The sequence below is a fragment of the Leptodactylus fuscus genome, chromosome 6 (genome assembly GCF_031893055.1).
Source record: "Leptodactylus fuscus isolate aLepFus1 chromosome 6, aLepFus1.hap2, whole genome shotgun sequence".
In the NCBI taxonomy this organism is placed as follows: domain Eukaryota; kingdom Metazoa; phylum Chordata; class Amphibia; order Anura; family Leptodactylidae; genus Leptodactylus; species Leptodactylus fuscus.
The window spans coordinates 70,970,460-71,114,638 of NC_134270.1; the positions used below are offsets into that span (position 1 = coordinate 70,970,460).

Genomic DNA, 144,179 nt, shown 5'->3' on the forward strand with positions numbered 1-144,179 from the left:
CAAATCAGCAGCCAATAAGCAGTCACTGGAGAGGGACTGGTGACATATATGAGTGGCTTCACTGGTACCTCTAATTGGCCTCAGTGGTCACTTTAGGGTGCAGAGAAACTGGAGACCGAGACACTCTGCAACCCAACAAGCTGTGATATCGAACACTGGAATGTTGGGGGCAGCTTAGTATGTTTTTTTTTTTTTCTTAAAGGGGTTGTCCCATCACAAGGATCCTATCTATACTGCTTGTTAATGTGGATGTAAGACTTTTCCTAAATACACTGCTTCAGCAAAACTGCTTTGTTTGTCCACTAGCTTACTTTATTCATTTCATTGTTGACACAGCCCTTGACTTATCTGCTCAAAAGTCCAGTGATGTATCTGCCTGCTCTCAGGGGGGAGGGAGAATGGGCTAAGTGCAGGGAGCGAGCCTGTGTTTCTAGCTATTCCTGTGTCTGCACCACGTGACCTAGCTTCCTGCACTCAGATAGGGGAGAGGAGCTGCTTTCATTTCTGAATATCTTCTGTTCTCCCAGTTATCAGGCTAGCTAATTCAATTGTGTTCATTATGGCAGAGACAGGCAGTCTCTGTATGTAACACAGAATGGAGTTGCTCCTGCCTGTACTTCATAGTTCAATATTGTGCATATAGTGTTTAAGGACCTTTGATGACATCACAGGCCCTTCCGCCGCCCCATAGGATCACACTATGCAGGGGGAGGAGCTACACGCTAATTTGGGGTGGAGCTAAATGGCAGGTTGCATGTGAAACACCGCCCACCAACTGATGCAAGAAACCAGGAAGAAAGATACCCCTTTAATGTCACACCTGACCTAACCCCTTCAGAGTTTGTCCAATTCCTGGACAAACTCTTTAAGAATAATGTCTTCTAAAGCACACACTATAATGTCTCACAGTAGCCTCCATAAAGTGTAATGTTCCATAGTGGCCCCTTCGCATGGCGTAATGCCCCTTAGTGGCTCCACTATACAGTATAATGTCTCACAGTAGCCCATTCACACACTATAATGCCCCATAGTAAGAGATCAGTCTTTCTCCCGACCATTATGTCATAGTTGTCGTCATTATATAGCAGTAAGGAGACAGGATGCTAGATAGATGGGGGCTGCAGTCTGGGTTTAGACCACCAGATGAGTATCCCGTTCTATCGACATTATAAAGTAAAACCTCATTACATTGTATCTCCTGAATTGAGCTTTACTCTAGTTATTCAGATTATTGCATTTCCACTGAAATGACGTTACATAACTTATATGCATTTTCATGACTTTTCCATGATAAATGACTAAAAATGGATTTTGCACTCGCAGCAAATGTATTTTCAGCAGTCGCTGTCCACTCAGTTCTTCTTTCCTGAATCAGTTCTTTTGCTGAGATTGTTAACAACCTTCAAGTTCTTGTTTGCTGCCAACGCTACATCTGTTCACAGCCTTGGTGCCAGGGCTAGAACAGTACAGATTGTAGTTAGTGCAATGAATGCACAGACTTTCCAGTGACAGGATCCAGTCTGTGCATTAATTTCCAACCTGGTGTCATGAGTAATTCATTTAAATAACTGAATTTTTAGGAAAAAGAGTCACCCAAGATGGAGCACATAGGAAAGGCCTGGCCAAAATGGAAACTGTGTCATCTAATAATAGCAGAGAGCACACTGAATGGCATTACTCATAAGGAAATATTATCACTGTAAAGATGATTGTAAATGTTAATGATCATTCTGTGCTGTGACCAACACCACAGATTACGTGTTTTCTGTCCTACAGCAGTTGTTGGGTACATGGAGCATATACAGTATATTATAAACTGCGATAATATTGGAGCTGTTCACTATGTCTTATAATTCAGTATAGCAAACTTCCCCAAATTTCCCTGCTTTTTCTCACAGTCTTGGAGGAAATAAGATTGTCTGCCTGCGGTCACCAATATAGGACAGATCTATCCAGCTTCTATTAAACTAGTAAACCCCAGAACCCTTCTACTGGTGGCTTTGGGCAGCCACAATGGTATCAGTTAGCTATGGCATTTGGCGTTGGCATAGAGTTTGAAGTTAATCCGCACACAATTTAGTATCACATAATGATCACAATTAATCAGGCACAATGTATGTATGCAAAGGAAAAGGTCACTACATTTTCAACAAACTTTGCATAAATCAGTTGAATAGTTAACTGTCAGAAACTCTGTAATACATCTTATCAAGCAAAAATGCCATATCTGATGGTTTCCTTTCTCCCGTGCACTCTGCTTAACTGACTTTCATTCTGAAAATCTCTGCTAAAACCATTTCAAAAAGGACTGCAGTCACATGACAGAGGATACGCATTTCAATAGAAGTCTACGGAGAAGGGAGTGGATGTGGTAATCCGAGGATGAGAGAGATCAAGAATGAAGTTTTGGTGTGATTCTACAGCTAAATCACAATCAAAGTGCTTTATGCACATGACTACAAGTATCTTATTCTCTTTATATGTCTTTCATAATCCAGGGGCTGTTTCTTAGTAGGATAAAGATGAAGTAGGTTTTCTGTTGCTTACTCTGAGCAGGTATGGCAGCTAGTCTTCACCCACTAACTCAGAGAGAAATGCAAATTACAGTTATAGTCTGCAGAGGGGGAACCAACGAAAATTGCAGAATAGTGTAATATAATTATATAATGGCCAGAAATTCCCACATGCATACATTGTCCTAGTGATTCATGTAGGATTATAGGAGCATAATATTATGCTCTTGGTATGAATTGAGCCTTGTAGGAGCCTAATATTATGCTCTATGGATGAATAGAGCCTTGTCGGAGCATAATATTAGGCCCTTGAGGTGAGCCTTAATGGGGTTGTTATATATGCTGTTTTTCAACGGTGATGGTGGAAGAGGAGGAGGAGGAACTGGAGAGCTGGAGCACACACGGAATTTTATGTTGGGGTGCTTGACACTGGTGGACATGCAAAGGATGGGTCAATCCAGTGGCAGTTCACTTTGATCAGCGTCAGTCGGTCAGCACTGTCAGCTGACAGACGGCTGCGCTTATTGGTGATGATGCCACCGGCTGCGCTGAAGACCCTTTCCGATAGAACACTGGCGGCAGGACAGAAGCACCTCCAAGGCGTAAAGCGCAAATTCCAGCCACAAGTCCAACTTTGACACCCAATAAGTACATTACGCAAAATAACGCCACGTATACGGTACCGGAAAACAATGGGAGCATATACGGCCCGCAAAAGCTCCCACGGCGTCTACGTTCCACATTACGAACCAAAATACTCCGTGTGAACCCGGCCTTACGCATTTTGAGATGTATACAAGTGTATGGTTTTTTTGTATACACGGAGTGTAGATATATTGGGCATTTATCTACTACTGTATATATACCGGATGACAGTATACAGGTTTTTTCTCACCCAATGGGACAGATAGAATGAGTGAGTTCACAAACTGATGTATACAAGTGTATGTTTTTTTGTATACATGGAGTGTAGATATATTGAGCATTTATCTACTACTGTATATAGACCGGATGACAGTATACAGGTTTTTTCTCACCCAATGGGATAGTTAGAATGAGTGGGTACACAAATTGATGTATACAAGTGTATGGTTTTTTTTTGTATACATGGAGGATAGATATATATAACGTTTATCTACTGCCGTATATACCGGATGACAGTATACAGGTTTCTTCTCACCCATAAGGGACAGGCATATATTGTATACCAGTGGTAGGGAATTTGCTAAGCAGTATGTCTCTCCCTGTCTCACCAAATTGCATCTGACACGAACATGGCTGACACTATCCTTATAAATCCGAGGTCACCTGATTTAGCCAGCCAATGACTTTTTCCTATTTTTTTTCGATGCCTACGTTTTTCTGCTTCCTGTCCCACCTTACCTGCACAGTTATTAGTGCAAAAAAAAAGCGCCAGGGAAGGTGGGAGGGATATGAATTTTTACTGCGTGGTATTCTATCGGATATGAACATGTTGAATATCATGATATTCGATCGAATACCTACTCGATCGAACGGTATTCGCTCATCTCTAGTTAATACCAACCATGACTAGGCAGAAATGGAGTAATCACTGGAATAGACAGATGCAAAGCAATGCCAATTATTTAGATTCAAGGATCCTATTGCATCACACACTGATCTGTGGGGGTCCCAGGTGGCAGAATTTCACTGATCACATACTGATGACTTATCCAAAGGATGTAAATGAATGTCCCAGAAAACCCCTTTAATCTCCAACACTGTGTTACAGATATCAGTCTCAGGAAGACTTGGACATGAAGTTGCCACCAGATCACTCCATATAAAATCCATCTGTTTCCCTGACAATCTGTTAGAATTTGCAAGCAGCTTCAGCCCACTGCCTATCAGTCTGCTGAATTCATTCCATATGCCATATTTCTGATAAAAAAAAAAAAAAAAAAGATTGTTAATTGAGGGAGTTCAGCCATCATAAGAAAATAGCTCCAGAGCAGTGGACTTCTAGGGATAATAATCTAAGTTATAAGCATTTATTCCTCATGCAGTTTTAGTGAAGGCAAGTCCTAATCTCAGCTCACAAAGAGGCATCTAAACCAAGTGAGCCCTGCACTTACGGATGTTTGTACATCCAATGATGTGGTCCAGCTCCAAAAATTATTTTCGGATAAAATTTAACTCTTAATAATGATTCTTAAAGTAATACATGATATCAGCACATAATGAAATCCAATTTATACGCGTTTCTGGGTTCCCTTCCTACCCCTTACTCATAGCATAAAGTCACTATGAACACTGTAATATATTTAAAAGAAAATAAAACCATTGAGATGGTTTGGTTTTAAATATGTTAAGGTGTTCATGGCGACTTCAGGCTTCTTGCTACAGGCCTCTTGTTATTTGAGAAACGGTCCAGAGAGGAGCACCAGAAGTTGTTGGAACAGGGCTTGCACAAATTGGGTGGAACTAGCACATGACCTTATTGAGTTTCTGGACTGTGGGTGCTGCCGCTCAAAATATTGACGAAAGTCATGTCATGTATCATCTTTGCCCAAATTGTTGATCCATGTGTCAACAGTGGCATGCAGCTTTCCCCAGATGGACATATCCAAGAAAAGGCACAATTTCTCACACATGGCAATATAAAGCAAGCACACCTCTCCTAGAGAAATAATGGCAGCTAGGTATCCTTCATTGATGGTGAGTGCATGCCACCAATTTGCAAAGCCCAGTAGAATCCACTGGTACGGCACAGACTGCACCACCAACAATGTGGCCATTTGCGAGTTAAGTTGCAGAACCAGATGTCTGGGCATGTATTGCTGTTTCAAAAAAAAAAAAATTGCTTAAAAAGAACTTTTCACTACATTCAACTAGTCCATTTCTTTACATCATTTAATAGGTTACCCTCCACTGATTCTGCCACAGTTGAATTTTTTTCTCAAGTCCCCACCATTTCTGAGCAATCAATGCAGGTAGTTTTGGTGTCTGATATGCTATATATGCTCTGTACTGTCAGGAGGGTGTTGTCAGGCAGGAGCAGATAAGGGGTGTAAGTGTCTGAGCTCTGACACTGGCTGCCTCTGATTGAAGCTCTGAATCACACCCCCTGACTGACACTGCCCTTCTGACATTACAGAGCTTAAATAGCATATCAAGATCCTAAAGTAATTTTACTTGATGCTTGGGAACAGTGAGGGTTAGAGAAAAATTTCCAATGATGCTGCAATCCACACCATTATAAACAGCTGCTAAATGTTGGAGTTTTTTTTCTTTAATCAATGCAAAGCATAATCAACTTTTTACTTATCTCTTATTAAATGTCATTTGTGTGTAATGCAGCAATGCTGCTGTCAGGGTCACAGTCATAACAGCAGCACAGATATTCTCCCTCATTCCTAATATATGTGGTTCTATCACTAGTCTGCCTGTAATTGATTGAATAAGACTAAACTTTCTTATTTCTAAGATTTTCTAACTCTGTTGCTTGCAATTGTAAGCATTTCAGAATGGAGTGCTCAGTATGATGCAATGAGATGAATCACAGATCCTTCTCTATATCCATTACCATTACTGAAAATTACTGTCATCATGCTTAAAGCACCGTATGTAATGTATATGACATCATCACTACAAGGGGTCCACTTATCACTGCCTATTGAGTCAGCTGATGTCAGGTGCTAGAACGTCACACTGACTCACAAGATACGTGTCTCTTCTGCATTTTTACTGCTTAGTAGAATTGGTGACAGCCATTATAGTCGGCATCGGCATTTGTTTGTTTTTTTAAAACCCCAATGATTTGGAATATTTGTGTCAAACGTTTTCTTTTTAATGGCTTCCTTCCTGGTGTTCTATAGTGGTGAGGAGGATCATTTTCCATGTCTGATGTTCAGTAATTCTTCATTTTGTTGGACTCCAGTGCTGTTGGTGTTGTCAGAGAGTGATTTTCTTCTGCTTACTCCTCCTATCCTATAGAGATCAATTTAAGGCAAGATTCAGGAGTATGACAACAGTTGTCCCTATGACTGGGCTTACTTCTTTTAAAAGTTGAAGATGTCAAAAGTACACTGCTGTTTGACCCATCTAGCCCCTGGGACTTTAAGGTTGGCTTGTAGAGGATACAGACGTACGCATTTAATACCATTTTAATGGTTATATGTAGTATATCAAACTGACTTAAAGCCTATTACTCATACACAAATAATATAATGCTTTTTATTTTGTAAAATTTTGGGTTTTTAACACGTTCATAATGTATTAAAATTTCCTGGTCAAGTACTTATTTATAAGAAAAGCAATTTAATATAAAATACATTAATTGTGCATAACATCATTAAGAAAATATAGACTTTTCTATTAACACATAGTGTAGTGTAATGTGGCTGATTTGCATATTGTGTGATTTGTTTCCTGCAGATGATCCATAACAACAGCATTAATCATCACAGATACATTAAGATTTTTTTCTAATCTGCTTATGCACATAGTCCAGCTATCCCATGAGCACTGAGCTGTCTGATGGGTATAACATTGCAAAGATAAGTGGTGACATTACTGTATGTAAAATTAATACTCTGTGCAGCCAAGAAAATGATATATATACGACCTTTACATCATCACATTTGACTTTAATGCTATCCGGCCTTTTTTTGGCCATCATGCATTGTACCCTAGCTCCAGAATATATTTTAACATTGATTTATAGAAAATGTCATAATGTCTTCACGACAAAGGTACGTATATTACTTAGTGTTTTGGAATTAGAAAACAATGAGGCTCAATGTTTCTTTGAACATTGATTATATACTGTGTGTATATACATATATATATATATATATATGTGTATATATATATATATATATATATATATATATATAGATATAGATATAGATATAGATATATACTGTGTATATAATCAGTGGTTTGCAAAAGTATTCATACCTCTTGAACTTTTTCACATTTTGTCACCTTACAATCACAAACTTAAATGTATTTTATTGACATATTAAGTGATAAACAAACATAAAGTAACAGATAGATGTGGAAAAATGATACTTAATTTTCAAAATTTTAATCAAATAATAATCTGAAAAGCTTGGGATATGTTTTTATAACCTAGCCTTTCTTTAAACTTCTCCACAACTTTATCTCTGACCTGTCTGGTGAGTTCCTTGGTTTTCATGATGCCGCTTGTTCACTAGTGTTCTCTAACAAAGTACTGAGGCCTTCACAGAACAGTTGTATTTATAGTGAGACTAACCCCTGATTCACACCAGTACATACAGAGTATGGCATTCGGCCAATCAATGCTGGTTCTGCTGGAGGAGGCGGAGTTTAAGATCGGTCCACAGCAGTCTCCATTCTGGTCCGATCTTAGACTCTGGATCCTCACAGAAGAGCCTCCGACAGAACCAGCGTTGATTGGCTGAATGCTGTACTCTGTATGGCATTCGGCCAATCAACGCTGGTCAATGCATTCCTATGGGAAAAAGTCAGCTCACGCATATCGCAAGCTGACAGGGATCCCAATGTAATACAGTGACTTGGGCATGTTAGATGCCCCCAGACATGCTTCCCCTGCTGACCCAGTTGCATTCCAGGGTGTTGGCATCATTTCCTGGGGTGTCATAGTGGACTTGGTGACTCTCCTGAGTCGAAGTGTGGGATCCCCTGAAACAAGCATTTTTTCCCCATAGACTATAATGGGGTTCGATATTCGTTCAAATAGTCGAATATTGAGGGGCTATTCGAAATGAATATCGAATATTTTACTGTTCGCTCATCTCTAATATATATATATATATATATATATATATATATATATATATATATACTCACCGGACACTTTATTAGGTACACCTGTCCAACTGCTCGTTAACACCTAATTTCTACACTCACCGGCCACTTTATTAGGTACACCTGTCCAACTGCTCGTTAACACTTAATTTCTAATCAGCCAATCACATGGCGGCAACTCAGTGCATTTAGGCATGTAGACATGGTCAAGACAATCTCCTGCAGTTCAAACCGAGCATCAGTATGGGGAAGAAAGGTGATTTGAGTGCCTTTGAACGTGGCATGGTTGTTGGTACCAGAAGGGCTGGTCTGAGTATTTCAGAAACTGCTGATCTACTGGGATTTTCACACACAACCATCTCTAGGGTTTACAGAGAATGGTCCGAAAAAGAAAAAACATCCAGTGAGCGGCAGTTCTGTGGGCGGAAATGCGTTGTTGATGCCAGAGGTCAGAGGAGAATGGCCAGACTGGTTCGAGCTGATAGAAAGGCAACAGTGACTCAAATAGCCACCCGTTACAACCAAGGTAGCCAGAAGAGCATCTCTGAACGCACAGTACGTCGAACTTTGAGGCAGATGGGCTACAGCAGCAGAAGACCACACCGGGTGCCACTCCTTTCAGCTAAGAACAGGAAACTGAGGCTACAATTTGCACAAGCTCATCAAAATTGGACAATTGAAGATTGGAAAAACGTTGCCTGGTCTGATGAGTCTTGATTTCTGCTGCGACATTCGGATGGTAGGGTCAGAATTTGGCGTCAACAACATGAAAGCATGGATCCACCCTGCCTTGTATCAACGGTTCAGGCTGGTGGTGGTGGTGTCATGGTGTGGGGAATATTTTCTTGGCACTCTTTGGGCCCCTTGGTACCAATTGAGCATCGTTGCAACGCCAAAGCCTACCTGAGTATTGTTGCTGACCATGTCCATCCCTTTATGACCACAATGTACCCAACATCTGATGGCTACTTTCAGCAGGATAATGCGCCATGTCATAAAGCTGGAATCATCTCAGACTGGTTTCTTGAACATGACAATGAGTTCACTGTACTCCAATGGCCTCCACAGTCACCAGATCTCAATCCAATAGAGCATCTTTGGGATGTGGTGGAACGGGAGATTCGCATCATGGATGTGCAGCCGACAAATCTGCGGCAACTGTGTGATGCCATCATGTCAATATGGACCAAAATCTCTGAGGAATGCTTCCAGCACCTTGTTGAATCTATGCCACGAAGAATTGAGGCAGTTCTGAAGGCAAAAGGGGGTCCAACCCGTTACTAGCATGGTGTACCTAATAAAGTGGCCGGTGAGTGTATGTCAGGCAGGAACCGTGTGCTGTGGCTTTTGTTTTTTAATCAAAATAATCTGACATTGGGTTACACCAACTTAGTGGCATCTTTAGGTTCACGCTTCGCAGAGACAAGGTGTTAGACCCCACTGATCTTTTATTGATGAAATATCCTGAGGACAGATGATCAATAAGAATGAATCCCTTAGGCTGAGGCTCCATGTTGCAGAAACACAGCTTTTTTTGTTACAGATTTTGTTGCATTTTTTTGAGCCAAAACCAAGAATGGCTACAAAAGGAATGGGAAATAAAAAAAAACTCAAAAAACCACAACAAAATCTGCAACAAAAAGACCTGTGTTTCTGCAACGTGGGGCCTCTGTCTTAGGCTGGGGCTCACGGGCCAGAAATGCCACAATTTGCCCATGGGAGAAATCGTGGCACTTTACAGTACAGGCAAATTGGATGGGATTCAAGTGAATCCCATGCCCACTTAGCGGTAAAAAAAGCGACGCGGTTTTGGAAATCGCAGCATGTCAATTATAAGGAAATACTGACGATTTCCCCATAGAAATAATTGTAACAGAAACCTCCACAAACTTTCTGTTTAAAGTGCAGTGGGAAGAACCACAATGCGTTTCCGCCGCGGCTTGTTCCGCAGTGCTTTATTGTTGCGGGACATCCTGTGGGGCCTTAGCCTTAAAGTGTTTTCAGAAAATGTATTTTATCAAATTTTTTTCAAGAATTATTGAACATTTAACAAAAGACCTGTAAGATACAAATATACAAAAGAGAGACATAATAAGGTGCACATGTAGGTCCTCATAAAATGCACGAAGACATTGCATATAGGCAATAGTATGTCCAACAAAATAAACGAAAAGCAAAACTTAACATTTTGTCAATTGTTGATGTATATTTTTCTATTTTTATTCATTTAAACAACATGGTTGGATTTACTTAAAGATTTCCAATAGTCAAAGACAGCACTGAAACGGTTAAAGCGGAATGACCAAGTGAACCTTAAACCTATTACATCATCTGCAGGCTTTTAGTAGAGTCTCAGTTTTCATTGTTCCCCATGACATAGGAGCCTGGTGCTTGGCTTCAATGTGATGTGTTTGCATTTCTTATAGATAGAAGCAGATGCTTGGGGAATAACATCCTCCCCATAGATAAAATACACACTTTCAACAAAGCACAACTAGGGCATTTATAGGGGAATCAGGCAAGAGGCTATTTATTACAGAATCAATGACAGGGGGCTTTATGTGGGATTTAGGGCTTCTTACCTGAGACAGGGGCTATTGAAGAGCTGCTCCAAAATAACAGATATAATACCGCCATAATGTGCCCAACTCCAAGGGAGCAGATTCTGGGCATTTTGACATGAATAAATGATACAATTCTTACAACTGGCACCATCTGCCCGCTCTGACTAATTGCAAAGAATGATATAGTGAGTCATGAAGCTGACACACACAGACGATACTAAAAAGCTGAAATCCTTGAAGAATATTGATGGGTGTAATAATGATCCTGTATGCGGTGTACTATAGACTATAACTGACAACCTCCATATAGGCAGGGCTATGGTATATTGCACCAGTAACATCACAGCTGGGAGTCACCGTCTCATGGCTGGTGGTGCAGCCTGGACATCAATTATGATGGATTATGTTAATATCAATCTGGGATTGCCAGTGACCTATTACCTGCCACTCATGTTAGTTGCTAAGCAGAAGGCATGGCTTTGGCTTGTTGCCCTAGAGTCAACCCTTGTTCCCTTGTTGTATATTCTGATGTACCTGCAGGGCTCCATGCCACTAGCTCAGTATGTAGTTATATGCCAGTATCCAAGCTGTATCCGAGCAGTGTATATATATATATATATATATATATATATATATATATATATATATTTACGAGTATATGGAAAATCGTTGCCATCTACATATCCTGATTTTTAACTAAAGCTTTAGGTCAGAACTAGTATACTGACAGTAAATTATTAATGTAACCTCTATACTTTCTATATGTACAACACAATTTCACACCTCACTGTCCTTTATCAGCTGCCTCGACATTAGGTTGTACAATACAGAGAAAATACCTAATGACATATAATAGCAGCTCTGTGATATCTAGTCCCCCCCCCCCCCATTACATATATTCTTTATATATTTATTTAGTGCCTTAATATATAATTCACAGCCCAGGACTACAGTTCTAACATTATGGCCAATAAAGTCACAATAATACAAATAACAGCGAGGGTAATGAGGAAAAGATGATAAATCCGGATAACCCCACGTAGGTTGATGAGATAACATAAATCAGATGCTCTTCCTGGTCCCTTCTGTGCAACAATTTTACTTTATTAGCTGCTATGTGTTACTTTATTAGTTGTTATATTTCACGCAATTCATCAGTTTTCAATGTATTACTCATTCTTAGATTGTTAGTCCTTCATACCGTGATGCAGTCAGCATGGCACTTTGACACAGCTTGGGAAGATGACCGCATGTCTTTGTGCAACATAATCTACATCCTTAGGATAGATAGATAGATGATAGATAGATAGATAGATAGATAGATAGATAGATAGATAGATAAGCGACAGATAACTATTGTTCTTTATACATAAGGAAATGACTATTACATCGGAATCATTAACATTAGCAGACATTTTGCTGCCTGTGCTCAGATGCCATTTCCAGGAATCTGCTGGGACACCAGAACCAATTAGTCATGCCTAAGTGAATTCTGATTCAAAGGGAGTATGTGTGTCTTGTGATGGGTGGGAGGGCTGCTTGTATGTACATGAATCCTTGGGGGGGGATCACTGAGCACTCAATGAAGTGTTTCACGTCTTGGCAATCCCCCAACACCTCTAGGCAATGTTTTTGTGAGCCCTTAGTCTCCCTAAGTAATTACCCTAGAGACTAGGGATGTGATGGAAATATCCTTCATTACACCAGTCTGACAGGGAGCAGCTGGGAGCTGGACCAGTAAGATGATGATGAATAAAATTTTGGTCAGATCTCATGTGATCATATATCCTCTCCCTTTCATTGATATCCAATATGCTGGAAACAAAAGTGTGCTTCAAACTAGCAAATGTGGGGCCTTACTATGAAGAAATTTTGCATTATGGTTTGCAGTAAGTTTGATAGCAATTGGACTTGTATTTAGTTGGTGAATTTCCTAAACTGCTCTGAAGCCTGTGACGTTTTGTCAAATTGTATCTAAACAGTGACACAGAATGTGATATAATTTACATGAGATCATTATCAAATGCCAATTCTGAATCACATAATTTTTGATTGGAAGCAGTCCCAAAATCCTGATCCATATACCATTTACCTGACCATGTTTCCTGGCCTGATAACAGACTGAAACCTGACCCTAACTAGATTTTATATCCATCTCTGATATCTGACTCTGGTACCTGTGAGATCAAACTGATATCTAAACTAATATAGTCACTGGTCATTTTTACCATTTTTTCAGATGTAAACAAATATAGTAATAATAATAGATCTTTCTAAAGATCTTTCATTGTATGTTCCACATGAAAAGTAGTTCAAGTAAGTGTTCATTCCAAGTGCTGGTCATGATAACTTTGGGACACTAGTAAACATTGGTCATGTTCTATTCTATGGATTCCACTGGTAAAATATGAGTTACACATTTTAATGTTACTGATAAATATTACACGTTTGGAAACTGGGGAACATTCAATTCTTGGTAACAATAAGTCAGATTCTAAGGATACTGGTCTAGTGAACATTAGACACAGATGCACATCATAATCTATGGCAAGAGTGTATAAACAAGATTCTACTGACACTGAGAAACCATAAATGACAATATGTTACATGGAAAGGATCTTATGGTCCACGGAGAACCAGGGATCGGGTTCTTGGATGTTGGTGAACTATAGATCAGATTCTACGGATGCTATGAGATTTTAATATATTCTATGAGCAATGCAAAACCAAGGATCAGGTGGTCTGAGAACCATGGAGAAGATTTTATGGACACTAGTGATCTGATCAGAAGAAACCAGAGATCAGATTTTACATACACAGCTCAACATTTAATTATATGTATACAGGTTAACCATGGATCATATTCTAGAACAGGGTGACAGTCCAAAATGGAATATTCAATGATCTTATAAATGTGACTTTTTTAACCTTGGGAAATGTAAGACAGAATATCAGAAAATATCAGAAATACAAAAATAAGTGACCTGTTTCCAAAAAGCAATGCTCACAAACGGTAAATGGGATGTATTTCACCTTTCCCACCAGTTTTCTCAAGGACCTTGGTTATCAGATTTTATTTTGTAGCCCTCTACTGAATTCTTGGAATTGACCAGACTATGCTGTGCAGGAGGCTAGAATAATCAACATTTTAAGGGCCCCTTCACATGGAGTATACGCTCACTGATTCTGAATGTGTAACACGTTCTGAATCAGCAGTGTTAAGACAGATCCCAGTGCTTTCTATGGGAGCCGGCATACTGTACATGCGCTCCCCATAGAAATGAATGGGCTGCTTTTTTCCCTATTGCTTTCAATATGATACGCGTGGCTCCCATAGAAAGCAATGGGATCTGTTTTAATGCCGCTGATTCGGAACGTGTTACACGTTCGAATCAGCGAGCGTATATTCCGTGTGAAGGGGCCCTAAGGGTAAGACATAGTGAAGTAACATACTGAGTCTGAGTGTTGGCCAATCATACTACCCTAGGTACAATATGTATTGAGTCGTGACAACCATTGTACATGCAGGGGAGACCAGTTTTCGTATAGGTGAGTGGATCTTGCTTGTGCAGTTTACATAGTGCCTCAGATTTCCCCTTGGCCAGCAACTATTTTTGTGATATTTTTTTGTGGGTTTTTGTAATTCACCTGATCATGTGTGGCTTAATGTTGATGGGTGAGGTCTCTGATGTTCAGAGGAGGAACCTTTGTTCTCTGATTGGGGTTCCCTAGGACAGAGCCCTTCCTAAGCACAGTCCAGGATATGTCTCTCTCTAGCTCCCTAGACTTTATAGGGAGGTGTTTTTATGTCAAACTTTTTTTTATGTCAACTAACCCGGCATTCCCATGAGCCTCTCAGTTTCAGGACTGCTAACCTAGTCACTTGACAAATAGACTCTTTCACCTAGCTGCAAAATTATTAGCATTCATTGACCTGTGACTTCACCTCAGTAGAGTGAATATTAATGAGGAGCTTACCAGGAAATCCTCTATCGATTTAAAGTTTAATTTTATTCATTTTTTTGCTCATTTGAATCCAGGAATGAAAGCTTTCAAGGCTGTCACTCTACTGACTGAAGCACAAGCTCCATTGGTTTCAATAAGAGTTTGTTTTTTTTTCTTATACCAATGCCTACATAATGTATTGTGTGTGTGTATATATATATATATATATATATATATATATATATATATATATGCTAGTATCTTATTTAATAAAAGATTTTATATTTTTTAAGCAATATATGCATAAGTTGTATGCAGCTTGCCATTACTGAATCATCATGTAAAGGACTCTCCCAGGATGACGTCTCTGCAATTAGTCAGTATTACTCAAGCCAGTGAACTGAGCTGAAGTCTGTTTCCTGTTCTGTGCTGTCAGAAATGTGCATGATGTAGTGTTATTACATAAGCCTGATAGCGAATTCTGCTCCATGGCAGATTGTGTTAAACAAAGCATGTGCCTGTGAATTTTTTACCGAGCCCCTTGATAGACATTTTGCACCAGACATCACCAGTGAAGCAAGTAGGCCCAGTCTTACCTCTTCTTGAAACAGCGGGACTGATCCGTTTTATCCAATAGAGAGAGATACCTATGGTGAAATTGTGTAATTTTCCAGCTATCAGATTTGCACTTTGGAATCACTATTCTCTATTGGAGATTGTGCACTTGTGACTCTAAACCTGATCTTCTGTTTGTGGAAAACCTTCTGTTTCTTTGTACTTACTGAAGCACTGTTGTTTCAGTCTTGGGTAAATTGAGTGATTGTTGTTATTGGCAGTCACCCCTTGGCCACAACTACATGGTATAATCTTTCTCAATCGGACTTGTTTCTGACGTATTCTTCATATTGCATAACATTTTTATCAAGTATTGGAGAGTTGTTGTAAAAGACCTCTACAAATACATTCACCCGTATAGGTGACAACAATATGTCTGTGACTCTGTTTCTTTCAGTCTTACCTCTAGTTGTGGTTTTTCATCAATGTCAATTTTACAAATCAGTTCACAAATCAAGGACATAGGGTGCCTTGGGCGTAGGATAAAGAATGAGGTAGAAGATAGCAAAAACTAATAAACTAAGTAACACGGTTCCCATTTTCTCAGGGGCACCCTATGGCTAACAACCAGAACATTTCCTTCATCTTTGTGAAGTTCTTGTGACGTTCATGTAGTCCCCTTCTCTTATGCAGTCCATTCATCATGTTCAATACATAGTCCATATTAAAGCATCCAATAGAACACAAAACCTCTCTTTAGAGAGAATTGATAATAGTAGTTTAGAGAGAATTGATAATAGTAGGGAACAGGGAAACACTACACTGTAGGTTACAACTCGAAACATCCACATGGTCCACTAAACCAAACTCCTCCATAAAAACTCTGCTAACTGCCCCGTCCTCTGCTTGAGCAAGCCCAGCTGGTGAATGAGCAACCAATTAGGATGAGATTAATGGGGAACGATTGTACCAGTTGTTAATGGCACCCTGAGATGGAAAGCCCAGATGCGATGACACTAACTGCTTAATTATTGACCAGAGATTGATTGTAGTTCCCCAGGGTGTAGAGGCACGGGTGCATTGTGCTGTGTCTTGTCAGGAGATGTAATGTAGTGTTAACAGAATCATAAACCTGTACTAGGACCTGCAAGCACCATTAATGACTTACTCTATAAAGTAGTCGGCCACTGAAAAATGATAGTGTTTGGCAAGATGAAATTCCTAACCAACAAACCAAATTTACACCCAACATATAAGAGTTTTGTCTTTCTTAAGAGTTTAAATTTTCTTTCATTTAAAACTGTTGCACTTTAATATTATCAGTTCCCAGGGTGTGAGTTTATATAATTCTTATAATCAGAGTAAGTGTATATTTTATCATCTGAAACGTATTTTATCTAGAGAAAGTGCTATACGTAGGCAAAAGTGGGTTTTATAGCTTGGTTCAGCATTATGATGCCAGGTCTTCTAAGGAAGAAGGGCTTTGTGTTTTTGATTACTTCCTCCATGCCCTTTCTATGAACCTTTATCTAATAATACTCTAGAAAGAGGAGTTCTCTAGGTGTGTCGCCTCCAAGGATTCCAAAGCATCAACAAGGGGCTTCTATAGAGCTATGTACATGGGGTGAAATACTGTATGCCTCAATGTAAAATACACACATCCAATTTTTCAAGAATTTAACAATTAAAGAAAAACAAGACAAGATGATCATTGTGATTGCTTTGTTTACATTACCAACCAGATCACAAAGGGCATATCTCATCATAGAGGACGGGGACAGACTATTTATTACATAGACAGTCCATTGATTTCATTAAACATCTACTGGGATCCCTTGCATATGATAGCTGACTGCTTTTGGCCCTGACAGATCTGCTTATTATTGGGCATCCCTCAGTCTGAAAAATGGAAAAGGAAATTTGTTCCAAAATTGTTTGAAATCTAAATTTAGACATTGGTTTTGCTGGTGGTTCTATTCCTGGTCTTGGAATACAAGTACTAATGCAAAACGCTGACCAAAATGTGGTCTAATGTTTTAAACAATCTATAATCAGCATTATTTTCTCTCATAATGGAACAATGCAGGGGTGTAACTAGCAAAGACTGGGCCCCATAGCAAACCTTTGACTTGAGGCCTCTCCATGGCATAGCGCCCTTTTCTGGCACCCAGACAGTACAACACCCCATTTACACACACTATAATGTTCCAAAATAACCTCCAGACAATATAATATCCCATAGTGGCCCCTTCACACTGTATTATTTCCCCTAGGGCTCCTGCATATAGTATACTGTCTCGTAGCAGTCCCTGCACACAGAATAATATAACACAGTGGCCCTTCCACACAATATAATGTCATATAGCAGCCCCCCTACACAGTATAATGTTCCATAGTGGACCCTGCACACTGAGTTATGTCCCAAAGTGGTTCCTGCACACAGTTTTATGTCCCATAGTGGCCCTAGCACAAAGTATTATGTCCCATAGTGGCCCCTCCACACAGTATTATGTCCAATCATGGCCCAAATGGTGTTTATTGCAAATATTTAACAGAACCCAAAATTTGGGGGGTACACCACCCACAAGCTATTGTTATACTCTGGGGTCTTTATAAACCTTAGAGTATAATGATCAGAGGCCCAGGGGAGGTGACAAACATAAAAACCAGTGGTAATAACCTCTCCTGCGCTCTGGACAGGTTCCCTTCTGTTTTCGTGTCTCTTTAACCGGCCGGCCTGACCATGTGACGTCTGTAGACAGGGTGGAGTAACACTGGTTTTTATGTTTGCTCACATCCACTGCACCTCCAATCATTATGCTCTGGGGTCTGAAGAGACCCTAGACTATAATAATAGCAGTATTTGTTAGGGTTCACTCATCACATACTCTTACCATAAGCCATCAGCCTCACTTAACGATCACGCTCCTTCTCGAAGGTGCCTTTACTTCCCCTTCTTCCCTCCAGGGGGCCCCAGTGACTTGATATGGGATGCCTGGGGCATCTTTGAGGGCAGAAGGGAAATCAGAGGAGGCAGTGAGCAAGAATGGGGATCGGTAAGTAAGTAAGGCCCTTTACCTGTTGGGATTACTCCAGCAGGTAACAGCCTATTAAAGAACAGAGCAGCAGGGGCCCATCCGGCCCCGTAAGGTTGCAGGCCCTGTGGCAGCCACTACTGCCTCTACGGCAGTACTTACGCCACTGGAACCCTGATATCTACAGTATCAATAGGCATCTTTTTTTTTGGAATGGATCCTAATGAATTCTGTTAAATTCTTTTGGGGTTTCTGTATTTGTGATGATATGTATTGCACTGACCACCATGTAAAAATGGAACCCCTGATATAAATTGATATAAATTGAAAATCACGAGTATGAACAGAGCCTAAGACCAAGTCTGCTAAAGTACTTCTAGTTGTGCTTTGAATCTTTAGAATTAAGGAATAAAGCTAACCATATTATCATATAAATACTTTGTCATACATAAATAAAACAAGCATCACACTGTGAATCGGAATATTGTTTATTATGTACAATTACTGCACATGTTTAAGTCATTTTATCTTCAAAACCATCACCCCTCCCAGAACACCTATCCTTTCGTGGTTCCAGTTCTCCCCTCTAAGCTTGATGTATAGAATGCACTGGGTTGGGTTGATGACATATGCCACCAGCATAAAGATCACCCTATTGCTCAGATTTGTGTTTAGAAAGACTGTAAATCCTCTGAACACTTGATCTGCACTGAATAAATAAGATATTATAGCTTTTATACTGCTGGAGTTAAATGCTTTGTCTGAGAACTGGAGAAACCTACAGCGCTTAACAGGTTAACATCTGTCATCTTTGGATAAGGTCTGAAAAGTCCAGAAAGGGCTTTGGCATGAGAATCCAAAATGCTTGGTATTCATTAAAATGGAAACAATTTTTTGGTGAGGGCACAATTTACGCCAAATTTACTGCAATGTACAATGAGGCCACACAGAAGACTCTAATGTAATGCACTTATTCTCTGGACAAGGGGACGCTGACTCAAACCTTAGAAATTAGATGGAAAATCAACAAATTATAATCGACAAGTAATGAAAATGGTTTGGATTTTTTGCCTTCATGTTGGCCCAAGAGAGAACACAGCATGCCATGAGTTGACTCACAATTGCCAAGCACACAACACACAACATGTGCCTCATCAATTTCACCAATCACAAAGTAAGCCCCAAGATTGGAAAATGACAGTACCCACTACAATGGCAACTATATACCACTCATCCACCACCCAAATGGACATTTACCCCAACACTGACCTATAAAACCTCAGGGTAAGGAAGCCACTACGTCTTAAGAAACAAAGAGACTTCCTTGAGACTCAGTAAGGATCATATATGGCTCCTTTTGAGCAGATAAATTTGTATACATATATATTTTTATATCATTTTATATATACTTTAAATAATATTATATCTTTAAATAATAATTTCTGTTTTATACAGTTAAAAAAAATAGAAGAAATGAATAAATCTTTGTAAGTTTTTCGGTGTCCAGCCTTATCAGGAGATGTGTGCACCCATGTTTTTTTCGGATTCACAAACACTTAGTAGCAACCAACAACCCACGTAGGAGTGTACATTAATGTAAGTCAGTGTTCACGTCAATGATAAACCTCACGCATTCACTTGTTATTGCTTCCACACTTAAATGAGTGATAGACATTTGAAGACATGTGGCGGTCTACACAAGAAACAAGCAAATCACTGATACCAGAAACAGAATGGGCCCTTGGACACCACAAAAAATGATGGAGTAGTCGTGGAGCAGTGGAGGAGGCACTGCCTTTAACCCCTTATGGTAAATAATAATGCGTTAAAACAATAGAAAGGAAGCCACTGTGATCAGGTAACGTGGGGAGACTTGGCAACACTGGTCACCTTTCAGAAAATTCTTGCTCACCCTCATTTGGAGTGGAGACATTACTATTGTTTTACTTAGACTTCTGTATGGGTTTATTTTCATGATAAGTCTCTTTCTGTAGCTGTGCCATATAGGTAGGGGTCCTTGCCTTGGTCTTGAATGAACTCTTCCTTCTTCTCCCACTCAGCTGGCCAGCCGCCATTGGGGAAGCTTGTGCTTTTGGTGGCCCCATAGCTGCCATACCCACCATAACCCTGAGGCTGATCTTCACTCTCCTCAGCGAGCTCATCTTCATGAATGAAGCCACATTTCTCATCAGTGGTTTCTTCCGGTTCTGCCCAAGGCTGTTTTTCTCCCGATGCAAATATACCATAGAAGATTACCCCACCGTAGTGAACAAGAGAGGCAATAAGGAAGACATATTGCCACTCTTCTCGAGTCTGCATTAGATAAAAATTTCAGATAGAGGACAAACAGTTAGTGTTCTTCATATTAACTAGTTAATATTCTATGAAATGTCTAAAACTACGTTACTTTATGATCTTCAGGTGACATACAAATGTTCATGCTTCCATACATACATACATACATACATATGTGCTTGTAAGGTTGAAGGAGTTAGAAAATAGTCTTGGAGGGATAAGTTTAGAGCTTTGCTCAAGATTGGCCTGAGCAACTGTTTTGTATATTTACTTGTGCTATAAGTGTCCTTTTGCATGTGTTTTGTTACATATATTTTGCTGAATATGCAAATGACTTCCTGCAATGTAAGATATTACAATGTATCTTTAGTGTATGTTGTTGCAAAGTCTTTCCATCAAACTTGGTCTAGCTTTTTATAGAAAGAGAGTGTCAAGTCTGAGAACATGAATCAAGTTTCATATACTTTATATGTATGATGTGTTTTGGAAATACTAATTTTTCCTACAGTTCTGAGACAAAGGACTTTGAAACCAAGATGGAGCTTGATTCTTATTTGGCACACCCAGTAACAGAATTCCACAGACTGGAGCAAGGAGGTGTCTGGCTGGACATTGAAGTTTGGAGCCAATGGGAGATGGACAGCAGCTCAGGAATGCCATGGGGGCAGTAACCCCTCCTTTCTTTGTCTCTTAAGTGTGTGTACTTTCAATAAAGAGTCAGTTGTGCTGAGCTGGGCTAAGGGCTAGCATGGCTGATGTGATATGGAACTCAGTGTCTGTGTCATTATTAGTAGTTTAAACATGCTTATTAATTTGGACTGACTGATTGAGCCATGATATAGTCAATATTTTGGCTTTAGCAAGAGCAATGCAATGTTTTTCAAATGGGCAAAACCTGGTTGCACCAATTAGTTGTGCAACATGCGATGCCTTGTAGGCACTGCATAGCTTGCAGTCTTCATGCACTACTGCTTGATGGCTTGTAGTAATGTTAGGTGTGCAAACTCTGACATAAATAGGAGTTTCTACCATGCCTTTAAATCTTCTGTCTGGTGGCTGAAGAGTAAGAATGCCATTGTCACAATAGCATTACTTTGTGGGCAATGGTAGTGGCAAGATCCACTGGTAAGAGGTTGGTGGTATGATAACCATAAAGTGAAGTCTAGAGGACTCCAGAGATAAGTCCAGATGTCCATTGGACAGAAAAAAATGTGTGGAAGAATTATTCATTACTTATTTTATCCTCCAGTACTATGGAGTGGTGATTGACGGGGACAACAGTTGTTAACAATGGGGATATGTAACATGGTAGGAGCCACCACCTTCCAGAAAATTTGAGGATTTTAGGTCTTTGCTAGAGATGAGCGAACAATGTTCTATCGAACACATGTTCGATCGGATATCAGGCTGTTCGATGTGTTCGATTCGAATCGAACATCACGTGGCAAACTCCAAAAAAATTCGATTCCCCTCCCACCTTCCCTGGCGCTTTTTTTGCACCAATAACAGCGCAGGGGAGGTGGGACAGGAACTACGACACCGGAGGCATCGAAAAAAATCGGAAAAAGTCATTGGCTGGCGAAATCAGGTGACCTCCATTTTAGACGAATAGTGGATTTCAAATCCGGGTCATATGAGAATGTGAACTTTGTGACTAAGAGACAGGGATAGCTGTACAGGCAGGGATAGCTAGGGATAACCTTTATTTAGGGGGGAATGTTATTAAAAATAACTTTTTGGGGCTCTATCGGGTGTGTAATTGTGATTTTTGTGACATAAACTTTTTCCAATAGGAATGCATTGGCCAGTGCTGATTGGCCAGAGTACGGAACTCGACCAATCAGCGCTGGCTCTGCTGGAGGAGGCGGAGTCTAAGATCGCTCCACACCAGTCTCCATTCAGGTCCGACCTTAGACTCCGCCTCCTCCGGCACAGCCAGCGCTGATTGGCCGAAGGCTGGCCTATGCATTCCTATGCGAATGCAGAGACTTAGCAGTGCTGAGCCAGTTCTGCTCAACTACACATCTGATGCACACTCAGCTCTGCTACATCAGATGATGTACATCTGATGTAGCAGAGCCGAGGGTGCACTAGAACCCCTGTGCAAACTCAGCTCACGCTAATAGAATGCATTGGCCAGCGCTGATTGGCCAATGCATTCTATTAGCCCGATGAAGTAGAGCTGAATGTGTGTGCTAAGCACACACATTCAGCTCTACTTCATCGGGCTAATAGAATGCATTGGCCAGCGCTGATTGGCCAGAGTACGGAATTCGACCAATCAGCGCTGGCTCTGCTGGAGGAGGCGGAGTCTAAGATCGCTCCACACCAGTCTCCATTCAGGTCCGACCTTAGACTCCGCCTCCTCCGGCAGAGCCAGCGCTGATTGGTCGAATTCCGTACTCTGGCCAATCAGTGCTGGCCAATGCATTTCTATGGGGAAAAGTTAGCTTGCGAAAATCGCAAACTGACAGGGATTTCCATGAAATAAAGTGACTTTTATGCCCCTAGACATGCTTCCCCTGCTGTCCCAGTGTCATTCCAGGGTGTTGGTATCATTTCCTGGGGTGTCATAGTGGACTTGGTGACCCTCCAGACACGGATTTGGGTTTCCCCCTTAACGAGTATATGTTCCCCATAGACTATAATGGGGTTCGAAACCCATTCGAACACTCGAACAGTGAGCGGCTGTTCGAATCGAATTTCGAACCTCGAACATTTTAGTGTTCGCTCATCTCTAGTCTTTGCCCACAATTGACTTCAGCAACTGTTTTACATATTCACTTGTGCTTTGTGCATCTTACAATGAATTTTATCATAGCATTTTGCTGAATATGCTATTAAACTATTGCACTACATGATGTTTAATTGTGTATTTGCTGCTGATTCATTAAGTCAATCTGGTGTTTTCTAGTTAGAGGGTGAGCGAAATCTGGATACACCCATTGGCTGTACAGTGTCTTGTTGGCACTGCTTAATGTTCAGTCTTTGCTGTTACTATGCTATTACAGAGCCGAATCTCTTGTTTCTGGAGCTAACAAATCCATTCTGAGCATAAGAACCATGAGTGTTGAGTGCAAACCATTTTGAGAATGAGACCAACCTTCTCACATTCCAGGAAATGTTCTGTTCCTGTTCTGTACTGCTGTGTTTGATCTTGGCTGTTTTCTGCTTCTGACATTAACTTGTGTTGTTCTAGACATCTATCTCAGTAAAGGGTGGCAACGTGCCTATGTGAGGAGAGTGTATTTCTTCTGCGACATTACTGTATTCTATGAGCAGGAATTGCACCTGACTTGTCCTTGGGAAGGTTGGAGTAGGAGAAAGTGAACCAAGCTTGGGGTAACCCTGATTTGGCATAGTCAGAGTGGGCTATGGGCTCCTGTCCTCTATATGCTGACCAGGGGTGAGGGGACAAATGGATATGACAGTGCCAAATGGATGGAAATATCAGTGTATTTATATACTGGTGGCACAGTTTCAGACTCCATCCATTATTTATAGTCAGAGAGTATAATAAAGAATTTATGAATTTCTTATTCCTATTTCCATACCTTGTGCTTTGTCATGGCTCCTACAATCAAGGGACAAACCATTCCAGAGAGGGTTCCCACACCATTGGAAATACCCATAAGAATACTGGCGTATCGAGGTGCAATGTCCAAGTGATTTACATTAAAACCTAATATATGAATAGAAGAAAAAAATAAATAAAGGAATGACTATTATTAAAAATGTCTCACTTAGCCTATCCATTTTGCAAAATAGGAAACAATGGACCTTGTACATCTTTGTGTATTTCCCTATGCTATCTCTGTGCTATCTGTGATGTCCATTTGTGTAACAGCACAAGTGGACATCACACAGATGACATCCGTACATGCCACAATTTTTTTCTTATGAAGGGAGAGGGGAGCGCGTCATGCCTACACCGGTTATCCAAAGAACACCCGGGCATACAATGAAGGGAGAGGGGAACAGTGATGACAGCACTCTCAGGTCAAAGTGGAAGAAGTTTATTGGAAATCAACAGGTGCCCTCTCCCTTCATTGTATGCCCGGGTGTTCTTTGGATAACCGGTGTAGGCAAGACGTGCTGCTCCCTCCACCTTTCTACTTGTGTAAAATAACTTGGTACGTGGTTGTGGACGTATATTCACAACCGCAACAGGTGAGAGGCCATTTGGTCAATTACTACAGTCTTTCTGTGACTTTTCCTATTGAGGATATAATTCACTACATTATAAGCTTTGCTCGGTGTTTCCCGTGTTCTCTTTGAGCTTTGTTTCTACTATTTTTTTCTTAGTCACTCTCTGTCTGCATGTCTCTCTAATTGTCTCTTTGTCTCCTTTCATATCTGTGTGCTGTCTGATTTTTTTGCAGTTAGCACACAGACAGAAAAGTTGTTAGTGTGAAAGGGCCCCTATATTCTCATTGTTTAACTGCATTGTATACTGTATATCAAATGTATCTCTGCCGAGCTGCAGAAAAGAATCTACAGTATCCAGCTGGGCTCTAAAAGTGTATTTTCCAAAAAATAATCATGATATAATTAATTTATTTGACTCATTTCAGCAATTATTTATAGTATGAGCAGTGCAAAAGGTAGTGAAGTACTTCAAACAGAACTGCAGCCCCTTTGTTTGTAGACGGGGCTGGCCTTACTGGGACCCTGGCCTTAGGGGGGACCTGTACAGAATGGGACAAAATAATAAATACATCACATGGCTACTATGAATCAGTGTGCAATGTAAACAGAGAAATGCTAATTTTGTCAGTTGAAAAAAGACATGTCTGCCTCCTATTAAAATGAATGGGGGGGCAGATATTTTGTGGCTGATTCCACACAACAAATTCTGTCATATTTTTTGAATTGGAGGCAGAGATTGAAGCAGGAAGCGCCCTGCACGATCTTGTCGCCATCTTTGATCATCTGCGAAACCCACAGCACAAAAGGGTTCTGGGACAAATCTGGGAGAAAAAGCAGTGGAGGAAGTCGGGTGGCTGTCAAATGAAGAGGAGTTTGAGGTGGAAGATTTTTCTAGATTTTCCACCATGTGAATAGGCCCTAAGCGTCCTTCTGTTCAGTGCCTCCTTGATGACTATTTGCCATTTACTGCCCCTTTGACTCACTAATAAATAGCAAATGGGCATCAAAGGGCACTAATCTGAAGAACACTAACTAGGCAAAAACTGGCAAAAGTGCACCAGAATGGCACTGACTCCTCTGCCCATCTGACGCGTGACAGCGGTAAGAAGAATGGAGGAGGGCTTGCAATGAAAGATGGTGTACTTTTGGGCCATTTTTGTGGTTAAGGAACAATAGTGCCGATGCAAAATATCGAACTATCAGCTGTGGCCATGAGATCCCTTTACCTACCATTGGAACTACCACATGTTATCGGGATAGCTGCATATGTTCCAACCTCTGCAAAAAGCTGATTCTGTCTGTTATGTCTACATGCTGTGCCCCCTCCTTGTGTCCTACAACCACGGTCGGGCTGTATTATCAACATCACTTCGCACAGAGAACTAAATGATCCTGAAGATTTTTCATTCTTTCTTAGTTGTTATGACTCCTAGTATTTCTCTATCTGCCATGAGCTTGTATGTGTTCTCTCTTGCTATATACTACTGTACTATCCATGATGCTGTAAGACACTGAATTTCCCCATGGTGGGATTACTAAAGGATTATCTTATTTTATCTTATTGCCCTCTTTAGACCATTGATCTGTGGCTCCCACAAGGTAACAGTGTATGTTCACACAGTGGGAATAAAAGAGAAATATGAGTTGGACTTCTGCATCATATTCCTCTTAACTTTGCCCCCTCCAACCTTCACTTTCTGATCAGCCCGGATGAATCAACAGAGTGTCTTGCACCGCAGGTTCTGTAGCTGAATCAGTCTTGGAATTCACGGCAAGATTGACACTTATTTTTTTTTACATTTTGCTTTGATCTCTGCATCCCACTGGATACACTGGGAGTCAGGGCCAAATTTGGTGCTGATTTTGAGGTGGTCTCAACATCAGCACCAATTCTGCCGTGTGAGCATACCCCAATACCTCCTTTACAGGTAATACTGCCCATCCCCACACCCCACATTGGATAACAATGCGCTTACAGGTTATATTCCTCCATACTATTACTTATGTGGGAGGGGATTATTACATGTGGGGGCACTATTACTGTAAGAGTACCCTAATAGGCCCCCACAGGCAATAGCTCCCCCATATATAAGTAATACTATTACTTATGTGGGTTGGGCTATTACCTGTGATGGGGGCACTATTACTATAACAGTGCCCTTAACTATCCTCCCTGCTCTAATGAACCTCATAGTTATCACCTACTATCACAAAACCTCCTATGTGCACCATCTATTCTCCTCCCCGGGACTCCCTTCCTAATCTATGGCTATGCAGGAGTCAGGAGGAGAATAGACGGTACACATAGGCTGTGTGCAACTGTAGCTCTCGAGTGCTGCATCACTACTATGAAGATGGATGATAACTATAAAGCTCAGCAGAGCAGTAATGTTCATGTAATGTCTGGATGAAGTTGGCCAGATTAGTACTTTAGAGCCTGACAAACGAACAGTAAAACAATTTCTTATATTAGCTGCTCATACTATTTTTTTAGTGACAGGAATTTAGGGTAAGTCATTCCAGATATGATATGAATAACAATTCATGTTTCGATCAATGTGAAAACGTCCATAGTAGAAGGACTCACATAACGTTTTAGAGTTTGGCCCTTTAAGAGGGTTGTCTCGTGTGGATAATCCCTTCCCATATGCTCTACCAAGCAATATGTACTTGATGGAGTGCAGTTTTATTCCAAGAAGATGTTGCTCAATTGGGATTTTAAGCAGTTTATGAATTCATCCCATACACTCTTTATTGCTTTTCAGAGAGTCATCAAAAGGGTCAAATCATATATGTTGATTCTACCCACAGTAAAATACCAATTGCCAGACTGAACATAACAATGACATTTTATATATACATCACTATACACTGTATCTACTAGCATTACTGTACTTCATAACTCACCTGATATAGCAAAGCCACTGAATCCTACTGCCAGAACCAGGAATGAAATAGCTACTCCACGGGTGTGTGAATAGCCTACCACTAGAAGAAGAGTAGCTTCCATGCCAAAGCCTATGGGAATACAGAGATATCAATACCGAAAGATTAATCAATATATAGAAATAGAAATTCTTACAGATCAAACTGTACATTCCACACCAGTTATTGTCAAAAGGGTCATACATGGCGTACCAGGGAATAACAGAGCCAGTAGTGGGCGATCTGGTGGTGTGATTACCTGTAACACTTATTACAATATGCTTCGATCAGGCTAGACATTGCTGCCTCACTATTTGCACTGAAGTCCAGTAGCTTTATGTTTCTGCAAATTTATTTGAGCTACAAGTATATGTAGCTTCATGACCATAGTAAAGAACGTGACATACCTCCACAGTTCATCATCTTACGGACATTGGTTGTAGACATGATTCTCTTGCTACGTAAGAAGTCAGCAATCTGTCCTCCAATGGGCACTATGATTGTCATAACCAAGTGTGGGAGTGCAGAGAGAAGTCCGACCTGCAGGACATGTATGCAGTTTAGAAAGAAGTACTTATGATTCAGTATATATTCACTTCATATCTTTAGGTTACCCAATATGTAGTATACACCAGATTTCTATGCAATACTTATAATAAATAGGGAACTATGGTGCTAGACATGAGGCTGCTGTACTCCCACCTTCCTTAAAGGAATCTTTCCACTAACAGCATTTTTCTCCATTCACGGTAAAGTTGTCCAATGGCAATCCAGCCATTGGGACTCTAAGCAATCATGAGAATGGGGGTTCCTGAGTGCCCTGTATGAGTGGATCAGTAGTACACACGCATGACACTATCCATTCATTTCTAGCCTTCTTTAGTCCCATAGAATGAGTACATAACACAGAAGCCTTGGGACCACCATGCTCAGAATTCTTGCTGATCCCAGCAGTCTGATCCCAATGTTCAGATAGTTGTGTCCGGTCCTAAACAATGGGGCAGTAATTCTGTGTACCAAGTGCAGTTAAGGTTGGATTTATAGGGTTTATACCCCTATAAACTGCTTACTCTGTCCTCTGAGAGCTCTCAATTCTAAAGACTATGGACAGTTCTTTATCCTCGGGAAGAACAAAGTATACCTATATTCAAACAACAATGTGGTCATTTTTATAATGGCCGTCACATGGCCACATTACTTTCAATGCCTGTAAATAGGAGCCCATATGTGGTCAAAATATAGGTCATTCTCTATTTCTGTCCATTTTTATGGATCCTTCCATACACTATAATTAGAGTTGAGCGATCGGGATCGAGAAAGATTGGATCCCGATCGGTGATCGAGTAAATTTCACGATCATGAACGGGATCGGCTGGAAATTGATCGAAAATCGGAATTTAAAAACGATCCTGAAATCTCAAGATCGGCTCAACCCTATTCATGTATATATCATGAATAGGGTTGAGCGATCGGAATCGAGAAAGATCAGATCCCGATCGGCGATCGAGCAAATTTCACAATCGGGAACGGATGGAAAATGATCGAAAATCAGATTTTAAAAACGATCCTGAAATCTCAAGATCGGCCAAACATTTTATTTTCTGAAAGTACTGTAGACTATCCCTTTAACATTTATGGTACATGATAGCTGAACAGTTAATAGAAAGTTGTTAAAGAAAAGGCTACAGTATTATTAAAGAGTAAACAGCTACATAAAGTAACAAATCAGAGATTTTATGGTTTTGCTGTTTTTTTCCCATCAATATTAAAAAAAAACAGCACCATCTGATAAAAAAGGCACAAGAGGGTTAGATTGCTTCTTTCATCAGATTACGTGAGCCGTTGACAGAAGTTGTATCAATCCTGTCCTGAAATAACCCCGTTAAACTGGCTTTTAGGCTGTGTTTTACGACTTTAATGGTTCTCTCTAAGGTTTTAATCAAAACCGCATGAAGCTAAAATTATTCATTTAAGTAGCTTAATGATCTCGGCTAGATTTAGCAAGTCAATACCGAATTGTCTGCCACAGAATATACATACCTTACTGATTTCAAAGCCAAACACTTCTTCAAAGTAAGCTGGCTGGCTAATGAGAAGGAGATAGAAAGTCCAACTGCGGCAAAAGTTGGCAACAATGATTGCATAAACTGGCATTGAGGTAAAGAACTTTCGCCATGGTGCCTTAAATTTCTGAAATGAAGCATATTAACAACAAACAGTTAAAGGACAGGTATAATTATATGGTTGCATATAGAATATATTGTTAAAACAATGTGAAAAATATTTGCCCATGTTCACGTTTATATATATGTGCAAGAGCTAACTAATGCATCTCCTATGGGGCTTTTGAAAAAGCAAACCCCAGTTTAGTTCTCCCCATACCTGTTCTCCTTGGTAATGGCCATAGGTTTCCAGAGCTACAACACTGGGTGCCTATTCTTTCACATTACAATTGATAACCTTTTCACAGGATAGGTGATAAGTATTTGAACATTGGGTGGTCCCACCACTGGACCCACCAACAATCACTAGAATGTGTGTCCTTTGTTATCCATATCAACAGATTGATGGTTTCAGGTGGGACTGCCACCAGATGGTAATGGCCAAATGGAACCTGAATGACCATCTCTCCATTCTCATTATCAGAGAGGGTCTCAGTGGTGTGAGCCACAGGGATCGGACACTTACCACATCGGTAATAAGGTGTAATTGTTACACAGAGGTGTAGCAAGGATCTGCTGGGCTCCAATACACAATCTGTACCTAGCCCCACAACTATAATGTATTGTGTATAGTACTGTTTTTCTCCTATCGGGAAGAGACATCTTATGGGCCCTCCAAGGTTCCTGGGCTCAGGTTTAAAAAGTGGCCAACTAGGCTAATAAAAGAAATGGAATCTCTCTTAAAGTAAAACTTGTCCATGCGCCTGTTTACGTTGGAAAATACAGGAATGATCCTCTGGAGGGCCCTGGTTCTGAAAGCTCAGCCAAATCTCACTATAAAGTTTGGTTCATATCAGTTTTACTATGCAGCTTATGCACAAGTATCTGGCAATGCCATGACACAACCTTGTGTAACTGTAAGAACTGAGCCAGAACTGTACACCTTTCACTACTTAAAGCTGTGCAGCCATATTTGTCACATCTTATTTCTTCTACTATAAGAGGAATAATTTGTAATTCACCGCTAGTGGGTTCATGAATCCTGTGCTTTCTCCAATGCTTTCTTCAATGTACTTTCTTTCTTCCTCTGAAATGGTAGGATGTTGTGCGGGACTTTCATAGGACACAAGGATCCAGAACATGTACCAGAAAATCCCAAAGCTCCCTGCAGGGAATAGGCACACAATTTATGATACTATTAAAAGAGGATATAATATGTACTATGACATAATTTGCATTTATTAGCATATTAAGTTATTTTTTGCAAGTTTATTTGCCCTATAATTAGAAACCAACTACAATGTAGCTCTTTTCTTATTATTGTTATGTATAACATAAGCATGTTAATGCTAAATAGCAGAGATGAGCGAACAGTAACTACATGGCCTGACTGAATGAACGGCTGTCTCCCACTTAGCATTGGGGGGTACAGCATGTGGAAAGCTGGATGTTGCGTATATAGACTGACTTAATTGCTGTGTATCACACTTATCTTTGGGGGGTACAGCATTAAAAACAGGTTTGAGCCTACTTGGTCTGACTGAATGAACGGCTGTCTCCTACTTAGCATTGGGGGGTACAGCATGTGGAAAGCTGGATGTCACGTATATAGACTGACTGAATTGCTGTGTATTCCACATAGCTTTGGGGGTTAAAGCATTAAAAACATGTTTGACCATACATGGCCTGACTGAACGGCTGTGTCTCCCACTTAGCGTTGTGGGTTAGACCCTTAAAAATTGGATTGACCTAATATAGCCTGATTGAATTGCTGTGTATCCCATTTAGCTTTGTGGGTTAGACCCTTAAAAATTGGATTCAGCGTACATAGCCTGACTGAATTTCGGTGTCTCCCACCTAGGTTTTGGGGGTACACAACCTGGATATCTGGATTGAGCATACATACTCGGACGTAATTGCTCTGTATCCCTGTTTTGGGGTTACACACTGCCTGAACAGCACTGAATTGCTCAGTATCCCTGTTAGGTGTTTGGGGGGGACGCTGCCTGCAAAGCTGGGTTGAGCGTATCTGGCTGGACTGATTTGCTCTGTATCCCTGTTAGGTGTTTGGGGGGGACACTGCCTGCAAAGCTGGGTTCAGTGTATCTGGCTGGACTGATTTGCTCTGTATCCCCGTTAGGTGTTTGGGGGTACACTGTCTGCAAAGCTGGGTTGAGCGTACCTGGTTGGACTGAATTGCTCTGTATCCCTGTTAGGTGTTTGGGGGGTACATTGCCTGCAAAGTTGGGTTGAGCGTATCTGGCTGGACTGAATTGCTCCGTATCCCTGATTTGGGGAGACACCCCGTTGAAATCTCGACTCCTCTCCCTGCAGTGTATAGCTCTGAAAAGAGCTGTTGTTGTTCAGTTTTTCCCTGTGTACTAGAAGCTATTTAGCCCTCATCAGATCTCTCTTTCTCCTTATTTCTCACCGCAAATTACACGAAGATGGCGCTGGCTATTCTTATAAATGGGAGGTCACATGTTTTCGGCAGCCAATGGGTTTTTTTCAATTTTTTTCAATGCCTCCGTTGTCGTAGTTGCTGTCCCACCTCCCCTGCACAGTTATTGGTGCAAAAAAAGCACCAGGGAAGGTGGGAGGGGATATGAATTTTTACTGCGTATGCCGAGTGGTATTCGATTGCAAACGAATACCTCGAACGGCCTGATATTCGATTGAATGCCTATTCGATCGAACGGTGTTTGCTCATCTCTACTAAATAGGTTCTTTAATTTGGAGGATCGCTCATGATCGCGCCTCTTGGATGGGTATGATGTCATGTGGGCATGGTGCCACAGCTAGAGAGATTTAACTCTTAAATAATGGCCCATAGCTGGCATAGATTTCAGTTTCTGGTGCACGGACCACTCTTAATTTTGGAGCCTTTATGCCACCTGGGAATAGATTAGGACAAGCATAACTAACACCCCTTAATAAATTCCCCCAAATGTCACCTGATACTGGGACCCCCTGCAATTAGCTGCAATCTGTGAAGGGGACATGCCACCAAATGTTCAGTTATCCCGAAGTACCACCACAGGAGAAATGTCATTAATGTGTTGTCCATGTAAAGTGTGGACACGAGGGGTCCTCCAGAGAGAGAGATGCTCTTTATAGCTGCTCTTCATTCTAGCTTGACTGAGGTCCTGAATAAGATATTCCCCTCTACTTGTTTAATATTAACTATATCAAAAATTAACTTACCATAAACATAGAAGACTGAGCTCCAGCCTGTATATTGGACTAGTACCCCAGCTAATGGCATGGCCACCACGGCTCCAGCATAGGAACCTACAAAATACTAATATTACCAAACTGGAAGCATGTTACCAATGTCTTATTGCACTATAGCCTCCTTTATAAGGTATCAGTTAGTTTTGATCTAATAATATTAGACATATACAGTACAGTATGGCGTCTGATGGAGAGGTGCGTTTAATTTGAACTATTGTGCATGGCCTACTACTTTATGTAACTGGCAATTGGCTATTTCCCTGCCCCGTGCCATGTACTCTATGTGGCATCTGTTCAACAATTATTTAGCTTAATTGTATATGGCAAGAGTGTATGTATGAAGTGTGTGTATATGAATGTAGCCTATGTAACTTGAAATATTGTATGTAGAAATGCATGTATATGAATTAAGTCTATGTAACTTGCAATAGTGTATGTAGAAATGTGTGTATATGAATGTAGCCTATGTAACTTGCAATAGTGTATGTAGAAATGTGTGTATATGAATGTAGCCTATGTAACTTGCAATAGTGTATGTAGAAATGTGTTTATATGAATGTAGCCTATGTAACTTGCAATAGTGTATGTAGAAATGTGTTTATATGAATGTAGCCTATGTAACTTGCAATAGTGTATGTAGAAATGTGTGTATCTGAATGTAACCTATATAACTTGCGTTAGTGTATGTAGAAATGTGTGCTTATGTTGCATGTGTATACAATATGTAGTTTATGTACAGTGTGTGTAAATACAGTCTTCATAAATTGCTTATATACTATTGTGAGTCTAGTGTGTCTGTAAATGTAAACTATGTTTATGTGTATGCATCTTGTGATAGACTGTCTATGAATGTGTGGCATGTGTTTACTAGTATTTGGTGTTATGCTATATTAGTGAGAGCAGGCAGGCTTCTATTGGAAAGAGGTCGGGCGGCATGATGCGCGTACATTACCTTACACAAGGCCCCTTCCCATTAGCGGTGATACCAGTCTGCCCTGATGGCTGCCCATGTCATGTTTCTCATGTGTGTCCACATATCTAGTGTTGTACTTTGTGTATTTATGTAGTTTGTAATATATGGATGTGTTTCTATGGATAACATTTTCATTAAAGGGGACATTACTTTTCAGAAACTCTAACAGCCCCCGAGGAGGCTACAACATCCTTATTCCCGTCAATGACTCTGCATTATTAATGGATATATTTTTATAAGGTGAGGAGGAGTCTTCTTCTGTTAAACAAACCATTTTATACCGCCTATTTCCTGGCATTCAGTGTGTTCAAATGTCATTCACAAAAATATATGGAGTCCATTTATAGAAAAGATGTGAAAAAAAAATGAAATCTGTAAAGTACTAAAACATTTCTCCATAAATGTAAAAGAAAATAAAAGATAAATACAATGATATTCAGCACATCTCTTCCTGGGAATCTGGGTGACGGCAAGATGGCCACCAATAAAACAATAATAAAATTTGCCATTCAGCTCTCTTGAATAGCAATATCGTCCTGATACAATGCATAGCTTGAAGTTTCCGTGCCAGTACACTACCTCTAATATGCCGCCAGTCTACCACTCGCCTTGTATAATACCTGTCTTGTGTGGGAGTGGGACATTTGGCCATCTATGTCTTGCCTCAAGCCCAGAAGGAACTGCTACCACTGATATCTATATTCCTGAAGAAATGGATCATCTAAGAGTCCAGAAAACTTATGGCTAGTATTAATGGCAGCCATATCACTCAGCTTTTCCAGAAACAGATACAACAATGACATAACTGGTCAGAATTGTTAAAGGAACTCTACCACCACCAAAATTGCGTCTAAACCAATTATATTTAACCTTTGTAGAGGCTGTTAGTTACATAGGGAATGTACATTTGCAATCTCACTGCTAAGAAAATCAAGTTTTTCCAGCAAATTAGTTGTTTAGAGCACGTGGGGCATGGCCACATTTGCGGAGTGCCTGTTTGTGGGTGCAGTTGCACCAAACAACTTATTTGCACATGGATTAAAAGGTGCTAAATTAACTGGTTCACAACTAAGTAGATTTGATCCAAATTTGTCAAAAGTTTCGGCCTCTAATTAAGCTGAAACTTTTGTGATTCATCCCAGACAAATCTGTAAAATGGCCACTATCTGTCGCCATGTGTAACATTGGGTAGATAAGCACAAAGGAGGATCACATGGCCTGTGTGACTTAGGTTGGGTTTTGACAGCCTCTCTTCCAATCATTAGTGGTGGGTGGTGGGGCCACAATAATGCTATCATTAGGGTTGAGCGATCGTGTTCAGAAAAGATCGGATTCCGATCGGCGATCGAGAAAATTTCATGATCGCGATCGGAATTCTGAACACGATCTTTTTATGTGGGATCGAGATCGGTGATCTTTTCCCCCAATGCTTTGATTAGCCTTCACACTGAGTATACGCTGTATACTCAGTGTGAAGGCTCCGCTGCAGTTCCATAGGAATGAATGGAAGCAGCCGGCACACTGCCTTAACCCCCTGCGCGCCGGCTGCCTCCATTCATTCAAATGGGAGTCTAAACTAAACATCTCTAGCAGCTACTTATCTCCCCTCCCAGTACCCGCCCACACTCTCCTAACCTGCCCACACTCTTCTAACCTGGCAGGGAGGGGGCAGTGAAGGGAGAAGAGCAGCGTGGAGCGGCAGCGAGGCAAAGAAGAAGGAAGGCACCGGGCACCGGACCAGCCATCTCTGGAGGTAAGTGGACACCAGGGGGGACTAAGTAGCCAGAGGATTAAAATAAAATCCTCTGGCTACTTTAGTGATTCACTACACAGCGTGGATTCTAACAATTGTTAGATTCCATGCTGTATAGTGAATAGGATTGCTTTTAAATTCCGATCTACGATTAATAAAAAAAATCCCATTGACTTGCATTGGGATCGGAATTGGGATCAAGATCAGGTTCGAATGAAAAATGATCGGAAATCGGATTTTAAAATCGATCCTGAAATGTCAAGATCGGCTCAAGCCTAGCTATCATATGTAGTATATTGGATTATGCCCAAAAGAGAGGAGCCATTCTGTGAGATGTTTATCATCAGGGAGAGAACCCGGCTACTGCAGCCAGCAAAACAAATCATCTTGGCATCTACTACCAAAAAGGGATAATTTTGGGCAATTTTTTTTTCCAGAAATCCACTTCACTTTTCAACCAGGCCCGCTGCTGCTCTGTATTTTTCACCTCCACTAACACTGCATTCTAAAAACAGAATAACCCATAGCTTCTTCTAATCCTGCAATGTCGGTGTGGCATCTGCACCCAAAAAGGGATAACTTATCAAATCTTTAGAGATAGTCGCTAACAACATATAAGTGGTTCATAAGAGATTTTGGTGGTGGTCACCTCCCTAAATGTTTTTCTGAAAAAGACAAAATCAAAGGATTTTAAGTATTTTCTCTTTGGGTAGGGGGCTTATTTAATTAAATTCACACTGTTTAGACAAATATCAACATAAGTGAACGTAAAGGTGTTAGTAATTAAACATTTTCTTGTACTAAAATTTATGGCCTTAACCTAGAAATAGATTTGGACCAGGCATCCCAATTTCGTTCACTTTTCACACCTGCTGCTATTTCTCATGGGTACAATAAACATTATACAGCATATGGGATAATTCAATTGTATTGAAGTAAATTGTATTGAAATTACATTACCACAAAAAGCTGTTGTAGCCAATCTACTGCGTTCCAGGGGTGGTGCCCACTTGCTCCAGATCCCGTGGCATGCTGGGTATGTTACTCCCTTAATCATATAGAAATAACACAAGTGCCATAAAATTATCAATGAAAGTATACTAATATTGGCATGAAAATGGCAGGAACTATTAAATAATTACAATATGGTTAAACATAAATTGCGTAAAATACAACCTCATGCTGGAATATATTGGGGATTGAACATTGAGCACCAATATTTGCATTACCAACCTTATAGTTACTGACTATAGTTACCAGATCTCTCATATAAGTGGCTCTGAATTTATTGTAATGAAATGTAATATTTCTATGTAAAATATATAATATATATGGGGTCCTTGTGCTTGCCGCGAGATCTCCGCAGGGAACATGCGGACAGGAAAAGTACTTCACAATCTACTTTTCTGTCTGCATGACTCGTGCGGAGATCTCGCAGCAAGTATACGGACCCTATAATAGTCTATGGGGTCCATGTGCTTTAACTCCACACCACTTGCAACTGCGTTCGGTAGTCCGTTCGGGGCGTCCCCATGCGGACTCCCTGAATGGATTACCAAATGCAGATGTGAACCAAGAGTAACTGTGTTTCTGGTTTAATATGCTTACTCCTGGTGGCAGACTTTTAAGAAAACCCTTAGTGACGTCATATTTACCTCTACTAATCCTTGCATGATCCTGACGAAGATAACACAGCCATAATGGACTCTGGCAGCCGACGGGATTAACATGTTTAACGTTGATGTAGCAACTATAGCAAATCCAAACACCCTGAGAGGAAAAGTAAATATCATGTATTACACAATCCACATATACAGAATCTTAACATACACTGTATTAGTCAGGTTTCATATATAGAACAGAAAGTAAAATACAAAGGTAATGTATTGGAATCAATATCAAATTTTAATCAAATACAGTGGTGTTCTCACACTAAGGCCACATTCACATTTGTGTTCAGAGTCTCTATGAAACAAATGATACAATGTACACAGAGGAGGAGTCACGGCGTTTGCACAAAGGCTGAGATCTCCTCCCAACAGCTGATCAGTGGGGGTCCTGGGCATTGGAACCCCACAGATTTTTTTTTTTCTAAGTTGTGTGCTTGGAAAAGAGAAAATGTCTGTGTTGCAAACTTTAGAGAGACAATCACAGCTAGAAGAAGTGGTCATGGGGAACCAGTCCAGATAGAGACAGAAAATGTGAACGATTACAGTCAGAGATGTCACAAAATGTTTCCAGTGCTGTAGTCACCTTAATGGTCTGCAGAGCATCTATCACAATATTGGTATTCCTGAATTGGGGGCCCACTTGGATTTGTTTGACAACAAACTGATCATATGGTGTCCAGGTGATCCACTAATCTGAGGGGAAACCAGGTAAATGTTTGCTCTCCATAAGCACCACCATAGGACAAATTTAACAATACATGGACAATACAATACATGAACTTGAATCTAAAGGGCAGTTCATGTAATGCACAGATATGCTAATTCACCATAGCTAGTGATGCTCTATTTATCTGTAGACTAGGGTCCATTACAAGGGACTTTCTGTTATCTCTAGGTTACCATAGACGGCCCTTTACTACTTAAGCAAAACCACACAGTCCCTTATGTTTTTTTTATATCCTAGTAATTCAATGTTTGTAGGATTTTTAATGTCTTTTACATGGATCTATATTTTAGTAAAGATCCCTTATAGAGGCACTCATTGCTGAACATTGGCCAATGTAGAAGGTCCTGCGATCAGCCAACAAGCTATTCATATACCCATGCATTCATTGGCTCCTCATAGCTCCAAAATGCCTACAGAGAATGTGCTGCCGACCATATGCAAACTGTATGTGCGTGAATGATTTTTTGTCCACACTCAAATATCATTCTGGATCCTTAGACACAACTTACTAGCCTGACAACATATAAATCACAATGCAAAAATGTAACATGGGTATTTAAAGGGGTATTCCCAACTTGGGTATTCATAACATATCTACGGGATATGCCATAGATGTGGGTTCTACCTCTGGAGTATGGGAGTTCTGAGAATAGCATAACAAGCAGTCTCTACTATTTCTCGAACTCCTGTACAAGTAATTGTACATGTGGATGCCAAAGAGGGGGGCAGTGCATCTTATCACAAGATAAGTACAGCCCCAAGTAGTGGCCATAAATACCTGGGAACAGCAGTCATATTGCCATAAAGCAACAGTTGAAGCGGATCAATGTAGTGAACGAAGGTATTTTACGGGCAGCACACTACATCTATAGATATATTCTGGTGGCCGAAACTGCACAAACAAATATTGTGCCATTTGGTTAAAAAGGGCATTGACGTAGAGAAGGGTTGACAGGTAACTCCCAAACATATACTGAGGCAATTGAACTTTGGAAACGGTAATCTTAAACATACAATAAAGTGTATATTACTAGGAAACAAACATAAATGCACTAAAAATATACCAAACTCTGTATTTATACAAATTCATTTATTGAGTTTTTTTGCCAAGCTGTTTTAATTTACATATCAACATAATTTGCTCATTTCTCACTTGTAGCTTGTTTTGACTTTTAATATACTTTAATGCTAAAACGTAATGTTTGTTAATGTTTATTTTGACAGTAAAAATTAGTTTTTACCAACACAAACAAAATAATTAAAATACTGTTTTTATGATTGTTGTTTAATAAAAACTTTCCCAAGGTCTCCCAGTATAAAGCTTTTTAGAAGGATGACAAACATTGAGATCAAACTGCACTTTCTGTAACTCCCTCGCTGCCCTATGAAATGGTTTTCAAAGGCTACTTTTGGGTAGTGTACCTCTTGGTGAAAGATCGTTTACTACTATACATGACTCTGTGACACACTTGAAGACATTTTGCCCAGGTGACAGTCTTTGAGAGGTTGGTACTCAGGTTGATTCGTTATAAATGTGTACATTTATTAGATGTAGCAAGCCAAGATCAGTAGTCATGAAATGTTTCAGTCTTCAGAAATAGAGAATATAGTCAAAATGAATTCCATGGAAGATCTAAGACATAGCTAAGTGAGTGCAACTTCTTTAGCAATAATAAAACTACATGTTTAGAACAAATCTAATTGTCAAGTTTCTATGGGTGACTGATAATTGGGTGGAACCCTACATAGTGTGAACCCGATGTTGCTTCATGGTGGAGTGATATACATCCGCTTTCTACTAGTGTTTAACCGGTGGCAGAGCACTGGACTGAGAGGATCATCGTTTCAATGTATTACCCACCATCTAGGCCATTCTGATGTTAGTAAGTGTTGCAAGCAGTGGTTACATGAGGGAATACACCTGGCCCCAGAATGCCAAGGCAGGTCAGCAGTAGGAACCATTGTTTAATCCACCAACAAGCATGAGTAGTTCTCACAGTTTCCTTGCCCACCACCCAGATAAAGGTGGCACCTTCAATACATACCCCTGTCTCTGCCTGCACCATTTAGCAGACGGAAATGACATCACTGAGACAGTTACATGTCCTGCTATTGACAGCCAGCCTACTTTGGTTTAGCAGGCATGCTTTTACTCTGATTCAGCTGTTTCTCCTAGTTATCTTCATATAGTATCACCACCGATACCAGGGATTGTGTGAATGTAATACTGAGTACATATGCTGCTTGGATTTAGTATATGGTCCCTTTTTTACTTACCTGTAGGTTCTCTGTAATGTCGTAGTGTTAAATGATCAGTAGGTTTGTATATAGTATAGGATGTTTTTTCCTTTGTTTATCCTCATTATTGTCATGTAGTTTTATTTTTTATCTATGCTTCATGTATATTGCTCGCTGTTCATCTGCTGCAATATAATCATCTTTTATATTGTTTTTATGCACCACTGCTATATGGTCATGATTTGTGGATTCCTGTAACCAACATACTATAGCGGGACCACATACTGACTGTTGTTGCGCCATTTTAGGTTTTTTACATGTGGGTTCTTTACAAATAATACAATATAGTGGGAGAAATATACCAGTTAATGAGGGTGAAGCAGCACCAGGCGTCCCCTGTTTCCTTAGAGATGACACGCTCCCTGCCATGTATTGGCTGCGGAGCTGCGTGACCAGAGTGTTGCAGGCGATGATACTTTTGGACTGGTACGTCTGCGGCTGGGGGCGCACTCTTAGTAGGTGCGTTATTGGAGGGATCATGACTGCAGAGGGCATTTAAACTCAGCATTTCCAAGCTGATGGAGCCACTGATATGTCCATACTTTCCATACTTTGCTTATGCATTGTGTATATGCTTGATTTACATTTACATCTAACGAAACACATAGGGGTTCCTTAGGTAGGGGTATAGGTCTACTAGCAGTGCTCTCCCAACTATGAACCTGGGGCTTAATCCCATTGCCGTGCCATTCAGCCATTAGTCTTTAGACTTATGCCTCTATGTTTTAGGCGCTATTGGATATTATCTGATATTACAAGCATAGCAATGCCAGAGCAGTGCTGCCTATCATCATAATGGATGCTAGGAAGGCAATCCCACATTGTAGGTTACAAGGAGGGAATACAGTCATTGTTGGTCCACAGAGATGGTATTTTATTATCTTTTACATGAATTATTAAAGGTTAAGTTTTATGTTCCCTTCCATTTGAGTTGAGTGAGTTTGTGAATGATACTCACTGTCAAAATTTAGATTGTGAGCCCTATATGTGACGGTGATTGACAATGTCAGAATATGTAGGCGCTATACAAGTAAGCAGAATAAATACATTACATTGTGCATTATGACATTAATTATATGTATGATCTCTGTTATGTGACATTGTTGTGTGTATTATTTCTGTATAATGCATGCAAAAGTAACCAAAAAAGGGAAGGATGGCACTGCTAATGACAAACGTATGCGGATCAAATCCAAGATGTATGGGTATTTTTACGAAGAGACAACCAATCCAAATAGTATCTTTTGAAAATGAACGAAGTAGAAAAAGTAGGAAGGGCACTCACCCATAGACGAACATCTTCTAAAAAGCATCCTTTATTAGGGAAAATCATCAGTAAAAAACAACCATCAGGGAGGGAAAAGACAGCAAAAAAATGGCATGAAAAAAGGCCTTTTCCCTCCCTGATGGTTGTTTTTTACTGATGTTTTTCCCTAATAAAGGATGCTTTTTAGAAGATGTTCGTCTATGGGTGAGTGTCCTTCCTACTTTTTCTTCTACTTCGTTCATTTCTGTATAATGATGTCATGGTATGCATGATTATCCCTGTTATGTGACATTACTGTGTGCATTGTCTCTGTACTGTGAAATCACTGTGTGCATTGTTTCTGTATTTTTTTTAATGTAGATTGTTAGCCCCATATAGAGCGCACAATGTACATTTTTCCCTATCAGTATGTCTTTTTTTGGAATATTGGATGGAAATCCATGCAAACATGGGGAGAACATACAAACTCCTTGCAGATGGTTTTTTGCCCTTGGTGGGATTTGAACACCAGGACTCCAGCGCTGCAAGGCTGCCAGTGCTAACCACTGAGACACCATGTGGCCCTCCTGCATTGTCTCTGTATTGTCACATCACTGTGTGCATTGTTTCCTTATTGTCACATCACTATGTGCATTGTCTCTGTATTGTCACATCACTATGTGCATTGTCTCTGTATTGTCATATCACTGTGTGCATTGTTTCTGTATTGTCACATCACTGTGTGTATTGTCTCTGTTTTGTCACATCACTGTGTGCATTGTCTCTGTACTGTGATATCACTTTTGCATTCTGAGCAATAGATATTTGACTCCTTCATATCTGTCTTTACAAATGAACGCTTTTTCCTCCAAGAACAGGCAACAGATTAACAGTGGCAGATTGTGTGACACATCACTTGCTGAGAAATAAAAATGCACAACACTTGGATGCCTTACAGGAATCTTGTCTTGGTTTTGTTTACTGTGCCACATGCATGAAGAGTAATGAAAATATATAGGAAAATTAAGCAATGAATCTACATTTTGTCTAGTTTTATATAAACACCCCTAGACTGGCAGAACACCCATACACCCCTGAGCCCATGGTGGCAGCTGACTGTTGTGATGCATCAGTTTTACCCTCTTCTTGGCATTTTGAGGACAAATTTTCTTTAATTCTCTATAGCAATTCCGGATTTGCTTCCTATAAATGTATACATTTATGCTATACACCACTGTTGCAAATTTAATGTGTGCCCTGGAGAGCAACTCACATGGCTCTCTTACTCCATACACTTCAATAGAGAGAACCATACATACCCAGTGATAAATCATTGAGCTATTCTGTGACGTTCACGCAATGAGTTGTATGGCTCAATGTGTATTACAAGGCACAGGGTTAATTGTCACAGGCAACAAGGAGTTAATTATCCCAGAAGACTGACCACTTCATAAATCTGTCACACTAGTCACAACCCCTAGTCTCTAAAGACATGATATAATATGAGCCATTAACCCCTTCTTGCTCTGCACCATACTATTATATCATGCTGAATGTATAGTTGAGTGCCGTAATAGTACCCTCTACCCCCAAAATAGATTTCTGCCCTGACAAGGGCAGTCCCCAAACCAGCTGGGCTCGGACTGGGCAAATCAGGTAAACTGCAGCATTAGTGATGTTATGAATTTATTATATATGTTACAAAGAAACGCTTACACTCATGCAACAAGGGAAAGAAGGAGAAGAAGATGGAGAAGGAGAAGTAGAAAAGCTTTAACCTCTTGGTCACCATCATAACCCGGGGTTGATGCAAGAGTAACTGAAGAACGATGAAAAACTGGGTCAAGGTCGTCATGGGGGAGGAACTATGATTCCAAGTCTGGAAGAGAAGGAGGTGGTAGACTCTCCTCTTGATACATAGAAAGGCCTTGATATGTCACAGGCAGAGTAGGAGGCTGACCCTTATTTGTTTCAAGAAGAAGATGACAACAATGTGCTAGACACACTCTTCAGACTCTAGAGCATAGTAGGTGGAGGCTCAGGGGCAACGAAAAAAAAAATCATACATTGCCTTATCTCTTTTGAGCCACCTCCTGGCGTCCAACATTATATCTTGGCCTCCTCGGAGACATCTTGCACCTGGGCTCAGTGTTGAGGCTCTTGATTGGGCCTCAGTGGTGACATGCACACATTGAGCATCATGATGTCATGACACTCTGTGTTTCAATGTGACCACTGGTGGCCCAAACACAGGTTTAATTGGAGACCCCAGGCACATGAAGTCACGAGGAGAGCACCAGACGCCTCTTTTAGGTAACAGAAGGGGAGTATGAATTTTTTTATTGTTTTCACCTCCACCTATTAAACTCTGGGGTCTGAAGAATATTTAGATCAAATCTGGCTCAGTACAAAGTTGGTTAAAGTATCTCTATTTATTACCACCTATTCTTTTTTAAAGGGGTTCACCATTTTAGCTTAACTTTTTCAGTGATACTGGAAACAACACTACACTGTCTACCAATAAGTATTAAGACACCTGTAGTAGAATAGAAAAACAACATTTAATCATATTTAACCTTTTCGCTGCCAAGGGTCTCTGGAAATTTTGCACCTCCAGTAGCCAGAGCAATTTTCACAGTTTTGAGATGGACAAATCAAACCTAAATTGCAACATTAAAAAAGCATCCAACCCCCCCATACCTATATATTTTCTTAAAGTAGACACCTGCAGCATTGTCAGAATGCCACTTGGTACTGTATACGAACAGGCACCTTCATGCAATTTTGATTTAAAGTGAATGTTTTATGAAAAAAATGCAAATAAATGTATATTAGTTGTTAAAAGCGGAAACCAAACAAAAAATTAAATGCACCAAACCTCCTAAAAATAAGAGTTCAACATGTGCAGAGTTCATACATATCACTATGGCTTGAACCTGCATGCACGTGTCTTCAGAAAATCGCTAGAACTGGAAGGAACAAAAATCTGCTTTGAAGCTGGAAATGTTAAAAAAGTATCATCCTATAAAATGTAGGGATTACACACCATGAAAAGTAAGTGAATCCCTAAACCCTATATATTTTTTGAAAGTAGACAACCTGAAGATTACAAATGTCTTAATGGGTCATCGATAGCCACATCCATCTTCATGCAACTTTGCGACGAACACAAATAATTTTTTGAAAAAAATACGCTAAAACACATATTTGCACCTAAAACTCATGTTCAATCTCACATTCATATACAAAATACTTTTAAAATAATAGCTTATGGTGTATACAATGTGTAAATATACTATATGTACCGCAAACATCAACTACAACAAGAGCTCGGACTCCCAAAAACACGAATACAGAAGACAAGCAGGATTTTGCTGTTGTTCACTAATATGTTAAAAAGCTATACTGCACCTACCAAACTGTGACTGTGATACCAAAATCTAACTTTTTTCAGAGTATACAGCATACCGTATATAAAAACACAATTTAATAGTTTATATATACAACCACCTTCATTCAACTTTGCCGCAAACAGAGATTGCTAGCAAAAATTGCGCAAAAATTCAAATTTGCCACTAAAGTGCGGCTCAAGAAATCCCTTTCTGCAAACATAATATACTGTCCATAAAACTGCAATATGTGAGGAGTTCATACATACCACACATGTATATATTTAAAAGGGTGGGTGTTAAAGAATCGCCAAAATCGCAGAAATGCGCCATCCCATTTTGTGCATGCAAATTAAATAGGACTTTACATAAAAATGTTATTTTCCATCCCCCTATAAAAATTTTAGCAATCTATACATTCATCTCTAGTGATAATCGTTATTACTATTATTTTAGTGTGTAACGGATATCACTAGAGACGTATTTTACTGTAGAAAGCTCAGGTATATACAGGACAGGGATTGGGTGAAATGTAAACTTTATTTGCGACTTTATGTATATGTTGTGTAAGTGTTTGGTGCGACTTTTTTTTTTGGCGCTGCGACCTGGACAATGGTAAACGTCTGGGTCACTGTGCCAACAAACTTCCTGGTTATGTTCAGGAGGTATAACATAAGAATACCCCACTAGTAAAGCTCAGGGAGGAATTACATTATACCTGTATGTGACAATCAGAGACAAATGTATAGTATACGCTTTGATTGGCAGGAGAAGGGTTAATAGGGACAATAGAGTCCCTGCCACCCCCCTCCTGCTGTCACATACAAGTTATGCAGAGAGTCAGATCATTTCTCTGTCTCTCTCTCTCTGCTGAACTGCTTGTGTCCCTCTTCCTTTCTTGTTAGAGATCGCAAATTGCTTGCTTAGACAGGAGGGGGGGGGGACACTTTGGAGCTCTATATATTTGGACTGCATCAACATATCTTGATGCTTTAAAATGCATTTTAAAGAGGAGAATCTCATCTTTAAAATGATATCAAGAACTCAAGAATTGAGATCTGCAGTTGGATCTCAATGCCAAATAGTGTTTTCAACAGTGAATTGCTCCAAGACTGTAAGTACAATCATCAAGTCCCTGGTATCATTTTAAAGATGAGAGTCTCTTCTTTAAAATGCATTTTAAAGCATCAAGATATGTTGATGCAGTCCAGAGATATCGGCATTAGTAGGGAGGACGTAGTACTACATGCTAGGCTACTGAAGTGCCACCTTGGGAGCACGTATAGCTACGTGCCTGGCAGCGAAAGGGTTAATAGTTGGTAGAACCCAGATGTGCTTCCTTATGGTATTGATCGACACAATACTCCCATATGCCTGTTGAATCTCCTGGTGTATGTGAGCCATTGGTTGGGTGCGGTTTCTCTGGCCAGCACTCGTTGGTTTCTATCTCCCAGTTTCGGGGGTCTGCTGACTCGGGGCCTATTTCGACAATCACCATTCACCTTCCACTTTGTAATCACATAGGCAACTGTCGATTTTGGGTAATTCAGTTCACTTGCTATGTCCCTTAAGGATCGACCATATCTGTGGTACTCCACAATTACCCCTTTCTCGAAATTGGTCAACTCTGCACTTCGTGGCATCTTACATGCGACTAATGCCAATGCACTAATGCCAATGCTGTTTCCTATTTAACGGCGGAAGGCGTGACGTACATCATGACCACAGGTATCTTATTTGCATGGGTGTCCAAATACTTATTAGTAGACAGTATATAAGCATTACCTAATATACTGCTGTAAGGTTAAGTAGCTCTGCCCCAGGTGTAACACACCTGATTTTTCTGTACTCTTATCTCGAAATGACTGCTGATAGGGGAGCACAGGAGCAAACCCATCCATCAGCAGCTTCCATTGTCTAACATTAAGCCCAACATACAGGTGTTGAAATGCCTAACATGACGGCTAACATGTTAAGTAAACAGTTCTGTTATTCTGTCTTTTAATGGGCTTTTGTGACAAGATAGCACCTACAGAAATTTATCAGAGACAAGTTAAAGGGGTTTTCTGGGGCTTGCATATGAATGACATCCTTACTCCTGTGGTCTCTTCTCCATGCTGATAAGGTAGTGTTTATCAATCACATGGTCTAGCAGCAGCTCAGTCCAATTTAAGTGGATGGGGCTGAGCTTCAATCCCAAGTACAGCTCCTACACTATGTACAGCTCTGTGCCTGGTATTCAGTGAAGAGGCCACAATGTTCACCCAAAAGCTTCAGCTTCTTCAACCAGTTGATCTGCAGGGGCTCTGGGTATTGAATCGCCACTGATCTCATTTATGACCTATAGTAAGAATAGTAATCAGTAAGAAACTGATTTTGTAAGTTTGACCACAAGACATGAACAGTCTATAATTTTAAGGGTAGGTTAATTTTAAAAGTGAGACAAAATATCAAAAATTAAAATCCAGAAAATCACATTCTATAAATTTTATAAATTCAGTTGCATTTTGCATAAAGAAATAAATATTTGATCCCTCTGGCAAACAAGACTTAATACTTGGTGCCAAACCCTTGTTGGTGCGCACAGCAGTCAGACGTTTTTTTTGCAGTTGATGATGAGATTTGCGCACATGTCAGGGGGAATTTTGGTCCGCTCCTCTTTGCAGATCATCTCTAAATCATTAAGATTTTGAAGCTGTTGCTTGACAACTCAGGGTTTCAGCTCCGTTTATAAGTTTTCTATGGGATTAAGATCTGGAGACTGGCTAGGCCACTCCATGACCTTAATGTGCTTCTTTTTGAGCCACTCCTTTGTTGCCTTGGCTGTATGTTTTGAGTCATTGTCCTCCTGGAAGACCAAGCCACGGCCCATTTTTAATGTCCTAGTGGAGGGAAGGAGGTTGTCACTCAGGATTTTATGGTGCATGGCTCCATCCATTCTCCTATTGATGTGGTATAGTAGTCCTGTGCCCTTAGCAGAGAAACATCCCCAAAACATAATGTTTCCACCTCCATGCTTGACAGTGGGTACGGCAGCATTTCTCTTCCTCCAAACATGACAAGTTGAGTTAATGTCAAAGAGCTCCATTTTTGTCTCATCTGACCATAGCACCCTCTCCCAATCACTGTCAGAATCATCCAGGTGTTTATTGGCAAACTTCAGATGGGCCTGCACATGGGCCTACCTTGAGCAGGAGGACCTTGTGGGCACTGCAGGATTTTAATCCATTACGGCGTAATGTGTTACCAATGGTTTTCTTGGTGACTGTGGTCCCAGCTGCCATGAAATCATTAACAAGTTCCCCCCTGTGTAGTTTTAGGCTGATCTCTCACCTTCCTCATGATCAAGGATGAAGTGAGATTTTGCATGGAGCCCCAGATGGATGTCGATCGACAATCATTTTGTATTTCTTCCATTTTCTTACTATTGCGCCAACAGTTGACTCATTCTCACCCAATGTCTTACTTATGGTTTTGTAGTCCATTCCAGCCTTGTGCAGGTCTATGATCTAGTCCCTGACATTCTTAGAAAGCTCTTTGGTCTTGCCCATGTTGTAGAGGTTACAGTCTGACTGATTCATTGAGTCTGTGGACAGGAGTCTTTTATACAGGTAACAATATAATGCAGGTAACAAGTTGATTAGAAGTGTCTAACTGGTCTGTAGGAGCCAGAACCCTTAATGGTTGGTAAGGGATCAAACACTTATTTCTCTATGCAACAGGCAAATACATTTATACAATTTATACAATGTGATTTTATGGATTTTATTTTTGATATTCTACCTCTCACTGTTAAAATTAACCTACCCTTAAAATTATAGACTGTTCATGTCTTTGTCAGTGGGTAAACTTACAAACTCAGTAAGGGATCAATTATTTCCTTCACTGTAAATACCCTTTATCACATCTGTAGGTAACTATTACACTTAGAAACTTGAAAGAGCTAAAAATGCCAGAAGGCTCAGGAATATCAGTATAGACATGCAAGCTATACAGGTTTGTACTGCTCAATGAAGCTGCCAAACTATAACTTGCAAGTCGAAATATTGTATAAATAACACAGGTATAGTCAATCCAATATCTTAGTTAATACAAAGACAAAAATCAACAGGCAAAATGATCAGTCCTGATCCATATACACTAGACTTCAATGGGGCAGTACTGCAGTACCAATATCCATTGCTATGAGTAAATCTGTGGGTGGTCTCGATTATCAGACTCCCGCAGATCTAATGTAAGCAACCTACTCTGAGAATAGGCCATCAATATTACAAACCGGATACCCCCTTAAAGGCTCTTCAATTCTGTCTATTTGAACGGGCAGCTTTGTGTTATTTACAAAGTTTGTGCGATTGTGATTTTGTGACTCTTTTGCAGTACATAGAACTGTCATGAAAGTTCTTTTCTAACAATTGAGGCTAGGTTCTAGGCTAGGTTGACTCTGCTGCAGATTGTTCCTAAAATCAATGGAGGACTTTCCCTCTGCCGTTTTCAGTATAACATCCAGTGGGCCCCATTACAGTCTATGAGGTCCTAGGGTAACCACTTTTTGTCTTTCAGGATCCCCATATGGACCCAGATGCTAGTGTGAACCTAGTGTAAGATGTGTCTGCAACCTACTAAACAAAGTGTTCAGTGTCCAGTAAACTGTAATGAGTGAGAAGAAAGAAGCAAATTGCTGTAAGAATGTGCAGTGTTGAGCGTTATTGACTAGACTCGGTTTCCTTCTACTGCTGCCTCATTAATGCACCGCTGTTGAATTGGCTGAGAGGGGGAAGGAATTCTAAATAGGTAATTAAAATACATCAATACCCTCTTGGCCCCGTACTATGCGTGGCATGTACTGAAGTGAACAACCACATGGCAGGTCTCATTAACTTGTGCCTTACAGCCAATGTATCAACATACCTAGACTTAGCATGATTTCTATTCTCCAGGATGACTTCTTACTGTGCCTAGTTGTGAGGCTCACAAACACAGATGGCTCAAAGGAAAACATTTGTTAACGGAGGCATTGTGCCTCATATGAGGTAAACCATATGTACAGTATAGCGGTACAATGTACACTGGAATCTAAAATCATGGTATTTAAAACCTCAGGGTAAGACGGTACCAAGTTCTATTATAAGTAGAGACGAGCAAGTAGTATTCGATCGAGTAGGTATTCAAACGAATACTACGGAATTCAAAATACTCGTACTCAATCGAATACTACTCCTATTCGCAGTAAAGATTTGATTCAGAACGAGCGTTGATTGGCCGAATGCTATACAGTGTATAGCATTCAGCCAATCAACGCTGGTTCTGCAGCAGGCTCGTCTTTGCTAGTTGGGAGAACTGGCAGCTTGCGGTTATGCGTGAGCTGAATTTTTCTCATAGGAATGCATTGACCAGCGTTGATTGGCCGAATGCTATACAGTGTACAGCATTCAGCCAACCAACGCTGGTTCTGCCGGAGTCTCGTCTGTGATGAGGCGGAGTCTAAGATCGGACCACAGCAGTCTTCATTGTGGTCCGATCTTAGACTCTGCCTCATCACAGACAAGCCACCGGTAGAACCAGCGTTGATTGGCCAAATGCTTTACAGTGTACAGCATTCGGCCAATCAATGCTGGTCAATGCATTCCTATGAGAAAAAGTCAGCTCACGCATAACCGCAAGCTGTCAACTCTCCCGACTAGAAAAGACGAGCCTGCTGCAGAACCAGCGTTGATTGGCCGAATGCTATATATATGAATGATTCATGCGGGCAGTGCGTGGCAAGCACACTGAGCCCATTATATGCTATGGGGTCCGTGTGCTTAACTGTCCAGCGCTTGCAGTTGCACTGGTATTCTGTTTGGGGGGGGGTCCTCCTGCGGACTCCTTCCGGATGGGAGGCAAGCGCTAATGTGAACTGGCCCATAGTCTATGGGGTCAGTGTTCTTTAACTGCACTTCGCTCCTCCTAAACACTCTCTTCCTGCTACTCGTGAACTTGGTGACTCTCCTTTAGTCAAATAGTGGTTTCCCCTGAAACGAGCATTTTTTCCCATAGACTATAATGGAATTCGATATTCGATTGAGTAGTCGAATATTGAGGCTCTACTCGAAACGAATATCGAATACTTCACTACTCGCTCATCTCTAATTATAAGGAAAATGCTTTGAAGGATCTGCTGATGTCTAATGTCTATAGGGTCCATCAGCAATGCTAGGGCCTAGTGTTTGATTTCCCTGCAATGCCCCCTCAGGGGAAGTTCGGTACTTCACATTCTCATTGAGATCAATGGTTTGTCTGTTCAATACCTGGAAATCCAGATCCTTTAGGGAAAGAGGAAGAATCTTTGCTGCTGCTCTCAGCGCTGACTAATAGAATAAGGTTTTGACTGGGAAACCCCCCAAACAAAGCATTTTCTAATAGAATATGTCAAATCTCTGCCTAAAATAACAAATGTGCCTTTATATAGCTAAAGTAATATTGTGCTCCTTTATTGTAAAGGATTCATTCTAAAACATCTTGAAACCAAATGAATTACTAGATTCAATAACTGAATATATACATATGATGATGGGAAAAATCCCATGCCAGTCTTTGCAGTTTAATGAAAGTCTGTATATGGGTTACATATCAATAGCAAAATTACAATCTAATATTGTGAAAGAAACAATCCACTGCAGCAGGAAAGCAATGTGTATGTGCAATGGTAAAGTATGTGGACTCTGGAGAGTTTGCCGATACCTCTGAATTTAATATCTCGCTGCTGATTTTCACCTCATCGCCCCCCTCTAACACCTCACCAGCACTGTGCAGAAAAATAAATGAGGTTCTGTATGATGAGACTTCAGCTCAGTCTTTTTGATTAGGGAATCTGTCAAGAACACTTTACTGTCTGAGGCATTCAGGAAGATCCTGTGTCATGTGTTTGCACCGGTAGATTTTAATGAAATGACTCACCTAGCCATTATTAAATTATTGTCATTTTTTGGGCTCCATAATACATTATTTTTAGATATTGAATACATATCTAAGCTCCATCGTAATGTACTGTATAATGGTAGGTTACGTAACACCCATGATTATTACTAACATTAAAGTAGGGTTCACTCTGTCTTTGGTGTCCGTTTAAAAAAAGAAAAATGGACACCTATCATAATGAACACAAACCAACAGTAACTGATGGCTATCAGTTACTGTCCATTATTACAGATGAGCGAGTAGTACTCGATCGAGTAGGTATTCGATCGAATACTACGATATTCGAAATACTCGTACTCGATCGAGTACCACTCGCTGTTCGAATGTAAAAGTTCGATGCAGAACCAGCATTGATTGGCCGAATGCTATACAGTCGGCCAATCAACGCTAGTTCTTCTCCTACCTTTAGAAGTCTTCTCCGTGCAGCTTCCCGCGGCGTCTTCCGGCTCTTCATTCACTCTGCCAGGCATCGGGCCTGGGCAGAGCCGACTGCGCATGTCCGCTTGTAGTGCGGGCATGCGCAGTCGGCTCTGCCCAGGCCCGATGCCTGGCAGAGTGAATTCAGAGCCAGAAGATGCCGCGGGGATGCTGCATGGAGAAGACTTCTTGGAGGATTCAGCCCGACCCTCGCTTGTGGACTTGGTAAGTATAATTTGATTGAATGTTGCCTACCCCTGAAACGAGCATTTTCCCCCCATAGACTATAATAGGGTTCGATATTCGATTCGAGTAGTCGAATATTGAGGGGCTACTCGAAACGAATATCATACCTCGAACATTTTACTGTTCGCTCATTTCTATCCATTATATGTCTGCTGCCCATAGACCTCAATGTTAAAAAATATAATGGACAATTGCTGTCCGTTTTTTCAAACGGACAGAAAAGTCCTGCATGTAGGATTTTTTTGTCCACTTGAAAAAACGGACATGGTTATAAACAGACACTAAAGGACACAAGATTCCTCCCCTTCCCTCTTTTCCATTGTCTTGTCTCGTGTGTTCTCTTACTCCCCCCACCTTTTTTATTTTGATGCCTTGTATTGTGCTGTTTCTCTTATGGATATTTTACCACATGTTGTGTTTTGTTTTTCCTTATGTTCTCTAATCTGTTATTGAGAAAACTGAATAAAAATTACAGTTAAAAAAAAAAAAAAAGGACACAAGATAAAATCCCATGGAAAAGAATGGAAATTTCAAACAGACCAGCCAGTGCCATGCTAAAATCCTGTACGGACAATAACCACGGACACTGCTGAGCGGACACCAACAGTAGTGTGAATGCCACCTAATTGATGCATTCAAGGTTATAGGTTAGACCACCCAAGAAAATCTATCAGCTAAGGCCCCACATTGTCGAAATGCTGTTTTGTTTTTGTTTGTTTTTTTGTTGTAGATTTTGTTGAATTTTTTGAGCTAAACCTAGTAGTGCTACAAAAGAAATGAGAAATATAAAGGAAACTCTTAAATTTTTCCCTTCTGTTCAATCCACTCCTTGCTTTGACTTAAAAAAAAACTGCAGCAAAATCTACAACAAAAAAAACAGCTTTTCTGCAATGTGGGGCATCAGCCTTAAAGCCGGGGCCCCATGTTGTGTAAATGCCGCGGTTTTATCGTGACGGAAACTCCATGGGAAAAACGTGGCGAATTCCATCCATACCTTGCAGAAAAATATGCACAGCAGACATGGTACAATTTCCATACCCATTGTTGTAATACCCAGTGTTGTAAATCACAGGATGTCAATTATACCTACAGAAATGCTGTTGGTTTCCCTATAGGTATAATGGAAGCACAAAGTCTGCAGTGGAAACCTCTGTGGGCTTTCTGTGGAAAGTTCTGCGGGAAAAACCATGATGCATTGGCACCGCAGTTTTTCCCGCAGCTCTTTTTTCCTGCAGCCGCTATGTGGGGCTTTAGCCTAAAAGAGTTTTCCAACCACAAATCTTTTTTTTCTATTGATGACCTATCCACAGAATAGGTCATCAGTATGTGATCTGTCAATAGCCTGACACTCAGACCCCACACATATCAGCAGTTCTAGCAGCCTCCAGGTACTGTAAGCTTATAGTGGATGGGGAGTGTGTGTAGCCCCCCTCTTATACAAGTAATAGGAGCAGCACAGCATTCTTGTCTACTGTGTAAGTGGTGCCTACAAGGAATGTAATGGTACTTACAGGGAATTGCAATGCTGTTCCTATTACTTGTATAGAAGCGGTGCTACATAGACTCCACATACACTAGTAGTTTCCAGCACCTAAAGGCTGCTGCAATAGCTGAGCTATACTGGATTCAGGTATAGGACCCCCACAGATCACATACACATGCATCATGGTAAATACTTCATATATGTCACCCTGCTCTGCCCTTCAAAACAACCATTTATACATCATTAGTCTTCAGTACCAGGAGCAATGTCTTCCTCAGTGATCAGCCATCACAGACTTAAAACCCAAAACTCAAGTATTTAGTGTGTCAGATAAAGACTAGAGATGAGCAAACAGTAAAATGTCCGAGGTTCAATATTCGTTTCGAGTAGCCCCTCAATATTCGACTACTCGAATCGAATATCGAACCCTATTATAGTCTATGGGGGGAAAATGCTCGTTTCAGGGGTAGGCAACGTTCAATCAAATTATACTTACCAAGTCCACGAGTGAGGGTCGGGCTGGATCCTCCGTGCAGTCTTCTCCTTGCAGCGTCCCCGTGGCATCTTCCAGCTCTGAATTCACTCATTGGGCCTGGGCAGAGCTGATTGCGCATGCCCGCACTACAAGCAGATATGCGCAGTCGGCTCTACCCAGGCCCGATGCCTGGCAGAGTGAATGAAGAACCGGAAGACACCGCGGGGAAGCTGCATGGAGAAGACTTCTAAAGGTAGGAGAAGAACCAGCATTGATTGGCCGACTGTATAGCATTCGGCCAATCAATGCTGGTTCTGCATCGAACTTTTACATTCGAACAGCGAGTGGTACCGTAGTATTCGAACGAATACCTACTCAATCGAGTACTACTCGCTCATCTCTAATAGAGATGAGCGAGTACTGTTCGGATCAGCCGATCCAAACAGCACGCTCCATAGAAATGAATGGATGCACCTGGTACTTCCGCTTTGACAGCGGCCGCGTGCTGGCTACGTCCATTCATTTCTATGCGAGCGTGCTGTTCGGATCGGCTGATCCAAACAGTACTCGCTTATCTCTAATCTCTAATAAAGACAGATACTAGCAGATGAAGCGCAAGTTCATTTGGTGTTCAAAACAGGGGCTTCAGAATGTGTCCCACTATCCTAGCTCTGTGAAGTTCTGCATTATTACTGTCAACTGAAAAGGGGACAACTGCCAGATTAGTGGGGGTCTGATAGCTGGAACCCACACAATTAACAAAAATAGGGATTCCAAGTTCCCTGTTAAAATGGATCAGTGGTCACACTGTCGCTCCATTCAGTTCCGTGAGACTGCTGGAGATGGCTAAGTGCTTTATTTGGCTTCTCTTAGCAGTCCCATAAAGATGAAGATACCGGCAGTTTAAATGCATAACCACTGTTCCAATCGAGTAGTTATCCCCATTTAGTGTATAGCGATTAACTGAGTTCACATGGAGTTTTGCCATGCCAATGGCAACCCTCTAGTCTGGATGGTGGAATGCATTCCCTTAGTAAAATATACACAATGGTATCTGTCTCACTGTAAAAGGATGTAGATATTTTCCAATGGACATCTATATAAGGTACTTTACAGTTAATTGTAGGATCATTGCATGCGCATATCATTGCTCTTACCATAATCCTCAACTTTCTGGCTCACACAACAAAGTATACAACTGTCATATTATTTTGCAATTTGTGGATTTAATTCCTTGACCAACACTAATAACAGCTGCTGGTGATTCTAGTCATAGTCCTTGTGTTTACTCCTTGTGTATATGTAACCCCCTCACAGGAGTTACTAATGGTTATTTGGCCATATAAGTGCCTTACATGTTATGATAGTTTGTATATGTTGCCATGTGTATTCTGTATTCATTTGTGTAATGTTGTTAAGCTATTGTTCTCTGGTTTCACTTGTCCTAGTGAGCTGTGGTCTCCATAGCAACACACACTATAGTGGGTGGATCTGTAGCTGGAACAGGAAATAGTCATAGCAGGGAGAGGAAGTAGTATTCTGTAAGAGCCAGGGAAGGAGAAGCCAGGAGAAGGGTGGCAGTGGCCATCTTGTGTGTCAGACACTGTGTTGTGAGGATTGCCACAGCAACAGCAGGACAGAGAAGCTGTGTGACAGCGCCCCCATCACTATCAGTAAGAGGACAGGAATTACATCAGGCTGAGCAGAGCTATAACCCTGGCAGCCTGCACCTACCTCTACAAGGTAACTGAGCCCCTGCAGTAGACCAGAAGCTGGATCTGCAGACATCTTAGACTCTCTGATAATACATGGGAAGGTGTCAGCCAGCTACAAGCCACTGTGCCACAGCTCACTGCTACAGGACAAGTGACCAGGAGATGCCTGTTACAATAAAGCAGTGAGGACTTCTACTGATCCAGGCCTGGACATTGCCTTCCCTGTAGCTAAGCCCTGGGCAAATGCTCTTTGTTGGAGTAGAGCACTGGCACCCACATCACCATCTCAGCCCAGGGACCAGCGGGTGTCTCAATACTCCAACTGGCGTCACAACTAACTGACTCTGCCTATTTCCCTGTGCACCTCTCCTGGGAGTTCTGGTGCCTATAAGGTCACCGTGACAGTCCAGCCTCCTGCACGGTTCTCCCGGGGTGGTCGCAGTTGGCGTCACGAACAGGATTGCTGTGCCATTGTAAAAAGAAGGGAGGCACTTGAGCTGCTGGCAGGAAAAAGGATCTGTGACTGCGACACTGTGCAGTATCGCGATCTTGGCCCTGCATCGCACGCTATACCTGAATCTACAGCACAGGCAACAGCAGGTGAGCCACGTACTGCCAGTATGTTTAGGAACAAAGAAAAAAGGGATTTTGTCAGTTTTAAACACCAAGGGTTCAGTAATGAGGAAGAGGGGTGTAGTGTTTCAGCCCCCACAGCTGCAGTAATGCCAATCACAATGCCTTATTACCCAGGCGTGCCATGGCTGCCACTCTATGTAGGCGAGCCAAATACCCTAAAGGACTTTAAAGAAAAGATGCAAGCAACTTTCAAAGTTTATCCCCTCACTGCTGAGCAGAAGGTTGCTATCTTAATGGGTCAGATGGGAGGAGCAGCCCTCCGTGAAGTTAAGTCCTGGGATGTTAAGGAGAAACAAACTGTTAAGCAAATTTTTGATAAAATGTGCGCCATATTTGAAACTAAGACTCTGTCAGAACTAAAAGCTCGGTTCTTTTGCCGCAAGCAGAACGCAGGTGAAAGTCTTAGAGACTATGCTCTGAGCTTGGATGAAGCTCTCCGCCAGGTTGCGCAACTAGATCCTCATGAGCTTCACAATTATGATTGCACGCTGAAGGAGCAATTCATCGAGGGTGCTACACCTGATGCAGTTAAAATGCAACTACGTATGCTTAACTCTCAAGACCCTGACCGACCCTTCAACCTATTTAAAGAGACAGCCATCCAAATCCTTAAAGTGGACACAATGCCAGAGGAGCAGCATAATGTGCCCTCAGCTTCTACAGCACCTCCACCCTGTGTAATCCAACAACCCATTTCTCAGTGCGCACAGATCCAACCTTCTGACTCCAACCTTGAACTCCAAGGACAAATCGCTGAACTTTCAAAGAATCTAATTAAGCTTTGCAAAAAAGTGGATGACCTTCAGCTGACACCACCGAGGTCTCCCTCATCCCGGCACTGGCAGCGACCTTCGCCACGTCAGTATTCACGCAGACCGTTATTCCGACCCGGTCGCAGGGTCACGGACCAGTTTGATTCATCCGGAAGGCCCATCTGTCGAAGTTGTCATTTACCAGGACATGTTGAACGAGAATGCCAGTCTTTAAACTAGGCCGTCCTGGGGCAGAGGACCTACCCCCAGGAGACAACCACCACCATGGTCCACTATCACCTGAATGGGGCCGACGTTTCATTGGAGACCGTCCTATCCTTTCCATCAATATGAACAACATCCCACTGACTGCTCTCTTGGATACGGGATCACAGACGACCACCATGCCTCTTGCCCAGTTTGAAAAATATTGGTCTCAAGATCAGCTACAACCATGTAATCCTCATGAGCAGGTGACTCTAATTGCCAGCAATGGACAAGAACTTAAACAGGTAGGATACTTCCTAGCCACCCTTAAGATTGGCAAAACCGAACTGAAGGATCAAGGGATTGTCATTGTGGACGTTGCCAAAGACAGAGACACTCCCTCCATCATCATTGGGACCAATGTCTTAGTTAATTGTTTTGATGAAGCCATTGCTGCCTTGTCTGACACTCTTCAAATAGCCGCTCCAAAAGAGAGACACATCTACCATAAGGCCATTAAGGTTTTGGTACAACAACAACAGGTACAACTTTCCCAAGGTGAGATCGGAAAAGCTAGGGTGACTGACGCTAGACCCATCATCTTACCACCTGGTCATGTGGTGATGGTCTGGTGCCGGGCCAGGTTTGGTGTCAAAGGCAGGGATTACTCCGTGCTCATCGAGTCAATGCCTACGGATCGTACAGTTATTGCTGCCCGTAGTTTGGCTAAGGTGACCCATGGACGAGTCCCTGTACAATTGTTGAATTTTGGGGATTCTGAAGTTACACTACCACGGTATACAGTGGTTGCCAAATTATCCAGAGTTCAGGATGCTGATTGCCTCCAGAGAGTCCATTGTGGAGCTCAGACCACCAATTCACAACCCACATGTAACCCCACTGGGGAGCAAAAAGAATGGTGGCAAGAGATTCACCTTGGAACCCCTGAGACGCCTTCATCTCAGCTGGAAGGGGTATTGCGGGTAGTTCACGAATTCGAACACATTTTCAGCAAGTCCCCTATGGACTTTGGGCATGTCACTGCAGTAGAACACACAATTCAAACTGGTGATCATCCTCCCATCAAGGAAAGACATAGGCCCATTCCCCCAGCACAATACCAACAAGTAAAAGGCTTACTCCAAAACATGAAGGATTCTGGTGTTATAAGGGACAGCCGAAGCCCTTGGGCTGCTCCCTTAGTACTCGTCAAAAAGAAGGACGGTACTATTCGCCTTTGCGTGGATTACCGCAAATTGAATGATATCACTCACAAGGATGCATATCCGCTGCCCCGGATAGAGGAGTCCCTTGCAGCTCTTCAGTCTGCAGCCTACTTCTCTGTCCTGGACCTTACCAGTGGATACTGGCAGGTCCCTATGTCCCCAACTGATGCTGAAAAAACTGCCTTCACAACACCAATGGGTCTGTTTGAATTTGACCGGATGCCATTTGGGTTGTGCAATGCGCCTGCCACATTCCAACGGCTCATGGAGTTCTGTTTAGGTCATCTAAACTTTGAGTCTGTCCTGTTATATCTGGATGATATAATTGTTTACTCCAGAACATATGCAGAGCATTTGGATCACCTTGCGAGAGTGTTTGAGTCTTTGGATCGCTATGGTCTGAAACTCAGGCCTTCCAAATGCCATCTCCTAAAATCTGAAATCCAATACCTGGGACACATTGTGAGCGCTGATGGAGTGTCGCCAGATCCTCAGTACACTGAACGGATACGCGACTGGCCAACTCCTGAAACGGTAAAAGACATCCGTAGATTCCTTGGGTTCGCCGGTTATTACCGCCGATTTGTAAAAAACTTTTCCCGGATTGCTGCACCCTTACAGGCTGTACTGGTAGGTCAGTCTACCACCCGATCTGGTAAGAGTCCAACTATCCAATGGACCCCTGAAATACAAAAAGCATTTGATGAGTTAAAAGCAGCCTTAGTCGGTCCAAATGTCCTTGCTTACCCTGATTACAGTAAACCGTTCATTCTGCAAACAGACGCAAGTAAAACTGGACTTGGTGCTGTCCTTTCCCAGAAACAAGAAGGTTTGATTAGACCCATTGCATTTGCCAGTCGTTCGCTTCGGGCGACTGAACGTAATGACTCTAACTATAGCTCCTTTAAGTTGGAGTTTCTGGCCTTGGTTTGGGCGGTTACTGAAAAATTCCATCATTATCTCACCGCCACTCCTTTTGTTGCATACACAGATAATAATCCTCTGACCCATCTTAGCACTGCCAAATTGGGAGCAATTGAGCAGCGTTGGGCTTCACGTCTTGCCAATTATCAGTTTACCTTAAAATTCCGGGCAGGGAGAGAGAATGTTAATGCTGACATTTTATCTCGGTTACCCCAAGAGTCAATTAATGACCTAGATGACCCTGACATATGGGAAGAAATTGAACTCCCTGACTTCTATGACAAAGTCACTCAACGTGTTAACCAAAATGTCCGGACCAAATATTGTAACCTTCAGACCACGCGGGTTGAGTCCCTCCATCATATGGATTGGGAACAAGTCCAAAAACAAGATCCAACATTGCAAAGATTAAAAGACCTTTTAAAAGATTCAAATTCAATAGGTCCAGATAACAATGCAAGCCCTGAACTTCAAAATCTTTGGCGAGAGCGCGGTCGTTTAACCTATCTGCAGGGAAAACTGGTCCGCCGTTATGTAAATCCTCGTACCCATGAGCGAGTGTTTCAGATTGTGATACCAAGACAAGACGCTCCTTTGATCTTGGATGCGTATCATAATCAGTCAGGACATTTCAATGCCCAAAAGACAGAACGAACCATTAAGGATCGTTTCTACTGGGTGGGAATGCGCCCTCAAATTGAACAGTGGTGCCGGGATTGTGCACAATGTGCTTTGCGGAGAGGATCTTACCAACGGGCCCCTCTACAGGGCATTGTCACAGTCAGACCACTAGAGTTGGTAGCGCTTGACCACGTCAAGTTGACTCCAAGTCGGTCAGGTTACACTTATGCATTAACAATGATTGATCATTTTTCAAAATTCATGGTTGTAGTCCCAGTAAAAGATCTCACTGGTAAAACAGCAGCTCGGGAATTCCAAAGACATTTTGGGCGACCCTACGGTTATCCTGAAAAGATCCTTACTGATCAAGGTCCTGCATTTGAGTCAGAGCTTTTTCAAGAGTTCTGCAACCTCTATGGGTGTCAAAAGATCCGCACTACAGCCTACCATCCCCAGGGTAATGGGCTTTGTGAAAAAGCCAATCAAATCATTATCAACATGCTGAGAACAGTTGCCCGTGAAAAACGATCTGAGTGGCCAGAGCTATTGCCAGAGATCACTGAGATCTATAATAACACCAGACAGGATTCCACAGGGTACACTCCTGCATACCTCCTTAGAGGACAGATAGGGCAGCTCCCCGCTGATCACCAAATGGGAGTGATTACAGAGGTTAGGTCCCCACCTTTACCAAATGACACTTGGGTAGCAGAAAGACTAAGGGTTAGTAGAGAACTTCAGGAACTTGTGTGTAAATCTCTGGACCAGGCTAGACACAAACAGGCTCTCCAGTATGACAAAGGAGCAAATGCTCAACCCTTGCAACCTGGAGATAAGGTCCTAAAAAGGCGACATGTTAGGCATCATAAGTTAGAGGATCGTTGGGAAGACAAAGCCTATGTTGTCCAAGAGGCACCACATGATAACTCTAAAGTGTGTAAAATTGTTCCAGAGGATGGAGAAGGTCCATCCCAGTTAGTGTCTCGAGATGATCTCAAAGTCTGTCCCTCCTCTTATACAAGTCCAAGAGTGACCCGTCGGTTACCGGCTACTCCACACGCTCTGTCACAACCAAGACGGACATTACCCTGTATACCCATTCCTGGCCAACATGGTATAGAATTAGGACTTGCTCTGGCTTCCCCTAACTTATACTTCTTTGTGAGACCTACGGTTACACCGTTGCAAAGAGAGACTCGCTCTGTGTCAAGGGAAACAAGTGACTCCATTTCCTTAGAGGACTTTGTGTCAGAGACTCCGGATACTCAGGTACTCCCTGTTGACAGAGAGGAGGCCTCAGAGCCTGAAACAATTTCTCAAAGGAGATCCCAAAGGGTAAACAAGGGTAAACCCTCAGTTCGCTACAGCCCTTAAAGGAGCATGCCCAGATCAGCCATAGTAGACTGTGCATTTCAGCTGATCATCTGCCTTGGAAACTTATCTTCACTTCAACAAATAAGCCATATACCTGGTGCCATAGTGGCGACACCATGCTTGGACTGCCCAAAGTTCTACCTCTATGTTTATTATTTGTTCCTAACCCATTTAACGTTTATTCCATTTACTTTGGACTATGGAATATTTAAGCCATTGACTGTTTTCTGTGTTATTGGTAGCCCGAGGACGTGCTACATTCAAGAAGGGAGGGATGTAACCCCCTCACAGGAGTTACTAATGGTTATTTGGCCATATAAGTGCCTTACATGTTATGATAGTTTGTATATGTTGCCATGTGTATTCTGTATTCATTTGTGTAATGTTGTTAAGCTATTGTTCTCTGGTTTCACTTGTCCTAGTGAGCTGTGGTCTCCATAGCAACACACACTATAGTGGGTGGATCTGTAGCTGGAACAGGAAATAGTCATAGCAGGGAGAGGAAGTAGTATTCTGTAAGAGCCAGGGAAGGAGAAGCCAGGAGAAGGGTGGCAGTGGCCATCTTGTGTGTCAGACACTGTGTTGTGAGGATTGCCACAGCAACAGCAGGACAGAGAAGCTGTGTGACAGCGCCCCCATCACTATCAGTAAGAGGACAGGAATTACATCAGGCTGAGCAGAGCTATAACCCTGGCAGCCTGCACCTACCTCTACAAGGTAACTGAGCCCCTGCAGTAGACCAGAAGCTGGATCTGCAGACATCTTAGACTCTCTGATAATACATGGGAAGGTGTCAGCCAGCTACAAGCCACTGTGCCACAGCTCACTGCTACAGGACAAGTGACCAGGAGATGCCTGTTACAATAAAGCAGTGAGGACTTCTACTGATCCAGGCCTGGACATTGCCTTCCCTGTAGCTAAGCCCTGGGCAAATGCTCTTTGTTGGAGTAGAGCACTGGCACCCACATCACCATCTCAGCCCAGGGACCAGCGGGTGTCTCAATACTCCAACTGGCGTCACAACTAACTGACTCTGCCTATTTCCCTGTGCACCTCTCCTGGGAGTTCTGGTGCCTATAAGGTCACCGTGACAGTCCAGCCTCCTGCACGGTTCTCCCGGGGTGGTCGCATATATAAAGTGAAGTTGCCAAAATAATTAAGAACTGTGCAGAGAACACAGACTGTCAGACAAGGAATAAATGAAATGGTGAAATCAATTTCTGTAACATTGCCGCCTAGGGAATGCATGGCAGCCCAATAGTAAAAATGAAATATGAAATGTTCAGTTAGCAATTACCAAAAGAAAGCTATTTTATGTTATGTAGAGAGAAGATGACATAGTTATACCTAGAAACCTTGAACTGTATTACTGAAGACTATTTATATGTGATTTACACATACAAATATATATATATATATATATATATATATATATATATATATATATATATATATATATATACACACAGGTATATACACTCACCGGCCACTTTATTAGGTACACCATGCTAGTAACGGGTTGGACCCCCTTTTGCCTTCAGAACTGCCTCAATTCTTCGTGGCATAGATTCAACAAGGTGCTGGAAGCATTCCTCAGAGATTTTGGTCCATATTGACATGATGGCATCACACAGTTGCCGCAGATTTGTCGGCTGCACATCCATGATGCAAATCTCCCGTTCCACCACATCCCAAAGATGCTCTATTGGATTGAGATCTGGTGACTGTGGAGGCCATTGGAGTACAGTGAACTCATTGTCATGTTCAAGAAACCAGTCTGAGATGATTCCAGCTTTATGACATGGCGCATTATCCTGCTGAAAGTAGCCATCAGATGTTGGGTACATTGTGGTCATAAAGGGATGGACATGGTCAGCAACAATACTCAGGTAGGCTTTGGCATTGCAACGATGCTCAATTGGTACCAAGGGGCCCAAAGAGTGCCAAGAAAATATTCCCCACACCATGACACCACCACCACCAGCCTGAACCGTTGATACAAGGCAGGATGGATCCATGCTTTCATGTTGTTGACGCCAAATTCTGACCCTACCATCCGAATGTCGCAGCAGAAATCGAGACTCATCAGACCAGGCAACGTTTTTCCAATCTTCAATTGTCCAATTTCGATGAGCTTGTGCAAATTGTAGCCTCAGTTTCCTGTTCTTAGCTGAAAGGAGTGGCACATGGTGTGGTCTTCTGCTGCTGTAGCCCATCTGCCTCAAAATTCGACGTACTGTGCATTCAGAGATGCTCTTCTGGCTACCTTGGTTGTAACGGGTGGCTATTTGAGTCACTGTTGCCTTTCTATCAGCTCGAACCAGTCTGGCCATTCTCCTCTGACCTCTGGCATCAACAAAGCATTTCCGCCCACAGAACTGCCGCTCACTGGATGTTTTTTCTTTTTCGGACCATTCTCTGTAAACCCTAGAGATGGTTGTGCATGAAAATCCCAGTAGATCAGCAGTTTCTGAAATACTCAGACCAGCCCTTCTGGCACCAACAACCATGCCACGTTCAAAGGCACTCAAATCACCTTTCTTCCCCATACTGATGCTCGGTTTGAACTGCAGGAGATTGTCTTGACCATGTCTACATGCCTAAATGCACTGAGTTGCCGCCATGTGATTGGCTGATTAGAAATTAAGTGTTAACGAGCAGTTGGACAGGTGTACCTAATAAAGTGGCCGGTGAGTATATATATTATATATATATTATATATTCACAAGTAAAAGAAGGAAGCACTTCAGGAAATGGAAAAAATCCATACCAGATGCATGACTTTTGATCCTTGGTTCAACAATTTCAAAAAGTAAGACAGCAGTCCACCTCATGTGTTGGGTTCTTCTGCTCTCCATTAAGAATAATGGGTGCCACTGCGCAAAGTATTTCTTGGCTGCGCATATCCTTGATTGGCACCATGCCGTCCGCTTTAAACTTTGGTTGCCCTGGAGGGATCCCTGAGTCCCCTCCCACTTACCGCCCTTCCCTGGCTTCATAAGAAGTTCTGGACGGAGGGCAGAATCTATCCACTCCCTTTCGTGACGTGTCAAACGCTCAGAGTGTGTCGCTCGTACGGGGGAAATGAGGAAACTATTTAGGAACGACGGTCGTCTGACTCCGATATCGGTTAACCCGAATTTCCCTGCCATGCTTGATTCTCCATTCTTGGACCATTCAGTTGGCGACCCAGTTCTTTGTTTTAGGCATGTCACTTTGACTTCTTCTCTCCTTCCCCGCGTGGAACTGCTGGCCTGGACTTTGCATCCCAACTCGGTCTCCGCGTATTGTCACTTTTCCTAACTCTCCCATTTCTATTCCTCTCTGAAACTCTCTAATGACCTTCATAGGCCCCTACTTCCTCTCGAACGCCTCCGCCTCTCATCGCTGACCCCTGCTCATACTGGCTCCCACCTATATGAGGTACTACTGGAAAATCCCGAGGCCCCTTTGCTTGCCTTTGTAGGGGTTTGGGAGAGGGAGTTGGGGGTCTCTTTCCCACCAGGTGTGTGGTCATCTGCCTTTACCGCATGCCATAAATTATCCATCTCTTGTAGAGCGCAGGAGACCAATTATAAAATTCTCTCCAGATGGTATAGAGTTACAGTTCTCCTTCATGCAATTTATCCCTCCACGTCCGACAGGATGTCTCTCTGATCGAGGTATGATGGCCCACATCTGGTGGGGATGTCCGCTCCTGCGCACTTTCTGGACTGGGGTTGTTCACCAGGTCACAGGGGTAGATCTTGAGGATGACCCTGCTCCTCTGCTCCTCTCCATATTCACGCGCAGATTTAGGAAACCCATTCACAGGCTTTTGGGATTCATGCTGGTTGCAGCTAGGTCAGTTATCCCCAAACTTTTGAAGTCTCAGACCCCTCCCACACTTCTCTCTTGGCTGAAGGAGTTTTTCCACCTTCGCACAATGGAAAACCTGATAGCTTATCTCCACCCTGAGGAAGGGATACAACAACAGACTTGGCTGCTCTGGAACTATTTCTATTATTCCGACGATTTCCGCACCCTGTTCCCCTCTGTACCTTTGTAAGACTGTCGTGTGTCTTTGTCTTTATGTTTTATGTCCCCATTCAATTACGTTCATTGCTACTGTTGCTTGATATTTTTCCGTTTTATACTTCTTTGTATTTTGACTCTGCTGCGTCAGAGTTTATATTTACTCCCCTTGCCCTTCCCCTTTCTCCTTTCCATTGACCCGCATTATCATTTCTGGTCCCCGCCCCACGTCCCCCTTCATCCCCCTCCCCCCCCCCCACCCTCTCTCCCCACATTGTAAAAAACTTTTTGAAAAACCTTCAATAAACTTTAACTTTAAAAAGAATAATGGGTGCCGTCAGAAGGACGTAGTCACAGCCCGTACAATGCAGAAATTATAATTCCAGGCACTCCTTGGTGTGTTGAAGGAAAAATAATTTCTTTATTGTGTATCATAATATGGGGTCATAGTACCCAAGTACAGACTGTGTAACAAGTTCACATAACATGTCATAAACATATTTGCATCACATGGAATATGTACAGAGGTCCAGTTATAATCTCAGCGGTTTTGATAGTAGAACCCTCATGGGTGGGAGGACCAGGTACCAAGTGAGGTAAAAATCTGATTCATGACAAAGAAAGTGATGACCAACAGAGAGTCTCTCAATAATATGGTAAGAACCACTACAAGTGAAGAATGCCGTGTACAGCATGTGTGAGCCGCCGGAGGAGTCAGGGACCTGCCACCTGGACTTGGGTATCATGACCCCATATTGTGAAACACAATAAAGAAATTCTTTTTTCTTCTACACACCAAGGAGTGCCTGGAATTATAATTTCAGCAGTCCGCTTCAAGTGAATATTGATGAATTCTTTGTTCACCCATAACGTACAACTCGGTTATCTGCAGAGGCTTGTCACAGATCACAAACATAAGGCTGTGACACTGGACCGACAATCTGTGATGACACAAGTAGGATCCCCTTACTAAATACACTGAATATAGTGATGTATTGGCAAAGAATATACATCGCTACTGGTCGATTTTATGAAATAATTTGAAATATAATATACGTAATTTGAGTTTCCCAATCCTCCTGGTTATGTTGTACAGGGATTTATAAAATTTACATGTTAGGCCTGGTTCACATCTGAGTTCGGTATTCTGTTCTGGGAGTCCCCTGAACGGAATACCGAACGGATTGACAAGCGGTCGGCAATGAAAACACACGGACCCCATAGTCTATACTGGGATGCGTGCGTGTTCCACGCAGTCTCCACATGAGTCATTCGGAGAGGAGAGTAGATCACCGTGCAGAAAGCACACGGACCCTATTATAGTCTATGGAGTCCATGTGTTTTCATAAGCTCACCGTTTGTCAGTGCGTTTGGTATTCTGTTCGGGGGGTCCCCAAGAGGACCCCCCCGAATGGAATACTGAATGCAGAAGGGAACCAGGCCCCAATTTGGTAAAGGCCAACATTGGTCCTGGAAAAAATAGGATTCGCTGTTCTATTAAACTTCAAAAAAATAGGTGTTACCCCTGTTTGGGCTGTGTGAATTTCTCACTTATGCTCCAGGGGAATATTTTTCAACATCTTGTGATGGCTCAGTTCAATAATCACCGGTTCACCATAACTTATAAGAAAATTAACTTGCCAGTTTCACAACACATTGGCTGTTGTGATTTATTTTCCCACTACATCATTCTCCATATGAATATTTTTCTAAGCATATTGTTCGGGTATTTTTGGACATGGAGATACCTTTTACTTGGTTTATTTTTATATGTGTTCAAGAGAAAGGGGGTTATTTGCAATTGTAGTTCTTTTTATGTTAAAATTGTTTTTTATTGTTATTTTTAGACCCCCCCCTGGGGGTCTTGACTCCAGGGGTCAATCCCTGATATAATACATTGCAGTGTTAGTGTATGGCAATGTTTAGTGCAGCCTATAATATAATTCTATTGAGGTTAGGTTCACCCCTAGGTTGTTCTTATTCAGGACTACTTAGCTTGTTGAACATGTGAGATTTGAGATCAGAAACAGGTAATAGAGAGGGACGTACAGTATAAAGCGTGTGGCAACATAAGTAGTTTATTTTTTTCATGGATAGAATACTGACCCATTTAATTTAATGGTTGGTTCACAGTAGTGTTTGTATTCCGTCCGGAAGGAGTCCGCATGGAGACCCCCTGAATGGAATACAAACGCAATTACAAGCACTGTGCTGTCAAAGCGTATGGACCCCATAGACTATAATGGGGTCTGTGTGCTTGCCGCGCGAATGATTCATGCGGGCAGTGCACGGCAAGCACAAGGAGCCCATTATAGTCTGTGGGGTCCTTGTACTTTGACAGCACAGCGCTTGCAATTGCGTTTGTATTCCGTCCGGGGGGTCTCCATGCGGACTCTAACCGGACAGAATACAAACACTAGTCTGAACCAACCCTTATGGAGAAATGCACAAACTGCTACATCCCGGCACAGACATTTATAAACAGGTACTTTTAATAAAGTAATTATAGTTTATTATTACAATTTTATTATAATTTTAATTTTCTTTTTTCACATTTCTCCTGGTAATTTATTTGATTGCAAAAGATACCTCTTTTGGACATAGTGGGGCACATTTATTAAGCTATTTGCATCCTTTTTTTTTTGCATAAATTGTGTCTTTTTTTTTTTTTTTTTGCTCTCTTTCTGCCTTGCCCTTCATTTATGAAGCATTTACGCTTTTTTTGCTGCTCTCGCCACTTTAGTTTTTTTTTTTTTTTTCAAGAAAAGGGGGTGTGGCCTAAATGAAGATCCTTTTCACATGGTATTTATGACTTGCTCCTTTTTAAAAAGAGGCAAAAAGAGAACAAATGCCCTCCAGTACATGGGCAGTGTAAAAGAGCCCATCAGCTAAGACACTACTAAATAGGGGACAATTTTTTTTAGCAGAAAAGGGGCAAAGTGCACATGGCTGATAAAGGCACATCTAAACTAATACAAGTGCGCAACATGTAACAAGGAAGTTCGCCTACATCATAAATAAGCTCCTCAGTACAACTAATGCCAAAAACGCCAAAAAAGGGATAGATGAAATATACTCCCATTATTTTTGTTTTTTTCCTATAAACACTGCAAATATGTTATGTAATACATAGAAATTTTGAGGACTGAAAACATAATAAATTTAACAAAGGGAGTTAAAACATGTTTTTCATAGCACAAAATTCCCATTATTCGTAGCCAACGGTGGAAGTTTTCACCTCTACACACAGCCCTATTAGTTGGCACAGCAGCAGTGTCATATGCTTTGTGATAGTGGTTAGCGCTGTTCTATGTTTAAAGGTGTCAGTAACAGCATGACATCTTCTTATTGTACCTGGATTCCTCACTGATGAAAGAGCATGTTCACAACTTGCCGAAACCTTTGCTCATGTTGTGAGCGGATAATGGTTGGAGACGGGTTATTGTTCTGTGCAGTCCTTTGTACATTAATGGGGCTTGTTAAGTGCAAGGTATCTCTGACACATAGGGTTCAGAATCACTCCCACATTTCATTGGATCATTATATATATATATATATATATATATTTATATATATATATATATATATATTTATATATATATATATATATATATATTATGTTACCCAGCAACAGGGCTTTTTAAAGGATCATCTATCAATGACACCAGAGCCATAATATGTATCTATGGAGCCCTGTAGTCATCGCTACCTGCACCCTAATAAGGTTACATATCAGTTGGGCGCTATAGCAATTGTCTGCCCTGGTAGTTATGCTACAAGAACAATGTGTATGTGTACCTAATAGACTGAGTACAAAGAGATGGCCGCCATTTCACTAGTCTGGCAATAGCTGATTTTATTGGCTTACTTTTTACAATAGCTACCAATGTAGTCATCTTTAACTTCAATCTGTTAACTAACTGCATTGTATGATCACACAACAAAACCCATAGAAAACCATTAAAGAAGTCAAGTTGAAGATGACTTCAAGTGTTCATTTAACTTTTAATGAGTTGTGTTAAACTTGGCTACATCTTTATTTTCATGTCTTCCACAGTCACCTTTTACTCACAAACTATTCTATAAAATTATAAAGTATACTAAATGTTTTTATTCAAATTTATTTTGACATAATTGCTTTGATTTTTTGGTGGGCAAAATATAACAAATATTCCAAATAATAAAAATATTCAAAAATCAGAGGAACAGAGGGGATATTATAATGTTGTATCCCGCTCCTATTGCTTCTTATAAGGAACAGTAGGATTTATTTAAAACTCATTCAGAATTCTGCTTTCATTTCTAAGCAGTCAGCCTTTAAATATATGGTTAGATTATACCAAGTAATGGTCACGTTCCAGTAGATTATTGGGGCGCAGATACTGCAGATTAATCCACTGAGCCTCTAGCTATCCAAAGTGGAACTGGATTTTGTGGTGCTTATGCCCCAGCCTAAAAGGGGTTTTCAGGACTTTGATATTGTAGAAGATTCCAGAAGTTAAGTTTTAATGGCCTAACCTTAGGATAGGCCACAAATATATGTCAGCCCCAATAGGCAGGTCATGCACCGATCAGCTGTAATATGCCAAACAGGGGAAAAAGCAGATAAATCCACTTCCTATATAGTGGCCAGGCACTGTCACTTCATTTTGATAAAAAGATTAAATGACCAATCTACTAATTTCCAATATGATTTATGTTTCACTGTCTCACTGTGAGTGAGAACATGTTTTTGTGCTTTCAAAGGCAGCAACCCAAACATAGCTAGTCCTTGTACCAGACCACTATGGTTCTGTTGGCATAGTGTAAGGACAGGGAATCAATCTCTATGCCCTTAAATTTCTTTCCATATCCCTCCTTTTCATATTCCATAAGCCTCCCCTCCTCAAAAAAATACAAAACTGGATGATCTTTGACCCCCCACCCCCACACCCACTGTATAAAAAACCCTTTATTAGCTCACAGCATATTACTTCCCTTTCCTGAACCTCACGCTATATAACAGCCCCTCTACTAGCCCCCAATACATAATATGGCCTCATTCACGTGTATGGCCCCAGTATATGGACCTTCTTTTTTTTGCCCCCACACAGTATATGTTCCCTGTTTTTTTGACCTCCACACAATATACTGCCCCCATTTTTCTTAACTTCCCCGCACAGTATTTGATTTCAGGTTTTAGCAGTCTGCCACTTTCCCCAACTGTGGCAGCAGAAATCTAAATACAGCACTTGGTTAAAATATAGCATGTGACCAGAACAAGATGCATGTTGTTGATGTTAGGCAACCTATTTTTGTAGACTATATCTATGTATCAACTTTATACTTTTGTCACACATAGGCAATGCAAACATGTGACCATACATATCAAAAGAAAATAAACCATAATAATCTAAACTATAGATTTCTTACCTATTAGCTGCAAATTTTTGTGCAATATATCCTCCCGGAATTTGTGTTACTATATAGCCCCAAAAGAAGGAGCCATGTATCATTCCAACTGTTTCAGGGTCCCAGGAAAATTGTGCTTGCTGGTACAAATAGAAAGAGAGATACATTAGGCATGGTACAAAACTCTAGTAAACATTTTTATAAATGGAAAAAACATTACACTATTTCAATCTTCATGACTATGGCTGTTCTGCAAGGAACACTTTAAAGGGAGTCTATCAGCAGGAGAATTGGTGGTATCACATTAATGACAATACCTTGTAAGGTGGCTTCTACACTTTCCAAAGATGGCTTTCTTATTCTGCACTGTATGAAAATCTGCATTTTATTTTTATGCAAATTAGCTGAAAAAAGTTTTAGTGGAGTTTCCATTTCGGGATGAGCTTCACTCTGCTCTAGATAATTGCCCCTAAATACTGCTCAGCTCCTCCCCCATTGCTGGAGCGACATCTTTCATTTTGTCACATTATGTCTGCAGAAGAGCAGCAGGATAAGAATTACCCCTAAAGCTCTTTTCAGCTAATCTGCATAATAATGAAACCTCGGTTTTCATGAGAATGGAGCTACAATGCAAAATAAGAACGGCATCTTTGGAAACTGTACACGCTACTGTCATTAGTCTGATACCATTGATTTTCCTGCTGACAGACTACAATTACAGATTGGGTAATCACTAGTAAGTCAAAAGCATGATCCAAACCAATGATGTAAACAGAAATTTGGACATCTCTAAGTTGGGGTTGGGTGGTATTATAAAATTGCTTTGTTGGTCTCAATTTTTACCATTCTCTACCAAGAAAACGACAAAGAAAACTCATCAAGCCACCTCACCCTACCAATTTTTGGACCACTTTGCTTCTTGGCTTCCCCACTTTTTATCCAGTGACATTCCTACCCTCATCATGGGTGACTTTAACATCCCTATTGACTCCCCTCAATCCCCAGCTGCCTCCCAGTTTCTCTCATTAACCACTTCTCTTGGTCTTTCACTATGTTCCTCTTCTGCCACACATGTAGGTGGAAACACGATTGATCTTGTCTTCCATCGACTCCTCACAGTCTCTAAATTTACTAACTCTGCTCTGCCCCTCTCTGATCATAATCTTCTGTCTCCCACCATCAGCGCCCTCTCCCCTTCACAAGATGCACCTACCCAACACACATATAGGAACTTACGTGCTATCCACACCCATCACCTCTCAGATACTCTACAGTCCTCTCTGTCCCCTATCTCCTCAATCTCCTGTCCCAATCTGGCCACCAGTCACTATAATGAAACCCTTAAAAATGCATTGGATGAGGTGGCTCCCCCTCCACTCGTAAAGTCCCACATAGGAGGCAGCAGCCCTGGCACACGCCACAGACACGATTTCTTCAGCGGTGCTCTAGGTGTGCCGAACGTCTCTGGAGAAAATCACGTTCACCTGCAGATTTCCTCCACTTCAAATTTATGCTTAAAACATATAGTTCTGCCCTCTACCTCGCCAAACAAGACTACTTCACCGCCCTCATCTCTTCTCTCTCCAACAACCCTAAAAGGCTTTTTGAAACTTTTCACTCCTTACTCACACCAAAGGTGCAGACGCCATTCACAGACCTTAGTGCCGATGACCTTGCCACTTATTTCCATGATAAAATTGATAAGATCCGTCAGGAAAGTACTGCCCAAGCCCCAGGTGGCATTGATAACCTCATCAACCGCACTTCAGCCTGTCCATTCTCATCTTTTGAACCTGTTACAGAAGAGGAAGTCTCCCAACTACTTTCTTCATCTCGCCCTACAACCTGCAGTAGTGATCCCTTCCCCTCACACCTTCTCCAATCTCTGTCCCCTGATGTCACAACTTACCTTACTAAAATATTTAACCTCTCTCTCTCTTCTGGAATCTTCCCATCCTCCTTCAAGCATGCTGTTATAACTCCGCTGTTGAAAAAACCCTCCCTGGACCCATCCTGTGCTGCTAACTATTGACCCGTCTCTAACCTCCCCTTCATCTCTAAACTCTTGGAACGTCTGGTCTATACTCGTCTAATCCGCTATCTCTCTGCTAACTCTCTGCTTGACCCCTTACAATCTGGTTTCCGTGCTCTGCACTCTACTGAAACGGCTCTCACAAAAGTCTCCAATGATCTCCTGACGGCTAAATCCAATGGTGACTTCTCTCTTCTTATTCTTCTGGACCTCTCTGTAGCCTTTGACACTGTTGACCATCATCTCCTCCTCACTATGCTCCGATCAGTTGGCCTCAATGACACTGCGCTCTCCTGGTTCTCCTCTTATCTCTCAGACCGCACTTTCAGTGTATCATTTGCGGGCTCTGTTTCCTCCCCGCTTTCCCTTGCTGTTGGGGTTCCTCAGGGCTTGGTCCTAGGCCCCCTGCTCTTTTCTCTCTACACAGCCCCCATTAGACAAACCATCACCAGATTTGGCTTCAGGTACCATCTTTATGCTGATGACATCCAATTATACACATCTTCCCAGGACATCACCCCTGCACTCATACAGAACACCAGCAACTGTCTCTCTGCTGTCTCAAATATCATGTCCTCACTCTATCTGAAACTAAATCTCTCCAAGACTGAGCTACTACTGTTTCCACCATCTAATAGATCTGTCCCTGATATATCCATTGCAGTCTCAGGCCTTACTATAACTCCTAGGCAGCAGGCCCGCTGCCTCGGGGTCATGTTTGATGCAGACCTTTCCTTCACCCCTCATATTGAATCACTCGCACGTTCATGTCACCTACACCTCAAAAACATCTCCAGAATATGCCCTTTCCTTACCAGAGATACACTAAAGACACTTATTGTCTCTCTGATTCATTCTCGCCTTGACTACTGTAACTCCTTACTAATCGGTCTTCCCCTCACTAAACTCTCCCCTCTACAATCTATTCTGAATGCAGCGGCCAGGCTCATCTATCAGGCTAGACGCTACAGCGATGCCTCTGGTCTGTGCCAGTCACTACACTGGCTGCCTATTCATTATAGAATAAAATATAAAGTTATCACACTCATCCACAAAGCTCTCCATAATGCCGCCCCTCCCTACATTTCCTCCCTCATCTCTGTCTACCGCCCAACCCATGCTCTCCGCTCACTAAATGACCTAACACTTACATCCTCTATTATCAGAACCTCCCACGCTCGTATACAAGACTTCTCCCGAGCTGCACCACTTCTCTGGAATGCTCTACCCCGGACAATCAGATTAACTCCCAATTTCTACAGTTTCAAACGCAAACTAAAGACACATCTTTTCAGACAGGCCTATCACAATGTCTAACATAAACCCTTAACCCTCCTCTGTCTCCGCTCCCACACTTCCCCACATGATATGATGTCATCTAAGGATAACTTTATCTGTCCAAGCTCCATCCACATGTTACAGGACACGACTGTCAACTGCTCATAAAGTCTTATGTTTATGCAATGACAGTCACCTCTATTACAAAAGTGTCTGACCTCTGCATAAGCAATGCCGCCCCTGCTACCTCTTGTGTCACCCCCTCTACCTTATAGATTGTAAGCTCTGGCGAGCAGGGCCCTCAGTCCCATTGTGTGAAATGATTTTCTTTGTAATGTATCTTTCTGTCTAGATTTGAACCATACAAATTGTACAGCGCTGCGGAATATGTTGGCGCTATATAAATAAAATTTATTATTATTTATTATCAAGCATCACTACTATGCCAAATACCTAATCATTCACATTTTATCCACTCTATATTTTTTCATAACCTCCCCCCCCAAAAAAAAAAAATAATTCATTTTTTATTTATCCTATTGTATAATTTATTCCTCATTCCAAATTTTCTCATCTGTTCCAGGCAGAGCATATTCATATTCAGTACAATGTTTGCACAACCCTGGGACTTTTTATTGCCACAGTCCACTCTGAAGATTTCTGCAAATTGATGGTGTTGGTTGCATGTAGTTGAAGGATATCTGTCTTCCTTTTCTAATTATGCTGCAGGGGATTTGGTTGAATCTAACTCCCTAGAGTTTTCTGCTTCGGACCAGAACATCTAAAAATATGTGGATCAGTGTAGGGATACAGATAGGGTGTACAGATAGGGCCATTATACAGATATAGTCATCCCTAACTTGAGTCTGATAACTCACTGCATAATGATAACTCACAATAAAAACCATTGAAAGAAATGAAAAAAGTCAAGTTAGCCTATATTCATATGAATACTGTAAATGACTAGAGATGAGCGAACACTAAAATGTCCGAGGTTCGAATTCCGATTGTTTGACTGTTCAAACGGATTTCAAACCCCATTATAGTCTAATAATTCAGGGGTACGCAAAATTCGATAACATTATACTTACCAAGTCCACGAGTGACGGTCGGGCTGGATTCTCCTTGAAGTCTTCTCCTGGTGCAGCGCCCCCGCGTCTTCTTCCGGCTGGAATTCACTCTGCCTAGGCATCGGGGCCTAGGCAGAGCCGACTGCGCATGCGCAGTCAGCTCTGCCCGGCCCGACGCCTGAGCAGAGCCGACTGCACATGCGAGGGATGCCTAGGCAGAGTGAATTCCAGCCGGAAGACGCCGCGGGGACGCTGCACGGAGAAGACTTCTAAAGGTAAGAGAAGAACCAGTGTTGATTGGCAGAATGTATAGCATTCTGCCAATCAACGCTGGTTCTGCATCGAACCTTAAACTTCGAACAGCTAATAGTGTTTGATCGAGTACGAGTATTTCGAATACCGTAGTATTCGATCGAACACCTACTCGATCGAACACTACTCGCTCATCTCTATAAATGACATTACTTTCAATGTCTGTAAATGGGGGCTATTCACATGACTGCATCGTCAACATATAGGTCATGTTCTAATTTTGTCCGTTTTCATGAATCCTTCCATACACTGTAATGTATGAGGGATCTGTGAAAACGGCCACCCCTTGGGTGCAAAATGGCCATGAAAAATTATGAATCTTAGACCACATAAACTTGGTTTGGCAATCTACTACTACTTATTCACCTACCACCATAGGTGACTGCCTCAAAATTTCTTATTTTCAACCTATGGAATATTCTATATCCACCTTCTTTAGTAGCTTGGATTGTAAAACTCGATCACACTTGATAACATGGTGAATTGGTCCTCCTTCCCAAGGATTCAGATCAATAAGATGCTCACATGTAGTACTGTACATGTGAACAGTAGGATGGAATAAAAGAAACAACTGGCTACATTGGCCTATGCATTTAAAGCCTACACAGCCTGTACATAACTCTCCAACCACATTCGCTTCTGGGGGGTCAGTGTATATCTGTTATGATAAATATTCTTACCTCCATGACGAGTTTGTTCCCTCTGTATACTGTGTTATTATTCACCATACTAACAATGGCCACACCCAGGTTACATCTGATGCCAAAAGAGATACAGAACCCAAGTCCACTCATAATGGCAATAATGTAACGTCGGGGCAATCCAAAGCATGTACAGTCCACAACAGGCTGACGTTTCTCAGTCATAATCACAGGCCTTCCTTCTTCTGTCAACTCGATTGTTTCCCCATTTGTCTGCCTTTTCTCCAGTATCCTGCAAAAATGAATATGTTTTAGTTAGACTTATGTCCGGAATATAAATATCAGTGCTCCTACTTCTCCTATGTACAGAGCTGCTGTGGGATATTTAGTACGGCATGGCATCTACACTTACTATAAGGCTGTTGCTTTAAAGTTGCTATGCCTACCAGTCAAACTTTGGCTGGATCTGTTCAGCCAGTGAGAGGTTGGAGATGCAAAGCTAGGACTGTATTCAGTGCCCAATCAAGGGCTGATGCAGGTTACTTTAACCTGACCCTTTCTTATGCAGGTAGCTTTGATTGCATTAGTTTTCTAGGCTCTGTGTTCTCAGAACTTGCTTCCAGTAGCATTTTCTGTTTTCTGTCAATTACCTGGTTTACTGATTTTAATTTGTCTTCCTGGTTATCCCCTCTCTTGTATGTATCCCTCTGCGACTTTGGATACATACAAACTTTTGATCACTTTATATTCCATTTTTATTTTTGGGGATGGGGGGTTGTGGTGATCAAAAAAAGAAGCAATTCTGTCATTGTGTTCTCTTTGAGTTGCAGGATAAATGATATTTCAATAGTTTACTTACGATACGATACGTACGATAATCTTTTATATGTTCTGTATTGCAGTGTATTTTTCTTTAAGCATTAGCCTATTTGCATGGTATAATAGAAATACTAAGATGACAAGGCTTGTAGTCTACAACTGGCTGCTAACATTTGCATCACATAAAGAGGGAGGGTTTAAACAGGGATCCGATAGGGAGATAGTGCTCAGATACTACAGTCATTATCAACCACAACATATGAAGGGTTAATCATGGAACTGAGTTATCTTTGACCCTGGTCGCTGCAGGCTGGGGTCAGCTGTACAACACACCAGTCACATATAGATCATGGCATATTTTTTCTGTGCTCATATATGCCATACATTGGACACAGGGGGTTAATACAAAATGTTCTCTAATTTACCCATGAGAATAAATTTATATAAAAACATGTGACATCTGGAATGAACATGACTACAAGATCAGAAAATATTTGTCCGGTTTCTAACCAGACATTGGTCTGCATAGAGACTGTAGTCACAAAACAGCGGCATAGTCTTTAAAGTGCAATACTAATAGAAATAGACATGCTTCTAATATATGCACAACCTCTCGCCAGCACATTCCCAGCCTTATACTAGATTACTGAGCTAAACATATTAGATGCATAGTAACACGCAGAGCAAAGCAGTGTATAAATGTATCATCAGCCATTTTGTGGCTTTTACTATAGAACACAAAATGGTTCTCTTATCATTTCTGAATGACAAGTTTGGAAATGTTAACTTTTTTTTTCTGCCATTTCAGTGTTTAAAAATGGCTCATTAACAGCTGTGAAATCTTTCACTTCCACATTAAAGCTGAGAAAAAGAACCTGAAAATCAGTGGAAAAAAAATTATCACTTCTCACGTAGCAACTATTTATAATGCGGGGTAGGAGGAGAACATCTACCAGACTATCCGGTGATAGTTTCTATATTTAATACTGATTTATTGGGGACAACAATGTATGTCTAATACATTGTACTGTACAAAGGATAATGTCTGATTACCGCTATACTTTAGTAGATTCTAAACAGTGGCTTACATTACGTAACTTATTAACTAGAATGTTCACAAACGAAAGAAAATCACCAATTTATTATTTATCTCAAACCCAAAGAAAATCCAAAGCAGCACAAGATACACTAAAGGTACAAGGTACAGCTAAAATCCACCATAGCTAAGTAACAAAAAGGCAGCACCAATTTAAAAAAAGATACAAAAGTGAACCTTTAATCCAAAAAGCAATGTTTCGGCTCAAGTGAGAGAAGATGCATGAAAAAGGTTCCAACCAAAACATTGTTTTCGGATTAAAGGTTCACTTATGTATTTTTTCCAGGAAATCTATCTATCTATCTCATATCTGTATATAATCTACATACCAGATACATAGATAAATAGATGATATGATACATATTAAACTATAAGATACAAATACTAGACAGATAGACAAATGAGGATGATGAGAATTGGTTGTATTCTAACAAAATATCTCTGTGTGTAACTGGCCGACACACAAAGTTTCAATATCTGTAAGATCAGTATAATATAAACCCAACTGAGCAGAAAAAGGTCTTAAAACATATATCCCAGTACATGGGAGTGGGAGGCATTGAATGCAGATAGATAGATAGATAGATAGATAGATAGATAGATAGATAGGTGGGTAGATAGGTGGGTAGATAGGTGGGTAGATAGATAGATAGATAGGTGGGTAGATAGATAGATAGATAGATAGATAGATAGATAGATAGATAGATAGATAGATAGATAGATAGATAGGTGGGTAGATAGGTGGGTAGATAGATAGATAGATAGATAGATAGATAGATAGATAGATAGATAGATAGATAGATAGATAGATAGATAGTTGGGTAGATAGATAGATAGATAGATAGATAGATAGATAGCTCTTATTAATACAAGTCTTGTAACATTTATGTGTAATGTGCTCTTAATGAATCACAGTGAACGCAATTTATAAAATTTTACATATTTTTAACGAAAATGTCTTCAAAATACAAAATAAATTGATGTGTGAATGGTCAATTGGTCTGATAGATAATTCTCTCATCTGCCATCTCCTAGTTTTAGAGAGTTTCTGGTCTTAGTTACAACAAGAAATGAGCAGAACATATAACTTAATAGAGTTATCTGATATCGGATAGACATGATCAGTTCAGACTTCCAACCACTGCATATAAACAAGAATGGTTCAATTCACAGACAGCAAACAGAGCTCATTACTCAATGAAATGAATTGGAATATGAATTGCATTCTATAAGTAAACTTGAAGGGGTTGTCCAACAGGAAAAAAATGTTGACAAATGCTCAGAATGGGTTAAAAAAAAAATAAAAGAACCAATACTATCCTCATGGTTTCCCCATCACGCTCATCTCTAGGTCTCAACTTATCTCTCCTGGTTGTGGCTTTTCACTATAGAGATCAATAGGGGACATACAACATGAGGGGTGGGGAATCATTACTAATGTATTATTTACTAAATTTTATTATTAATTCTGAGCCCTTTGCCCAATTGTTTACCTCTGGACTCTCCCTTGCCCCTTTATTTTACATAACAATAACTTTAATCTACATAAATCCAGAAAACTTCTTGAAGCAATGTTTACATGTAGAACAACCAATTGTTTAAAAGCTGTTGAGATAGCAAGACTATTTAGTACCCTTAATATATGTCACCATTCTTACTATCATACAAAGACGCCTTTATAAAAATAAATAAAACATTTTTAAAAAATTATAATTTTTGTGTATTTAACAAAATTATAAAAACTATTTTTATACGTATTTGCAGGGTCAAGTTAGGGATGAAAATTACAGTAAATACAAACATAAAGGGGGGCAAAAAATGGTGGACTATGTTGGCCGGTAGTGTACATCCTACTATTACCATAACAACTGCCATGTGAGTAAATTTAACCAATTAAGCCCATTGATACGTATCCAACAAGGATTACTCCTGACAGTTTGTACAGAATTAAATACCATCTGCTGTTAATTGCCATTAATGAGAAGGGAATCCACATAGAGTAACCTACAGATCTGACATTGTCTAGGGAAGCCTGCATGTCTGTGCTGCCAGTGCGCATAGTATGTAAGAAGCATAATGTATAGAAATATTTGCTGATGGTTTTTTCCAGAATTGAGATATTTATTATCCATCTTTAGGACACCCGGCAGCCTCACCAGTCATGGCTGATGGAACTGAGTGTGTACATAGCCAGTAGAAGACAGCTCTATAGACTATGTAGTGACAATGATTGGGCAATTTATCGATTTGATTCAGCTCAATCACTCGATATGATCTTCCTCAATCTTCCTACTTCTTCCTTATAATGGACTTGTTTGCCAGATAATTTTTCAGATACTGTTTTCTCTCTAGAATTATTGTGATTATACATGACAGATCATTTTTCTGACATATGAGACAGATGTCTATCAGATCTGTTTGCCATTTACACCCAACAATGTAACTTGTGTTTGCCGACATTTTTACATTCAAAAGGTGCACAATTTATGAATGGCCATCCCTGTGATTCTTTAGGATTAGATATTACTCGTACAAAGGTAACTCCATTTTAACCCATTTGCAACATCAGGCAGATGTATGGCTGATTGAAGCTGGGGCAATGTGTGTTATACAGCAGACTCTGGCCATGATTCGTGATAGTACCAGTTGCAATTCCCATGGTCATCTAAACTGTTAGATCACATGGAGCCACAATTTTTAAACCAACCAGCAATTTTGCAATGTCAAAACAAGTTCTAGATTGATGGTTATGAAGGCTCTCATTGTAGAGTTTCTATTACATCCTTCCACACGATATTCAGACAGTTTAACATGGCACGGATTTTGAGGCGCCAAATTCAACCTTGAATCTGCACCCATTGTATTAAATGGGAGGCAGAGATCAAAGCAGGACAATGAAAAAATAAGCATCCTGCTTTATGTTGTCAGAGATTCTGTGGCTGATTCAGCAACAAAACCAGAAACGACCACTACACTCATTTGGGTCATTCATCTAAGCCACTGCGGAAATCCAGAAAGTTAGAAAGCAGTGAGGAATTTGTTGTGGAAGACTGCCTCATATTCCTCTTTCCCATTTCTTAATCTTCCATTGAAGACTACTACCTTCAAATTTCAATGCATGTGCAAGTTGGCTCTGACAGCAGGCCTTGGAATTCACATGTGGGCGGACATTTTTTTGTGGCCGCTTATGCGAGCAGGTGCAGTACGCTCTGTACTCCATAGAAGTGCAGGAGCGTACTACGCATGAGTTGAATTTTGACCCTCCCACGCGCCGGAAGAAGACAAAAGAAGAGGCCGTTGCTGAAGAAGATGGAGGTGGTGCTGGAGAGAGGTCAAGCACTGGGGCCCGCCCCCAGTGCTGCGAGAGAACTCATTTGCATACCGTCAAAAAAAAGGAATTTCAAGCGAACAGCAACGCGGAGAAGACAACGAAAGGTAGGAGACGAATAGCCATTCTTAAGGCTATTCCGACGTGTTAGTGAGAAAAAAGTTTAAATGATAGGATCCCTTTAATAAAAAGTTGTCATTTCCTCTCTCTGTCCCCAAAAAAATTGAATAAAAAATGGCTAAAATGTCATAGGCTCCTTATAATGGTACCAATAAGCACTTCAACTTTTCCTACAAAAAAGGACCCTTAAAAAGCTGTATAGATAGAAATATTAAAACGTTATGGGAGTCAGAATATGGTGATGGAAAAAATTCTCATTTTCACAGAAGGTAGTAAAGCATAAAACATACATAAATGTGGTATTGCTGTAATGGTACCCATCTACAGAATATGCATAACGTCATTTTTATCACAGTGAAAACAAGGGCAGAATTACATTTTTTTCCATTCCACTGCATAAATATTTTTTTTTTTACTGTTTTGCACTACATTATATTATACTATGGTGCCATTAGAAAATACAACTTGTTCTGCAATAAAAAGCCCTTATATGGATACCTTGACAGAAAAATAAAGGAAAAATGATGTCTCTTTGAAAATGGGGAGTTAAATAAAATGCAATCTGACATTCTGCTTTGTCTTCTGAAGCATTTCTGTATAGGTTAACTGCTAATATGAATACACAACCCCTATAGTTTATGTACATTTCTGGTTTACCATAGGGGGAGCCACTGCTATATGGAAACAACCTGTTGCAGGGAGTATGGACAGAGGTTGCCGGTTGTCCAGTTTGGAAAATACCTGCTTAGGAAATTCTGTGTTAGATAAACTGGAGAAATTCTCCCTTTCATCTATTAGCTGGAGGAGAAAGCAGCTACATGGACCTGACATATCTGTGATTTACTTGGACATACCATTCATTTACTGTGGAACTGTGTAATGCATAATTTCCCCTGCAGGGGCACTGTAGAAAAGTACTGGCTATAGAGGATCTCTATGGGTTCCAGAAGTCAGACATCTTTAGTTTAGGTTATTGTATGGTTCCTTATAACAAAAAAGGATTGTCCAAAGTGGACAGCTGATCTAAGTAATAGAAGATGTCCTAAACTGATGCCCATATCATATCAGAATGTTATATATATAAGCAGTAAGTAAGAATAAGAGCCTGGTTATAGCTCCTAAATACCTATAAATATCTGCCAATTTTCCACTGAGTACTTGACTCCATGTCCCTGTCAATTCCTGACATTTCTCATCTTGTTTAGTCAGCAGCTCTCAGATGGAGTTGTTAATTGAGTGTTTCATTATTTTTTCGCTTGCAGGGGTCCTGCATTGCAGGGAGTGTGAACATATGGTGCTGGCACCAGGATCTTCAGGAAGTGGAAAAGATGTGTAGCAGACCTCCACTCTCATAAAATATGCATCAACACAGCCAGCAAGCCCCTACCCATCCTATAAATAAATAATCTCACATGAAGGCAGGGGGCTGCTCTGATACCCTGGAACCAATCTCTCATTTTATAAGGTTTCAGTGCAGAAAGGAATATTGTCAGTGGACCTTGGACATGTAGCCTGACCTTAACATAAAGAGCAATATAAAATATTACACAGGTTATTACACAGTAATACTAATATACTGTAGAATTTTCTGCAATGAATGTAGCAGCCCATTGCTACAGCAGAGTAGATTCTGGAACAAGGAATACTAAGCAGAAGGCGGACTGTAGACAGCAACTCCCAAGTCACCTTTTTATTCTTCTTTGGAAAGATTGATCATTGCCAGAAATGCAGTGTTTCACAATCTACAGATCTCTGACTGTTGCTACTCTAAGACTATTATCTCGTGGCAAAAACTAGGGAGAAATAGATTGGGTGAACATGTCACTATAATATACTAACGTGGCTAAGTGGTTAGAATTACAGCAATGTGGGTCTTGGTGCAAGTTAGACCAAAGACAATGTATGCACGGAGGTTGTATGTTCTCACTGTGTTTGCACACATAACTCTAAAGACTTCTTATTGAGGTCCAAATGTATGTGTATGCCTCTAAATATAGAACTATGAGCCCCATTGGGGACAGTAAGTGACAAACTCTGTACAGTTATAAGGCATATGTTGATTCTATATACATAACACAAATAAGTAAGCAAAGGCTATGTTGTAGGTTTCATTACGAATGAAAAAATCACATAAGAAAAGGTCCTGCATGCAGGACTTTTTCATTGGACAAAATATCAGATACCTATTGGAAATACTTTGTACCCCTTAATAATCAATAGGATCTAGTGGAATCAGTTTGTATCCATCAGCTTATATTTAGCATTATTTTAGACAGTTTATGAAATCTGCCCCAATGTGTATAGACTTCCAATATCACTCAGTCATTGTGAACCTTAAACTTTCCATCTCAACATATGAAAACCATTATTTCTGAAGTATTACTCCAAAATGGTTGAAAAGTGTCACTATGCATCTAAGAGGCTCAAAGGCTCTATGTACATTGTCAAGGTCTGGGGTTGCTAGGTGGGGTGGCATAAACACAAAAGTCCAGTTTCTTTAGTCCAAAACAAAGGTAGAGTTTATTTTCACTCAAAAATATAGTGCAGCAACAAAAGGAAACAATACAAAAATAAATCCCTGCCCGTCTAGGCTCTAGCTGAACATAGAATAGGTTACCTCACCTAGAATAACAGAAATCCAAAAGCCAGTAGAATCATTCAGGGCACAGCTCCAAAAATATTACCTCTTTGTCTGCTCTCCAGCCAAGTTGTGCCCACAGTCTGCTGCTGGAGCTGACTTCTTAAGCCTCCCTTGATGAGCAGACTCTCTGCAGCTGAGTCGCTGCCAGAACATCCTCAAAGTGTGGACTGGAGGGGGTGGAATGACAGGTACCACTACCAATCCTACCTGTCATTCCTAAAAATCCAGCCCAGTAACTGGGACTTTGAAATAACCCTCAGCAGACAATAGTTATCTGCTGAGAAACATTCTTTCTGGAGTTTTCTCATCTCACCCCTCCATTACCTGACCAGCCATCAGCTTACAACATATACCATCTATATGGATGAGACATATGTGAACACACACACAAATCGCTATCCCTCTTTATAATAATGAAACCTCTGGTATAGACTGTATACACAGAATACGTCTTCTTGTAGGTTTCTGGAAAGATTCAGACATGTGACCCAACCTTCCCAGCAGCAGATTCTTTATTTACCAGGTTATCAGTCAGCTGCTGTAATAAACATGGTCTTTGCATTCGTTGTTTGGTGTCACTGACACTGCTTTTTGACATTATTTGTCTTACCGTATGTATTTCTCATAGAATATACTATACCCTGGCTCTACAATCCATTTAATGGCTCCATTTAAAATGCCAGATCTGGATTAAATATCCTTTTAATAGGTCCAGGAACCAAGGATGGAGCTGAGGAGAGGTCTAGGTACCTAGGCCACCAAGGCCTAGGAGAGTGCCCTACATCTCACAGGTCACACATCCTAAGACTGGCCATGTTCCTAAATCTACATGCAGTTGAAGCTTTGTATTTCTGAAACGTAATGTTATTAACAAGGTTCCAGAAGGTTCCAGGTATTGCACCTGAAGTTCCATGATATTGAAAGTCTTCTGAAAGCTTCATGTTCTGGAAATTCTGTGTTCCTGTAGTTCTATTTTTTAAAGTTTTGTATGCCATGTTGTTAAAGCTATATGTCCTGGAGATCTTTCTTGTTGAAGGCCTTAGCTCCAAAAGCCCAATTTTACAAAGGCTGTGTTCTTAAATCTGGTTTTTAGTTTGTGAACCTCAGATTTTCTGAATTAACAGTCTTTTGTCCATTCCATGCTCTTTGTTCCTATTATTCGGTGTTCCTAACACTCTGTGTTCTAGAAGAATCTTGATCTTGATCCTATACCCTACTCAAGCTTTGAGTTCCTGAAGCCCTGTCTCGAGCATTTCTGTTATATAGTATCCTACCTCTATCTATTATTACAGTCACTTTTTAGCTACTTTGATTCTACCTAGTGCCCCATCTAAAACTCTAGACAGTTTAAACTTCATTCACCAGGTTGCAGTAATTAACCATTTACGTCTTCAAAGCCTTAATGGGGTTTTCCCACCTCAGGAACTTAATCCATATTCACAGGGTAGGGGATAAGTAACAAATCAGTGGAGGTCCAACTACTGGCACCCCCACCGATCACAAGAATGGGGTGTTTTTCTCTCTAGTAGCAATGGGACTTCCATAGATAGCTGAGCATTTATGAGCTATCGACTCCCAGCTCTGACCTCTGTATAGCGGCTGCCCTGAACAGTAGATCTGTGGGGGTCCTGGGTGTTAGACCCCTGCTAATCTGATATTGATGACCTAGCTGAAGGCTACATCATCGATATTGTATCTATGAAGAAACAATATAAATTTATGCAGCTATGAGCAATCTATACTTTTAGATGGATGCTTAGATCTGGTGCTTTTATACTATCTATATTAAACCTCAAGTTTGCTGATTCCATAATATTAAACAGAGAATGATCCTTTTTCCATTTCCGTATATCGACCACGTAAAGTCCACGATCTGAAGTTTCCAATATGACCTTGAATTTTAGTTGAGTCAATGTCAGAACAGCAATTCTGACAGCAATAATTTCAAATGTCATAGAGGGTTATGTCTACATCCCCGTCATATCAAGACACCATAATATTATATTATAATACAAAAAGATGTTTTATGGGAAGGTATTGCCTTATTATTAATAATTGAAAACAAGCTCCTGAAGAATAGTGATCCTGACAAGAATACCTATATGTAATCTGTGTGTATTGTATAATAAATTGTAAATGAATCCAAGGGAGGACATCATAAATGTGACATCTACCTTCACAGCCAATCTTTATTACTCTAATACAGTAAGAAAATGAAGCAACTTTGCAGAGAGTCTTAATGTTCTCTTGCTTTGTATCTACAGCTCCTATGCAGACAAACGAGTCTTCATCAATATACAGAAATTGTGTCTAGTCATGTTCCTCGGTCATACCAAATGTAGATGTAGCAAAATGTAGGGTGACTAATAGAAGGGAGTGTGACTGAGAAATCAGAGTAACAGGCTATGTTTGTAGTCTTGAACCATGAAGACAAAAAGGTCCACATAGGAGCTGTATATACACATAGCTCTGCATAGGAGTATATACAAATTGGAATGCAATGTTGTTGTTTTTTTTTAAACAGGACTATATTCAAAGTTGCTTATTTGAGATGTGTTAGAGCAAATGTGTATAAGAGAGAATTATATAGGTAAATATATGTTACAGTGTCTATCTGTGTAACTTTCATTCTCGTCAGGTTTTTTTCAGCATGTTATAGTATCTTATTGAACATCCTTTATATCGGATCAAGCCTGGACAATTTGAGGAAGTCCATGCGATGAATACAGAACCACTGCTGTCCATAGGCTATGTTTAGGAATACAGTGCAGACCTTTTCACTTGGTATCTAGTCTTTCTACTGTGGGAAAGTTAGATCGGTAGAAGCAGTGGTGCAGACCCAAGCAGTTAAGACAGGGGCACAAAATATGCAGCAAACTGGGTTGTTTAGAAAAAAAAAACAGGAAAATAAATAACTTCAGGCACAAAAGAAAAAAAAATGCAGCCTTAATTTCAGGCAAAAACAAAATAAATACCTGCTCGTCTGAGCAACTAACTAAACAGAATTGATAACCTAACTATACACGTGGCTTACTTACAGCCACACAAACAAAATAAGCGCAATATTGTCTCACCGGGCTCAGGGTTACAGGACAGAACCATACACCTCCTTTCATCTCATGTAACTGGACTGCAATGCAGGAGCTGCAGCCTTTTGTAGCCCAGTAATGAGCCCAGGATCTACACCTGGGCTGAGGCCTACTCCAGATCTGCACTGGACCACACATATATCAGAAACCTGGGGCTTATATATCTGTACTCCTGCCCTCTGCATGTCATCTTCTCACACTACAGATAAGAAATATCTTATTGGTTATTAGTTTATGTGAGTCAGTTTGCTAGGGTCTTACTATATTTCCATTACTAAGCATTAGATGTTGTTTTGTATTCACATAGGGGATACTGATAATAGTAAAATGGTCTTCATATATGTCCTCATTACGTGATGGCCTATCAATGCTATTCTCTGTTGTTTTCAGTATAAATGTGCTTGCAGTTTGATGATATTGAGTGTGAGTATTACACCTCCCATACAGTACTACCAAGGCTTAATATTATATCAAATCCCATTAGGTGCAGCCCCTGACGTCAGACCCGCTCTCTGATAATTGAATCATGACCTTACTTTGCTGACAGACTGACACTCATCAAATGAGAAGGGAACTGGTCCCTAAACAGATCGGAAAGTGGATTTAAAAGAGATATGTATTAAAGAGAATTTAACCACTTGGTTCCAGTATAATGTGGCAGCCATTGTCACTAACATATCTCAGGTTATCTACATAGTCATTACATACAGTGGGGTGGATTCACTATGGCTAATGTCACAAAATTGTGCAAAAGCTTAGTATACATGCAGGTGCAATGGAAGAACAGAGCGTTATTTTGAAAACTAATGTATTTTATCATTATCATTTATTGTTTGGCGTAACTTTCGTGGTACTGTGACTTCTTCAGGAGTAATGAGGATATAATGCAATTTTTAGAGATTTACTCCAAGATCAGGGCGGAGTGAGTTTGTGCCAAGAAACGCAAATTTGTAAGTGCCATGCAGGACACAGCAACGTTTTTATGAGAAATCACATATAATAAAGACAGACACAAATCTGTCGGAAAATGACATATATGGCTAATAGTTATTACGGATAAAAGTAGGCAAAAAATATGTAATTTTTTAAAATGCAAATGAAGTGATGAATTCCTCCCCCATTGTGCCAAAATTCTGGACAAAATTCTGGACAAAATTCAACAAAAAGCCTAATCATTGTTGATATTGTATGAAGAACTATAAGGCCTGCTTCACATCTGCGTTTGCTATTTCCACTTGGGGACCCTCCGAACAGAATACCAAAGGCATTAAAAAGCGGTGAGCAAAGAAAGCACACGCACCTCATAGACTATAATGGGATCAGTGTGTTTTCCACACGGTGTTGGCACGATTCATGCGGAGAGGAAAGTCATTCTTGAAGTACTGCTCTCTCTGCATGACTCATGCGGACATCGAGCGGAAAACACACTGATCCCATTATAGTCTATGGAGTCCGTGTGGTTTCATTGCTCACCGCTTTTTAATGCGTTCAGTATTCTGTTCGGAGGGTCCCCAAGCGGATTCCCTGAACGGAATACCAAACGCAGAGGTGAACCAGGTCTTATGTCCATATCCACAGGTCAGAAATCTCCTTTCATCCCATATCGGGATACCAGTACTTTATACAGTATGATGTAAGATAGTTTGGAGATCAGACAGCATGGGTGCTTCCTGTTATATCTCTATATCCAGCAGGTTCACCCAATAAGACATGGAGACTAGTGAGAGTGACTGCCAGTGATTGTCTCTATCACTAGTTGTTATAAAATATAAAGGCTAAAATCAGCCATATTTACAGAACCTTCATTTCCTTTGTATAATCTTTCCTGCTTTTCCGGATTTCAGAGATAATTCCCTAACAGTAAAGTGCTTTCCCCATTGGATTACACAACTCAGATAGTAATCTCTAGAAAAGGGCAGCACAGATGCAACAAAACCTTGATCTATTATTATCCATTAACATGAGGAACAGTCTTATTAAAAATGCTATACACTTAGTAGTGTATTAGATGAGTATATTAACATTCACCTTTCCATACATATAATAAAAATGAATTGCCGTTTCTTAAAGTGAATGTTTAACAATTTTTAATTATTTTATTTAATTTCCCATGTCACTTTATATTTTTACAAAAAGTACAATATCCTGCAATGTTCACTAAAATCTAGTACTGGCAGCGGCCTTACACTTGTTAATTCTATAGAGACATTCATTTCAGCAGTGAAATTAGACAAGCAAGGCAGATGGGATCACAGCAGAAGTTCACACCTCTCCAGATAACACCCATAGTGACACAATATTACATTCACTACTGACAATAGTTGATGTCACAGCTTATCTACTTCCCTCCATCCACAAAGCATGTCTAAAGAACTCTCCCATAGACCTCAATGAGTCAGCGGAAGACTTGTGCTACCTATGCCATCACTAAATGGTGTTAACAGAAGAGAAGCTCAGGCAAAGTCCTGGCCCCATAAGCATAGGTGATATATTTCACTGTCTGCTTTTAATACTGAGCAGCACAGTGGCTCAGTGGTTAGCACTGCAGCGCTGGAGTCCTGGATTCAAATCCTGCCAAGGACAACATCTGCAAGGAGTTGTAGGAATGTAGATTGTGAGCCCTATATAGGACAGTGACTGTCAATATCTGTAAAAGCACTGCGGAATATGATGGCGCTATATAAGTAAGCATAATAAATAAATAATAAACATATTGGTGATTTCTTCATTTTAAAGGGTTACCCATTTTGGATAGTCCCTTTTCCTCAGAAGAGTCACCTAACAATAAGCTGGTTACAGGGTGTTCTCCTGTTGTGACCCCCAGGAATCAGATGTAATCTAAGAAGGAATCTTCCCACAATTTGTAGATTTCCTTGCTGGGTCACCATAGGGAAAATAAAGCATTACACAGCTGGTATTGAAGTCAATGTACTGTGCATGAATATGGCAACCTCTCTCTGCTGACTAATATATGAGTACCTGAGTAATATGGGGCCAGGTCTCTATTAATTCACAATTCCTTATTCAGTTTTGTATCTTTTATATTGGTCTCATTGACATGGTTCAGCAAAGGCGACACAATGCGAAACTTGCACCATATTATAATTAATACAGTCAAGCAATCCTGATCCTTGGTGTCCCCTTATTAAATATGTAAAGGTTGGAAGTAGAATCTCCAACTAATAGAGGAATGTTAGAGAGTAGCAGATGGTGATAGCGGAAGATGTATTTACTTACTGTATTCCACATATTACTTACATATTCCACAGTGATTTACAGACATCCTTATTCACTGGACTGGGAGAAATGTATTATTTGCATCTTTTTTGTGCATTTTTAGTTGCATGTACCTTTTTCTAAGATACATTTCCATGCACTTAATATTCTGAAACATTACGCAATGACCCAGATTTACTATTGTGGTTACGACTAGACTTTGGTCTGAAGGTGATGTACCCTTGGCACAGTGTGGCACAACTTTGGTGTGATGTGGCACAGATTGAGCTAAAATTTTTCAACATGCTGACTTAAAGTATGCCAACCAAAAGGTGGTATAAATGTAGACTAGACAGTCTACAGCTACACCAGATATATCATCCAGCATCAGTCACTGTGATAGATCTGGCAACTTTTCGCTTGCACGTCTAAGGTCCGGTTCACATCTGTAGTCAGGCCATTCCATTCCCCTCTCCACATAAAAAATGTGGAGAGAAAAGTCCTGAAGGCAGCACTTTTTCTCTGTGCATTTTTGTGTGGAAACCAAATTGAAACCACACGGACCCCATAATAGTCTATGGGGTCCATGGGTTTCCTTAGGTAACCACTGTTTTTATACGAATTAGTTTCCATTCAGGGGATCCCCAAGTGGACTCTGCGAACAGAAACCCATGTGCAGATGTGAACTAGGCCTAAGTTTACATTGTAAAACTATTAATAAATCTGAGCCCGTCTGTAATAAATCTTGTACAAACAAAATGAAATTGTGATTCCAATGTTGTCATATATCCTGTATTCTTTTATGCAACACATGTTATGGGGGTGCATTTGCCCCCTTTTTTTTTTTTACACTTTTTTTTTAAATTCATGTGTCATAAATGTTTAAACAAATGTAATTCCAGATAAACCACATCTACTTTTTCCATCAATAAGGCAAAGTTATAAGCCTTGTGTAAGGTTAAGTCCTAACGTAATGAGCCACAGCCAAAAAGCGCTGTGGAAAAGACCATGCTGGAAACGCATCACAGTTTTTACTGCAGCTTTCTTCATAGAAAGTCCACAGAGTTTTCCTGTAGGTATAATTGACATGCTGCAATGTACAAAAAGGCTAAGGTTTTTGAAATCGCAGAATTTTCATTGCAGATATTTTTCTGCAATGTGTGAATGGGATAAGCCAGAATCCGATCCACTTTGCAAATACTGTAAAACTGCTGCTGTGTTTTTTGTCTCTTCTAAAAGTCTGAAAAATAGGCATAAAAGAAAGATAAATCCTATTCACACAGCACAGACCAGTAAAAATGTGCAGAATACAAAGGAGAAGGTTTGATAAATTCCTCTTATTGTTTCTAGCAGGGATCACTATTCAAATTCCCTATCAGTATGTCTTTAGAGTGGAGAAGCAAATTGGAATACCTGGAGGACAAACAAAGAGAACATACTAATGCCTTGTAGATGTTACCCTGGTTGGATTCAAACATAGGACCCCAGCACTGCAAAGAAACAGGGCAGAGCTAACCAAGATTGCACTATAAATCCAGGAGCATCATGATGAGTTTAAGGCTGAGGACCCACGTTATGTAAACACACCTTTTTTGTTGCAGATTTTTCTGTGTTTTTTTGAGCCAAAGTCAGGAGTAGATTGAGCAGGAGTTAGAAGTATAAGCAGTGGCGTAACTACCACCATAGCAGAGGTAGCAGCTGCCACAGGGCCCGGGACATTAGGGGCCCGGTGACAGCTGCTACCGCTGCTATCATTATGCTCGGAGGTCTTTTCGGACCCCCGAGTATAATGATCGGGGCCCCCTGTTGGTGGAATACTTTCCACTAACAGGGGGCCCCGAAGCTGCAGCAACGGCTGAGACACAGGAGCTGCAGCTCTGGCTCCTGTCAGCGCTTCAGATGCTCTCCCTCTCTCCCCCCTCCCTTTCTCTGCTGTCCTCTGCCCACCAATGAGAGGAGGAGGCGGGGCTTATCCCTGCCGTCCAGCACAGAAGAGAAGAGGAAGAAGCTGCTCCAGGAAAATGAAACTGAAGCTACACAGGTACGTACTGGGGTTACTATACTTATTACTATCAGACATTTGGGGGGATTACTTGTGTTTTAGTAACTCCATGTGCCTCATAGTAATAGCAGTTAACCCCATCATCTCCCTCACATTAACCCCTGTTTGCCTCACCATAAGAGTTACTGATATGTGAGACATATGGGGGTAATAATAATGAAGATACTTTATTATTACCTCCATGTCTCTCACATATCGTACACAAGGCTTAATGTGAGGGACATGATAGGGTTAACTGTTATTAATATGAGGCACATGAAGTTACTAAATTGTAATGCACAGGACCAGATTTTTTTTTATCCACAATTTGTCCTGGTATAGCGGTCAGCGGTGACAGTATTTAGTCCTGTAGGGGCCATTAAGGGACATAATACTGTGTGCAGGGGCCACTAAGGGATATAATACTGTGTGCAGGGGCCACTATTGGGTATAATACTGTGTGCAGGGGCCACTAAGGGACATAATACTGTGTGCAGGGGCCACTAAGGGACATAATACTGTGTGCAGGGGCCACTATGGGACATAATACTGTGTGCAGGGGCCACTATTGGGTATAATACTGTGTGCAGGGGCCACTATGGGACATAATAGAGCGCGCAGGAATGCGTAGGAGGGACTCAGTCGAGATCTTTGGTGTCGGGGGGGCCCCATGTCAAAAGTTCGCCACGGGGCCCCGCCATTCCTAGTTACGCCACTGAGTATAAGAGCTTCCTATCTCCCATTCCTTTCCTTTTGTAGCCATTCTTGGCTTTGGCTCAAAAAACAACAACAGGATCTGCAACAAAAAAAAGCTGCGTTTCCACAACGTGGGGCTAAGCCTTAAAGATTTTCTTTAATCAGCTCAGTGCTGAGAGACTTTTTTCTTGATCGGTTATCAATGGATATGACCATGAATGCAGGAGCTTTCAATGGTGTGGCACTTGTCAGAAACCCGGCCATGATTTCCTTATTGAGGCCGGGTTATCAGACAGAAGAGTAAATGCATGCTCAAGTATTTTTCATTGTGTTTTTGCTGCGTTTTTTCTTCCCTTGTTAAATATATAGGGAAAACGCAAGCATTTCCACAGGTAAAATTGACTTGGGCTAAGGCCCCACATTGCGGAAACGCCGCTTTTTTTGTTGCAGATTTTGCTGCGGTTTTTTGAGCCAAAGTCAAGAATAGCTACAGAAGGAATGGAAAATAAATGAAGTTCTTATACATCTACCTTTAGCTCGATCCACTCCTGGCTTTGGCTAAAAAAAAAAACGCCGCAAAATCTGCAACCAAAAAAGCTGTGTTTCTGCAATGTGAGGCCTTAGCCCAAGTCAATTTTTCCTGTGGAAATGCTTGCGTTTTCCCTATATATTTAACAAGGGAAGAAAAAACGCAGCAAAAACCTTAGCCTTGCTGTGTTTTTTGAAAATGCAGCTTTTCCGCAGTATACTTTTTTCTGCAATGTGTAGATGGGATTAGCCAGAATCTCATTCACTTTGTAGCACAGTAAAACACAGCATTTTTTTCTGCTGCATTTCTGCAGCAGGAAAAACACTGCATTTCTGCAACCTGGAGCCTTAACCTAAAGCTGCTCTTGCAGTTATCCTATGTTATGCCCCAACATATAAGACCTACCTATATATATGTATAGCAGCAAATAAAGGTGATCTTTAATCCATAAGTGACATTTAAGAAGAAACGTTTGTCAAGCATAGGTGAAGCGATACACTTGCCTTTAGATTAAAGGTCACCTTTTTTATTGCTATTTCTGGACTGCTTTCCGTCTTTTTCAATTGCTTGTGCTGCTTTGGATGTTTAACATATATGGGATAAAAATGCCTAAATGCCTAGGACACTTTTTTTCCTGGTGTACAATATACGCTTAACCTGAGACTAAGATGACATGTGAATACTACCTAAGGCTGAGGCCCCACTTCACGGAAATGCAGCTTTTTTTTGTTGCAGATTTTGCTGCATTTTTTTGAGCAGAGCAGGAGTGGATTGAGCAGAAGGAAGAAGTATTAGGGCCCATTCAGATGAGCACAGAGGGGGCGGATTATGGTGTGTAATCCACGTCATAATCCGCCCCCTCACAATGGTGGTCTATGGAGACTCATGGAAAAAAGAAGCGGGCTGACCTTTTTTCAGGCGGCAGCATCCTCCGGAGTCTGCGCATTCATTTGAGCCAACCCCGGAGGGGAAAGCCACGACTGTCGGAAGCTGCGACAGTCATGGCAGGCGGGTTTTGACCTGAGAGTGACGCGGCTCCCCGCGTCACTCTCGGTGTCAAAATCTGCCTTACCGCGCCATGTGTGAATTAGCCCTAAGAAGCTTCCTATATATATATATATATATATATATATATATATATATATATATATATATATATATTTCCCATTCCTTTTGTAGCCTTTAGTACGTTTGGCTCAAAAACCACAGCAAAATCTGCAACAAAAGAAGCTGCGTTTCTGCAGTGTGGAGCCTCAGCCTACATATTGACTCGTAGGGAAGACAGAATCCTGCCTACAATCTCCACTCACAGTGATTGACAATGTTCCCTGGATCAATGTGTGTACACAGAAGGTTATCTATCACTATGTGTGGGTGGGTAAACAGGACTCTCACTGTTGCTTCTAGGAGTCCTGTCAGGATTTATTTAGTTTTTCACCTATAAATCTCACTCCAAATGATATAAAAGTATATATTACAGAGTTCAGCCTCAGGCACACTCTAAACACACAATATACGTATCTGAATGAGGCCTGATGTGTGTTTTATCTGATTTCACATACAATTTTACCATGTAACTTTTATGAGATTTTCTTGTGTGTGTACAAATGGTAAATGTGTCTAGTATATGATATTACATACTAGGATAGACTGTATTTACTATGTTAAAATTGAAAAAGAAAATAAATCTGAAGTGGGTAAAAACATTGTGAAAACTGAACTTTATACCTCTCCAGTTGAATGGTGGCAGTGACCGCAAACAACCGACCAAAGACTATGTTTTTTATCTCCCTCTGGCCTTCTGCAGGTCAGGCCTTGTTCACATCTGCATCAGTAATCCGTTCAGGGGAATCCGCATGGGGACCCCCCGAATGGGCTACCAAACACAATTATAAGCGATGTGCAGTGAAAGTACACAGATCCCCATAGACTATAATGGGGTCTGTGTGTTTGCCACAAGATCTCCGCAGGGAACATGCGGACATGAAAGTACTTTGTGATCCACTTTCCTGTCCCCATGCGGGCTCCCCCGAACAGATTACCAAACGCAGATGTGAACTAAGGGTTACTGACTCTCCTGAGTCTTGTCAGGATTTACTTTGCTTTTTACCTATAACTCCAACTCAACAGAAAAAAACCTGCTTTTTACAGTACTAGCAAAGGGATCTCATCCACACATGGTGGGGGAGAATAAGCTGCAGAAAAGCTGTTTTCTTCAAAAAAAGCAGCATGTTAATTTCAGCTGCAGAATTGTAAGTGTTTTCCCTTATAGATTTATTGGAAAATGGAAAAAAGCTGAAAAAAAACTGCAGAAAAAATGCAATGTGGTTTTTTTTTTTTTAGCAGCGTTTTATTAGTGGAATTACGTTGGGCCTTAGCCTAAATGACATAAAACTACATGTGAAAGAGCTAAGCTTCCATTCTTCTATCATATTCTATTCTCAGATAGCACAGCAGAAATACCCTGACAACTTGACTTTAGACTAAGGCCCTACGTAACGAGTCGCAGCCAAACAGTGTTGTGGAAAAAACTGCGGGGTTTTTCTTTCTGCTTCAATTATACCTATACAGAATATGGCAGCGTTTCTGTAGATATAATTGACATGCTGCTATTTCCAAAAAAGTGACGGTTTTTGACTACTGTTGCAGTATCCATAGCTGCCGCTATCAAGAATATGCTACAGAGATGAGGTAGCAGTCCCTGGTCACAGTTTGCACTGGGGTCCATAAGACTTTAGTTAGGTCGCTGATCAGTACTGTAGGATCATACTGTATCTATCCATTATTTTTCTATTCTGATCGCTCCCTTCCTTGCTTTTTTCTCTCATAGTCTTGCTCTCCCTTCTCTTTCCTCCATCTTTATAGCCATCATTCCGTTTTTAACTGTTGTATGGATGGAATCCTATGGGAATACAGAGAAATACAATTTTAATTATAATTCCCAGCATGCCCAGGTCAGTCTGGGCCCAAGGCTGAAAAGCGGAATCACCTGTGATGTCTTCATAATGTAGACTAACATGAAAAATAACCGCACTCCACAAACAAGCACTGCTGAGCGGAATGCAAAATGTTGAACCCCTTTTATGTCTGAGGGGCCTGAGTTGCTTTCAGAGCTATGAGAAAGATGTAAACCCTAGAGCAGCCTCTAATGATGCCCTGGATGCTGCTCATGTATTATTTATCATCACCATCTGCAACGTAAATCAAATCAATCTTACAGATTATAGAACAATGCAGGCACAGGAAGCTGCTGAGGATAGGTGGCATTAAAATATAGCTAAAAGTGGGATGGACTTAAAGGAAATACTAAGCTGTAGGCCCCAAAAATATAGCTGTGTCCTGCTCTTAGGGTAAAGTATACATAACACACCTGCTGTATATGTAAAGGCTCTTATCATTTCCACATCTTATTCATACACACATGCAGGAAGACTGTAGATAGATCACAGACATAGGATATATGGCATAAATAGATGGACAGATAGACTATAAATAGATCTGAGATAGATATTTAGTGAGGTAGAAAGATAAATCATAACAGATATTCGACACATAGATAGATAGATAGATAGATAGATAGATAGATAAATAGATAAAGATAGATAGATAGATAGATAGATAGATCAATTGATCGATAGATGATAGATAATAGATCATAAACAGATATTAGATGTATAGATAGATCATGAACATATATAAGAAAGATAGGAATTAAGAATAGATAGATAGATAGATAAGATTATCACCGTATATTAGATGCATAGTTAGATCATAAGCAGAAAAAAGATAGATAGGCAGTAAGATAGGTTGATAGATAAACAGATGGATGTTAAACAGATGAGGTACAAAGATAGATAGTAAGATAAATAAATAAATAAATAAATAAATAAATAAATAAATAAATAAATAATAGGTCATCAACAGATATTAGATGAATAGATAGCTGGTGAACAGATATCAGATAGATGGGCAGTAAGATAGGTTGAGATAGATAGATAGATAGATAGATAGATAGATAGATAGATAGATAGATCATAAACAAATATTAGATGCATAGCTAGATCATAAACAGAAAGAATGAAAAAGAAAGAAAGAAAGAAAGAAAGAAAGAAAGAAAGAAAGAAAGAAAGTAAGAAAGAAAGAAAGAAAGATAATCAAAAAAAGGGCAGCACTCCAAAGTAGTGGGAAAAAAAACTGATGTGAATTTATGCACATAAATTCACTTTTTTTCACAACTTTGGAGTGCTGCCTTTTTCGATCATTACTGGAGGGATAGATATATAGATAGATAGGCAGATTGTTAACTATGTAGATAGATCATAAACAGATATAAGATAGATAGGCAGTAAGATAGATAGATAGATAGATAGATAGATAGATAGATAGATAGATAGATAGGAGATAGATAGATAGATAGATAGATAGATAGATAGATGTTTGTAGCTGGACATGAATTACTATATATTGACCTCTCTTCTCCCTTGTGTATTTCTCACTATAGGATCTGATCACTTAGAACTATTTGCAGCACTGATGGCCTGTATACAGCCTGTCACTGGTTTATTAGTATTAAAGCCCATGGCTATGCAGATAACGTCATCTATCTATGAGGGGATAGGGGATGTTCTGTCACATGAAGTATACATGTCAGCTGCTTAGATTCTAGCTGCAGCACATTGCACTGCAGTCCAAGTGAGATGTGGGTGTAATAAACTGCTTCCAATGTGCTGCATTATTGTCCAGGTAATTAATGGCTTGTTGTAGACTTGTTTCATTGTCACAAGATGATAGACTCATGTACCATACATAGATCTAAATTCACAAAATGGAAAAAAAAAAACATTCATAAGCAGAACACAGAAACACCAAGACCCAAGGCAGGCTTATACATCTGAAAGTATACACCAATCCTGAAATGCAAGTCTGTTGATTGATATAGCTAATTAGAGAATGGAGAGATATTAAAACTAATGTGAGAATATAGATTAATATAACATATATTGATATATTGTGAGAATGTTGAGAGTCCTTCAATTCGAATAAAGTCATAAAATGTTCCCTAAAAGATTGTCCATAAATATAATAATAATAATAATAATAATAATAATAATAATTATTATTATTATTATTATTATTATTATTATTATTATTATTATTATTAATAGGAAATGAGTACAAAACACAGAGAGTGCTTGCAATGTGTGTAATATCTGTATTGTATGTCGTGTATGTACAGTAACATATGGAATGTGTGTATAAGTCTGATATGTAGTGAAATACTAGAAAAACAATTTCAGATAAAAAAAACTATAAAAGATTGGTTCTCATCTGACAGCAAACTGTATGTAAGTCAGCACCAATAGCATGTATAACACCACCTTACTGCAACTCCCACCCAGTGTAACTCAATGTGTAGTTCACGTAGTTCACAGATGTATCTTAGAGAATAAGAGAAAATAAAAAAATACTCTATGGCGGCTTATATGGTGCAGAAATATTTATTAAAATAATATACAAATAACAGTGTAATGTATGTTACAGATAATTCTCCTTCCTTAGGCTAATGGTGAAATGAATTGCAAAATAGATATACAGAGGAAAATATGAACCAATAAATATTAGTCATATAAATGAGTTTATAAAGCAAAAAATACATTTGCTAATGACATTTTGCATGCGAAATTGAAAACTAAAAACTAATAAAATGCAAATAAAATATATTATCTTATAAAATATATATATATATATATAAAAATATAAAACATATATGTATGTATTCACAAATAGCCTGAATATATGTGAAATATTATATATATATATATATATATATATATATATATATATATATATATACACATTCATACTCCACAGGCAGACGTCGGAGGGATTACAATTGTGCTGATGATCCACTTCGATTAAGACAAAAATGAAACTTTATCATATATAAAACAATATATAAAATAAATAAAAGCAGATAAAAACTAGTAACGTTATCAAAGACATACCACACACACACACACACACACACACACACACACACACACACACATATGTATATATATACGTACACTGCATGTATAAAATTACAAAAGGCTGAATAAAAATGAATATCGTCCTACTTCATAGACAGACAACAGACAAAATACAATTTTCTTCTCAATCAGTTCATTGGGTACCAAAGTTTATGAGTTAAAAACCCAAGAAGATTCATCATGATGGATAAAGGTCTAAAACCTACAGTATATCTAGCTCTGCTGATATTTGTTCAATAATTGTCAGAATTCATTCAGCAGATTTATGATGTCATATTTATATGTCTGGATAAGCTGTGTTTTATGATTCCTTTATTAATATTTAACAATGTTTATTAAATATTCTTTTTTCCATTTGTATTAGACAAATGTTTTTGCAATGTATTCTTAATAAGCTGACTATACTCTAACACAATAGTCCTGAGGCATCAATGAGTAGCTCCTCATCATATGAGGTATCAGGAAAAGAATAAGTAGTACCTCAGATATGGATGTGAATATCCCAAATGACAGTCCCGCCCCTTGTATCAGCAGGACAGTCATTTTGGCTAGATTCACATACACAGCTAGTGCCACCTATTCTATCTCATACTTCATATTAAGAGCAGATACTCATTGATGGCTTGACAACTAATTTTTAGAGTATAGTGAGCTTATTAATGATGAATTAAAAAATGTGTTTAATAACATTGAAAAATAATATTTAATTAACATTGTTAAAATACTAATAAGGGAGTCATTTAACACAGCCTATCCAGACATATAGATATGACAAATAATACACGTGCGGAATTAAATCAATTGTTGAAATAATACCAGCAGTGGGAAGAAATACATAATACAAAGACCTTTAGTAAGTATGAATTCTATTACATTCTAAACTTACAAATTTTGGTATTTGATGGGTTAAATAAATTGATTGAGAAAACGAAATTATGAGCCCCCTGTTGTCTGCCTGTTAAAATAGGAAAAGGATAGTATTCACATTCATTTAGGCTTCTGGGATTATATTATATATAATATATATATATATATATATATATATATATATATACACACACACACACACACACACACACACATACAGTATGTAAATATATAATTGTTGCATGATTTTGATAAACCGATCAATTTTAACTACTATTGATGAGTATTGTTATTAGAGTGTATTTATTCTTAAGACATTTTTGTGTGCTGTATATTCACATTTATTCAGGTTTTTGTCATTAGAAATGTGTGTGCGCACACACACACACACACACACACACACACATATATATATATATATGTATATATATCTTTTTATCATTGCTTTTGAATTGTATTCTTATTCGTTTTTATGCGCTTTTAATCATTTTAGGTATGCTAAGTTTCTTCTAGGCTTTCTTAATTGAGTTGGATCATCTGGACTGATTGAGAGAACACAATTGTGAGCCCTCTGGTGTCTGGAGTAGGACGATATTGGCACTTACTCAAGCTTTGTGAGATATATATATATATATATATATATATATATATATATATATATATTACAGCTGTATGCTTTTAATTGCATTTTAATTGTATCCTTATTAGTTTTTATTTTTAATCACTTTGTATGTTAAGGTTTTTTTCTTGCTTTGTTAATTAAAGTGAATTATCTGGACTAATTACTAAGGCTGATATATATTGTATGTATTGGTACATTTTCCCTCTATAGATATACCTATGATGCAGTGTCTTTCATCATATGCCTCAAGAAGGAGAAAGATCTCTGAAATGTGCACCGTCTGCTATTTTTACATTATTTTAATATATGTTTCTACACTGTATGAACATCCCTAGTGACCTTTTTTTTTTTTTTTTTTTTTTTATTTGCTGAGATGTCTAATACATAGGCATATAACATGTATCTCTAATGGAGGGGTGTAAAATTCTATGTACAGGATAAAGGATTAAAGCTTTATTTCCTCTTCTCAAGGAGATGTAATGAAATATTCTGTAATTCTCCTTTTTGTTGCACATATGTATATCAGTACAAGCTGTAAATGATGACATATCACATTCAATCTTATTATCATGAAGGTTGTATTTAATTGTTGCTATTACTCCTGTAGTTTCTCCCCTTGTATGTTACATATAGCTCTACCTCTGTGTCTGTACAGTCTGAAGTTCTTCCGGGTATGGAACATTTTATTTGCTTTGTCTTCAGTCTTTTGTTAGTAAACTGGTTTATGCACAGATTCTGAACTAGCCTTGGCAGAGGCGATGTGTAATTGTATGAAATATAAATGAAGAGTCTCCATTTATTTGCTGCACTGATCAATTATTCAATCTGATCTCAGCAAGATTTCGTTCAAAAGTCATCTCAGCAATGACATACTCCAACAAGGAGAGCTGTGCAGAGCTAAAATAGAGTATATAGAATGAGAAATATATATACATACACTGAGAATAGAGGGAAATATTGTTATATATAGACCCTGCAAGTAGCTATGAGATACAAATATAATAAATAAATCAACACATACATTGTATTCATCTATCTATCTATCTATCTATCTATCTATCTATCTATCTATCTATCTATCTATCTATCTATCTCTCTCTCTCTCTCTCTCTCTCTCTCTCTCTCTATGTATTGGTGTATATAAGATGTAATTGTATGTGCGAATTCATTTTCTTTGTGTCTGAATATTGTTTTGTATATGTATATGCATGTGTATGTTTTTTCGCTATATATCTGTGTTCAATATATGTACATTTGTGTGTATATGGCTGTGTTTAATATATATCTATGTAATTATTTGCATGTATTGAATTCTTATATGTTCATATATATGTATTCGCTGTATATGCATTTTTGTTTAAAGATATATATATATATATATATATATATATATATATATATAATGTCCATGTATTCATAAATGGTATATATATATATATTTCTCTTATGCATATCTCTATAAGTATGTCTGTATGTGTCATAAAAATTGTGGAGAGAAAATAAAGAAAAAAAAAAAAAATTAAATAATATATATTAAGACCTGAAGCATGGTATTACAGGATTGCATGATACAATACAGCCATACAGTTTACATACAGAAATACCAGACATATCATAATACACACAACACATTCATCTTTTTAGATGCTAAATGTTTATATTACCGGCATTTGAGGAGGATTTATAGATGTAGAATTCTTATTTATATTGCAAGTTAGAATGAGTTACAATAACTCTTACATGATACAGTAATTCATAAGCTAGTAAGAAATAGTATGAAGTTAAGACTTGAAGGGTTAAGAGGGAGGGGTGTGGCTGAAGATGCCTGGACCACCACACCTTGTGATCAGTCATCATCCTGATTCAGCAATCAATGGGACAAGGTTATGCACAAGGTGACTTTGGAAACAAGGAAAAATTACTGCAGTACGGTAAAGTGGAACACTGATCCGCCAGAGTTACTGCTGCTAAGTATGACAGGGCGAAATGCAGGGACCAGAACTGCAACCACCTGCATTAATATTATATGCTCCATGTATGGACAAAAGATTGGTGTACATGTACCTGATAGACCCATAATAAGAGGTTAAAAATAGTATCCATGTTACCTACATAGATAGAGAGAAAGATGGATAGATAGATAGATAGATAGATAGATAGAGATCAAGACAGTACATACATATAAACAGATAACATAGAGAAAAAATTAGAGAGATAGAATATTAACAAGACGACAAGACAAGTATATAGCATGACACTACATACATACAGTATAAAAGAGAGAACATACATCTAAAATAGATGAAAGATAGATAGATAGATAGATAGATAGATAGATAGATAGATAGATAGAACATATGGGTCTTTCATGCGTTTTATATTTCTCCATAGCCTATGTGTCCTTTTTTGAGTGAGGTCTGGAATAAGGGATTGAAATACCCCTTCATCAAATTATCCCTAACCTCACAGTGGGATTACAGGATAATATACTTTGCAGGCCATCAACGTAATCACTTCTCCCAGTATTTCACCCTCCTAAACCCATAAGCACATTAGGATCCACTGTGCCCACTCATAGGACAAGCAATAGACAGAAATTAATCAAGATAAAAAAAAAATACCAAGGCCTGTGAATGGAAAAGCCGCTTTGATTTTACTCGGATTAATGTTGCTGGGAGGAAATGAATGAATGAATGAGGGGAGAGCACAGCAGCATTAAGGGGATGTTTCTGCAACACTCACATACCCCTTGGGGTTACCACACGGCACAGGGGCATTAAAATGCAGTGATGAATGGCACAATGAGATTTTGATTAAATTTTAGGTTACAAACATAAATCAAGATTTCTAGATGATAAATAATTCAGGGAAGCTGTGCGGATTGTGCATTGCTTTACAATGTATCATTCTAAGAACAATAGAGAACAACTGTCTGTTTTGTCACCTCCCAGAAATCATACACATCAACGAATAATATAGTAAGAAATGTTCTAATATCTTATAAAGAATATGGAAACCTTTAGCCTATTTATATATTGACACTGTTATCTAGGAACTAAACAAAAGGTTGGCAACACTACAGATTATATATCTCTATATGAAGATGTAGCAGAGCTGGATTTGTTGTGATACAGAGAGATAATGTGATAAGGTAACAAATTAAGCTCTGCTCTATAGACATTACCCGTAATAGATCATAAGGGGTAACAATTCAATAAATACCTGTGCAGTTGTCCTAGGGTATTACCCGCTAGCTTCTTGAATTCCTCTTTCTTAAACTCCATGGTGATCCTTTTGGTAAGTCCAGTTATTGAATCTGTGCTTTCAAGAAAAAGTTCTCATTACGAATTTTAAGGCCAAAAGAAATAATCGCTGATTGACTATTATGATTTTTTTCCGCTTAATCCGGATACATTGAGTATTCAATTAAAACAAATAGGAAGGAAGAACGTCTATGGCGTGGCCTTGGAAGAGACAGACATAAGTAGGCATCGGCTTATGTAGTAATGAGGAAAGCCATAGGAGTGAGCAGTGGAGCTCAGGCTGTGCTATGCAGTATAATATCCAATAAATATCCTTCTTTCTTGCGTGGGATGGCCATGAACTAGAGTGGGAAAAAAAGCTTTGGAGTCAGTGTGATGTTGAGAAGCCTCTAGTAGTTGTCAGGGCTCTTTTACCATTAGAATGAATGTTTAACAGGACCAAGGACAGAAATGAATCTCATATCAGCACCATGGACAGTAACAAAGACAGGTATTAAGCACCATGGACAGCAGAGACTATGTAGTCAGGTAGTCAGGACCATGGGCAGCAGTGCTGTCAGGTATTCAGCCCCATGCACAGCAATGACTATGTAGAGAGATTCAGCAGCATGGACAGAAGTCAGGTTGTCATTAGGTATCCAGGACCATAGACAGAAGCTAGTCCTTGCTCAGCACCACTCAGTTATTCAGCAAAAATTATGTAATCCGGATAGCCAGATTCAAAAGCCTCAACTTCTCTCTTCGTCATTCATGCCATTGCTTTCTAAATCCTTATTATACCCTTAGAACAGCAAGGTGTAAAGAAGATGAGTCCCTTACTCAGCTGTAGACTCCTCACCCCCCACCTCTCTCTCCCAGTCTCCAGCACCATAGACAACTCCACTCAAATTGCTATATTTGGAGGTGGATTAAAAGACGTTTTCCTGTTAGTCCCAGCTGAGTTCTACCGAGGGAGGGGATGCAGAGAGGTGGGAGGGGGAGTTAGAAGCAGTAGACATTGCTTATAATAATCTGCAAAGGTACTTAGTAAGGGAGGATGAGTGCAAGTTGATTTGTTGTATTGTACAGCTCAGGCATTTCTAGTTTGGTTTATAGTAAAGGTAAAGAAATAGTAAAAACCTGGATGAATATTATTATTATTATTATTATTATTATTAGGGTTTAGAATTTCAGAGCTGCATATTTTATTGTCTGGACCAAAAAAATTCTGTTTTATTTCAGTAGTTCATTTTATACCGCTAGCGTCCTCGTATTAAACATATATCCATAGGTTATCCTTCTACAAGGTAGTATAAGGTTTGGTTTAAACATGAATATGGCTAACAATGTAGGAGAGAGAAGTTTTTCAGATCAATGGCTGTGCCAGCTTCACCTAATCTACAGTATTTTTTGTATAGAGGCTTGTCTAAAATATTTATCAAAGATATTTATCCATTTTGTGCACTCCTCTGTTGTTTTACATTGTTGTATTCCAAGTCTGACTGCTCTTGGTGAAGTATGTCTATGTTTGGATTGTGTACATTCTTTTTATGAGATTTCTTCATATATGGTTATGTATATAGGATATCCCTAGAATAGCTCATTAGTACTAAAATGGCCTGGAAGCCGGAAACATCTTCACTAGAGATGAGCGAACAGTGTTCTATCGAACTCATGTTCGATCGGATATTAGGCTGTTCGGCATGTTCGAATCGAATCGAACACCGCATGGTAAAGTGCGCCATTACTCGATTCCCCTCCCACCTTCCCTGGCGCCTTTTTTGCTCCAATAACAGCGCAGGGTAGGTGGGACAGGAACTACGACACCGGTGACGTTAAAAAAAGTAGGCAAAACCCATTGGCTGCCGAAAACATGTGACCTCTAATTTAAAAGAACAGCGACGCCCAGCTTCGCGTCATTCTGAGCTTGCAATTCACCGGGGACGGAGGTTTCCGTCCAGTTAGCTAGGGCTTAGATTCTGGGTAGGCAGGGACAGGCTAGGATAGGAAAGAGAAGACAACCAACAGCTCTTGTAAGAGCTAAATTCCAGGGAGAAGCTTGTCAGTGTAACGTGGCACTGATGGGCTCAATCGCCGCAACCCAGCTTTCCCAGGATCCTGAATGGAATACACTGACAGTGTATTCCCGTATACCCGATATATACCCCCGATACCCGTTCCAATGGTGTGCCCCCCCACCTTCACCCCAGAAATACACTGCAAGTCCCCTAGCAATAGAATTGGGGCTATATACACCCACTATTTTTGCTACTGCCATATAGTGCCATTGTCTCACTGGGAATTCAAAGAATTTATTGGGGTTACGTGCACCCACAATTTTTGCTACTGGTATATAGTACCATTGTCTGACTGGGAATTCAAAGAATATATTGGGGTTATAAATACCCTCATTTCTTGCTACTGGTATATAGTGCCATTGTCTGACTGGGAATTCAAAGAATATATTGGGGTTACAAATACCCTCATTTCTTGCTACTGCCATATAGTGACAGTTTCTGACTGGTAATTCAAAGAATATATTGGGGTTATAAATACCCTCATTTCTTGCTACTGGTATATAGTGCCATTGTCTGACTGGGAATTCAAAGAATATATTGGGGTTACAAATACCCTCATTTCTTGCTACTGCCATATAGTGCCAGTTTCTGACTGGTAATTCAAAGAATATATTGGGGTTACGTGCACCCACAATTTTTGCTACTGGTATATAGTGCCATTGTCTGACTGGGAATTCAAAAAATATATTGGGGTTACAAATACCCTCAATTCTTGCTACTGGTATATAGTGCCATTGTCTGACTGGGAATTCAAAGAATATATTGGGGTTACAAATACCCTCATTTCTTGCTACTGGTATATAGTGCCATTGTCTGACTGTGAATTCAAAGAATATATTGGGGTTATAAATACCCTCATTTCTTGCTACTGCCATATAGTGCCAGTTTCTGACTGGTAATTCAAAGAATATATTGGGGTTATAAATACCCTCATTTCTTGCTACTGCCATATAGTGCCATTGTCTGACTGGGAATTCAAAGAATATATTGGGGTTATAAATACCCTCATTTCTTGCTACTGGTATATAGTGCCATTGTCTGACTGGGAATTCAAAGAATATATTGGGGTTACAAATACCCTCATTTCTTGCTACTGGTATATAGTGCCATTGTCTGACTGGGAATTCAAAGAATATATTGGGGTTACAAATACCCTCATTTCTTGCTACTGGTATATAGTGCCATTGTCTGACTGGGAATTCAAAGAATATATTGGGGTTACAAATACCCTCATTTCTTGCTACTGGTATATAGTGCCATTGTCTGACTGGGAATTCAAAGAATATATTGGGGTTACAAATACCCTCATTTCTTGCTACTGGTATATAGTGCCATTGTCTGACTGGGAATTCAAAGAATATATTGGGGTTATAAATACCCTCATTTTTTGCTACTGCCATATAGTGCCAGTTTCTGACTGGTAATTCAAAGAATATATTGGGGTTATAAATACCCTCATTTCTTGCTACTGGTATATAGTGCCATTGTCTGACTGGGAATTCAAAGAATATATTGGGGTTATAAATACCCTCATTTCTTGCTACTGGTATATAGTACCATTGTCTGACTGGGAATTCAAAGAATATATTGGGGTTACAAATACCCTCATTTCTTGCTACTGCCATATAGTGCCAGTTTCTAACTGGTAATTCAAAGAATATATTGGGGTTACGTGCACCCACAATTTTTGCTACTGGTATATAGTGCCATTGTCTGACTGGGAATTCAAAGAATATATTGGGGTTACGTGCACCCACAATTTTTGCTACTGGTATATAGTGCCATTGTCTGACTTGGAATTCAAAGAATATATTGGGGTTACAAATACCCTCATTTCTTGCTACTGGTATATAGTGCCATTGTCTGACTGGGAATTCAAAGAATATATTGGGGTTATAAATACCCTCATTTCTTGCTACTGCCATATAGTGCCAGTTTCTGACTGGTAATTCAAAGAATATATTGGGGTTACGTGCACCCACAATTTTTGCTACTGGTATATAGTGCCATTGTCTGACTGGGAATTCAAAGAATATATTGGGGTTATAAATACCCTCATTTCTTGCTACTGGTATATAGTGCCATTGTCTGACTGGGAATTCAAAGAATATATTGGGGTTATAAATACCCTCATTTCTTGCTACTGGTATATAGTGCCATTGTCTGACTGGGAATTCAAAGAATATATTGGGGTTATAAATACCCTCATTTCTTGCTACTGCCATATAGTGCCAGTTTCTGACTGGTAATTCAAAGAATATATTGGGGTTATAAATACCCTCATTTCTTGCTACTGGTATATAGTGCCATTGTCTGACTGGGAATTCAAAGAATATATTGGGGTTACGTGCACCCACAATGTTTGCTACTGGTATATAGTGCCAATTTCTAACTGGGAATTCAAAATGCGCAAGGCTCCCGGAAAGGGACGTGGACGAGGCCGTGGGCGAGGTCGGGGGAATGGTTCTGGGGAGCAAGGTAGCAGTGAAGCCACAGGGCGTCCCGTGCCTACTCCTGTGGGGCAGCAAGCATTGCGCCACTCCACAGTGCCAGGGTTGCTTGCCACATTAACTAAACTGCAGGGTACAAACCTTAGTAGGCCCGAGAACCAGGAACAGGTCTTGCAATGGCTGTCAGAGAACGCTTACAGCACATTGTCCAGCAGCCAGTCAGACTCTGCCTCCTCTCCTCCTATTACCCAACAGTCTTGTCCTCCTTCCTCCCAAAATTCCCAAGCTTCACAGAACAATAACCCCAACTGTCCCTGCTCCCCAGAGCTGTTCTCCGCTCCTTTCATTGTCCCTCAACCTGCCTCTCCACGTCACGATTCCACGAACCTAACAGAGGAGCATCTGTGTCCAGATGCTCAAACACTAGAGTCTCCTCCATCTCCGTTCGATTTGGTGGTGGATGACCAGCAACCCACCCTCATCGACGATGATGTGACGCAGTTGCCGTCAGGGCATCCAGTTGACCGGCGCATTGTGCGGGAGGAGGAGATGAGATAGGAGTTGGAAGAGGAAGTGGTGGATGATGAGGACACTGACCCGACCTGGACAGGGGGGATGTCAAGCGGGGAAAGTAGTGTGGATGTTGAGGCAGGTGCAGCACCAAAAAGGGTAGCTAGAGGCAGAGGCAGAGGTCAGCAGCTTAGGCGAAGCCAGGCCACACCCGGAATCTCCCAAGATGTTCCAGTTCGTACCCAGCCCCGAAAAACTCCCACCTCGAGGGCACGTTTCTCGAAGGTGTGGAGTTTTTTCAAGGAATGCGCCGAGGACAGATATAGTGTTGTCTGCACAATTTGCCTCTCGAAATTGATTAGGGGCTCTGAGAAGAGCAACCTGTCCACCACTTCAATGCGCCGTCATTTGGAATCCAAGCACTGGAATCAGTGGCAGGCAGCAACGGCAGGACAAAGGCCGCCTGCCGTTCACGCCACTGCCACTGCCTCTGCCACTGCCACTGCTGACTGTGCTGGCGATGCACTCCAGAGGACGAGCCAGGACACCACTTCATCTGCCTCCGCCACTTTGTTGACTTCTCCCTCATCCTCCCCTGTTCCTGTCTTATCTCCTTCTCCTTTACCATCAAAGGCACCATCAGGCGCTTCTTTACAACAACCCACCATCTCTCAGACATTGGAGCGGCGGCAGAAATACACTGCTAACCACCCACACGCGCAAGCCTTGAACACCAACATCGCTAAACTGCTGGCCCAGGAGATGTTGGCGTTCCGGCTTGTTGAAACTCCCGCCTTCCTGGACCTGATGGCAACTGCGGCACCTCGCTATGCCGTCCCTAGCCGTCACTACTTCTCCCGGTGTGCCGTCCCCGCCTTGCACCAGCACGTGTCACTCAACATCAGGCGGGCCCTTAGTTCCGCGCTTTGCACAAAGGTCCACTTGACCACCGACGCGTGGACAAGTGCATGCGGACAGGGACGCTACATTTCACTGACGGCACACTGGGTGAATGTAGTTGAGGCTGGGACTGCTTCCCAAACTGGCCCGGTGTACCTCGTCTCCCCGCCTAACATTCCTGGCAGGGACACGAGAAGAACAAACCCCTCCTCCTCCTCCTCTACCGCCTCCGCCACCGCCTCCTCCTCCGCCACCGCCTCCTCCTCCGCTGTTAGATTGACCCCAGCTACGAGTTGGAAACGTTGCAGCACTGGCGTTGGTAGACGTCAGCAGGCTGTGCTGAAGCTGATCAGCTTGGGGGACAGACAGCACACTGCCTCCGAGGTGAGGGATGCCCTCCTCGATGAGACGGCAATATGGTTTGAGCCGCTGCACCTGGGCCCAGGCATGGTCGTTTGTGATAACGGCCGGAACCTGGTAGCAGCTCTGGAGCTTGCTGGACTCCAACATGTTCCATGCCTGGCCCACGTCTTCAACCTAGTGGTGCAACGTTTCCTAAAGAGCTACCCCAATGTTCCAGAGCTACTGGTGAAAGTGCGGCGCATGTGCGCCCACTTTCGCAAGTCGACAGTAGCCGCTGCTAGCTTAAAATCTCTCCAGCAACGCCTGCATGTGCCACAACACCGGGTTTTGTGCGACGTCCCCACACGCTGGAACTCAACGTTTCAGATGTTGAATAGAGTGGTTGAGCAGCAGAGACCTTTGATGGAATACCAGCTACAAAACCCTAGGATGCCACAAAGTCAGCTGCCTCAGTTTCACATCCATGAGTGGCCATGGATGAGAGACCTTTGTGACATCCTACGGGTCTTTGAGGAGTCCACAAGGAGGGTGAGCTCTGAGGATGCGATGGTGAGCCTTACAATCCCGCTCTTGTGTGTTCTGAGAGAATCCCTGATTGACATCAGGGATAACTCAGATCACACAGAGGAGTTAGGGATAGCATCCGATCCGTCACAGCTGGAGAGTAGGTCCACACATCTGTCCGCTTCACTGCGTTTAATGGAGGAGGAGGAGGAGGAGGAGGAAGAAGAGTTGTCCGATGATGTGATGGTGATACAGGAGGCTTCCGGGCAACTTCGAATCGTCCCATTGTTGCAGCGCGGATGGGTAGACATGGAGGATGAGGAGGAAATGGAGATTGAACTTTCCGGTGGGGCCAGAGGAGTCATGCCAACTAACACTGTGGCAGACATGGCTGAGTTCATGTTGGGGTGCTTTACAACCGACAAGCGTATTGTCAAAATCATGGAGGACAACCAGTACTGGATCTTTGCTATCCTTGACCCCCGGTATAAAAACAACATCTCGTCTTTTATTCCGGTAGAGGGGAGGGCCAATCGCATCAATGCTTGCCACAGGCAATTGGTGCAGAATATGATGGAGATGTTTCCAGCATGTGACGTTGGCAGCAGGGAGGGCAGTTCCTCCAGTAGGCAACCAAGTTCTCACCGGTCCACACAAACGAGGGGCACACTGTCTAAGGTCTGGGACACCTTGATGGCACCCCCTCGCCAAAGTGCTGCCACGGAGGGTCCTAGTGTCACCAGGCGTGAGAAGTATAGGCGCATGTTGCGGGAATACCTTTCCGACCACAGCCCTGTCCTCTCCGACCCCTCTGCGCCCTACACGTATTGGGTGTCGAAGTTGGACCTGTGGCTTGAACTTGCCCTATATGCCTTGGAGGTGCTGTCCTGTCCTGCCGCCAGCGTCCTATCTGAGAGGGTGTTCAGTGCAGCCGGTGGCATCATCACTGACAAGCGCACCCGTCTGTCAGCTGAGAGTGCCGACCGGCTCACTTTGATAAAAATGAACCACCACTGGATAGAGCCTTCATTTTTGTGCCCACCTGTGTAAAGCACCCCAACATGAAACTCCATGTCTGTACTCAACCTCTCCAATTCCTCCGCATCCTCATACTCATCCACCATAAGCGTTGCACAATTCTGCTAATACTAGGCTCCCTCCACCCTGATTTCCCCCAACTCTGCTGGTTAGAGGCTCCCTCCACCCTGATTTCCACCAACTCTGCTGGTTAGAGGCTCCCTCCACCCTGCTTTCCCACAACTCTGCTGGTTAGAGGCTCCCTCCACCCTGCTTTTCCCACAACTCTGCTGGTTAGAGGCTCCCTCCACCCTGCTTTCCCACAACTCTGTTGGTTAGAGGCTCCCTCCACCCTGATTTCCACCAACTCTGCTGGTTAGAGGCTCCCTCCACCCTGCTTTCCCACAACTCTGCTGGTTAGAGGCTCCCTCCACCCTGATTTCCACCAACTCTGCTGGTTAGAGGCTCCCTCCACCATGAATTGGTCCAAACTGGGCTGTTTAGAGGCTCCCTCCACCATGAATTGGTCCAAACTGGGGTTTTTAGAGGCTCCCTCCACCATGAATTGGTCCAAACTGGGCTGTTTAGAGGCTCCCTCCACCATGAATTGGTCCAAACTGGGGTTTTTAGAGGCTCCCTCCACCATGAATTGGTCCAAACTGGACTGGTTAGAGGCTCCCTCCACCATGAATTTGCCCAAACTGGGCTGTTTAGAGGGTCCCTCCACCATGAATTTGCCCAAACTGGGCTGTTTAGAGGCTCCCTCCACCATGAATTGGTCCAAACTGGGGTTTTTAGAGGCTCCCTCCACCATGAATTGGTCCAAACTGGGCTGTTTAGAGGCTCCCTCCACCATGAATTGGTCCAAACTGGGGTTTTTAGAGGCTCCCTCCACCATGAATTGGTCCAAACTGGGCTGGTTAGAGGCTCCCTCCACCATGAATTTGCCCAAACTGGGCTGTTTAGAGGCTCCCTCCACCATGAATTGGTCCAAACTGGGCTGTTTAGAGGCTCCCTCCACCATGAATTGGTCCAAACTGGGGTTTTTAGAGGCTCCCTCCACCATGAATTGGTCCAAACTGGGCTGTTTAGAGGCTCCCTCCACCATGAATTGGTCCAAACTGGGGTTTTTAGAGGCTCCCTCCACCATGAATTTGCCCAAACTGGGCTGTTTAGAGGCTCCCTCCACCATGAATTGGTCAAAACTGGGCTGTTTAGAGGCTCCCTCCACCATGAATTGGTCCAAACTGGGGTTTTTAGAGGCTCCCTCCACCATGAATTGGTCCAAACTGGGCTGTTTAGAGGCTCCCTCCACCATGAATTGGTCCAAACTGGGGTTTTTAGAGGCTCCCTCCACCATGAATTGGTCCAAACTGGACTGGTTAGAGGCTCCCTCCACCATGAATTTGCCCAAACTGGGCTGTTTAGAGGGTCCCTCCACCATGAATTTGCCCAAACTGGGCTGTTTAGAGGCTCCCTCCACCATGAATTGGTCCAAACTGGGGTTTTTAGAGGCTCCCTCCACCATGAATTGGTCCAAACTGGGCTGTTTAGAGGCTCCCTCCACCATGAATTGGTCCAAACTGGGGTTTTTAGAGGCTCCCTCCACCATGAATTGGTCCAAACTGGGCTGGTTAGAGGCTCCCTCCACCATGAATTTGCCCAAACTGGGCTGTTTAGAGGCTCCCTCCACCATGAATTTGCCCAAACTGGGCTGTTTAGAGGCTCCCTCCACCATGAATTGGTCCAAACTGGGGTTTTTAGAGGCTCCCTCCACCATGAATTGGTCCAAACTGGGCTGTTTAGAGGCTCCTTCCACCATGAATTGGTCCAAACTGGGGTTTTTAGAGGCTCCCTCCACCATGAATTGGTCCAAACTGGGGTTTTTAGAGGCTCCCTACACCATGAATTTGCCCAAACTGGGCTGTTTAGAGGCTCCCTCCACCATGAATTTGCCCAAACTGAGCTGTTTAGAGGCTCCCTCCACCATGAATTGGTCCAAACTGGGGTTTTTAGAGGCTCCCTCCACCATGAATTGGTCCAAACTGGGGGTTTTTAGAGGCTCCCTCCACCATGAATTTGCCCAAACTGGGCTGTTTAGAGGCTCCCTCCATCATGAATTGGTCCAAACTGGGGTTTTTAGAGGCTCCCTCCACCATGAATTGGTCCAAACTGGGGTTTTTAGAGGCTCCCTCCACCATGAATTGGTCCAAACTGGGCTGGTTAGAGGCTCCCTCCACCATGAATTTGCCCAAACTGGGCTGTTTAGAGGCTCCCTCCACCATGAATTTGCCCAAACTGGGCTGTTTAGAGGCTCCCTTCATCATGAATTGGTCCAAACTGGGGTTTTTAGAGGCTCCCTCCACCATGAATTGGTCCAAACTGGGGTTTTTAGAGGCTCCCTCCACCATGAATTGGTCCAAACTGGGGTTTTTAGAGGCTCCCTCCACCATGAATTTGCCCAAACTCTGCTGGTTAGAGGCTCAATCTACCCTGATTTTCAAAACAAATGTTGGTGCCAACCTCAACTTACTACAAGGGCCAAATTCACTGCTGGTGACAAGCTCTCCTCACTGCAAGTGCCAAATACACATGTTTCAAGGTGTTTTCCTACTGTCAGAGAGGTGGTATTGAGTGTGTAAAGTGTGTAGTTGTTAGGCTGTGATGTTGGGGTAATAGAGGGTCTTTGGTGTGTTAGATGCCCCCAGACATGCTTCCCCTGCTGTCCCAGTGTCATTCCAGAGGTGTTGGCATCATTTCCTGGGGTGTCATAGTGGACTTGGTGACCCTCCAGACACGGATTTGGGTTTCCCCCTTAACGAGTATCTGTTCCCCATAGACTATAATGGGGTTCGAAACCCATTCGAACACACGAACATTGAGCGGCTGTTCGAATCGAATTTCGAACCTCGAACATTTTAGTGTTCGCTCATCTCTAATCTTCACCATTTTTTGCTACTTTTTGACATGATTTATAGTTTGAGTAAAACTCTATGGCAGTTTTTATGTGTACACCTTTGCCACAAATTTTGTAAAATATATTTCATGCCACTATTCATCTGCATAAAACCTGGCATGGATTGTTCCTCAAATTATAAATGTCCCTTATTATTATTCTATGTGAATGTAGTGATTGGAATCTATCGACTATGGTAGATATGGATATATGGATATTTTACCTTGCAGCCTGCCCTTTCTTTCAGATTTTTCTGCTGTTGGTTGTTTTATACTATTGAATTTAATGGTGAAAACTTGCACACTAAACAAATATTAAAAATTGCAATCAAAGTGGATGTGGTACATGCCCTAATCCCAGCAGTTATTTCAGGACTCTTTTTGTTACACATATTGTCATATTGTATTCTGTAACTGCTATGTTATAAATAAAGAATTGATTAAAAAAAATTGCAATCAAAGTAACATGTTTTTCACAGAGACAATTTTTCTGTGTTTTTGGGAAAAAACACACATTTTTGTGGCATTTTCTATCTGTTAACATTTCTAAGCTATGCAAAATACAATGGAACGACTAAGGGTCCATTCACATGGAGGAAAATAATGTGGAATTTGGTGTGGAATTTCAGCGCTGACAAAAAAGCCTCCCATTGACTTCAAAGGGTTCCTTTTTCTGCTAGCAGAAAAAGGAACCCATTGAAGTCAATGGGTGGCTTTTTTTTTAGCACTGAAATTCCACACCAAATTCATCACCATTTTTCTCCGGATGAATGGACCATAAGATTGGGACACTCTGTGAGTCACCAAAAATTTGGTGTGTGGCTAATCTGAGGCAATTTACTGTGGTGGAATAGTACAATAGAGCATTCGCATGCAGTGCAACATAAAAATATTTTACACCAGCAGCATGTCAGTTATTGCTGCAGGTTTTACCAACATATTTAACATTTGCAAAAGCTTCTGATGTGGAGAATCTGCAGGACAGCTGTAGGAAAGGTTAGGTGTTTTTTTTTATCTGCAGCTGTTTTACACCACAGAATACTGCTGAATCTCCCTATGGATATTCAGGCTGGGGCCCCATGTTGTGAAAAACACTGCATTTTATAGTACCTGAAAAGTGGATGGGATTCTGGCTAATCCCATCCACACATTGCAGAAAAAAATCTGTAGTGGAAAAGCTGCGTGTAAATTATACCTGCAGAAAAGCTGGTATTTTCCAAATTGGTGTAATAAGGGCAGAAATCACAATGAAAAACACTGCAGAAAAAAACACAATGCATTTCCTCCTTGGTTTTTTTAAGCAGCTTTTATTTATTATTGCTGTGCTTCCCTACATGGGGCCTTATCCTCAACAGCATTCTCCCTATGTGTGATTTCTATCTTTGTCTCAAAAAGCTGCTGTAGCGTTTTTTCCAAAAAAATGCTGGGTGTGAAAATAACCTGATGGATATTTCTATGGAAAAAAGCTGTAGTTTAACTGTGCCAAAAAATGTGTGCGTTTGGCCATATGGAGGAGAAGATGTCAGACTTTTTAACTGTTAGTCAACCAACAATCTATGGGCGATAGTTACTAATCCTGTCTAACAATTAGGCTGCATATACTTAGACTGGAGCGTCTGAAAATGCACCAGATTTATCACAGTATATGACATTGGGTGATAAATTTGGTGCATCTTTACACTTGTATTTAACTTTACACCACCTTTTCGTTGGCAAAGAGTACACCAATATTTTGGTCCAATTTGGTCCAATGTTGTTACATTTGCCATTTCTTGTTATTCCATCAAAAACATATGGACTGTACAATAAGTGTGGCCACTCTTTGATACACTTGACCAAGGGCTCCAGTGCATTTAGCTTAGTAAATCTTCCACTATGAGTTGTACTGTAGATCCACAATGCATGGACATACACATTTAGCACAGGACATCTTGCCATATGTTGCAGAAACACAGCTTTTTTTTGTTGCAGTTTTTGTTGCGGTATTTTGAGCCAAAGTCAAGAATGGCTACAAAAGGAATGGGTAATAAATAAAAAAAATTCTTATACTTCTCCCTCCTGCTCAATCCACTAATGTCTTTGGCTCCAAAAACAACAACAAAATCTGCAACAAAAAAAGCTGCGTTTCGCAAAGTGGGGCCTTAGCCTTAGGGTTTGTGCACGTGGGATAAATGTGTGCAATGATCTGTACATTAAGCCACACATAGGGGGTCTCTATTATAAAATGGTATGCTGCTATGTGATGCCTCTCCAACAAATCATGCTTCTAAGGCAGATTAACTTTGTAATGCAGAGAATGTAATGACCTCTATATAGCTATATGCACTAATAAGGAATCAAGATTGATAATTAGATTATTAATTACAGATGTATTGCACACATGCGTATGTACACTACTCTAATCACATAAGAGACGGTGTCCTTGCAACCAAGAGTTAATAGTCTACTCAAACTCAGATGCACATAGCAGTCAATGGCCACCATATTACACATACAAGCACAAAAATAAGAAGTATGGACTTGAAAGTATATATTACATGTATCTGCTACATATTTAAATTTTATTGTGTATTCAACACAACACATGTAGTTTATTGCACAATTGTTCAGACGTGCAATATTATATTTACTTCCCTGTGCATTAAACAGGGCTAATGCAATTGTAGAATGATCCGCTGACAGAATATCCATTCCAATTTAATTATGAGCTATTACAGAAGTCATCCAGATTTCAGACGCACATGCTTCTGATCAGAGTGTGTTAACACTGCCAAGTGGAGATAATGAGATTTGCCAACTACATGTTATTGTGACTCAGATGGATCCCTGACAAAAAGAGAAAGATAGCTACAAATTAAATTGACAATTTCTGGAATCAAGCCAAGTGGTTTTAATTGGTGGTAGTTCGGATATTTGCTTATTGTGATATTTAATTAGCAAGATGGGAAGACAGAGATGATTTGTCAGTGAAATCCTAATACAATGGAAATGACCAATTGGAAGCAAGGATTACAACAGGGAATCATGGGATATACTCAGGAATAGAGATGAGCGAGTACTGTTCGGATCAGCCAATCCGAACAGCACGCTCCATAGAAATGAATGAATGCACCTGGTACTTCCGCTTTGACGGCGGCCGGCCGCTTAACCCCCCGCGTGCTGGCTACGTCCATTCATTTCTATGCGAGCGTGCTGTTCGGATAGGCTGATCCGAACAGTACTCACTCATCTCTATTCAGGAACAGATTAATGGTGCCATGGGCTTGGGCTGTTCAGAACCCCCCAATTCACGCCAAAGATATCTCTGTGACAGAGTAATGTCCCATATTGGCCCCCCATGCAGCACAATGTGCCATACCAGCCATCGTGTTTATTTCTGAAGTGTTTTTCATTCCAATTTCTCAGAGTTTTCCTCTCCCGACATTCTGCCCCTATTATACCTAAATTGAACACGCCAATATTTAATATAATTGACATGCTGCGATTTTCAAAAAAATGTGGGCATTTCTGAAAATGCATTTTTTCCACTGTGGATTTTTTTTTCTGCAATGTGTAGACAGAATTAACCAAAATCCCATCCACTTTTCAGATACCGTAAAATGCAGTGTTTTTCATAACATGGGGTCCCAGCCTGAATATCCACATGGAAATTTTAGCAGTAAATGTGGTGTAAAACAGCTGCAGCAGTATAATGTCTCATAGTGACCCTCCACACAGTACAATGTGCCATATTAACACTCTACGTAGTGTAATGTCCCATCATGGTGTATAATGTGCCATAGGAGCTCTCCATACGGTATAATGTGCCATAACAGCTCTCCATACAGTGTAATGTGTAATAGTGGCACATACAGAGATATGACCGAACCGTTTCTCATTACAAATTTTCCAAAAATTTGGGATTCTGATGAACGTTAAATATTTGAGGTTCACCATGAATGCCTTTACAGTTGACAGGATTAAATTATAATGGTTAGTTGCTTGCAGTTGGGTTCCTTTATAGCTTTGGATAACCTTTTGAAGTGGTATACTTCTTATTTTAAAAAGTACAGTTTACATATAAAGTTTAACAAATTGTATTATGCCATACAAAACATATAGGGGTTTTTCAGGTGCCCCCTGAAATACCAAACAGTTTCTTTTACCTGACACAGAAGCAGATTCTACCTACCGTTCCATCCTGGTAACTGTTTCCTGCCATGGGTCAAGGTCAGCAGTGGCGGATCCAGGGTTTGCGGGGCCCTGGGCAATTGACTTTGGCGGGGCCCTACTTACTGGGGGTCTCGCACTTCTAACCTGTACTTCCCAACTGTTGAAGACTAGAAAGAGGGAACAAAACGTGCGCGCGCAGCGCGCCGCAGCAATTTAGGCCCCACCCACTTTTATGTTGACTCCACCCATTCTCATTCAATTTTCATGTGATTCCACACAGTATAATCCTCCTACAGTCACCCGTAAATTATATCTCCCCCCCATTTTCATATACACCCTTCATCTACCCCTAGTTTCATGTCCGCCCCCTCTATCTCTGTCCCCAGTTTCATGCCATTCTCCCCCTTTATCTGCCCACAGTTTCATTTCCCCCCGTCTCTGCCCCAGTGTCATGCCGTTCTCCCCCCTTCATCTGCCCCAGTGTCATGCTGTTCTCCCCCCCTTCATCTGCCCCAGTGTCATGCTGTTCTCCCCCCCTCCATCTGCCCCAGTGTCATGCTGTTCTCCCCCCCTCCATCTGCCCCAGTGTCATGCCGTTCTCCCCCCTCCATCTACCCCAGTGTCATGCCGTTCTCCCCCCCTCCATCTGCCCCAGTGTCATGCCATTCTCCCCCCTCCATCTGCCCCAGTGTCATGCTGTTCTCTCCCCCTCTATCTGCCCCAGTGTCATGCCATTCTCCCCCCACCATCTGCCCCAGTGTCATGCTGTTCTTCCCCCCTTCATCTGCCCCAGTGCCATGCCATTCTCCCCCCTCCATCTGCCCTAGTGTCATGCTGTTCTTCCCCCCTTCATCTGCCCCAGTGTCATGCCGTTCTCCCCCTCTTCATCTGCCCCAATGTCATGCCGTTCTCCCCCTCCATCTGCCCCAGTGCCATGCCGTTCTCCCTCCTCCATCTGCCCCAGTGTCATGCCGTTCTCACTCACACACACTCACACACACACACACTCACCATTCCTCGTTCCCTCGCAGCTCTCTCCCTCATACACATATTGTAGCCGCGATGTGATGACGTCATCGCATCGTGGATACAAATGCCGGAGGCCCGGAGCTCAGCGTTAAAGCCGGAGCTGAGCTGTGACAGCTCCGGCTTTAAACGCCTATGCATTCAGCTCATCGGCGTCCTACCTGTCAGCTCCTGCTTTAACGCTGAGCTCAGTTGGAGTCGGGACATGCCGACCGGGACCATTTTGTTAGGTCCCGGCCGCGCCGCGGGGCCCCGCTAAGAGCGGGGCCCCGGGCGGTTGCCCGGCTCGCCCGGCCCTGGATCCGCCCCTGAAGGTCAGGCATTAGTAAGTTTGCCCAAATGTGCCAAAAATGCACAAAAATTTTGGTACATACAGCCAACAAATAAGTGGTGTAAATTTAGACAAGACCTTCTAAAGATGCACCAGTTTTTGGTTAATTATATTACCATAATGACCTCATCACCTGGAGATAGACAGACATGTTACAAATCACCTACAGCCATAGCAATGCACAATGAGCCCTATTTAGTTTTTTCATGGATGTGTCCTAGATTTCAACTAAACACATCCATGTAACTGACGCCATGTTTATTCCTAGTTTGTTAGTCTATGGATGTATTAAACAGGACTGATATTCTATTATTCAGGCTATACCATTCTACTGTGTAGAAAGGGATCTGCACTGTTAGAATACATGCATGTAAATTTTAAGTGCATATATATTAGACAATTGTATTTTATCTTAGTTTATAGACAAATACATTTAAAAAATAAAAACTGTAATACCCCATTTAATAAATGCATTTGTAAATCTGAATATAGTTTGCACATAATCTAATTATCCGTAAATTTGACTATTACTTATCTCACAGACAGTGGTGTAACTAAAGTCTTGTGGGCCCGGGTGCAAAGTTTTGCCATCTACCCACTTCCTAGAGCAAATTCTTGATAGTGGCGGTTATGGATGCTGTAGTGATATGTCAGATACTTGAAATGGGTGCAGCTTTAGTACCCACAAATGCAGTTATCAAGAAAACGGCGAGTGAGCAGCACCTGGCATGGCATATAAACAATACTGTGACAGTATTACATGTTCTACAGTGGACCCCACACAGTATTATTTGCTCCACAGTACCCCAAACAGTACTATGTGCTTCACAGTGTCCCCTAAACAATATTACGTGCACCACAGTGGCCCCTGAACAGTATTATGTACTCAATTGTGGTCCCCACCGATTATTATATGCTCCATATTGGCCACCACACAGTATTATGTGCTCACATCCCCCCCCAAGAGCCTGAATCCCGCATTCCTCCCTCTTACTCACACACAGCCTACAGCGCCATATACCCCTCTTGCCCACACACAGCCTGCACCCCCACATCACCATCTTGCTCACACACAGCCTACCCCCATTCGCCTCTGTTGCTCACACCCAGCCTGCACCCCCATGTCCCCCTCTTGCTCACACATGTTTTCTTCTCTCCTCCTAAGTTCCTCTTCCAGCGTAACACCACACTGTCCTCTACAATCTAGAATAGCTCTGCCCACACATGACGTCATCAAAGGTCCTTTAGCCCACTAGGATTTAGTATCTACTGCAGGAAGAAGCCCCGGAGCAGATACTCAACCTAGGACAGGTGAGTATGAGTATTTTTTTTATTTTTATACACCTTCCCTGAGCTGACATTTAATGGAATGGGGCCCAGTCAAACCCCTTTCCATTAACAATGTGTATAGCCACTGGCATAGTGGTCCGGGGCCCCGGCCATTTCCAGCTGGCTGTGGGCCCCTTACCCCTCTGAACCCGGTCGCAGTCGCACCCCTTGTGACCACAATCATTACTTCACTGCTCACAGATCTTTGAAGTCTTGCTTCTTTCCTGTTTTTTAAAAAGAAATTGAGCTAACATTTTTTCCCATGGTAGCATATGTCTTTTGAAAGCTTCTGTACAGATCACAGCTCAGTTTCTATGTCAAAGCATAGAAACCATATAACTGACCCTGCAAATTTCTTAAAGAGATATTGATTGTCCAATACAAGAACACCATTATAAGATATGTGGTCCTGTACATCCTGGAAAGAAAGGTCCCAGTGGTAACTAATGGCTCATCTGTGGGGTGAGTATAACCAGAAAATAACCAGAACATCAATAAAACAAAAAAAATCTACTGCAAATGCTACTTAACGCACTAAATGTATCATAAGTGTACTCAAATGACCTTGGAAAAGGTTATACAAAAGAAAAGAAAGAAACAAAAGAATTGTAGTCATAAAATTAAGTGTAGTAAAGTTTAACATAATAGATAGAGATGAGCGAACAGTGTTCTATCGAACACATGTTCGATCGGATATCAGGGTGTTCGCCATGTTCGAATCGAATCGAACACCGCGTGGTAAAGTGCGCCAAAATTCGATTCTCCTCCCACCTTCCCTGGCGCCTTTTTTGCACCAATAACAGCGCAGGGGAGGTGGGACAGGAACTACGACACCGGGGGCATTGAAAAAAATTGGAAAAAGTCATTGGCTGCCGAAATCAGGTGACCTCCATTTTAGACGAATAGTGGATTTCAAATCCGGGTCATATGAGAATGTGAACTTTGTGACTATGAGACAGGGATAGCTGTACAGGCAGGGATAGCTAGGGATAACCTTTATTTAGGGGGGAATGTTATTAAAAATAACTTTTTGGGGCTCTATCGGGTGTGTAATTGTGATTTTTGTGAGATAAACTTTTTCCCATAGGGATGCATTGGCCAGCGCTGATTGGCCGAATTCCGTACTCTGGCCAATCAGTGCTGGCCAATGCATTCTATTAGCTTGATGAAGCAGAGTGTGCACAAGGGTTCAAGCGCACCCTCGGCTCTGATGTAGCAGAGCCGAGGCTGCACAAGGGTTCAAGCGCACCCTCGGCTCTGATGTAGAAGAGCCGAGGGTGCACTTGAACCCTTGTGCACCCTCGGCTCTGCTACATCAGAGCCGAGGGTGCGCTTGAACCCTTGTGCACACTCTGCTTCATCAAGCTAATAGAATGCATTGGCCAGCGCTGATTGGCCAATGCATTCTATTAGCCCGATGAAGTAGAGCTGAATGTGCACACACATTCAGCTCTACTTCATCGGGCTAATAGAATGAATTGGCCAGCGCTGATTGGCCAGAGTACGGAATTCGGCCAATCAGCGCTGGCTCTGCTGGAGGAGGCGGAGTCTAAGATCGCTCCACACCAGTCTCCATTCAGGTCCGACCTTAGACTCCGCCTCCTCCAGCAGAGCCAGCGCTGATTGGCCGAATTCCGTACTCTGGCCAATCAGCACTGGCTAATGCATTGTATTGGCGTAATGAAGCAGTGCTGAATGTGTGTGCTTAGCACACACATTCAGCTCTACTTCATCGGGCTAATAGAATGCATTGGCCAGCGCTGATTGGCCAGAGTACGGAATTCGGCCAATCAGCGCTGGCTCTGCTGGAGGAGGCGGAGTCTAAGATCGCTCCACACCAGTCTCCATTCAGGTCCGACCTTAGACTCCGCCTCCTCCAGCAGAGCCAGCGCTGATTGGCCGAATTCCGTACTCTGGCCAATCAGCACTGGCTAATGCATTGTATTGGCGTGATGAAGCAGTGCTGAATGTGTGTGCTTAGCACACACATTCAGCTCTACTTCATCGGGCTAATAGAATGCATTGGCCAATCAGCGCTGGCCAATGCATTCTATTAGCGTGAACTGAGTTTGCACAGGGGTTCTAGTGCACCCTCGGCTCTGCTACATCAGATTGCTACATCTGATGTAGCAGTGCCGAGTGTGCATCAGATGTGTAGTTCAGCAAAACTGACTCAGCACTGCTAAGTCTCTGCATTCGCATAGGAATGCATTGGCCAGCCTTCGGCCAATCAGCGCTGGCTCTGCCGGAGGAGGCGGAGTCTAAGGTCGGACCTGAATGGAGACTGGTGTGGAGCGATCTTAGACTCCGCCTCCTCCAGCAGAGCCAGCGCTGATTGGTCGAGTTCCGTACTCTGGCCAATCAGCACTGGCCAATGCATTTCTATGGGGAAAAGTTAGCTTGCGAAAATCGCAAACTGACAGGGATTTCCATGAAATAAAGTGACTTTTATGCCCCCAGACATGCTTCCCCTGCTGTCCCAGTGTCATTCCAGGGTGTTGGTATCATTTCCTGGGGTGTCATAGTGGACTTGGTGACCCTCCAGACACGAATTTGGGTTTCCCCCTTAACGAGTTTATGTTCCCCATAGACTATAATGGGGTTCGAAACCCATTCGAACACTCGAACAGTGAGCGGCTGTTCGAATCGAATTTCGAACCTCGAACATTTTAGTGTTCGCTCATCTCTAATAATAGATTAATAGAAATCTGACATCTACCTAAAGGCAATGCATCTCCTGGTTTTTTTATACAGATTAAAACCATATACTGAAACACATTCTAGTCTGGTTTTATTTTCTGATTGTAGAATTTCACCCTTGAACACGATTTATGTTTTGTTTCATCTAGATAGGTCCATAATTTGTGCTGCTTGAATTCTCAATATATCATCAACGTCATCTGGAACTACCATCATTGGCCTCCTGTTAGGTTTTTCATTGCATTATATAAATGATGCGAATATTGCATAGTCTAGTCCCCTACTGGGAAAAGTTAGGAATAAATTTATAAAAATGTATAAAAATCCCCCAAAATTATTTTTCCCTTCTGCAACTTATCATGGTAAAAACATTAAAAAAATCACATAACCCATACTATAAAACAGTTTATTTATCCAACATGGTGAATGCCATAAATGTAATGGGATAAGAAGAGACTAAAGAGCAATATGTATCCCAATGAGAAGTACAGGCCATCTGGTCAACCCATGTTATTTCTGCTATACAGTGAAATCCTGCAAAAAACAACACTTCTAATAACTACATTGATAGAAAAATAAAAGGGAGCTGTGACTTTTATCATTCAACAATGAAAATACAACAAAATGGAATCTTGAAGACAAACTGGCTGCATCCTAAAGGGGCTAAAAAGAACTTACCACCTTTGTCTGTTTCCGTATATAAATGTTTTTTCTATGAAATTACAAATGTGTAAAATCTTCTCTTGTTCCATCCCTATTATTCTTTTTAGAAATGTATAATTAAATCAACAACTGGATGTTACCAGTTAAGGACTTGTCCCTGCATACCCACACATTGACCAACCAATTCTGACAGTACCAGACACACTGGCATGGGCACAGCCCTTTGACAATTTGAATGGTAAAAACTAGAGATGAGTGAGTAGTACTCGATAGAGTAGGTATTCGATGGAATACTACGGTATTCGAAATACTCGTACTCGATCAAGTACCACTCGCCGTTTGAATGTAAAAGTTCGATGCAGAACCAGCATTGATTGGCCGAATGCTATACAGTCGGCCAATCAATGATGGTTCTTCTCCTACCTTTAGAAGTCTTCTCCGTGCAGCTTCCCCGCGGCGTCTTCCGGCTCTTCATTCACTCTGCCAGGCATCGGGCCTGGGCAGAGCCGACTGCGCATGTCCGCTTGTAGTGCGGGCATGCGCAGTCGGCTCTGCCCAGGCCCAATGCCTGGCAGAGTGAATGAACAGCTGGAAGACGCCGCGGGGACGCTGCAAGGAGAAGACTTCTCGGACGATCCAGCCCGACCCTCACTCGTGGACTTGGTAAGTATAATTTGATCGAATGTTGCCTACCCCTGAAACGAGCATTTCCCCCCATAGACTATAATGGGGTTCGAAACCCGTTCGAACAGTTGAACAGTGTGCGGCTGTTCGAATCGGATTTCGAACCCCGAACATTTTAGTGTTCGCTCATTTCTAGTAAAAACCAAAGCACACCAGAATTAAAAGATGTTCCAGAATTGTTATTTTATGGAGAAGAACACAAAAAGCAAAATATACTTTTTTCAACAATAAATCTAATATACCAAGCACAAAAAAACTTGTAGAAAAATTACAATCCATTAATAAAATCACAGAGAATTAGAAGTGTAAAAGAGCAGATGAATCCCCTAGTGAGTCCCTGATCCACCGAAACTAATGGACCCCCAGAGCCCAAACTCCCATAATATTGGTGGAAGAAACTTCCCAGATTATATATAGATCAATTTGATTGCTGAAATGAAATAAAGATTAGAGATGAGCGAACAGTGTTCTATCGAACTCATGTTCGATCGGATATTAGGCTGTTCGGCATGTTCGAATCGAAACGAACAGCGCGTGGTAAAGTGCGCCATTACTCGATTCCCCTCCCACCTTCCCTGGCGCCTTTTTTGCTCCAATAACAGCGCAGGGTAGGTGGGACAGGAACTACGACACCGGTGACGTTGAGAAAAGTAGGCAAAACCCATTGGCTGCCGAAAACATGTGACCTCTAATTTAAAAGAACAGCGCCGCCCAGGTTCGCGTCATTCTGAGCTTGCAATTCACCGAGGACGGAGGTTTCCGTCCAGCTAGCTAGGGCTTAGATTCTGGGTAGGCAGGGACAGGCTAGGATAGGAAGGAGAAGACAACCACAACAGCTCTTGTAAGAGCTAAATTCCAGGGAGAAGCTTGTCAGTGTAACGTGGCACTGACGGGCTCAATCGCCGCAACCCAGCATTCCCAGGATCCTGAATGGAATACACTGTCAGTGTATTCCCGTATACCCGATATATACCCCCGATACCCGTTCCAACGGTGTGCCCCCCCACCTTCACCCCAGAAATACCCTGCAAGTCCCCTAGCAATAGAATTGGGGCTATATACACCCACTATTTTTGCTACTGCCATATAGTGCCATTGTCTGACTGGGAATTCAAAGAATATATTGGGGTTACGTGCACCCACAATTTTTACTACTGGTATACAGTGCCAGTTTCTGACTGGGAATTCAAAGAATATATTGGGGTTATAAATACCCTCATTTCTTGCTACTGGTATATAGTGCCATTGTCTGACTGGGAATTCAAAGAATATATTGGGGTTACGTGCACCCACAATTTTTACTACTGGTATACAGTGCCAGTTTCTGACTGGGAATTCAAAGAATATATTGGGGTTACAAATACCCTCATTTCTTGCTACTGCCATATAGTGCCAGTTTCTGACTGGTAATTCAAAGAATATATTGGGGTTACGTGCACCCACAATTTTTACTACTGGTATACAGTGCCAGTTTCTGACTGGGAATTCAAAGAATATATTGGGGTTACAAATACCCTCATTTCTTGCTACTGCCAAATAGTGCCAGTTTCTGACTGGTAATTCAAAGAATATATTGGGGTTACGTGCACCCACAATTTTTACTACTGGTATACAGTGCCAGTTTCTGACTGGGAATTCAAAGAATATATTGGGGTTACAAATACCCTCATTTCTTGCTACTGCCATATAGTGCCAGTTTCTGACTGGTAATTCAAAGAATATATTGGGGTTATAAATACCCTCATTTCTTGCTACTGGTATATAGTGCCATTGTCTGACTGGGAATTAAAAGAATATATTGGGGTTACGTGCACCCACAATTTTTACTACTGGTATACAGTGCCAGTTTCTGACTGGGAATTCAAAGAATATATTGGGGTTACAAATACCCTCATTTCTTGCTACTGCCAAATAGTGCCAGTTTCTGACTGGTAATTCAAAGAATATATTGGGGTTACGTGCACCCACAATTTTTACTACTGGTATACAGTGCCAGTTTCTGACTGGGAATTCAAAGAATATATTGGGGTTACAAATACCCTCATTTCTTGCTACTGCCATATAGTGCCAGTTTCTGACTGGTAATTCAAAGAATATATTGGGGTTACGTGCACCCACAATTTTTACTACTGGTATACAGTGCCAGTTTCTGACTGGGAATTCAAAGAATATATTGGGGTTACAAATACCCTCATTTCTTGCTACTGCCATATAGTGCCAGTTTCTGACTGGTAATTCAAAGAATATATTGGGGTTATAAATACCCTCATTTCTTGCTACTGGTATATAGTGCCATTGTCTGACTGGGAATTCAAAGAATATATTGGGGTTACGTGCACCCACAATTTTTACTACTGGTATACAGTGCCAGTTTCTGACTGGGAATTCAAAGAATATATTGGGGTTACAAATACCCTCATTTCTTGCTACTGCCATATAGTGCCAGTTTCTGACTGGTAATTCAAAGAATATATTGGGGTTACGTGCACCCACAATTTTTACTACTGGTATACAGTGCCAGTTTCTGACTGGGAATTCAAAGAATATATTGGGGTTACAAATACCCTCATTTCTTGCTACTGCCATATAGTGCCAGTTTCTGACTGGTAATTCAAAGAATATATTGGGGTTATAAATACCCTCATTTCTTGCTACTGGTATATAGTGCCATTGTCTGACTGGGAATTCAAAGAATATATTGGGGTTACGTGCACCCACAATTTTTACTACTGGTATACAGTGCCAGTTTCTGACTGGGAATTCAAAGAATATATTGGGGTTACAAATACCCTCATTTCTTGCTACTGCCATATAGTGCCAGTTTCTGACTGGTAATTCAAAGAATATATTGGGGTTACGTGCACCCACAATTTTTACTACTGGTATACAGTGCCATTGTCTGACTGGGAATTCAAAGAATATATTGGGGTTATAAATACCCTCATTTCTTGCTACTGGTATATAGTGCCATTGTCTGACTGGGAATTCAAAGAATATATTGGGGTTACGTGCACCCACAATTTTTACTACTGGTATACAGTGCCATTGTCTGACTGGGAATTCAAAGAATATATTGGGGTTATAAATACCCTCATTTCTTGCTACTGCCATATAGTGCCAGTTTCTGACTGGGAATTCAAAGAATATATTGGGGTTATAAATACCCTCATTTCTTGCTACTGGTATATAGTGCCATTGTCTGACTGGTAATTCAAAGAATATATTGGGGTTACGTGCACCCACAATTTTTGCTACTGGTATATAGTGCCAATTTCTAACTGGGAATTCAAAATGCGCAAGGCTCCCGGAAAGGGACGTGGACGAGGCCGTGGGCGAGGTCGGGGGAATGGTTCTGGGGAGCAAGGTAGCAGTGAAGCCACAGGGCGTCCCGTGCCTACTCCTGTGGGGCAGCAAGCATTGCGCCACTCCACAGTGCCAGGGTTGCTTGCCACATTAACTAAACTGCAGGGTACAAACCTTAGTAGGCCCGAGAACCAGGAACAGGTCTTGCAATGGCTGTCAGAGAACGCTTACAGCACATTGTCCAGCAGCCAGTCAGACTCTGCCTCCTCTCCTCCTATTACCCAACAGTCTTGTCCTCCTTCCTCCCAAAATTCCCAAGCTTCACAGAACAATAACCCCAACTGTCCCTGCTCCCCAGAGCTGTTCTCCGCTCCCTTCATTGTCCCTCAACCTGCCTCTCCACGTCACGATTCCACGAACCTAACAGAGGAGCATCTGTGTCCAGATGCTCAAACACTAGAGTCTCCTCCATCTCCGTTCGATTTGGTGGTGGATGACCAGCAACCCACCCTCATCGATGATGATGTGACGCAGTTGCCGTCAGGGCATCCAGTTGACCGGCGCATTGTGCGGGAGGAGGAGATGAGACAGGAGTTGGAAGAGGAAGTGGTGGATGATGAGGACACTGACCCGACCTGGACAGGGGGGATGTCAAGCGGGGAAAGTAGTGTGGATGTTGAGGCAAGTGCAGCACCAAAAAGGGTAGCTAGAGGCAGAGGCAGAGGTCAGCAGCTTAGGCGAAGCCAGGCCACACCCGGAATCTCCCAAGATGTTCCAGTTCGTACCCAGCCCCGAAAAACTCCCACCTCGAGGGCACGTTTCTCGAAGGTGTGGAGTTTTTTCAAGGAATGCGCCGAGGACAGATATAGTGTTGTCTGCACAATTTGCCTCTCGAAATTGATTAGGGGCTCTGAGAAGAGCAACCTGTCCACCACTTCAATGCGCCGTCATTTGGAATCCAAGCACTGGAATCAGTGGCAGGCAGCAACGGCAGGACAAAGGCCGCCTGCCGTTCACGCCACTGCCACTGCCTCTGCCACTGCCTCTGCCTCTGCCACTGCCACTGCTGACTGTGCTGGCGATGCACTCCAGAGGACGAGCCAGGACACCACTTCATCTGCCTCCGCCACTTTGTTGACTTCTCCCTCATCCTCTCCTGTTCCTGTCTTATCTCCTTCTCCTGCACCATCAAAGGCACCATCAGGCGCTTCTTTACAACAACCCACCATCTCTCAGACATTGGAGCGGCGGCAGAAATACACTGCTAACCACCCACACGCGCAAGCCTTGAACGCCAACATCACTAAACTGCTGGCCCAGGAGATGTTGGCGTTCCGGCTTGTTGAAACTCCCGCCTTCCTGGACCTGATGGCAACTGCGGCACCTCGCTATGCCGTCCCTTGTCGTCACTACTTCTCCCGGTGTGCCGTCCCCGCCTTGCACCAGCACGTGTCACTCAACATCAGGCGGGCCCTTAGTTCCGCGCTTTGCACAAAGGTCCACTTGACCACCGACGCGTGGACAAGTGCATGCGGACAGGGACGCTACATTTCACTGACGGCACACTGGGTGAATGTAGTTGAGGCTGGGACTGCTTCCCAAACTGGCCCGGTGTACCTCGTCTCCCCGCCTAACATTCCTGGCAGGGACACGAGAAGAACACCCCCCTCCTCCTCCTCCTCTACCGCCTCCTCCTCCGCCACCGCCTCCTCCTCCGCCACCGCCTCCTCCTCCGCTGTTAGATTGACCCCAGCTACGAGTTGGAAACGTTGCAGCACTGGCGTTGGTAGACGTCAGCAGGCTGTGCTGAAGCTGATCAGCTTGGGGGACAGACAGCACACTGCCTCCGAGGTGAGGGATGCCCTCCTCGATGAGACGGCAATATGGTTTGAGCCGCTGCACCTGGGCCCAGGCATGGTCGTTTGTGATAACGGCCGGAACCTGGTAGCAGCTCTGGAGCTTGCCGGACTCCAACATGTTCCATGCCTGGCCCACGTCTTCAACCTAGTGGTGCAACGTTTCCTAAAGAGCTACCCCAATGTTCCAGAGCTACTGGTGAAAGTGCGGCGCATGTGCGCCCACTTTCGCAAGTCGACAGTAGCCGCTGCTAGCTTAAAATCTCTCCAGCAACGCCTGCATGTGCCACAACACCGGCTTTTGTGCGACGTCCCCACACGCTGGAACTCAACGTTTCAGATGTTGAATAGAGTGGTTGAGCAGCAGAGACCTTTGATGGAATACCAGCTACAAAACCCTAGGGTGCCACAAAGTCAGCTGCCTCAGTTTCTCATCCATGAGTGGCCATGGATGAGAGACCTTTGTGACATCCTACGGGTGTTTGAGGAGTCCACAAGGAGGGTGAGCTCTGAGGATGCGATGGTGAGCCTTACAATCCCGCTCTTGTGTGTTCTGAGAGAATCCCTGATTGACATCAGGGATAACTCAGATCACACAGAGGAGTCAGGGATAGCATCCGATCCGTCACAGCTGGAGAGTAGGTCCACACATCTGTCCGCTTCATCGCGTTTAATGGAGGAGGAGGAGGAGGAGGAGGAAGAAGAGTTGTCCGATGATGTGATGGTGATACAGGAGGCTTCCGGGCAACTTCGAATCGTCCCATTGTTGCAGCGCGGATGGGTAGACATGGAGGATGAGGAGGAAATGGAGATTGAACTTTCCGGTGGGGCCAGAGGAGTCATGCCAACTAACACTGTGGCAGACATGGCTGAGTTCATGTTGGGGTGCTTTACAACCGACAAGCGTATTGTCAAAATCATGGAGGACTTCCAGTACTGGATCTTTGCTATCCTTGACCCCCGGTATAAAAACAACATCTCGTCTTTTATTCCGGTAGAGGGGAGGGCCAATCGCATCAATGCTTGCCACAGGCAATTGGTGCAGAATATGATGGAGATGTTTCCAGCATGTGACGTTGGCGGCAGGGAGGACAGTTCCTCCAGTAGGTGACCAAGTTCTCACCGGTCCACACAAACGAGGGGCACACTGTCTAAGGTCTGGGACACCTTGATGGCACCCCCTCGCCAAAGTGCCGCCACAGAGGGTCCTAGTGTCACCAGGCGTGAGAAGTATAGGCGCATGTTGCGGGAATACCTTTCCGACCACAGCCCTGTCCTCTCCGACCCCTCTGCGCCCTACACGTATTGGGTGTCGAAGTTGGACCTGTGGCTTGAACTTGCCCTATATGCCTTGGAGGTGCTGTCCTGTCCTGCCGCCAGCGTCCTATCTGAGAGGGTGTTCAGTGCAGCCGGTGGCATCATCACTGACAAGCGCACCCGTCTGTCAGCTGAGAGTGCCGACCGGCTCACTTTGATAAAAATGAACCACCACTGGATAGAGCCTTCATTTTTGAGCCCACCTGTGTAAAGCACCCCAACATGAAACTCCATGTCTGTACTCAACCTCTCCAATTCCTCCGCATCCTCATACTCATCCACCATAAGCGTTGCACAATTCTGCTAATACTAGGCTCCCTCCAACATGATTTCCCCCAACTCTGCTGGTTAGAGGCTCCCTCCACCCTGATTTCCACTAACTCTGCTGGTTAGAGGCTCCCTCCACCCTGCTTTCCCACAACTCTGCTGGTTAGAGGCTCCCTCCACCATGAATTTGCCCAAACTGGGCTGGTTAGAGGCTCCCTCCACCATGAATTGGTCCAAACTGGGGTTTTTAGAGGCTCCCTCCACCATGAATTTGCCAAAACTGGGCTGTTTAGAGGCTCCCTCCACCATGAATTGGTCCAAATTGGGGTTTTTAGAGGCTCCCTCCACCATGAATTTGCCCAAACTGGGCTGGTTAGAGGCTCCCTCCACCATGAATTGGTCCAAACTGGGCTGGTTAGAGGCTCCCTCCACCATGAATTGGTCCAAATTGGGGTTTTTAGAGGCTCCCTCCACCATGAATTGGTCCAAACTGGGCTGTTTAGAGGCTCCCTCCACCATGAATTGGTCCAAACTGGGGTTTTTAGAGGCTCCCTCCACCATGAATTTGCCCAAACTGGGCTGTTTAGAGGCTCCCTCCACCATGAATTGGTCCAAATTGGGGTTTTTAGAGGCTCCCTCCACCATGAATTTGCCCAAACTGGGCTGGTTAGAGGCTCCCTCCACCATGAATTGGTCCAAACTGGGCTGGTTAGAGGCTCCCTCCACCATGAATTGGTCCAAATTGGGGTTTTTAGAGGCTCCCTCCACCATGAATTGGTCCAAACTGGGCTGTTTAGAGGCTCCCTCCACCATGAATTGGTCCAAACTGGGGTTTTTAGAGGCTCCCTCCACCATGAATTGGTCCAAACTGGGCTGGTTAGAGGCTCCCTCCACCATGAATTGGTCCAAACTGGGTTTTTTAGAGGCTCCCTCCACCATGAATTGGTCCAAACTGGGGTTTTTAGAGGCTCCCTCCACCATGAATTGGTCCAAACTGGGGTTTTTAGAGGCTCCCTCCACCATGAATTGGTCCAAACTGGGGTTTTTAGAGGCTCCCTCCACCATGAATTTGCCCAAACTGGGCTGTTTAGAGGCTCCCTCCACCATGAATTGGTCCAAACTGGGGTTTTTAGAGGCTCCCTCCACCATGAATTGGTCCAAACTGGGGTTTTTAGAGGCTCCCTCCACCATGAATTGGTCCAAACTGGGGGTTTTAGAGGCTCCCTCCACCATGAATTTGCCCAAACTGGGCTGTTTAGAGGCTCCCTCCACCATGAATTGGTCCAAATTGGGGTTTTTAGAGGCTCCCTCCACCATGAATTGGTCCAAACCGGGGTTTTTAGAGGCTCCCTCCACCATGAATTTGCCCAAACTGGGCTGTTTAGAGGCTCCCTCCAGCATGAATTGGTCCAAACTGGGGTTTTTAGAGGCTCCCTCCACCATGAATTGGTCTAAACTGGGTTTTTTAGAGGCTCCCTCCACCATGAATTGGTCCAAACTGGGGTTTTTAGAGGCTCCCTCCACCATGAATTGGTCCAAACTGGGCTGGTTAGAGGCTCCCTCCACCATGAATTTGCCCAAACTGGGCTGTTTAGAGGCTCCCTCCACCATGAATTGGTCCAAACGGGGGTTTTTAGAGGCTCCCTCCACCATGAATTTGCCCAAACTGGGCTGGTTAGAGGCTCCCTCCACCATGAATTTGCCCAAACTGGGCTGTTTAGAGGCTCCCTCCACCATGAATTGGTCCAAACGGGGGTTTTTAGAGGCTCCCTCCACCATGAATTTGCCCAAACTGGGCTGGTTAGAGGCTCCCTCCACCATGAATTTGCCCAAACTGGGCTGTTTAGAGGCTCCCTCCACCATGAATTGGTCCAAACTGGGCTGTTTAGAGGCTCCCTCCACCATGAATTGGTCCAAACTGGGTTTTTTAGAGGCTCCCTCCACCATGAATTGGTCCAAACTGGGGTTTTTAGAGGCTCCCTCCACCATGAATTGGTCCAAACTGGGGTTTTTAGAGGCTCCCTCCACCATGAATTTGCCCAAACTCTGCTGGTTAGAGGCTCAATCCACCCTGATTTTCAAAACAAATGTTGGTGCCAACCTCAACTTACTACAAGGGCCAAATTCACTGCTGGTGACAAGCTCTCCTCACTGCAAGTGCCAAATACACATGTTTCAAGGTGTTTTCCTACTGTCAGAGAGGTGGTATTGAGTGTGTAAAGTGTGTAGTTGTTAGGCAGTGATGTTGGGGTAATAGAGGGTCTTTGGTGTGTTAGATGCCCCCAGACATGCTTCCCCTGCTGTCCCAGTGTCATTCCAGAGGTGTTGGCATCATTTCCTGTGGTGTCATAGTGGACTTGGTGACCCTCCAGACACGGATTTGGGTTTCCCCCTTAACGAGTATATGTTCCCCATAGACTATAATGGGGTTCGAAACCCGTTCGAACACACGAACAGTGAGCGGCTGTTCGATTCGAATTTCGAACCTCGAACATTTTAGTGTTCGCTCATCTCTAATAAAGATACTTAGGTAGGTTGCCTGCTATACTCCATCCGGGGCCCAGTCTCCTTACTGTCACTGTGGGATCCCTATCACCAGTTAGCTTGCTAAAAGAACTAAGGGGCCCCTGGTCTAAGACAACAGCTAGTTAGCAAGCTATTGAGAGGGCCACAGGACAGAAATGATCTAAGGTGAGGGCTAGGTAGCATATTAATTACCAAATGACCTCATTATCTACTGACTGCACCAAAAGCTCATGCCAACACAATGAAAAACAATCAGAAAATAGCAAGAACGGCAAATTACCAAGTATAGTTGGATGAGGAAAACAAAAAAAATGGAGGATTGCTTACTATGGACAGAACCTAAGTGTTTATGGTGTAGTGGGTCCACGCTCCATCAAGGACGGAAAGGGATACCAAAGTTGGGGATAAACGTTTTATTGAAGGATTATGCATTTCAGGGTTTATGTATGTTTCAAAAAACACTACCACTTCATCAGATCTATGTTGTTGGTACTGTAAGGCATACTAGTAGTAGTATAAACCCGAAATTCATAATCCTTCAATAAAACATTTATCACCAACTTTGGTTTCACTTGCCGTCCTTGAGGGAGCATGCGCCCATTCCGGGTTGTTTGGTAGAATAAGTTGAATTCTACTCTGCCTTGAAAATGACCAAATATAGTATTATTGCCAAAATAAATCATACATTCATACAAAATGTATACAACATATAGCAGTGAAACCTCAGATCACACTTCCTGATGAACTCTAGAGGCATGAAACGCGTTGTGTGAGATCTGAACCATGGTATTTTACTCTGGAGTATTCCATCATACCTTGGAAACAGTTTTTTGTCCATTGATCTGCACATATTTGTTTACTAGCTCTATTAATGCCTGGCAGTTTTGGTTGCTAGATATACAGTATGATATATTGAACTAATAAGCTGCATTTTCAATGGAGGCATGAGTATTACACTAATATGTAAGTCCTGAGTAAGTGATGTGATGTTAGGATTGTGCAGTAACTGCGGCCATGAACTGGGCGTCGCTGTCCATTCCTCTGCACAGTCCAGGGTTGCAAGGGTTAATCTGCCTTGCAACAGCCGGGTGTGGTCGAGTCTTTGATGGACATATGTGTCGACCAATGGACACTCGGATTGGGCAGCTGGGCTATTTGCTGGTGACCGCCCCTTGCCTATATAAAGGGGCTGGTCTGGACACCCGTCGTGCTATGATCACATTCTGAAACCTGAAATATATATATAGTCAGGCAGCGTGCTGCCTTGTATGTGTGTGGTAGAACTCAGTAGGATTAGCTAGCTCTCCTTCTCAGACAGGGTGACTGGGAGTGGGCGTGGCAGTAGTTGCCTGGGTGGTTGGGTGGAACAACTACACACAGGGTTTACTTGGTCTCTGGCTTGTCCTGGAGTTCAGGCTAGCCAGTTTGTTTATTTGTGCGGCTGCTCTGACTGCACAGGACTCTGTGATTGGTAACAGAGCAAACCTGGTGATTTAATTTAGCTGGCAGTGATATCAACTGTCAGACACTGTTCACACCAGGTTTTTAGCGGTCAGTAGCCCAGAGGGCTCCACAGGGTTTTTCAGTTGTTTAGTTTTTTTTAATAAACCCTGCTGACCATAACATGTGATTAGACTTTGTCAGTGCTGTCAGCAGTATATATGGTCTAGTTAGTAGTTACTGGTCATATCCACTATACTCTAAGTGACAATCCTGTGGTACTTCCTGTACAGTGGCAATTACATCTTGCACTTTGCTTTTTAACTGCTGTATATTCTTGTAGAATTTTAGTATTTATTTTGGCATTAAGAAAGTAATATATTTTGTAATTTGCCTTTATTGAGATTTATGACTGTTTTTCATTGTGTTGGTGAAGGCTAGTTAGCTGGCTAGTACTGAACACAATGTGTGTCAACGCAGTTTTAGGAATTTGTAAATGGGAGGCAGGTAATAATTGCATTTAGCAATATAGTAAGACCCCAGAATGAATTCTATTGGTGGGCCCTACGCACTCCAGTCCAACATTGATGGTATCACACAACATTTGCACCCACATATACTGATAAAAGTTGCATAGGCATCCCATCATTATAAAAATCCCATCGTTATAAACATAATGACCACATGTTTAGCAATATCCGTCACAGGAGGTACATACCCCTGGAATGTAGTTGATAAAATTCAGTTACATGGAAAACAAATGTGTATATGTTTCATTGGTTTAGGTGAGTTTTGTGGTCTTACATTTTAATACTAACTATTAGAGATGAGCGAACACGGTTCGATCGAATAGGTATTCCATCGAATATCAGGCCATTCGAGATATTCGTTCCCAATCAAATACCACGCGGCAAACGCAGTAAAAATTTGTATCCCCTCCCACCTTCCCTGGCGCGTTTTTTGCACCAATAACTGTGCAGGGGAGGTGGGACAGGATCTACGACAACGGAGGCAGTGAAAAAAAATTGAAAAACACCATTGGCTGCCAAAAACATGTGACCTCCCATTTATAAGAACGGCCACCGCCATATTTTCCATTTTTGCGGTCAGAGATAGGGAGAGAAACATCTCTGCTGAGGGCTAGATAGCGATTAGCTTCAGATAGGCAGGGAAAAACCAAAGAACAACAACAGCTCTTCTCAGAGCTATACACTGCAGGGACAGGAGTCCAGCTTTCCACGGATGGTGGAAAACAGGGATACAGAACAGTTACTTGTTGCTATATACGTGCACCCCAGCTTTTGTTAGGGGTGTCCCCCCACAAAATAGCAGGAATCCACAGCAGTTACTTCTTGCTATATATATGTGCAAACCAGCTTTTATTAGGGGTGTCCCCCGCAAAATGGCAGGAATCCACAGCAGTTACTTCTTGCTGTATACGTGACAAACAGCTTTTCTCTGGGGTGTCCCCCACAAAATAGCAGGAATCCACAGCAGTTACTTCTTGCTATATACGTGACAAACAGCTTTTCTCTGGGGTGTATAGACCATAAAAAAGGCATTAGTATACATCAAAAAATGTGCCTACTGCTCTGCGGCAGCAAGCATTGCACTTCCCTACAGTCTCCGGCTTGATGGCCACATTAAGTAGGGTGCAGGGTACAACCCTAACCAGGCCCGAGCACCAGGAAGAGGTGTTACAATGGCTGGCGGACAATGCTTCCAGCACATTCTCCACCAGCCAGTCAGCCTCTACTTCAACTTCTCCTCCTACCCAACAGTCTGGTCCTCCTTCCTCACAACATGCCCAATCTTCCCAGCAACCTAATCCCACCTTTTCTACCTCCCAGGAGCTGTTTTCGGGTCCATTCACTGTCCCTCTCTCTGTCCCACCACGTCTTGAATCACCAGAGGTAACAGATGAGTTGCTGTGTCCTTATGCAAAAAACACTGGAGCATCTGTTATCTCCTGTTGTTTCTGACCAGCAATCGGCCCTCAGTGACGACGATGAGGAGACACAGTTGCCATCAGGGCAGCCTGTTGCCATGTGCGGTGTGCAAGAGAAGGAGGAGCCATCAGAGGAATTGGAAGAGGAGTTGTTGGACGACGAGGACACTGACTCGACCTGGACAGGGCAGATGTCAAGCGGGGAGAGCAGTGTAGATGTGGAGGGAAGTGCAGCACCAAAGAGGGTGGCTAGAGGTAGAGGCATGTCCAGAGGCAGAGGACAGCTGTTTCACCAAAGCCAGGCAACAGCCAGCAGGGCCCAAAATGTTCCCTCTTGTAGCCAGCCTAGAAAAACTCCCACATCGAGGCCACAGTCTTTGGTGGTGTGGAATTTTTTTAATATATGTGCGGCGGACAAATATACTGTGGTTTGCACACTCTGCAACTCGAAACTGAGTAGTGGCTCTGAAAAGAGAAACCTTATAACCACTGGCATGCACCGTCATTTGGAAGGCAAGCACTGGGCTCAGTGGCAGAGAGCAAACACAGGACAATCGTCGTCCGGCGTTGCCGCCACTCCCTCTCTCACTGTTGCCAGTGCTGGCGCTGCAGTCCAGACCAGCAGCCAGGAAACCTCCACATGTGACTCCACCACTTTGGAGACTTCTCCCTCATCCTCCCCTTTTCCTGCCTCAGCTCCTTCTCCTGTCTTAGCTCCTTCTCCTGCCTTAGCTCCTTCTCCTGTACCTTCATGCGCCTCTTCACAGCAACCCACCATCTCCCAGACTTTTGAGCGCAGGCAAAAATATAGCGCTACCCACCCCCATGCACAAGCCTTAAACGCGCACATCTCCAAACTCCTGGCCCAGGAGATGTTGCCGTTCTGGCTTATGGAAACTCAGGCCTTCCGTGACCTGATGGCAAGTTCGGCACCTCGCTATGCCGTCCCTAGCCGTCACTACTTCTCCTGCTGTGCCGTCCCCACCTTGCACCTGTACATGTCATGCAACATCAGGCGGGCCCTAAGTTCCGCGATTTGCACAAAGGTCCACTTGACCACCGACGTGTGGACAAGTGCATGTGGACAGGGACGCTACATTTCACTGACGGCACACTGGGTGAATGTAGTTGAGGCTGGGACCGGGTCACAATCTGTGGCGGTCTGCCTCATTTCCCCGCCCAACATTCCTGGCAGGGGCTCTGAACCACCACCCTCCTCCTCCTCCGCCTCCGCCATCACATCGACCCCAGCTACCTGCTGGAAACGCTGCAGCACTGGCGTGGGGAGAAGTCAGCAGGCCGTGCTGAAGCTCATCAACTTGGGAGACAGACAGCACACTGCCTCCGTGGTGAGGGATGCCCTCCTCGATGAGACGGCAACATGGTTTTCACCACTGCACCTAGGCCCAGGCATGGTCGTGTGTGATAACGGCCGCAACCTGGTAGTGGCTCTGGAGCTTGCCAACCTCCAACACATTCCATGCTTGGCCCATGTGTTCAATTTAGTGGTGCAACGTTTTTTAAAAATGTACCCAAATGTACCCGAGCTACTGGTGAAAGTGTGGCGATTGTGTGCCCACTTTCGCAAGTCTACAGTAGCCGCTGCTAGCCTCTGAAGCCTTCAGCAACGCCACCATCTGCCAGAACACCGGCTGATGTGTGACGTCCACACACGCTGGAACTCGATGTACCACATGTTAAGCAGAGTGTGTGAGCAGCAGAGACCCTTGATGGAGTACCATCTCCAAAACCCAAGGGTTCCTCAGAGTCAGCTCCCGCAGTTTCTGCACCATGAGTAGCCATGGATGGCAGACTTATGAGAGATCTTGCATGTCTTTGAGGAATCAACCATGAGGGTCAGCTGTGACGACGCACTCTTGAGTGTCACAATCCCGCTCCTGTGTGTTATGCAAGAATCCCTCATCGCCATCAGGGATAATGCATTGGACGCTGAGGAGTTGGGCATAGGAGCACAACCATCCCAGCAGGATAGTCAGGGCACACTCCTGTCCGCTTCACAGCGTATATTGAGGGAGGAGGAGGAGGATGACGAAGTGGCAGATCTCATTGTCACACAAGAGGCTAGCGAAGAAGTTCATTGTGTCCCATTGCTGCAGCGCGGTTGGGGCGAAATGGAGGAGGAAGAGGAGGAAATGGAGAGTGACCATTCCGGTGGGGACAGCCAAGTGACGCCAAGTAACACTCAGGCATACATGGCTGAATGCATGTTGGAGTGCTTTTCAACTGACAAACACATTGTTAAAATCCTGGAGAGCAACGACTACTGGATTTTTGCAATCCTCGACCCCCGATATAAAAATAATGTTTGTAATTTTATTCCGGTAGAGGGGAGGGCCAGTCGCATCAGTGATTGCCACAAGCAACTGGTGCAGAATATGATGGAGATGTTTCTATCAACTCTCATTGGCGGCAGAGAGGAGAGTTCTTCCAAGAGGCTAACAACTGTCATCCGGTCCACACCCGGCAGGAGTACACTCTCCAAGTTCTGGGACACAATGGCGCCCCTTGGCCAAACTACCACCACTGAGGGGCCTAGTGTCACCAGGAGGGACAATTATAGGCGCATGTTGCGGGAGTACCTGGCCGACACCAGCCCTGTCCTCTCCAATCCCTCTGCGCCCTATACTTATTGGGTCTCCAAGTTGGATTTGTGGCTGGAACTTGCGCTGTACGCATTGGAGGTCTTTTCCTGCCCTGCCACCAGCGTGGTTTCAGAAAGGGTCTTCAGCGCAGCCAGTGGCATAATTACGGATAAGCGCAGCCGGCTGTGCTGACAGTGCTGACCGGCTGATGCTGATAAAAATGAACAGCTACTGGATAGACCCATCATTTTCATGTCCACCGGTGTCAAGCACCCCGACATGAAGTTTGTGTGTGCTCACCCTCTACAATTCCTCCTCCTCCTCATACTCCTCCACCATCAGTGTGGCACAATTGTGCTCCCACTAGGCTCAATCCACCTTGAATCCCCCCAACTCTACTGGTCAGAGTCTCAATCCATCCTGATTCCCCCAACTCTGCTGGTTAGAGTTTCAATCCACCCTGATTCCCCCCAACTCTGCTGGTTAGAGTCTAAATCCACCCTGATTCCCCCCAACTCTGTTGGTTAGAGGCTCAACTCACTCCAAGGGCCAAAAACACTGCCAGTGCAAAGCTCTCCTCACTGCAAGGGCCAAAAACACTGCCTTTTAAAGGCTCTACTCACTCCAAGCGCCCAAAACTCTGCTGGTAAGAGGCTGAAGTCACCTAAAGGGCCTCAATCTCTGCTGGTAGCTCAGCTTAAGGGCCTGTAACTTAATTTTGAAGGGCTCACGTTAAGGGCCATAAAAGTGAATTTTGGAAGGTCTTACCACATCACACACACATCCACAATGACAGTTCAGGGTGGGTACTGTTGGATTTCCCATTGCCTATTCCATCTCTGGTTGTCATGGGCAACGTGATTTAAAGGGGTGGCTTGGTAATGTTTCTTTAGCTTGAATTCGGGTTTCTGTCCATCCAATTGGGGAAGAAAGAAGGTTTCCAGGTATTTTCCCACTTTGATAGAGGTTTTTTTGAGTGTAGAAAGTGTGTAGTTGGTAGACTGTGATGGTGGGGTAAAACTGTGACTTGGGCTTGTTAGATGCCCCCAGGCATGCTTCCCCTGCTGTCCCAGTTGCATTGCAGAGGCAATTGGCAAGAGATTGTTGGCATCATTTGCTGAGGTGTCATACTGGACTTGGTGACCCTCCTGAGTCGAATGGTGGGTTCCCCTGAAATGAAGCATTTTTCCCTATAGACTATAATAGGGTTCGATATTCGTTCGAAGTCGAATATTGAATGGCTATTTGAAACGAATAACGAATATCAAATATTTTACTGTTAGCTCATCTGTACTAACTATACATGAATGAATGTTTGCATATTTTATTATTTTCACTACACAAGGAAGATTTGCCAAAGTTCCCTTTCAAAATGGTTATTTTTTCCAAATACCAAAAATAGATGATACGACGTGCGGGAATGAAAGTTGAATGGTTGTTCACCAATCTATGAAGGTAGACTTTATGCCTGCAGATCTAGAAATGTATTCCTCATCGCTGACATATCCTTATGGTCACACTGCCAAACATAAATAATGCATTTGTGGGTCTTTATGTTCAATCTGAATTCATGCATAGCTAATTTCTGTAATGCGTGATTGATGGTATTCTGATCATTGTCAAACTGGAGAAGAATCAATTCAAGGGTTAACCTCATCTAAGCATACTATACAATACCTGCTATGTAACTATTGTATTCATCAAAGCAGAGATTTATATAGAGCAGAATCCTCACTCATTCTCTTTGTGTATTGTTGTAATATGCTTTAATATCCCCAGGTGTAAATCACAGGTTGGTATACAATTTGTCATTTTCATGGGGCATAACAACGGTATTGTCTTGAGCTTTAGCACCATATGGCATCTGATTTGTCATTCAATAACTCAATGGTTCAAACTAAATGACTAGATTTATATGGGCTTGTCATACAGCCTGG

At 42.0% G+C, this 144,179-nt stretch overlaps 1 protein-coding gene across 1 annotated transcript; it reads right to left on the reverse strand.

The window, feature by feature from the left end:
- Positions 1 to 18,862: 18,862 nt before the first annotated feature.
- On the reverse strand, positions 18,863 to 106,283 carry SLC17A7 (solute carrier family 17 member 7). Its single transcript, XM_075280194.1, has 12 exons — positions 105,301 to 106,283; positions 77,022 to 77,274; positions 71,671 to 71,789; positions 37,537 to 37,651; positions 36,842 to 36,929; positions 33,126 to 33,212; positions 30,944 to 31,086; positions 29,800 to 29,949; positions 28,167 to 28,299; positions 27,742 to 27,852; positions 24,240 to 24,367; positions 18,863 to 20,703 (listed from the first exon to the last, which is right to left on the reverse strand). The coding sequence occupies exons 1-12, from the start codon at positions 105,360 to 105,362 to the stop codon at positions 20,362 to 20,364; spliced, it is 1,731 nt and encodes a 576-aa protein (XP_075136295.1). The 5' UTR covers positions 105,363 to 106,283; the 3' UTR covers positions 18,863 to 20,361.
- Positions 106,284 to 144,179: the final 37,896 nt, after the last annotated feature.

Excerpts from the sequence above, each read along its gene's own strand:
- SLC17A7 (XM_075280194.1), bottom strand. The coding sequence starts at position 105,362 with ATGGAGTTTAAGAAAGAGGAATTCAAGAAGCTAGCGGGTAATACCCTA. Across the intron at positions 36,930-37,536 it reads TCATGCAAGGATTAGTAGAG|GGAGTAACATACCCAGCATG; the intron begins GTAAATATGACG and ends TATATGATTAAG. Across the intron at positions 27,853-28,166 it reads TAAGATGATGAACTGTGGAG|GCTTTGGCATGGAAGCTACT; the intron begins GTATGTCACGTT and ends GTATTCCCATAG.